The sequence below is a fragment of the Rattus norvegicus genome, chromosome 4, assembly GCF_036323735.1.
Source record: "Rattus norvegicus strain BN/NHsdMcwi chromosome 4, GRCr8, whole genome shotgun sequence".
In the NCBI taxonomy this organism is placed as follows: Eukaryota; Metazoa; Chordata; class Mammalia; order Rodentia; family Muridae; genus Rattus; species Rattus norvegicus.
Genome location: NC_086022.1, coordinates 7,180,882 through 7,325,060, shown reverse-complemented (window position 1 = coordinate 7,325,060; position 144,179 = coordinate 7,180,882). Strand labels below are relative to the sequence as shown.

Here is a 144,179-nt window from a genome sequence, read left to right as displayed (position 1 = left end):
TAGACTCCACTTCTTTCTTCCTTTTCTAGGTCTTCCCTCTAGTACCTGATGCCTAAGGCGCCTGTTCTCCTTGGCTATGGATGCCAAGAGTCCCTGAGCATGCTGGGTGCACATCTCTCCATGCTGTGTGAGTCAGCCTGGTTCTTTGCTGTACTGTCACATAAGCAGTAGTAGAGCCCTTTAATGTCAGGGCACCATGCCCAGCTAATTCACAGGGTGCCTTCTCCATGGAAGGCTTCAGGTTTGGAACTAACTCAGGTATGGAAACAGGAGGGACATAATTATCCTTGGTTTGGAGTAAGTGCTCTTAGCAACTCTTGGTGTGTGTGTGTGTGTGTGTGTGTGTGTGTGTGTGTGTGTGTCCGTGTGTGTATGGGGGGGTGAGGGCACACATGTGCAGAGGTCAGGGGAAGGAACCATGTGCACTACCTTGCTACTTTGTTTTATTCCCTTGAGACAGAATCTCTCACTGAACCTACTACTTGTTTGGAAGCCAGCAAGTCCCAACAATCCTCCTGTCTCAGCTTCCTCAGTCGAAAGCAACTGGGGTTACAGACACATGTGTAGCTGTACCCAGAGTTTCACATTGGTGCTAGGGATTCCAGTTTTCATGCTCATCCAGCAGGGGTTCTTCCCCACTGAGCCACTTCCCAGCTTAGCTAGGGCCTTACAAAGAAGGCGTATTCCTCTAAAAAAGGCCTACCAGTGCCATTGTTGAGTGTCTCTACTGTTCAACTTCTGCTTTGTGAATTTATGCTTTGCGATACTTTCTTTCCATTTTGCTGTTTTTTTTTAATTCTTTATGTTAGTCTCCTTAGAGCAATGGTTTAGACCTTCCTCATTCTCTAATATTAGAAGTTGGGAATATTCCTCTCTGCACAGCTTCAGCTGCACCAGATGTCATTCAATGGGGTGGTAGTGTATGCATGTTTTGTGCATATATGTATGTGCACATGTGCATGGGTGTGTGGGTACTGCAGTGTTCTTGTGGAGGTCAGAGAACAATGTCTGATGTCAGTCTTCACCATCTACTTTGTTTGAGACTGGGTCTTTCTTGTTCACCTCTGTATACCTGGCTAAGGTACCCATGAGCTTCCGATGATTTTGGGATTCTCCTGTATCCACCTCCCAACAGGCCACAAGAACAGTGGGATTGCTGACAGAGGATACAATGCCCAGCTTAATATGGGTTCTGGGAAACCCAGACCTCACAGCCTCATACTTGTGAGGCAAGAGCTTTACCCACTGAACCATCTCCATAGTCCAAAGTGGGATTTTGATGCAGTGGCATTTGATGTCTGGACACACTGCCACATTTCCCAAGATGACATCATGAGGGAAGGAGGGAAAAGACACTTCTGAATCCTCATCTCCCTAAGTGGGGAGCACGCCTGCTTGCTTGCTGGTGTGACTGGGTTTTAATTCACTTGATGCTGCTGAGGTACCACATGTAGCTGCCATGAGACTGGCTTTTATTCATCAGTTGTCACTTGTAAATATCCTTTAGCCATCACAGCAGCCAGGCTGGTGAGCTGAAAAGAATTGCACTGAGTCCTGAGTTCAGATGCTCCAGGGTAGTACTAATTCCCCTCCCCACTCTAAAGCAAGGCTGCTTTTAGTTTATGCTCTTCCCTGGAGGGATTGGGACACTCTGAGCCCCCCCCCACCTCGGTGACTGTCCTTACCGAAGTTGTTGTGCTTCCACCAGTTGAGAGACTATTGCATAGGTTCTAGCAACTATCAACTATGCTTCTTACGTTATAAACCCACCAAGGGAAATACCCACCAAGGTGGGTAAAGACACTACCTTGGTGATCCCCAGGAATCTTCCTTGACCTGTTTTATTATACGGTGTGTGGTGCTGTAACACAGTGCTTTGGTAGTGTCTCTGTCCCCAGGTGTCACTGTTGAAATAGCCCTCCAACATCTGGGTCCCTTGCCCAGATGTTGGCCTATGTAAATGGATATAGTTCCCACACTGGAGGCACGATGATGCCATCCAGCCCTTTTCTTGTAGCCCCATAGGGTTAGTGATTGTGAGCAAAGAGTGACTTTTTATTGGGGTTAAGTGATGCCTTTGACAGCTGTCCATTTACATTGCTCTGGAAGCGCTATGTTCCATCAGACAAGTTCAGAGCTCTCTGGGGCTGGGTTACCTGGCTGCTACTCTACCCTTTAAATTGTCTGTGGTAACTGTCTACTTTGCCTCTAGTGTTTAGCAATCATGGCTCTTCAATTATTGTACAGTACTATAGCTGCTGTTGCTCTTGGCAATATGGTTAGCTCTTGGTGAAGGGACCTCAATTGCAGTGAAAGAAATGACATCGAGCCAAAGTAGAAGGTGTTAAAGAATGGATGTGGGTTTGCAACGGAGACTTCTGCTCTGACCCTAGTGGTAGGCTGCAGGCATCAAGGCAAGGCTTGACTTGTGCACCTTTTGCCCAACAGTCAGTGAACAGAACCCCTGAGGAGAGATCTCTACCTCAGGCAAGTAGCTCCTTCTGCTGGAGTGAATCTGGAGGCAGGAAGCTCTTGGGGTTCAGTGTTCTTACAGGCTGAGGAATGAGTAGCTTCTTGCTGAGGATTGAAGGAATCTGGGGGGAGCAGCTTAGTATCCACTTTACCTCGTCTCCTCTCTGGAGCCTCCTAGGAGGCTGGAGTTCAAGTACAGAGATGGCTAGATATACTTGTTGCCCTAGCTAGTTTATTCTTCTTAGAATGAAGTTGCCTCAGTTAAAACCAAATCTTATCACTATGGAAGTGATCTATTCTAAGTACCCCTCCTAGTAAACTCAATACAATTCTAACCACAGGACCTTTTGAGGGGAACTGAGACCACACACACCAAATCCTTTCACAGCCCCTGGACCCTGGCAGCAGCACTTTAGTGGACACTCCCCTTCTGAACATTAGTGATGCTTTCCTCTCACCACACTGTCCTATGCCTTCCTCAAAGGTATAGGCATGGGTCATAACACAGCACTTCCCCCAATGCGCCCAAGGCCATGTGTTATGTAGGTTCTCAGCACTCAAAATGAAAAGTGCAGGTGTGCCCTGAAGGTTTTCTCCTAGAAATCCTGTTGGCCTTGCTCTTCCCAGCTCTGAGCTTGCCACAAAAGCTTCCCCCCTGAAATGGCAGTGTATGAGTCTGTCCAAGGGCTGAGCTCTGCACTGGTATAGGAGCAAAGATAGACTCAGAGCTTGGAGGGCGCTACTGGGTGCCCCTGTTCCCACCTCTGGAACAGACACCTGTGTGTCTAATTCCTGTGTGACCCTGGGGAGCCAAACAGAAGTCATTGCAAGCATCAGTGAGGGGACAAGCCTGCCTGGCCAGTTGGAGTCTAAAAGGTCTATTTTCCTGATGGGGACATGCTATGGAAACAATTCCATAACCCGCAAACCACTCTGCATGTCTATCTACAAAGGTCCATATGCACTGCTGGCTTTGCCCTTTGGTGGAGTTGAGTCCCTCCCCCACACCCTTGATACCAAGTTAGCGTCTGCCTCTTTTGGGGGGGGGGGCAGATTCTATAGACCAATTAATTTCCATCAGTTTTGCCACCAGGATATTAGCAAGAAGGGCTAGGAATTTTCTGGTGGATGCTGGCAACTGTTTGGATTGCCTGGGGAGTAATTAGGTCATTTAGTAAATACACTGCAGTGTGCGCGGAGGTTGTCGTGGCAGGCAGGAAGGAGCAGGGCTCCATGGTTGCTTATCTTCTGAACAAAAGCGAAGTGTTTCTCTGTCACTTAGCCTTAAATTAAGATATACCAGAGCTCACTGTCCTTATGTGCAGTAGGCAGACAGCTCTACTTGTCAGAATTAGTTGAATGTCCACATTAACTTGAAGTTAATCCACCCCCCCCAAAGGCCTGCTAGAGCCAGAGCACAAGTCCACATAATAGACCCTTTGTGTCAGGCAATATGAAGTCAATTGTTTTAAGGCAATCATATTTAGGTTACCAAAGGGAAAAAAATGACTTCCTACTGAGAGTTATTTTCTGAACAAAATTAAATATTATAAAACCATATTATTAAATTCTGTCAAAAAGGTATTAATCTTGGCATGGGAGCCACGGTTCTCTGTAATTATGGATCACTGTAAACTTGACCTCTCTGTTGTCTCGAACCCAGTGTATAAGAGAGTCTGGAAGGAGGAAGCAAGAGAAGCCGGGGAGACTGTACGAGCATGCGGGTTGGACAAGACCCTAGCCTAGGCATCAGGCTTGAGATGTCTCTGCTCAAACGCATGCTGGAAGCCCCAGTAAAGGCAAGGCATGCTTTATGTACACATGTACATGGAAAACACACAAACCACATGCACACTCAAAATCTTGCAAATGTGTACCATTTCTCTGTATCTGTCTCTCCCTGTGTTTATCTCTCTCTCTGTCTGTCTCTGTCTCACATACCCTTCACAGACACATGGCATACATATGCACTGAACACACCCACTATCCACACACTAATTCACATACTTACACCTCACCGCCATATTATTCTCTATGTACACACTATACATGTACTCCACATATACTGCAAACCAACTATTACATGTACTTACACCTCATCCCCCCACATGAACTGCTCTACACACATATCACACATGTACTACACATGTATACATACACTGCTACACACAAAACATATACATCCTCTCATATATACATGCACATCACACACCATGGCAAATACATGCAGTATACACACTCTATGTGCACATGCACTGTTAACATACAAAAATCATACATCCATGGCAAACACATCCTGCATATATACTATATACACATGTACACTGTTGTACATACAACACAGCACCAGGTAGACACATATGTTGCCACAGACCTGGCATCTGAAACCTGCTTACAGTATAGAATGGAAGCTTGGTTCTCTCCCCAGGCCACAGAAATCATGCAGGTCCCCACAGGAGAAGCTGGTGAGTCCTCTAGGATCTTCTACTTCCAGTAGCAGAGTTCACCAAAGTCAATGTCAGTAAGATTCACCACTTTTAGAAACAAATACCAGTAAATCTTTCCACTGAGGACCATGTGTATGTTACTCATGGTACAACATCATTAATCCTTAGCACAGGCCTCTGAGGTTCATGCCATCACTGTATTGCCCTTCAGAGAAGGGAACTGAGGCACAAGAAGTAAGGTCCAGCTACCATCTCAGTCCAGCATCAACAACCCGCGTTTCCAGACTCTCCTGCCTGCTCCATTCCGGAGCCCTCTCCTACACTCCTTTGCTGTTGGTCTTCCTCTTTTTCTCAGAGCTGTCTTTCTTTCACTCCAAATTTTACAGGCAACACCATCACCAAAGGTAAAGTTAAGATCCCACTTTTGCTCCAAGCCCAGACATTCACACCCCAATCCTCCCCCTAACTTTGCTGACCTGTTGGGGAAGAACATGAAGAACACTGTGTCACAAGGACAGTGGGAAGGTTTACAGTGCAGTTACAAATGTGATCCTTAAAAGTCCTGCCTTCTAGGGTTTGCAGCTATCCTGCACAAACTCAGAGGCTCTGACAAGTCTGTGATGGATAGGTGCTCAGCTCTGGGCAGAGCATCATTTTGCTTCTCACATTGTTCATGGTCACTGGATCCTCTGACTTATGGCCTGTACTATGCACCAGTGACTATAGATTGGCTCTCTGTGTCATGAGATTTTTAGCAATGCTGTTCATGCATCTACCCTGACTACTAAACAAGCTAGCTCCTCTAGCAATTTCATACTCCCCGGATGTTGTCCCATGTAATCACCTTTTAGAACATGCTGACCTTGGTGGAATTCAGAATGTGGAGCATCCACCTGCAGTTGTGGGATATAGTTTAGGAATAGGACACATATACTAACACAAGGTTGCAAACCTTAAGTGCTTTGCCAGCTGCATGAGTTAAATAGACCTTGAATTGGACCCAAGTCTACTGTGTCCTTCAGGAGTGATCTGTGGCAACTGTGCTTCTGGAATTTTAACTTCCCAATCTCCAAGCACAGGGAGGAGAGTGTGGTGATATCTGTGCATCTAGGAGTCCCTTACACTTTGGGAGCAGATGATACATGCTCCTAGGAAGCTCTCTTGTCAGGAGGCTCTGAGGTTCAGCCCAAGGTCAATGCAGTGGCTGTGGCCTCCACAGGGAGGTCTTGCACCTTCCCACCCAGCATATCCATTGACAAACCCTTAGTGAACCTGAGAGAAACTCTACCTATCCCCCAGTCATGCCTGCAAGTTCTTGCTCCCAGATTCAAAGGAAGGCCCCTTCTTTAAAGACCCCACATATCCAATACCTGGAACAGTATTCATCTAACGGGTAACTTCTCCAATTATGCCAGTTGGTCAAATGCGGCTGTTGGGGAGGGCAGCAACAAAGGAACCCTAGGAGTCTTCTGGAACACACCCTGCATCATTTAGAAAGGGAGGGAGGTTTTTGTTGTTACTGTTTTTGTTTTGTTTTATTCTGTCACTAGCTAGCACTTAAGCTTGTGCTTAGTTCCTGTTATTGACAGCATACTTATGGTGATCAGCTCTTAGCTTCCCTGGGGTGCTTTTCTGAGTTCCCTGTGCTTAACAGAATCTACATATACATAGTGTGATCTGTAAGGGCAAAGCTTGGTTTATCTTACCGTAACCTGTCAGTCAAGCTTCCATGGCTGCAGGGCCATCTATTCTGCTGGGGTAGCAATGCCTGGCTCTGTCTAAGTCTGACCCTTGCAGGGAAGCTTCTACTCTAGGCTTGTTCCAAAAGATCAGGTCTTTGATCTAGTAGAAGTAGGGTCAGGATTCTACTGATCATGTCCTCCTGGGGACACATGTGAAGGTATTGCATTTACTCGACCAGCAGCATACTGGCCACCTGTCCCCTGAATGTTGAGGACATTGGAGGAGAGGTGTTGTCAGTTGAGAGAGTTCAGTGGTAGAGAGAAGCCATATAAATAATTTGGGAAAATAAGTGTAGACAAGAAGAGGAAAAAAAATAGGAGGGTGGTTCTGAAAGAGGGAAGGAGAAAAAAGGAAAGGGGGAAGAGTGACAGCACTCCAGAACCCACAATGAGGTAGGACAAGTACTCCATACCCAACCCCTACAACTGCCACATGAGTCACCGCAGTCCTCAGCTGCTGGAGTGCTGTCTGAAAGTTGCTCTCATTCAGGGAAGGAAAATCCCTGCCTCATTCAATGCCAGACTTACTCCAGAAGGTGGTTGCTCACACCTGCTTACTTTGGGTCTTTTTTAGAACCCAGTCCCAGTCATGGTGAGGAAGACATTCAGCTCCAGCTCTTTGGGACCCAGAAGGGCATCACCTTCTTTACCTGTTTTCCAACACTCCCATTCTGTAGCTCACTCCCAAGCCCTGGGACAGTCTCCTGGTGTGCCACCTGTGGGCAGTGTTTTTGAGGCTGATTTCCAGTAGGTGGTCCCAAGAGCCCAAGTACAAAGGAAATTCCTGAGTCATCTGGGCTTTCTGAATCACATCCTTGGAAGGTGTCTGGAGCATTGCCCTTGACCTGAACTTCAGAATCTCACAACCCCAAGCCCGGAACCCTGTTAGCTGCAGAAGAAGCCAACTTCAGAAGGCACTTCAAAGGCCCCAGCTTCTAAGAATGCTACCTGCTGAGGATGCCAGGTCCTTTTTCAGAAGTTGAACCCAGGCACCTCAGCCCTGTGCACAGTTGTTGCATGACAGAGGTCCCTAGGGACCTGATTCCCTGACTTGTTAGAGGCAAATTCATCTGAACAAGGTTGTGGTGTACAGGTGTGACTTTCCTCCCTGGGCTGCTGTGCTCTTGGTGGGCAGGCACTGCTGTCCTTGTCCTCTCTTGGAGATGCAGAGAACTGATGTCATTTTGGGGGATGTTTTCATCTGTCTTGGTACTTTGCAGCTAGCACAGTGAAGCCTGTGACAACTGTCAGCTGACTTATAAAACAGTGATGTTGTACAGCTGGCAAGCTGTCTGAGCACAAGCATGTGATTTTTCCCTAAGTCTCCTTGCATGAACCTAGTTGGGGTAACATGGGCTGTCAGGATGATGGCCTCTTACCCTGTCCTCTCACACAGCTCTTTTTACAAAACTCTAGACTTGCCCTAGACAATTCTCTGTGAACTGCTGATTCCTCCTCCTCCCTTTCGTTATAGCAGAAAGGATCATGGGAAGCTTGGCGCAGTCAGTCTCCCTTTTGCTGATGTCATCCACTTGGGCTTGCTTGTAGAGATTCAAGTCCCCCTTGATATTATGGTTCTTGACCTTTGTACATCAGTGTTACCCCAGCTGGGTGTTTCATGTGCAGGTCATCTCAGTATCAAATGGGCAGAATTCATCCTCAGAGCCCCTTTCAGCCTTGGGTGAAACTCCCCAGTTAGTCTGCTTAAAACAAACAAACAAAAACTACTGTTTTGATGTAACAGCCAGACTTGGGGTATATAAATGATCTCCTGAGTTAGGCTCCTGTGAAGAGAGAGTCAAAGATTCCTTGAAGGCTGGTCAGGCTTGGAGATAGGTACAGGACAGTGGTGTGTTGCTGCTGGGTCTGGGGGCAATGCCCTCTGCTGTGGAGTTGCCAAGTCACCAGAAAAGCTTTTGGAGTCCTTAATGCTCCATTCTGGGGCTGGCAATTTGTTCTGTGGTGACATTTATTTGTTCAGGCATATTTTGATATGTGGTGAAGAGAAGAGTTATAAATAGAAAATGGTGGTTTTTCTTTTAACCAACCCAAAACGGTTAAGAGAAGAATTTCCTCAAACCTTCCAGAAAAATCAAAACCAAGACAGCAAATCTCTGGGGACAAAGACGATTCAGGGAAGCTTTTGTTTGTGGAAAGCAGATCCAGAACAGTGTGTGGAATGGATAATAAAGGACAAAAGGCTCAAAGTCAATCTACCACAAGAAGAGTCCTGCAGGCGTCAGGATCCAGTCACCATACTAGAACAAAATAATGTTCCTACTCCAAACATCCAGATCACTTAGGAAGATGGCTTTAATTAACTGTATGTGGCCAACGGATGTCAAAGAGCCCAAAAATCCACAGAGACTGAATGGCGGCACTGTGTGGCTTTGTCCTTGAGAACTGCAGATCCTGAAACACAGAGCTAAATCCTCCCTGTGGGGTTGCCTCTAGAAGGTGTTTTTTACAAACAAGGGCATATTAATTCGCAGTGGGCATGCAGAGCCTCCAGAAGTGGAAGATGAAAGGCTATATCTTCTCCTTACCTTTCATCCCAGAGTTAACACCTTGAGGAAGCTGCCTTAAAGAGCCGCTGATATCTGAGAAAGAAAGCAGAGGCCTGTTATTATATGACTTGTTTTTACACGGACCTTGCCTGGATCAAATCAAGCCCTTCTGAACAAAACATGCCCCACCACTGGAGCCAGGAATGGTGAGTCTCAGACAGTGGCTTCCTACAGCACACCTCAAAGCTAGTAGTGGCCTGTGTGGCAGTAACCATGTAGAGCCTGCCTCTGAATACCTGCCTATGAGCTCTTATGAAGCAGTTGAGTCACAGAATCACTCACAGGATTCACATGACCTTGATATGGGGCAGGCCACAAATACTTTATACTCTAAATCTTCTCAGAGGCCCAGCCTCACTCAACCCATCCCAAGAGGACCAGAGGTGTATAGACAGCTCCCAAGGAAGGGATGCCTGCTCTCTGAACACAACCTGAGCTTTCAGGGAGGACAGTATAGCCAGTTTATATCACTAGTCTAGTCTGTTCTGACCTGTTTACACACAGATCCAATTTCTCCAGCTCAAATCTTGGCAAAACCAGTGTAGATTCCAATGAGGATATTTGGGGCTTTGTGAAAAGAAAGAGCATAAAGAAGAGAATCATCATCATCATCATCATCATCATCATCATCATCATCATCATCATCATGTTGGACAGAGGCCAATAGGGTACAGTTACTTTCATGCACGGAAAGGAGATAGCCTATCTATGGGCAGGTCTGCCCAGATAGTCTATCACCTAGCACAGGTGGCATGTTCTTCCATGGTCTCTGTCCTGGAAGAGCTAAAGGTTCTTTACTGCCTTTGTACCAGGTAGGGTCTCACATAAATTTACTTTAGTCTATTCCATCCTGAACTTCTGAAAAGCCTCCTTGTCCCCTGGAGACAGAAGGCCAGATTTTTATCAGACTGTCAACTTTAAAATAAATCACATTGGTTTATGAATCGTTGCAGCAAAGGTCCCAAGAGCAGGTTTATGTGTGGCTCCTGGGGATGTCTGAGGAATAGCAGCATGGTGGTCAAGCCATCAAATCACTACCATGAATTAGCACAAGGAAGAACCCTGAAGCTGTGAGGTGGTCATCGTCCTCTGCTCAGAACCACAAATCAAACAGGAGGCAGAGATGGAAATCCAGGTCAGACTTTGACAGTAAACATCCCCCCTCTCTTGATTTTGTTTTTCAAAAGATATCACAGCTGGGCTTGCTGACTATTGATATTTTCTCACAGAAGGAGAGAGGAAGGGTCATTGCTCACTTGAGGTTCCAGCAACTCTTCCAGACATCCCTATGCAACTCTACCCTAACTGCTCACGGTCTCTGTGGGTTTGGAGAAGAGTGGTGCTGCAGTCATAGGAGGCCAGCATCCATGGCTACTTGTCCTCAGTTCAAATCAAACAGGAGGCTGTACACTTTTGCCTGATAGCCTATGACTTCAGGCTATCCCACTTTCTCTGACCCTGTTCATGCAAAGGCTCTGCTGCATCACCTGGATCCTGTGTCCTCTATCAGGACCTGCTAGGGGCAAGCCATCTCTCCAGGAGCAGTGCTCGGTCCACCTCTTCATGCCTCCTGATAAAGGGTATTTCCTTAATGAATGGTTTTCACTTGCCTGTCTCACTGTTCCCATGTACTTGTGCTGGTGTGAAGGAAAATGACCATGTCTATTTACCTCGTGGTCTGAATCTGTCCCATTGTCTGACTCTCTATTCAAAATCCTAGGCCTTTAATAGTCTGGTGGGTTGACAATCTGTATATCGTGGTAATTTTATCAAATCACTGTTTATGGGGATTATGGCTGTCTGTAATTGTGTCTTTATTTTCCCCTGTGAAACTCTCAGGGCTCTGGCTCTTTCGCTAACATCTCAGGAAGGGATACACACAGCATCGTTTACCCTCCACACATGAAAGGAAAACATCCCTGCTAGTCTTCCCACCGCCTGTGAGATGCCCCTCAGTGTCTCCCTATTTGATCCCTGGGATTAAAAACTCTCCTTGGTTTTCTGAGACCTGTGGAGCTGCCTGTGGGAAGCTACATAACTGAAGTGTGGTTTTGGAGGTCAGGCTAGGACAGTATCCTTTCAGACCCTGAGCCTAAACACACAGGTAAGACAATGCTGAGCAAAGAGGGATATCAGGTGACCAGGGTCTCAGACAGGGTGTTTTAAGTACAAGTTTGCCTACAGAGGTACTAAGCCAGAATCAAACCCCAGCATTTCCTACAGGAAGTATCTTCAACAGAGTCCTACCTTGCTTGTGGTCATTTGCTTGATTTCTCCTCTCTGGGTTGGAGAGTGATTTAAGGAAGTAGGGGCCCTCTCTCAAGTCCTGGATCCACAGAGACTGGTTGGACAAGTTCCCATGGCACACTGGGCAAGTTTCCAGAGGCCAATAGGATTCAGTTACTTTCATGCTTGGAGAAGGAACAGCTTAACTAAGGCCATTTGGTCTGCCTGGATGGTTTCACACCCAGACTGGACATCCTGAGTACCTTCTTGGTCTCTGACCTACAGATTCAAAAAGTTCCCAGGATCTCACAGATGAATTTATTCTAACACTTATTCTATCCTGCAAGCTTCTAGATTCAAACCTAGAAGCTTGTATCTCACCAGGAAGCTCAAGTCTGGGGTCTATAGAAATAAACAAACATGGTTGTTTTCCAGACACCTCATTTATAGAAACAGTGGAGATGCAGGAAGTTTATAAAATGGAAAATACCTAAGTCAGAGCTTCCTAAGACTATGTTAGGTTAGGTCACCAACCTAGAGCCTCAACCTAGGAATCCAAAGTCCAACCTCCACCCAAGCACCAGGATACCGATGACTACCGATGTACCTGTACCACCCCCACATCTAGCATTAAACAAAGAGCACAGCTCCTTTCCAATGGCTGAGCCCATAAACACACCTTGGCATTTGCAAGGCTGAAAGGCAAGGCCCGTGCTGCATAAGTGCCAATGTGCCTAATATGTCTTGACCCGGGAAGTCCTTTTCAGCAGAGCAGCCCAGCTTTTCTGCAAGTTGCCTCAATCCATGTGGAATTCAACCCTGAGTGGGTCTCCCAGTAGAATGAGCCATGTATGTTAACTGCCTGGTCTGTCAGTTCACATTACCCTCTCTGCTGCCAGGACCCCCCCTTGCATTTCCAAGCAGTACCCACATAACAGCATCACTCTCTGGTCCTCTGCAGGTCCCTGGTGAGCCTCTTTGGTGTGCAATGGAAGTCCCTGTTTCCCAATCCTTCTAGAACATATTTCAAATTTTCCCCAAGCTCCTGAATACTACACAGATAAAAACTAATAGAGAGCCATGTAGATCCTCAGAGGATAAAGAGGTCAGCAGAAAGTGATTTCCTGAGGTGTCAATGAAGGGCTCAGGTGAACAGAAATCCAAACAATCTCCAGGCCAGCCCAGTCTTCTAGGTCACCGAGCAGGTATAATGCTGCTAGAGATCATCACATGAAGCCTGAGGCTCAGGGTGATAGACACTATATTCTCCCTCCTTTATGGATACTAGACCGTGTATAAACACCTAAACTTGGTTATATATAGATGTCACAAAAGGAGAAACAAAACTGACAGGGGAGCAAAGAGAAAATGGAGGGAGTGGGGGGAAGGGGAGATGTGAGGGATGGTATTGTAAAGCCCATGACACACTTGCATGACATGAGAATCTCTTCTAAAACATTTTTAGGGACATGAATATATGTCAGTATTTGTTAAATAAAGAAGGCAGACATGTGTGGCCATTGGCTCTGGTTCCATATAAACTTTGGAAATAGAGGGTTACTGACACAATCATCTATGGTGTTGGCCCACACAATCCCATAAGCCAGAGAGAAGAGGCAGCATTGGATGTCTGATGGACCCACTCACTCCAGGCAATTAGTTTGCCCCAGCAAACCTTTTCCGCTAACACGAGTCCTAAGTGCTCATTTTCAACATCTCTCGTAGATTTTTTTTGTCTGTCTATTTCCCAAATGCAAGGGAATGGTCTGAGTTAAGGCAGAGGCTAGCACAGAGACAGCCATCCTCTCAGAACTGGAGGCCTATGGCCTCCAGGGTGACTACCATGTGGTCTTCCAGTTGTGTTTATGTGGACAGAAGCTCACAGCACTAAAGGGGAGGGGCCCCTCGCCTGGTACACCTTCAAACTCACACTTATGTAGGTCTAGGGTTAGTGTCTTGCAAGTGGAGTGCTGTTGCAGTCAGAAAGAGGAAGGCCTAGCCAGATCAGACAAAGGTGCAATAAGTGGCCACCCTATGGTCTGATTTCATTCTAACTTCTAAATTCACTTCCTGGAGGTCAGTAGTGTTTGTAAATTGTCTTGCTTTGCTCTAGTTTTCCTGTGCTTAGGGAAGCTGGGGGAGAAGACCCTGTGGGTGGGACTAGCTATATTGACCACTATTTTGAAGTAGCAACATTGGTATCAAAATCCGTCCTATGTGAAAGTGGCCCTGAAAGGGAAGAGATTTCCCAGAGCCAGCTGGTCACTTTGGTGGAAGATCACTGGTCTCTAGAGCAGTCTTTAGGGCTTCATGGAGCCAAGGGGCAGTATGATTATTTCCTGGCATTAGTGGTGTATCTCTGAGGAACTGCTGACATGGAGGAAACCTGTATCCTGCAAGTACCCATCATGACATGCACATAGCTGTCCCCACCTTGATTCTCTGCATTGTCATCAGGATGGAGGAGACCCTGACTCCAAAGACAGCCAACTTAGAGGCTTTGATCAAAGAGTCACCTGGGAACTTAAAGGAAATGTACCCTACTTACTGTCCACAGCACTTTGGACATGAACATTTATGTCCCAGAAATGCAGAGTTCTCCAGTCAGTGACTGAGGACTCTCCTTTAGGAGTAACTTCATGAGGGGCATGGAGATCAGATCTACATTTTAAAGGCTGGGAAACAATGGGGTCACCACATCCAGGGACATCTCCTTAGCAGGCTATTCTGCCCTAGAACCTCTCCTCTAGACTATTTCTAGTAACCTGAGCCACCGTGGTAAAAGATGAAGTTGTAGCTGTAGGGTTAAACTTTCCGGGAATATGTACCTTTTCCTCTTATCCCTACAACAGCAAGCCTCCAGTTGGTAGGGTTAGGGTTAAATTTTCTGGGAATATGTACCTTTTCCTCTTATTCCTACAACAGCAAGCCTCCAGTTTCTGAAGGCTTCAGAGTCCCAGACAGGACTTTTGTCTCAAGCAGTATGATGCATACATAGTGAATTTGGCTCTGACACTGGACCATGGATATGACCAGAGGTGACAGGAGTGATGAGTCCACTGATGAGAAAAGATAAATGATAATTGTGTTTAGAAATAGAAGTGGGGTATAGAGTAGAATACGGGGTTCCCTGAAAGTTTCCATTATCCTACTATGTTCAAGGAATGGAGAAACACCATTGACCTACAAAGATGGAAATACCACAGGAACCAATGCTGGGTCACCACCAAGGCAGACATGCAGAAATGGTCAAGCAGAGCCAAGGGTGGAGGATGCATGTGCCAGGCAACCCCACTGTAGCTGTGGGACTGGCTGGGGCCTTATAGCCTTTGTTCACACAGTGAGAATGGTGGTTTCTCTTTCTGCTTTCTATTAAAAACATATTGTGTGCCAGTGCTGGCAAAAACTGCCATGGACCTCAGAGGTCACCACAGATTGCAGCAGGATTGTGCTGGAGTTTGGCGGGATGCCATTAACCAGAGAGACCAGACCCAGATCTGAGACCCCACCCATCAGCTGTGGTAAGGCAGTTGTAATGTGAATTGGGACATTTTCCCCAGGAGTCAGAATATGAGACCATTTTTCTCATCAGAGGCAAAGCTGTGCTGCTCTGGGACAGCATCACAAAGCATGTGCTGTGTGTTTGGGGCCAACCATGGACTTATGTGTGGCTGCACGTAGGTCTCCCAGGCACATCTGTTTCTTGCACAGAGACAGAGCAGTGTGACTCTCTCCTGTGAACTTGTAAGTTAATTGCTCAGGAACAGAACACAACTCTGGCCAACAGTGCCATTGAGATAAGCATTCCACAAGTGGCTGCTGAAGTGGCCTGATTTTGTCTCTCTTATAGACTGAATATTTTCTCTACTTTTTAACCAATTAAAATCTGCTTCTGTAGCTCTCAGAATCCAAGCCTAACACCCAGGGCACCATCATCTGTGGAGAGATGCGAAAGCAATCATATTCATCAAAGGAACTGATCTTTAATTCTGTAATTAAAGCTTTACAGACAGACAGCTGACAAGTGACCTTAATTCCTGGTTGTCCCAGGAAACCCCAGTATGTCATAATGATTAGCAATGCACCTGTGGGAAACATTTTAACCCTAATACATTCTTAGGCCCTTCATTGCCTTCTGGTGAGGTCCTTTGGGGGTTAACCTCTAAAGAAGCCTTAGCAAAGTCAATGGGACTTTCCAGGACCCCAGGAATACAAACCGGAGTTTCTACACCTTCAACTTCACCTCTAGGCCAACCTAGACCATATATTGAAAGATCCTCCTTTCTCTGCTTTGGCCTGTGCCCAAAGAAAGCTGCCCTTGGGAGATACTTCATCTGTGGAGAAAGGCCCAAATCAAAGGAGAAAATTGAATTCTCTGTTGCAGATCACTGCCTCCATGTTCTTGGAGTCAACCCTCTTGCTTTCTGTGGAAGAGAATTCCACAGGAAAGAAGCCACATAAAAAGGCAGGTCCCAGCTCATCTTCTGAGTCCTTGCTCTAGACTTCCAGATTCTGTTGCCCATGTGGGTTTTTTTTCTGACTTCGTGTGCAGATATCATGTCTGGTTTAGGATGACTGGAGATCCAGATTTGAGGTTCTGATCGATGCTCCCCTTCCCCTCCTTTGAATCAAGTCATTGCTCCTGCCAGCTGGGGACAATAAGTAGACATTTGGGACTCTGACACACAATATTTGTTGTCAGACTCTTCCAGTTTTTCCTTTGTTATTCTTTTGAGACAAGGTCTTGGATAGCGCAGTTGGACCTCTCTCAGTCTTGCTCTGTAGCCAAATATGAGCTTGAAATTCTGATCCTCTTGCCTCTGCCTCCAAGAGTGATGAATTTACAGGTATGTAACAACTGTAACAACACCCAGTTTAAGTTGTGTAGAGAGTTGAACCAGGACTTAATGATAGTTAACCAAGGACACTACCAATTGAGCCACACTCCCAAGTTCCCAGAGGACTCTCATGGTATTGATGCATGTGTTTATATAATTGATCCTTGACCTTGACCAGGTGATGCCCAGACTCTCCAAACCCCAGCAGATCCCTCTGTTCTATAACTACTGGTAAGATTGTTTCCTCCCATCTCTCCCTAGGACCTGATGTTATGTTTTGCAGAGTAGCTTTTCCTATAGAGTAGCTTTGGGAGGAAAGTTCAAGACCCCACAAACTCTGTTGTACAGTGGAAGACAGATGAAAGGCTTATAGACTGGGACGGATACATTGAAATTTCATCTCCTTCTGAGTGTCTTCAAAAACCTACTCCTATTGCAAGCCAGTTGATAAATGCAATGGAAGATAGCTGGAGAAAAGTATAATTCACCATAACAAAGCTTTGGCTTAGAGGAGGATGGAATGGAGGGTGGAGAGTACTAATGTCTGGTACACAGTGGATGCTGGGTGCTGGGTGAATGGTAGGTGCTGGGTGCTGGGTGCACAGTGGGTACTGGGTGAATAGTGATGAATCTGCAAGTGTGTGTAAGAACAAAATGAGACATGAAAGATGGAAAGTAGTATGTGGCCCCGAGCATCAGAGATTCGGGGGTAATCTGTGTTCTTGAGGTTCTGCTCACTTAAGGCCATGGTGCGCACTGGCCTGACTGGGCTGTGGTGTTTTCTGGAGGACGCACAATAGAGAAGTGGAAGACCAGGGGAAGTCAGTCTAGAGCTCAGCCTTGGTGACAAGGCTCCCATCTGATTGAGATGGGTATTGATTTCTCCTTCCTCTTCTCGGCCTGTAATGTCCTAAATCACTTCCTTTGCGCAATTGCCCAAACACAGAGCCTGGCTTTCACAGTGAGGGACCTGAAGGTTAGGGCTCCAAGGGGTGGGGCCACCCTTTACATTAGGAGTGGCAGAGGATTCAGCCAAGATGAGCAGATGGTGCAGAGACAGAACCCCCATCCTGGACAGCTTTTTCCATAATGGAATCCACATTAAAAATGATATTATCTTCACTTTTAAAGGCCCTAATGGATGATATTTATGTCCATGAAATATGTTCCTGACTAAGGCACACACAGTTTGAGAGGAACGAGTCATCAACCATGCAGCACTTCTGAGATGAGAACACAGGTATGGGTGTATTTCCTTTCCAATCCGCCAAACAGTAAAATATGTTTTAATACTGGACAAACAGTAGAGTTTGTCTGTTCTCCCCACAGAGCATGGTGAGTCGCTGGCTTTAATGGGACCTGACAGCCGTGTGATAGTTCCTGCCATTCTCGTTGTGAGCAAAGTGCTCTAAAAACACATCCATAATTTATTTATGGGACCTGTCAGTTAACTCGTGAATAACCAGGATGCTTCCAAGGACATTAAGATTCAGTTTTTCCCTTTCTTTGGGAAATACTGCTGACAGCATCCCACAAAAGTGGTGGTTTCCTGGACTCTTTGTGCTGAGGAAGGGTGACGATGGAGGTCAATTGCCTCTCTTTCAAGCGTTCTGTTAAGTCTGGTATTTTTCTGATTCTCAGAAGCATTGGTCTTGTCACCAATGACAGTGTTTGTGAGGTAGCAGCATTTTGAATGGAATGATGAGTTAATAACAGTAGGAAACCTCAAATATCTAAAAGGTAGCAAAACTCACAGCCTCAGACCCTGTATCTTTGACTCAGTTGAATTCCTGGTGATTCCAGCTGCACCATGCATGGGGCATAAACTTTTCTGAGAGTTGTGTTGTGCCCACTGTGATCAAGAAATGAGAACAGACTCACAGATGGTTCCATTGCAAGTGTCATCCTATGCTTTATCTTAGCCAAGCTCTACCTGTGCTCACCAGACAGAGGACAAGAAGCCACATGTTCTCTCATGATCACGTCAACAGCTGAGAAAGGCCAGCAAAGACGGAAGAAAGTTTTCCTCCTTTCTCCCCTCAGGGCCTCCATATGGACCAGTGGAGCATCCTCTGCCTGAGGGACTTGACTGGGTGACCGGCCAAGGCTCCAGGTTCTCTGGTATAAGTTTGGCATGCCTATGCAATTTCCACAGTGAGGCAGAGCTTCAAGCTTGCTTATACTTCAGACCTGTTGCTTTAGACATGCGCTATGCACACATAATGGTGACATTGAATGGAGAAGCACCTACACAGCTCCTTATACTCCATGTGCCTCTATCCCAGTGACAGCTAAGACAGCAGTGCAGTAGACAATCTTTTCTCATCGTGGTTTTGCTTTCTGTCCACAAGCAGTAAGATGGCTTCTGTGGTCCCCCTGCTGATGCATCCTCAGAGTCAGTAACAACCTAAAGTCAGGCCACAGTGTCCAGTCACTGACCTCAGTTCATCTAATCACATTGACATTTTATCCCCCACTGTTCAGTTTAGGGAGTTATTTGGGGAGAGGAATACCATGTTTGTTACAGTGTTCTGTAATGGGTAGTCACTGTTTCCTACCCCTCAATGTGTTTAAGTTATTGATATCTTTATTATTTCTATATGTAATAGTTTGGCTCTATTTGCTGGTTCAGTATGTGCTGGAGTTCTTGGGATATACCTACTATGAATATATGGATAGCTATAATGGTGGACATAACATACAAAGGTAGCCGGACTAAACATACAACACACACATGCTTTGTTTGCTTATCACACACACACACATTGCTAACCTTTGCCAGAAAAATATCCTAAAGTTGGGCTGGAAGTGACATCTAACTAAATAATTGAAAATAAGGCAAATATTAATATTTTATTACATTTCTTACTTATATTTGGAATTCAGCACAAATCTATATCATACCCTAAGCTTTCCTAGGTCCAATCTGAACTTATATACCAGCTCTAAGTATACTTAAATTATATGGTTAAAAGTTACCCATGACTTAGAGGCCTGCACTCATTGTCTCTCTATTCTTTTCTGTTTATAGAAACGATGTTACCAGCACTCTGAATCTCCCACCGCCATGTTTTCCACAGTCATGGTCTGTAACTTCAAACTGTGTGCAAAAGTAAACCTTTCCCCTCCAAGTTGCTTTCCGTGAGTTTATATTAATTTTTAATCATAACAACAGGAAACAAAATTAGGACAGAAATTGGCACCAGAAGTAGGTTTGTTGCTGTGGTAGCCCTGGCCACCGAGCTCTTTGGCCTTGGACTTATTTTGTGGGAATAATGTGGAAGGATTTGTACAATGGACTAGCAAGCCCATTGAATTCTGCGAGCAGAGTTTAATGAGCTATTACAGCAGAGCTTGGAAGACACTGGTGCTGAAAAAGACAGTGAGGGTGTGGCTCACAATGATTCCCAGCAGCAGGACTCTTTCAGGAACTGGGCTAGGTGACATTCAGGTGATATTTTGGTCAAAAATGTAGCTTCATTCTGCCCAGGCCCTAAGAACCTGAGAGAAACTGAATAGAGAGGTGATGGACTGGATTGTTGGGAAGAGGACACTTTAGGATGGGGGAACATTCAGCATAGTGTTGAGAAAGCAACTGTAGTTGTTGAAGAGGTCATCAACACCGCTAAAGAAACCTCCCGTGTAACACTGGAGCAATAGGAAGGCTGTACCAAGAGCAAAACCCTACCTGTGTGCATCTAAATTTATTTAAAGTACAAATGCCTAAGCTTTGTTTCCTGCTCCTGGGGTTAGGGTAGGATCTGCCTGGGGAAGTGTTCCTTCAGGGCCAGCACACAGAAACAGTGGTCCACAGGGACTAGACCACCTCTTGAGCTAGCAATAGAACAGCCACATCATAAGCACTGCCCAAGTGGTCCTGGAGGTACAAGATTCAAGACTGAAGAGTTGTATAGCAGGGCTGATTTTCCCCCCTGTAAGGGGTCCCCAAGGCACAACTGTACAAAGCTGTGAAGCTGAAGCCTCAATGTCATTGGGGTTCCTGGGCTTGGAGGTGCTGGCACTGTGGGATGTCTGCTGAAAACACCCAGGGATGTGGAGTGGAATGAGGTGGAGCTGGCCTAAGGCTAAGAGAGAAGCTGTCTTGCTTCGGGTGGCAGATCTGGCAGAATGAGCCTGCCCATACCTTTTGGAGCCCAGTTGATTACATCAATTGGACATAGAGCTACAGGAATTGTTTCTCTGATTATTCTTATTTTGCCGAAGTGCATTTCCAAAAATAATTGCTAAAGTTTCTTCCTTCTTTTGAAATGAGAATATTTATTCTGTGGTATTATATATTACAGGTATATAACTTTTTTTAAATGGGAATCTAACAGTTAAGGGACTTTGAACATTTAAAGTTCAACTGAGTATATTCTCGTATTATGAGCTAAATGTGAGATTTGGAGGACAAAGGATGAAAGGTTATGGCCTAGCTGTGTCTGTGTGACTTGACAAGAGGTAGATGGAAGTGTGATGGTTAGTCATGCCAACTTGACACAGTACAGAATGGCCTAGGAAAGAGTCTCACTGAGGAATTGTCTAGATTAGGTTGGCCTGTGGCCATGTCTATGAGCAATTATTTTTAATTTTAATTATATTAGTTGATGTGGGAAGAGTCTGGCTCAAAGTGAGTGGCACCATTCCTTGGGCGTGCATCCTGGACAAAGGAAAAAGTGAAGTGAGTAAACCAGGCATCCATCCTCTTCTGCTCTGATGGTGGATGTGATGTGACCAGCTGTCTCAAGCTCCTGCCATCCTGACTGCCCCTGAAATAATGGACTGTGACGTAGAGCTGTGAGGATGGTGAGTCCTCTCTCCTCTAAAAGGGAGCAAAATGGTTATCTGTGATTTAGCATTAACCAATTAGCCATTGCCAAAATTTGCTTGTTCCATGGTACATTATGAATGGTAACTGGGTTTCTCCATGAAAACAAAGTGGTGTCAGCCTCTCTAGAGCTGTGGAAGTCCATGTAGCCCTTATGTAATCCTTACACAATCCTGCTAGATTGTGGCTCTGATCTTCCTGCTATGTGGGAGGAAGGAAGTTGATGCTAAGAGAGGGTGTGCGTGTGAGAAATGGGTACTGGAGTTTGTGAGTGGTAGGAGGATGAGGAGGTGATTCCTAGTCTGCTCTGCATCACTGACATGGTCTCTGATTCCTATACTTTGTGGCTGTCTGGGCAGTCAGTGGGGAGACGTCACAGGCAAGTAATGCAGAAATATCCTTATGGGCAGGCAGGTAAAATGCCACAGTAGACAGAGCACCTATAGAATGGCTATAATCTCAATACTGAGAAGGTAACAACAGGCAGATTCCCAGGGCTCACTGGTCACACACCCTATCTTACATGGCAAGCTTCAGGCCAGTGGGAAACTGTTGTGAAAAACAAGGTAAATAGCTCTTGAGAAAGAACACTAAGGGTTGACCTTCACATACATGTTCATGCATGCGTGTGAACATACACTTGAAACCTCTCTGTCTCCCTCCTTCTCTCTTCCCTCCTTCTCCCCCTCTCTCTCTGGTCTATGAAACTGTGAGATGGGTTTGGGCTGTCACAGCTATCACTGTTGACGATACCCATTTGTCCCTCATTCCTTTTCCCAATAAGCATTTCCTCAGCAGAATCAGAGTCAGTTTTAATAACTAAATTCAGCCCAGAACTTTGTTCAAATATTATGATGCAAAGGCATGAGTCCAGGGAGTGGCTCACCTGGTTAGCCAGCATCTTCAAAATTGAAAACCTTGTAGGATGCCTGAGAGAGTACGAGCTACTCCTATTTATTTCATCCCTAGGCTATGGCATAAGACGTCTTCATACAGTAAGAAGCTGTCTGCACTAAAACTTCTCTTAGCCTCTCTCACTCAGCTAACTGTGCCATTAAGAAATGTCTGTCAATAAATACAGTGTCGCTTAGCATTTTGTGTTAAGCCCTACAGAGAAATCAGAGATTAAGAAACCTTCTCACATTGAAGCTAAAATAGACATAGGAGACTTTTTTTCTAGGCGATCCCACAGCTACCTGGACATCATGTCTATGACTCTCAGGGTCCTCCTGAGCACTTCCTGAAGGAAGCAAGTGGTCTAGGCTGTGCCACTAAGGCACTTGTAGCTCATTGAAGACAGGTAAGAAAGAGAAGCCCTGGCTTGGGGCACAAGTCCCCCTGCCAGCTGCTTGGATAGGAACAGGTCTAAGATCTCTCATTTCTTGTCATCCAGTGCTACATAGAAAGCAATCAGACAGTCCACTGTCCTCAGTCTCAAACACAACTTCAGACCTGAGACACTCCAAGCTCCAAATGCTTTTTCTTGCTCATTTGGTGTGCAAATCCTGTCCTGAGATGACACAAGGCTATTTCTAGTCTTTATTTATTCCTCATAGTGTGAATATTCATGTCTCCTTGCGGAAGGGCTTCAGAGCTGGGTGCTGCTCTACCCTGCCTGGCTCTGTTGCATAAACCACGTGCACTGCATCACCTTCTGAGTTTATCCCAATCTAGGGAGCCTCTTAAACAGAAGAGTGGGGCCTTAGCTGGATGTTGACTGTACCCCACCCCTAAAACAGAATGAAGCTCCCCTAGGATCCAACAAATGTCTGTCCTACTGGAAGGAGAATCTGATGAGGGGCTGGCTGCTTTGAGGATCTCATGCCTGCATCTGAGCTCTTTCCCATGTGAGATTTTATTTGGAGAGAGAACTCCCCGAGAATTAGAATGTTCCTAATGAACTTGGTGCTTATAAGATTTAGTCTCCACTATTCAGCCAATGAGGCTAGGAGAGACCTTTGGTCAAAGTAGATTATACACATGTGTTTCATATATGCAAACACACATATATTGAAAAATAAACAAAACACTTGCTGTGCAAGCAGTAAGACCTTGGTTTTGAGCTCTAAAATCCATCTAAAGACAGACATGGTACCATGTCTATAATCTGAGCCCAGGACAGAAGCACCCTCAGAAGTCCCCAGGATGAATTAGCCTAGTATATAGAGAAGCAAACAGCAGGCAGTCAAGGAGGATTCCATGCATCCAGAAACACAGAGACAATGCATCAGGAATCATTACTGAAGGGACCTTGAAAACACAGGGCAAATATGTTCGCTTTCAAGTCGACAGAAGAGATGAAGGAGAGGACTGGGCAGAGACTGAGTTGTCGCCACTTCAGGGGTGAAGATCTGCACATGGAGATATGTGATCAGAAGGGAATGGGGGTGAGGGTGTGGGAGGCATATAGAGTCTTCCAAGAGGCTCCACAATGTCTCTTATTACTTGTAAGTTTTCTGTTTTCACTTGTTAGAAAATGACCCTTTTTTGATGGTATTGAATTCAGATGTGAAATGGAGAATACTATCTTGGCTACTATCTAATTTTGTCAGGAGGAGCATGACACAAAATTCAATAATTGATTAATTCACTATTTTACAATTTCATATATGTTATATATACATGAATTCATATATACATATATATACATATATGAAAACATCCTTTAACCAAACTCTCCTCCTTATCCTTTCCTCTTTCCCTTCTTACCAAATTTCTTTTTCTTTCCACTTTTCTCAAATCCCCTGCCTTCTTTCACAGTGTATATGGTTTTTGTGTATGAGACCTACAACAATTATGGCTACCTACATGAGCATGGGTCATTTGTTTTGAGTGGGATCTAACGTACCAGTGGCTTTATCACTAAGTAAACTGGCAAAAAAGAAAAAGGGGGTGAAAATATGGCTCAGTGGGTAGAGCACTTGCAAGGCAAACATGATATTTTGTCTATGGACATCCATAACCTATGTAAGGTCAGACCAGCCTGGTAGCCGTATCTCACTGTTCCTATGGGGAAATGGAAGTCGGAAACAGAAAATCCCCAGAACCATAAGGCCAGCTAGCCTAGAGTATACAGTAGCAAACAAGAGACACTGTCTCAAACCAAGTGGGAGGAGAGAACCAGCACCCAATATCCTCTGACTTTCACACATACCCTACGACAACCTCCCCCCATACGCACACCTTTTAGACGCAAAGATTTAAAAACTTGGCATATAGTTACCATCACAATATATTTCATTAACATGAAGAGAACATGCATTTTTCTGTTCATTCATTCTAAGTAGACTTAACCTAAGGTCATCTGACTATGGGTGATTGGAGCCTTCAATGTGCACACTTGTGGCTTCACACAACCCTCTTCTGCCATGTATCTGTATGTAGTTAAGCTGCCAGGGGCTAAGCCAGGAAGTCAGGAAGCAAGTGAGCTGGGATAATGCAGACAGTTATTTGATGTGGTAAAGATGATGAGGGGTCTAGGTACTAATTGATGCTGTGAGAAAGGTGTAAAAAGGAACCACACACCTTCAGAAGAATGGTCAAGTCCCTCTTCCTGATGGGTGGGCACCAGCTGCTCCTGGGATGCTGAGCAAACTGTCCCATGGTACTTTCCTATCTGCCTCCCACTGGAGTCAAGATGTTTGGGCTTTGCAAAGCACAGAAAAACCATGCAGGTATGAGAAATTACTGTTCATATACTCCCTGGGTCTCCTTTTCAGGGTGCTCCCCCACCATCACAGCCAACGCCATCAGTGCCTTTCTCAAGGTGGGACCAGAGACCAGTCAGACTCTGAGATTACTCCTCAACAGACAGGGTCATACAGAATGGATAGATCAGGCTTTTACAAAATGTACAATATGTCTTCTTGATAACTCATATTGAAGTCATGGGCTGTAAAGCCAAATCCCTTGGAAGATAATTTTTGCAAACTATTTTCTTCTTGTCTTCTTTCTTCTAAGACCAGGATTCTTAGACCGAGCCACAGAGTACTAGGTATATCAGCTCTCTGCAGCTCGTCTCACTGCAGGGCACATATCTCTGTTTATAATAGGAAATCAAGAAGGTAAAAACCAAAGAACTACATTCTAATAGCTCATATAAGAACTGATCCCTCAATGCTGTGGTATCTACGTTTTTCCCTTCTCTCAAGAATTGCCGCAGATTGCCTTGTTTTATTCTAGAAACAAGACAGATGTTTTTATGTCACCTTTTTTGCTGTTGTACATACAGGCCACCTTTGTACCTTTTATTGACTCATATGAATGTGCAGGGAGCACTCAGCTTCATAAGGCACTTTGTGATTCTCTGATTATTTCCTCAGTATAAACTGCTTAAAGTAGAATTTGTGCATAAACACATAGCAGTCTTTAAAGCTCTTAAAATCTTGTTGAGACTGAATTAAGTTTTTGATATGCCAATTTATATCATTTGCATATTTGATAAATGCTCTCCAACTTCAGGTACATGCTAGAAAGGCAGAGTCTAGTAGAAACTCAATAGTGCCTAATTTTATAATAATATCAGATTTTTAAAACCCTCAGCTCTCAGTAGCTGTGTACCAAGCAGCACTCTGAGTTAGACTGACAGTATTTTACCTAACTCAGTCCTTCTCGGAACAGAGTGGTCAGTGCCATCTGTTTCTTAGTGACTCTGAGGGTCTGGAGATTTGTGATGTTCATATGGTGGATGATGAGGTCTTTTGGTTTCTTCCTTGAACATCTGTCTAAGTATACACATGTGTGTCTCTAAGACTGTGCCAGGCATCTGGTGGGTCCACCAAGGCCCCAAGTTATGGGATATGGTCCCCCTCTGGGCTTCCTTCATAACCAGTTATGCTGCTGTCACAGTGCTCTTCAAGGTGGGGGTAGCCAGTGGGACCTGGCGGCATTCTGGGATTCTTTCTGCCTATGTTTTGTGGCCTTAACTGGAGATGAATTGGTGTACAGCAAGTGAGAGGAAGTAAAGATAACTAAAGAAACAGTGCTCCCAGGATGTATTGGTCTCCAGAGTATGCAAACTCTGCAGTCAGTCGAGAGTCCTGGTCCTGGCTGAGGAAAAGGCAAGTGTCTATCTGACAGATAAAGGACTCCGAGAGGTTGGCTACAAAGGCACTTGTACCCAGTGTGTGTCTCCAGAAGAGACTTGCTGTGACCACACTTGTGTTACAGCTCTGTTCTCCCTTGCAGGGTACAGATGACTCACAACTGCTTCTGGTGTCTGCCTTCTTGTTCGTAAGAGTTTCTTTCCTGTCCACCTCTGGTTTCTTGCTTATTTTCCTATAGACTTCTTTCTTCTCCTCTATCCTGTTTCCACTCATCTCCAGTGCTTACCCTGCAGCTCAGCTGCCTGCTGCCTAGGTAGAATGCATAGATATCAGGCAGGACCTGACATTGTGCCCCTGCAGTGTTAGGTTCTGTGTTCATTCTCAGAGAGCCACACAGCAAGCCTGTCGCATGCTGGGGCCGTTAGGTGCAGAGGATGGGGTAAAGGCAAGATACTTCAATCTTGTTCTGTCTCTATTAATCACTATTAACAGTGTGAATCTGTCAAAACAGGCAGGTGATGTGTGCACCGAGACCAGCTCCTGAGATCAAGCTTTGACATTTCAATCCCTGTCATCTCAGTTGCGGGAGAAATGAGGCCAAGATAACCTAGAATCTAGTCTCTCTCTGCCTCTGTCTCTGTCTGCCTCTGTCTCTGTCTCTCTCTCTGTCTCTCTGTCTCTGTCTCTCTGTCTCTGTCTCTGTGTCTCTGTCTCTCTCTCTCTCTCTCTCTCTCTCAGCTCTGCAATTGAATGTAGTGATACACACAGATCTGAGACAGCGTGTATACCCTATGTGAGCAGTACATGTTACCACAGCATATGGCACACATGTGTGGTATGCTTGAACAACTGTGCTTGAGAAATAAGCCCCATGTTTCAAATGAGAAGACATCATCACGAGAGACAGAGCTTCAGGCTTAGATAATTCCTGTCCATCCATATGCTGGACCTGCATGATTTTTTTTTCAGTTACATAGCTGTTGAAGCTGTAAGCTGTTCACACATTAGTATTTTGAAATCATGTCCATGTCAGAAATGGGTGGGGTGTAACAGGTTCTAACAGAACCAAGAGCTCTCTGGGCTCCTCAGATTGCCTAACTCATCCAATAGACTTGGAATCCCAGCTGGGGCATTCTCGAAACACTTTGTGTCCTGCTGAGCTCATCCCATGGCAGGAAACACCTGGATTGATCATTTTCCTCCCTCTTTAAAGTTTGTATTAACTTTGGCCTAAAAAATGACAGGGTTGAAGACTGTCATTAGTCTCCATGGTAAACAGATTACATGTTGATATAATAAATGTCTTACCTTTAATTTTTGTTTTAGTATGTTTTCATAAATGGGCATTAAACTGTGTTGAACCTATTTATTAAGCTTTCCTCTGAAAGATGCCTTGGTTGCAAAAGGAAACTCTCCTTCCTTATCAAAAGCCCAGGCTCAGGCCCTCCTTAGCTGCTGTGGGGTGTGGCCTCCATGTCGGGTAGCCATGCTTGCTAGGCAGCAAGGCATATCATGGGTGGTGGGTCCTGCTTTTATCTCTCCTGTTGCTTGCTGTTCCACAAATATCATTTCTCCTTCCTGTAAAACATTACTCAACTTGACAAAGCCGTGTGTTATGGGCAGAGCATCTACTCTAAAATTTCATTCTGCAGGCCTAAGTCCCAGGAAGCTGATATAACTACATTTGGAAAGAGGGAAGCTGATGGGTCTGGATCCATCTACCTCACTTCGAGAGCAACATCACGTCCTCTGCCCAGAATGCATGGTGAATATGCCCTAGAAGCATGTGGATGGTTTTAGAATCAGTCTTTGACCTGACCACCAACCTTACAAGGAGAGAGAATACACACACACACACACACACACACACACACACACACACACACACACACACACACACAAGACCACCCAGGCAAGAGCAGAGGAAGAAGATTCAAGCCAAGGAGAGAGGCCTCAAAAGAACTGTCTCTGTGACACCTTGACTTTGGGCTTCCTTCTTTTATGACCAGGAGACAAGAGATTTTTGCTTCTAAGTACCACCCAGTCTGTGGTCCTGGATCATGGAACCCTCACTGACCCCTACACCCTTTTTAATGACCCTTTTTAACGCTCACCCAGAAAAGAGCCAGCATCAAGCCCAACAATATGTTCAAATAACAGCCTTGCCTATGATGTAGAGTTCCCTGATTACTAGACTCTCCTGGGGCAGAGACTTATCGGCTCTAGCTTGCACACAGATGGTGCGCTGGCTTTGAAGACAGCCTTGAACAGACTCTACCTCACTTCCACTTTAAGAACATCACCTCCTCTGCCCAGAATGCATGGTAAGTATGCCCTAGAAGCATGTGGATGGTTTTAGAGTCAGTCTTTGACACATACCTCATCTTGATCTGCATCATAGCAAATGTGAGCAGAAAGAGAGCCATGTAACGTGCTGTGGGGACCCCTCTTTGCTCGTCCAGGAGTGACGTGCTTAGAACCACTGTCTTGAAGTGACAGATCTGTCCAACTTCTGATGGTTCAGCGAGCTGGGATCAGCATAGCCAAGCAAAGCTCCATGACACAGACTGCATTTAAAACCCAGGCTCACGACTGGGAGTCTCACTATTGGAAAGGGGTGGTTGGGGGAGATGTGATGTGACTCTTTGAAGCCAGAATGAAAGGCTGAGCAGGAATAGAACCCAAAGTACATTAGAAACTCAAAGTTACAGTCTGCAGATCATAGCTGGGCTGGTCAGTCAACAACCACAGAGTTCATGAGCAGTCCACAGGAAGTGCCCAGGGCCCTCAAACCTTGCCAGAAATGTGGTTTCTAAAATGTCACATGCTCACCTGCCATTCAGGCAAGGCCTTCAAACTTTCTTGATTTCTGAGTACCAAGCTTAAGGCTCTATTCACTTCAACAGCTATAGATGAGAAGTAAAACCTAGATGTGGTGGGACATAATCATAGAGCTCAGGAGGCTGAGCAGGAGGGTGGTGGCTCAGCCAGGCTTTTCCTCCTGTGGCTGCACTCATTTTTAACTGTGATGGCAGCATTTTTAACTGTGGTGGCAGCATGCTCACTTGCCTTGCCCTACCTGTTTAATCTGGAGCCATGTCAACTCCCTGTAGCTAATGCTGAAGGGACTGTGAGGTTCCATGCTGTCAGCAGCTAAGCAGCAGCAGGGTTCCATTGGGTGGTTTGAGGCAGGTCAGAGTAGAGAGTGACAGCTCCAGCTTGTGTGAATTTCTCCATTCAGTCTGCTCTCCTCCTCTGTGCCTCTCTCTTTTGCATCCCCTTTTCTGGGGTGTTTCCATCGGCTGAGAAATCAGCTGTCTGTCTCTCCATATATGTTTTTCTTTTGGTCTCTCTCACATATTTACATTTATATCTTCCCTCCCCACCACAGACACACAGGCACACTCATACCCTCTCTCACTCTCTTACACACACTCTCTCCTTGTATACTATCAAGGATACACACTCTCACTTCAGCCCCTATACTTCCTGTACACACTCCTTCACACACACTCATTCCTTCACACAGTTTCCCTCCCTTAAACACACTCCTTGCATACTGTCAATCACACACTCTGTCAGTTACATTACCCTCTGGACTCCCTTGCTCTCACAAACACACATACTCTCTTATAAAATCATATTTGCTCCCTTCTTCACCACCTCACAAACATACATTCCCTCACAACTTTCAGAGTCACGCATGTATGCACTCCCTTGTCCACTCTTTCACAGACTCATTCCCACACCCCCTTGTTCCCCTGTAAGCTCACCAGCACATATATCCTTCCCTGTACACTCTCCCAGACACACTATCATATAGACTCACACACTCAAACTCCTTTCCACACAATGACCTCACACCTCTCTCGCACACTCCTTATACACACTCATACATACACTCACAGACATTCTTTAATAGACTCATAAGGCACACTCCCTCACAAATACACACACTGCCCCCACACACCCTCCTTCTCAAACATACCCCATGCACATTCCCACAGACACACACACATCTCACACACCCCTCCCAATACACATATTCTCACACACCCTCTCATACATTCCTGTGGGGTAAAGAAGAGGCTAGAGCATTGGTTCTCAACCTATGGGTTGTGACCCCATGAGTGAGGTCAAATAGCCCTTCCAGGGATCTCCTAAGACCATTCTGCATATTAAATGTTTATATTATGATTCATAACTAACAAAATCACACTTATTAAGTAACAATGAAAATAATTTTATGGTTGGAGGCTACCACAACAGCATTAAAGGGTCACAGTACTAGGAAGGTTGATAACCATTGAACTAAAGTTTTTATTAACTCCCAAGGGCTAAAGCAAGTTATTGTCTACAAAAGAACAACAACAACAACAACAAAAAACCCAAAAAACAAAAAACAAACAAACAAAACGTTGTGGCATTTTCTGGTTGTTAGGACACGAGGCTCTCCAAAATGTCTGACCTTTGACTTCACCTTCTATTATGCATGGCAACAGCATCACTTCTACTTCTGGCCATATTTTTGACTGCCAGCTCAGCAGTGACAATGTCCCTCCAAAGGCACTACAAGGCCTTTCCCAGGGAGAGCAGGGACTGAGGCTCTATATAGGCAAGGGGCAGGTTGAAAAATGGGGTGCCATGGAGCTAGGAGGTGCCCAGCCTGGGCAAGATGAGCAGGCAGTCTGAAGCCTGCAGGAGCATTGGGTGACTGCCAGCCAGTGATTTCAGGGGCAAATGAGCAAGTATATGAAGTCATTAATTATCTCTTCCTCATCTCCCATTTTAAGAGTTTATGTGGCTTCATGATTAAAAATATGAAGCTTTATAGGGACGATGGGGTGCACACAATGTGCAGCCAGGTGCTAAGGAGGCCTGTGGAACCCTGATTGTGAATGAGTGCTCCCGGCTTGCCCAGAATGCCTGGGCTTGTTTTCCGGTCTGGAGAGCTTCTGGGCAGAAGAGCCTGGTAGGACCGAGCTGCTACCTATCCAAGTTGGGTATAAAAGGAGCTGCTGAGGAGCAGAGATGACAGTGCTGCCATCTTCTTGGAGACAAAGTGCACCAGAGTTCATGGTGGCACATGATTTCCCACTTGTACCTCCATGAGTCACTTTTGTAGATCTCTGCTCTGAGTAACTGCAACACCTAGTGACTTGCTTTAAGGAATAAAGCATGACAGAATTGCTGGGCTCTCACTTTAGGGACTTTGGTCACACAAGGCTGATTGTAGGCTGGTACATTTGCTTTTTGTTGACTTGTTGGCCAGTGTGCCCTGAAGAGTGAGCTGCCATGTTGGACAAGTTCGCAGGGAAGAGAGTCAAGGGTAGCTTTAGCCAACAGTCAGTGAGTGAGGAACCCAATCTACTGTTGGCTATGGGAAGGTACTGGGAAGATACATGTGAACTTGTCTAAGGAATTACTTAAGAGTAACACAAGGGAGCATGGCAACAAGGCTTGCACAACCCCATTATCAGGTGTTGGTGCTGGAGCCTTGCCAAGCACTAATCATCCCTGAAGAGTTGTCTAAACCAAGCCAAACTTTGAGGCCCACTTCTATAAAAACGTAAGCTGTGTGACCTATATTACAGGAGCAAGTCCCTCATAAGAAACATACACACAATTTCACACCATATCCTGCCTTTAACATGTAGGACTTTCTCCTTCCCTTTCTTTTATCTTTATGTCTTTTTAAAAAATACAAACTATATCTCTTTCTCTTTCTCTCTTTAATTTCCCTCCAAAGCCACAGAAAAGATGTGACAATGCCATGAGGTGACAAATTCTGGGGACACCAGGAGTGTCATGTGTGGCTTCTGTGTCTTCCTCTTATGTTGGCTTCCATTGGCAGAGTCTGTCAGGCAGAGGTCAGGCAGAGGTCAGGCAGAGGTCAGGCAGAGGTCAGGCGGAGGTCTGTGTGTCTGTGAATTGAACTGAGATGTCCCACAGACCTTCATTCTGTCTTCAGAACTTCAGCACAAAAAAGTGTTAGGTCTTTGAGGAAGCCCCAGGTAAGGTCCTGGTATCAATGTCCATACAGGGTGTGATCTGGTGCCTCAACTGTCACTAGATTCAGAACCTTTCTCATCAAACTCAGGAGTCATTAGGGCAGTGCCATATTCTGGTCACAGGTGGCAGTAGATAGGCCTGAGGAGAAGCAGGAATCAAGATTTTGCTCAAAGAGTGAATTTAGGTTGAACTGGCAAGAAAATATAGGACCCAAGGTAAAGACAGTGTGGGTCCAGGAGAACCCATAAGGTGGTCTTCAGGGGTAGGAAAGACTCAGTCAGGAAAATGTTTGCCTTGCAAGTACGAGGACCCAAGTTTGATGACTAGAACCCACATATCAAAAACTAGGTATGGTGGCATGTAGGGGTAATTCTTGTACTAGGAAGTTAGAGATGGGTGAATCTCTAGAGCTGCCAGCTTAGCCAACTCAATAAGCTCTAGGCCAATAAGAGATCCTGTTTCACAAACCAAGATAACTCACATAATAAACAGCAGGGAAGGTTATTCTTTGACTACATACGTGTGTGTGTGCACGCACACACACACACATACAGACACACACAAACACACACGCACGCGCGTGCACAGCACACACACATGCACACTGGCACACATACACGATTCTAGCTGCATTTATGTTGCTGTGATAAAATACGTTAACAAAAAGCAACTTAGGGAAGATAGGACCTGTTTGATATATAACTCCAGGATAAAAACCCATTGTTGTAGAAAAGTCAAGGTAGGAACATAAAGCATCATGTTCACAGTCAGGAGTAGAGAGGGAATAAATGCATGATCCTGCTTGCTGGCTCTCATGTAGCTTTCATCTCTTTCATAAAGGTCAGGGCCTCCTGTCCAATGAATGGTGATGCTCACCATGGCCTGGGTCTTGCTGGATCTCAACCTTCCTAATGCTAGTCAAAATCTTCATTAAACACCAGGTTGGCTGAGATGAAAAGGAATTCCAGGTGTGATGGGTCTGATACAAACTTTGCCCCAGCTTCGAGAACAAGCTAGTTATATATATTTCCAAAATCCAGCAGTGGTCAAGTATAAGATCAACATTCTATTCAGAAATGGAGAAATTAGAAGCCAGTGGGGTTGAGAATATAAGCGTGTGAAGTGCTTACCTAGAATTGCCTGGGTTTGGTTCCCAATACTGCATTAATTGGGCATAGTACACATCTGTAATCCCAGAACTCAGAAACTGGAAGCAAGTGGGTCAGAAATTCAAGGCCAATCTTGGCTGCATAGAGACTGTGAGACCAGTCTTGGCTACATGAGACCAAGAGGTAGGTGGAAAGGAAAGGAAAAATAATTTGAAAGGCAGAGACAAGACTTATGAGGGCAAGCAACACTCAGTATTAAGACCTGTAAGTATTGGTATGGATTGGTTCAGCAATTCAGAGAACTGGGTGATTTTTTAGAGGACCTTGGTTCAGTCTCCAGCATCTTTATCACAGCTATCTGTAACTCCATTTCCAGGGTACCCAATGCCCTCTTCTGGTCTCTGAGGGCACCAATCTCACATGTAGTAGATAGATATACATGCAGAAAAGCATCAATGCATAAAAGTATTAATAATTTTTAAATCATAGAAGACTTTGTGGAACCTATTTTTTTTACCCCACTTGCTCTTCTGGTGTTTCTTTTTTTTTTATTTATTAACATGAGTATTTCTTATATACATTTCGAGTGTTATACCCTTTCCCGGTTTCCGGGCAAAAATCCCCCTCCCCCCTCCCCTTCCTTATGGGTATTCCCCTCCCAACCCTCCCTGCATTGCCGCCCTCCCCCCCAACAGTCTAGTTCAGTCTTAGCAGGACCCAGGGCTTCCCCTTCCACTGGTGCTCTTACTAAGATATTCATTGCTACCTATGGGGTCAGAGTCCAGGGTCAGTCCATGTATAGTCTTTAGGTAGTGGCTTAGTCCCTGGAAGCTCTAGTTGCTTGGCATTGTTGTACATATGGGGTCTCGAGCCCCTTCAAGCTCTTCCAGTTCTTTCTCGGATTCCTTCAACGGGGGTCCTATACTCAGTTCAGTGGTTTGCTGCTGGCATTCGCCTCTGTATTTGCTGTATTCTGGCTGTGTCTCTCAGGAGCGATCTACATCCGGCTCCTGTCCGTCTGCACTTCTTTGCTTCATCCATCTTGTCTAATTGGGTGGCTGTATATCTATGGGCCACATGTGGGGCAGGCTCTGAATGGGTGTTACTTCAGTCTCTGTTTTAATCTTTGCCTCTCTCTTCCCTGCCAAGGGTATTCCTGTTCCCCTTTTAGAGAAGGCGTGAAACATTCACATTTTGATCATCCATCTTGAGTTTCATTTGTTCTAGGCATCTAGGGTAATTCAAGCATTTGGGCTAATAGCCACTTATCAGTGAGTGCATACCATGTATGTCTTTCTGTGATTGGGTTAGCTCACTCAGGATGATATTTTCCAGTTCCAACCATTTGCCTACGAATTTCATAAAGCTGTTGTTTTTAATAGCTGAGTAATATTCCATTGTGTAGATGTACCACATTTTCTGTATCCATTCCTCTGATGAAGGGCATCTGGGTTCTTTCCAGCTTCTGGCTATTATAAATAAGGCTGCGATGAACATAGTGGAGCACGTGTCTTTTTTATATGTTGGGGCATCTTTTGGGTATATGCCCAAAAGAGGTATAGCTGAATCCTCAGGCAGTTCATTGTCCAATTTTCTGAGGAACCTCCAGACTGATTTCCAGAATGGTTGTACCAGTCTGCAATCCCACCAACAATGGAGGAGTGTTCCTCTTTCTCCGCATCCTTGCCAGCATCTGCTGTCACCTGAGTTTTTGATCTTAGCCATTCTCACTGGTGTGAGGTGAAATCTCAGGGTTGTTTTGATTTGCATTTCCCTTATGACTAAAGATGTTGAACATTTCTTTAGGTGTTTCTCAGCCATTCGGCATTCCTCAGCTGTGAATTCTTTGTTTAGCTCTGAACCCCATTTTTTAATAGGGTTATTTGTCTCCCTGCGGTCTAACTTCTTGAGTTCTTTGTATATTTTGGATATAAGGCCTCTATCTGTTGTAGGATTGGTAAAGATCTTTTCCCAATCTGTTGGTTGCCGTTTTGTCCTAACCACAGTGTCCTTTGCCTTACAGAAGCTTTGCAGTTTTATGAGATCCCATTTGTTGATTCTTGATCTTAGAGCATAAGCCATTGGTGTTTTGTTCAGGAAATTTTTTCCAGTGCCCATGTGTTCCAGATGCTTCCCTAGTTTTTCTTCTATTAGTTTGAATGTGTCTGGTTTGATGTGGAGGTCCTTGATCCACTTGGACTTAAGCTTTGTACAGGGTGATAAGCATGGATCGATCTGCATTCTTCTACATATTGACCTCCAGTTGAACCAGCACCATTTGCTGAAAATGCTATCTTTTTTCCATTGGATGGTTTTGGCTCCTTTGTCAAAAATCAAGTGACCATAGGTGTGTGGGTTCATTTCTGGGTCTTCAATTCTATTCCATTGGTCTATCTGTCTGTCTCTGTACCAATACCATGCAGTTTTCATCACTATTGCTCTGTAATACTGCTTGAGTTCAGGGATAGTGATTCCCCCTGAAGTCCTTTTATTGTTGAGGATAGTTTTAGCTATCCTGGGTTTTTTGTTATTCCAGATGAATTTGCAAATTGTTCTGTCTAACTCTTTGAAGAATTGGATTGGTATTTTGATGGGGATTGCATTGAATCTGTAGATCGCTTTTGGTAAAATGGCCATTTTTACTATATTGATCCTGCCAATCCATGAGCATTGGAGATCTTTCCATCTTCTAAGGTCTTCTTCAATTTCTTTCTTCAGTGTCTTGAAGTTCTTATTGTACAGATCTTTTACTTGCTTGGTTAAAGTCACACCGAGGTACTTTATATTATTTGGGTCTATTATGAAGGGTGTCGTTTCCCTAATTTCTTTCTTGGCTTGTTTCTCTTTTGTGTAGAGGAAGCCTACTGATTTATTTGAGTTAATTTTATACCCAGCCACTTTGCTGAAGTTGTTTATCAGCTTTAGTAGTTCTCTGGTGGAACTTTTGGGATCACTTAAATATACTATCATGTCATCTGCAAATAGCGATATTTTGACTTCTTCTTTTCTGATCTGTATCCCCTTGACCTCCTTTTGTTGTCTGATTGCTCTGGCTAGAACTTCAAGAACTATATTGAATAAATAGGGAGAGAGTGGGCAGCCTTGTCTAGTCCCTGATTTTAGTGGGATTGCTTCAAGTTTCTCTCCATTTAGTTTAATGTTAGCAACTGGTTTGCTGTATATGGCTTTTACTATGTTTAGGTATGGGCCTTGAATTCCTATTCTTTCCAGGACTTTTATCATGAAGGGGTGTTGAATTTTGTCAAATGCTTTCTCAGCATCTAATGAAATGATCATGTGGTTTTGTTCTTTCAGTTTGTTTATATAATGGATCACTTTAATGGTTTTCCGTATATTAAACCATCCTTGCATGCCTGGGATGAAGCCTACTTGATCATGGTGGATGATTGTTTTGATGTGCTCTTGGATTCGGTTTGCCAGAATTTTATTGAGTATTTTTGCGTCAATATTCATAAGAGAAATTGGTCTGAAGTTCTCTTTCTTTGTTGGGTCTTCGTGTGGTTTAGGTATAAGAGTAATTGTGGCTTCATAGGAGGAATTCGGTAGTGCTCCATCTGTTTCAATTTTGTGGAATAGTTTGGATAATATTGGTATGAGGTCTTCTATGAAGGTCTGATAGAATTCTGCACTAAACCCGTCTGGACCTGGGCTCTTTTTGGTTGGGAGACCTTTAATGACTGCTTCTATTTCCTTAGGAGTTATGGGGTTGTTTAACTGGTTTATCTGTTCCTGATTTAACTTCGATACCTGGTATCTGTCTAGGAAATTGTCCATTTCCTGAAGATTTTCAAGTTTTGTTGAATATAGGCTTTTATAGTAAGATCTGATGATTTTTTGAATTTCCTCTGAATCTGTAGTTATGTCTCCCTTTTCATTTCTGATTTTATTAATTTGGACACACTCTCTGGGTCCTCTCGTTAGTCTGGCTAAGGGTTTATCTATCTTGTTGATTTTCTCAAAGAACCAACTTTTGGTTCTGTTGATTCTTTCTATGGTCCTTTTTGTTTCTACTTGGTTGATTTCAGCTCTGAGTTTGATTATTTCCTGCCTTCTACTCCTCCTGAGTGTATTTGCTTCTTTTTGTTCTAGAGCTTTTAGGTGTGCTGTCAAGCTGCTGACATATGCTCTTTCCTGTTTCTTTCTGCAGGCACTCAGCGCTATGAATTTTCCTCTTAGCACGGCTTTCATTGTGTCCCATAAGTTTGGGTATGTTGTACCTTCATTTTCATTAAATTCTAAAAAGTCTTTAATCTCTTTCTTTATTTCTTCCTTGACCAGGTTATCATTGAGTAGAGCATTGTTCAATTTCCACGTATATGTCGGCATTCTTCCCTTATTGTTATTGAAGACCAGTTTTAGGCCGTGGTGGTCCAATAGCACGCATGGGATTATTTCTATCTTTCTGTACCTGTTGAGGCCCGTTTTTTGACCAATTATATGGTCAATTTTGGAGAAAGTACCATGAGGAGCTGAGAAGAAGGTATATCCTTTTGCTTTAGGATAGAATGTTCTATAAATATCCGTTAAGTCCATTTGGCTCATGACTTCTCTTAGTCTGTCTACGTCTCTGTTTAATTTCTGTTTCCATGATCTGTCCATTGATGAAAGTGGGGTGTTGAAATCTCCCACTATTATTGTATGAGGTGCAATGTGTGTTTTGAGCTTTAGTAAGGTTTCTTTTACGTATGTAGGTGCCCTTGTATTTGGGGCATAAATATTTAGGATTGAGAGTTCATCTTGGTGGATTTTTCCTTTGATGAATATGAAGTGTCCTTCCTTATCTTTTTTGATGACTTTTAGTTGAAAATTGATTTTATTTGATATTAGAATGGGTACTCCAGCTTGCTTCTTCTGACCATTTGCTTGGAAAGTTGTTTTCCAGCCTTTCACTCTGAGGTAGTGTCTGTCTTTGTCTCTGAGGTGTGTTTCCTGTAGGCAGCAGAATGCAGGGTCCTCGTTGCATATCCAGTTTGTTAATCTATGTCTTTTTATTGGGAAGTTGAGGCCATTGATGTTGAGAGATATTAAGGAATAGTGATTATTGCTTCCTGTCGTATTCATATTTGGATGTGAGGTTATGTTTGTGTGCTTTTCTTCTCTTTGTTTTGTTGCCAAGACGATTAGTTTCTTGCTTCTTCTAGGGTATAGCTTGCCTCCTTATGTTGGGCTTTACCCTTTATTATCCTTTGTAGTGCTGGATTTGTAGAAAGATATTGTGTAAATTTGGTTTTGTCATGGAATATCTTGGTTTCTCCATCTATGTTAATTGAGAGTTTTGCAGGATACAGTAACCTGGGCTGGCATTTGTGTTCTCTTAGGGTCTGTATGACAGGATCTTCTGGCCTTCATAGTTTCTGGCGAGAAGTCTGGTGTGATTCTGATAGGTCTGCCTTTATATGTTACTTGACCTTTTTCCCTTACTGCTTTTAATATTCTTTCTTTATTTTGTGCGTTTGTTGTTTTGACTATTATGTGACGGGAGGTGTTTCTTTTCTGGTCCAATCTATTTGGAGTTCTGTAGGCTTCTTGTATCCCTATGGGTATCTCTTTTTTTAGGTTAGGGAAGTTTTCTTCTATGATTTTGTTGAAGATAGTTACTGGTCCTTTGAGCTGGGAGTCTTCACTCTCTTCTATACCTATTATCCTTAGGTTTGATCTTCTCATTGAGTCCTGGATTTCCTGTATGTTTTGGACCAGTAGCTTTTTCCGCTTTACATTATCTTTGACAGTTGAGTCAATGATTTCTATGGAATCTTCTGCTCCTGAGATTCTCTCTTCCATCTCCTGTATTCTGTTGGTGAAGCTTGTATCCACAGCTCCTTGTCTCTTCTTTTGGTTTTCTATATCCAGAGTTGTTTCCATGTGTTCTTTCTTGATTGCTTCTATTTCCATTTTTAATTCCTTCAACTGTTTGATTGTGTTTTCCTGGAATTCTTTCAGGGATTTTTGTGACTCCTCTCTATGGGCTTCTACTTGTTTATTTATGATTTCCTGGAATTCTTTCAGGGATTTTTGTGACTCCTCTCTATGGGCTTCTACTTGTTTAATTATGTTTTCCTGGAATTCTTTCAGGCATTTTTGTGATTCCTCTCTGTAGGTTTCTACTTGTTCTCTAAGGGAGTTCTTCACGTCTTTCTTGACGTCCTCCAGCATCATGATCAAATATGATTTTGAAACTAGATCTTGCTTTTCTGGTGTGTTTGGATATTCCATGTTTGTTTTGGTGGGAGAATTGGGCTCCGATGATGCCATGTAGTCTTGGTTTCTGTTGCTTGGGTTCCTGCGCTTGCCTCTCGCCATCAGATTATCTCTAATGTTACTTTTTTCTGCCATTTCTGACAGTGGCTAGACTGCCCTATAAGCCTGTGTGTCAGGAGTGCTGTAGACCTGTTTTCCTGTTTTCTTTCAGCCTGTTATGGCGACAGAGTGTTCTGCTTTCAGGCGTGTAGTTTTCCCTCTCTACAGGTCTTCAGCTGTTCCTGTGGGCCTGTGTCTTGAGTTCACCAGACAGGTCACTTGCAGCAGAAAAGTTGGTCTTACCTGTGGTCCCGAGGCTCAAGTTTGCTCGCGGGTGCTGCCCAAGAGCTCTCCGAGGCAGCAGCAACCAGGAAGATCTGTGCCGCCATTTCAGGGAGCTTCAGTGCACCAGGGTTCCAGATGGCGTTTGGTGTTTTCCTCTGGCGTCCGAGATGTGTATGCAGAGTGCAGCCTCTTTTGGTTTCCCAGGCGTGTCTGCCTCTCTGAGGGTTTAGCTCTCCCTCCCATGGGATTTGGGTGCAGAGAACTGTTTATCCGGTCTGTTTCCTTCAGGTTCCGGAGGTGTCTCAGAGGCAGCGGTCCTGCCGCTCCTGGGCCCTCCCCCACGGGAACCCAGAGGCCTTATACAGTTTCCTCTAGGGCCAGGGATGTGGGCAGGGGTGGGCAGTGTTGTTGGTCTCTTTCGCTCTGCAGCCTCAGGAATGCCCACCTGACCAGGCGGTTGGGTCTCTCTCCCATGGTGTCTGGGAGCAGAGAGCTGCTGTGGGCGGGGATCCGCCTGGTGTTTCTTTACAATGCTAAATGGTTTTCTTTGGCTCAATCTATGTACACACACACACACACACACACACACACACACACATATACACACACACACACACACATTCATATAGCCACATATGTGTACACACACTTCACTGCATTTTTAACTGAATTGTGACATACTCTCTCTATCTCCAGTGGGTTTAAATCATGTAAGTGCATGTGGCCATTCTCATCCTTATTCTTGTCTCTGACTATGCCTATGTTACAAAGGCAGACTAGCGTGACAGTGTCCAATATCTTTTAGAGCTCTGGGGCTCTGGTATACTCAGGTGCAATCCGGCTTAGGAGAAGAGAAATTTGGGCAGGTGAAGCTGACTGACAGTTCGCTGCTGTTACAGATGCCAGGTTGCAAATGGTTGCTTCCCTGTTGCTGGGCTGCTGGACAGAGTGGGAGGAATGAGCGGTCATCTGACAGTGGACTGTTCTTGCTGAGTCTGAAGAATCCCTTCAGGAGCCATAGATGAGTGGAGCCACAGCCTGATTACAAACCACATCAGAATGCCAACTACTGACTGGCACATGGGACACGGCACAACCCAACCAGAAAGCACAAGAAGAACAGGCAATCGGAGAGGGCTCCATATGCAAGGCTCACTGTGCAGGGCTGAGGGTTTCCCAAATGGACATGTCCCACATGTGGAACAGGGACACCAGGGGAAGGCTTTGTCCACAGACCAGGTCTGCATGAGGCCTAGCAATGTGCCCAAAGGAAAAGACTGTTTATGTATAGGTCCCTAAAGTTGCAAGTCACCAGAATCAACATGTTGCTAAGAGAACCCCTGTTGGTACTCAAACACTCAAGTCACTCCTCCCATCATACACCAGGGCCTAGGGATAGGGAGGATTTTCAGGAGAATGTTCTAGGACAGAAGTGCATAGAAAGGAAGAGACGGGGCGTCACAGCAAGTGAAATGCTGGAGAGAGACACCCGATGTGGACTCCACTGTCCTCCGTGGTATCTTCAATGACTAGAAGCTAATGAAAACAGTAGACCAAGAATATCTGTACCTACTACATCACTGAGCTGGCTTTCACACTTCCAGGAAACAGATGCTAATATCCATGCTCACCCAGTAGCATGGTCACACTAATGCTGATGGTGGCAGGAATGCCAAGGCTCAGTAGAAGAAAGAGCTGTTGTGGTGTCCACAAGTGCCATTTACACAGTCCTGGGTGGCTTCTAGCCACTGCATGCTGGACTCTCCCTGTGTGGTCCCTTTTCTCAGTGATCAGAACCCATGCCATCTTGGTGACAGAATCCAAACTACAAAGGAAGCCTCTCATCATTTTTTTCCCAGACCTACTATGCCCAAGGTGACCACCACACAATGAGAGTGGGACCCCCTCCCCCACCAGCTTGTCATTGAACTGGTGTGGACGACGGTTACACAGCCTCATCTTCTCAAGCTATGGCTCAATCCCTCCTCAGCTCCCTCTCTCTGATGCAGACCTCATGGGAGATAGTGTTAGACCTTTCCCAACACTTCCTCATTTGTAGACCCCTGCTGTCCCATGTAGGGGTACATGATGCCAGAGCCCTGGCAGAGAGCAACACTCCAGCACTGCCCAGTCCGAAATACTGACACTATGGACTCACTACCTGATTGTGTTTGTGTATGTCTATAAAATGGGAAAAGTTGACAAAACAAAAAGAAAAGGAAACAAGAAGTTAAAGTCTCATCAGGAAGCTCTAGTTGATTATACAATGGGTTCTCCTTTTCCTAGACTTTGACACTCATTTTCTCTCAACAGTTTTAGCGATAACATCCCAGATGAATGGGTCACTCACTCGAGGAGGCTGTTTCTGCTGAGTCTGCTGGAGGCAGTGGGTATGAGACCAGCAGTCAGGGTAAGAAGAAAGCCGTGCTCCTTTTGGGTTTTGTCACAGCCAGCCAGAGGTAGCAAGAACAGAGTCCACAATTCTCTCTCGGCCTTCTGATTCCTACCTCCCCATCCCTCACCACTGAAAGGAATATTGCCAAGTCTGTGATACAACAGGCAAAGTCTGTGGTACTACAACAGGCCAAGTCTGTGATACAACAACAGGCCAAGTCTGTGATACAACAACAGGCCAAGTCTGTGATACAACAGACCGAATCTGTGATACAACAGGCCAAGTCTGTGATACAACAGACCAAGTCTGTGATACAACAGGCCGAGTCTGTGATACAACAGGCCGAGTCTGTGACACAACAGGCCGAGTCTGTGACACAACAGGCCGAATCTGTGATACAACAGGCAAAGTCTGTGGTACTACAACAGGCCAAGTCTATGATACAACAGGCCAAGTCTGTGATACAACAGGCCGAGTCTGCGATATAACAGGCCGAGTCTGCAATACAACAGGCCGAGTCTGTGGTACAACAGGCCAAGTCTGTGGTACAACAGGCATTTATTTCCTTATCAGGAACAGGTATGAGACTGGATTACTGGGGGCTTTGATGTTAGCCCCTGAGGAGCACTGTGGGCAGAACACCAGACAGGTGAGCCTCCAGCAGGGGAGAGAATGGCCTCCAGCCCAGCGGCCTCACCTGCTAGAGGAAGGAAAAGGACTGTGGTGGTGGCGGGGCAGATCTGTGGAGCAGCCCAGCCGAGAAGCTGTGCCAGCTTCAGACTGGCTAGGTGGAAAACTAAACCCAGGCTCTCATTACTTTGGAAATAACAAGAAAATAATTGGAGACAGTGTTTCTATTTTTATGCTGAGTCCCAAGCATCCTAGCCTGCTGCTGGAGGAGGGAAATAAAAGGGAGTGAAGCAGCTGTGTAGGCTCAGAGCACAGCATGCTGAGTTAAGTGCCACTTCTGACACCGTGGGGACCGTGCTCTGGGCTGAAGACACTGATAAGTACTTCAGCTTGATTCTTCTAAGGATGTGTGCCCTGGGCATCCTTCTGAGGATAGTGGCAGACTTCCTGCCTGGTAGGACATACATGGAGCCTTGCTGCTGTGGCGCCGATGTTAACACAGTACTGAGCACATGTGAATTACCAGTGCTGCCAACTCAGAGCCAGACTCATAGGAGACATAGGAGAGACCAGGTGGCCTCCAGAGGCAAACATTTTTAGCATCACCCTTCAAAGGCCTCAAGATTTCATCAGTGTCCCTGCTTGTCCTCAACTGTCCCCCAGACACCTGGATGTCCTGGATGAGGATAAAAAGGATAGCAGAGGCAACTGGGGACACATCCATTTCACAATACGACATTGTGTTCCTGGCCAGTTTCCAAGCCCTGGCCATTAGAGGTCACCACTTAAAGCCAAGGAGAGGATATAAGACTCTCTATAGGGAGGCTATAAGGTTCAAGCTGTCAGAGTAGCAATCATACACATAGAAGTGAGGATGCAGGGTGGAAGAGGGCTTGATTCCTTCTCCACTCCTCTCACTGCACACTGGCAGTCTTGTTGGAGGCCACGTCCACAGAGAGCTCTCTTGGCACATTGGTATCTTCCCCTCAGCATTTCTGGCTAAAGCTGAAATCTAATCATTCTGTTGAAAGCTTAACTAGACCTGACACATATCAATTCATCACTGTAATACCAAAATTTTCTAAAGAGAAATCATGGTGTGTGTGTGTGTGTGTGTGTGTGTGTGTGTGTGTATGCGCACAGAGGTAGTGAATTTGTATAGGGAATGATATATAATGCTGTGCAATGTATGTGTTATGTGCATAATGTAAGTCTATGAAATTATATCTATGGGTAACATGCACAGTTTTATTGTATACATATGGGGTGAGACGTACAGTGAATATACACAACACAGTGATGCTCTGTGTTATGTACAGCATGTGTGGTGTGCACAGTATGTGTGATATATGCATATTTTCAGTATCTATATGTGATGTATGATGCATGAGCCTACTAAGTGTGCATGTGCAGTGGGTGCCTGGTATGTGTACATGTATATTCCTGGTATGTGTGGTAGTGGATGGCATATAATGTGTATACACATCATATGCATGGTGTGTGTGTGTGTGTGTGTGTGTGTGTGTGTGTGTACTGTGTACTGTGAGCAGCAGGAACACTGTGAGAGTGGGCAAGCAGGTGGCTTATAGCTCTCCAGGGCTTGTGTCGCAGGTCCCCCTTTCCACCAGCCCATCCATGCCTCTCTGTACCTGGAGGAGAGGCTGGGATCTGACAAGGCCCTCTGGAGAATCCTGGTTCCTAAAGAGCAGAACCCAGCCATCCTTACAGGGCCTACAATTCTGCAGCAGCAATTTTCTATGACCTGTGTTGTTACCCCAAAGTTTCTGCAGTGTGCAGAGTGTTGCTTCCCTCCTCCTGAGGTGAGAGGGTTCACTCTAGGTGACGGATGTGGCCTCGCCTGATCCGGGAAGCAGTGACTGTGATGACACAGACAAGGTACTATTTTTCTCAGTCATGATGTAGGTCACAGCTTCCTTAGATTGGCTATTGCCATAGCAACCAGAGCTTTCTGCCTTTGTACAGGGACTTGGAATACTATTCCTCAAGGTAAAGGAAACATTGAGAATCCTATAAAAGGCCTCCCTGACAGCCAGCACATACCACCCTGCTCCCCATGCCCCCACCAAAGCCAGTTAGTACTGTCTCACTCTGTGAGGCCCACACACCTTTCTCAAAGATGAACATGTTGAGCTGCCCTTGGGGGCCTATAGAGGTAATACAGTCTGTGCTCCATGAGGTCTGGGAGATCAGATCAAGCAACAGCCTGTCTGGGCTCATAGTACCATGGTGTCACGGGGTGAACAAAAGCTTCTTGCCATGCCTACCTCTGCTACCTACCCAGAAGGCCTCCTTCCATGCTCCTGTCCATTGTCATCTGGACATCTTCTTGTATAGTCCCAGAGTCTTGCAATGACCTGCCTGGGGTCTGAAGAAGCCACTCAGCAGCCCACTTGAACAACAGCTAGGTTTAACCAGGCCCATGAGCTAAAGTTCAGGGGGTGACTCCATGGACTTCCTTCACTTCTGCCCTTCCTACAGAGCTCCAGCAAGCTATATGAAACCCTTTTCTCTCAAAGCCTTGTGCACTGCAGCCTCGATGTGTTTGATCTGCAGGACATGAACAAGTGGCCCACAGCAAACAGTCCAGAGAACTGGGGTGTACAGGCAAGACAAACATCCACCAGGTTTTACAAGGATAGGCCTAAGTCCTGTGATCCTGTTAGGCTAAGCAGAAAGGGTCAGCAGAATCCTAAGTAGATCTAAACTCCACTGACATAGAACTAGGCTAATGCATATCGCTCACAGTGTGAGAACGGCTGCTCACCTGCCTCTGTTTAGGAAATCCACCAAACTGCACATGGCTGCACCCCAGAGATGGGTCCTGAGAGCAGGTGTGCTGGTTAGGGTGGCCCATGGTGCCTTCCTCAGGTATACAGACCTGTGTAGCACTGCACCCCACCAAACTAGTAGTAAAACTATTCTTAAAATTAGGTTGTGTCTGCGGCAAGCTAAGGGATTTCAAAGATGTAATTGGAGTCCCCAGTGAGCAGGCTTTCTATCAGTCCGGATGCAGACTGCCTGGGGCCGCCAGCTTCTCCAGGAGAGTCCAGACCCAGCCTGGGATTCTCTAGCTGGCTGCAGAGAGGCAAGGACCTGAGTTTTACAGCTGGGAGAAGAGGAACTCTGCTGAAAGGCACACAAACTTAGGTACATCCTTGGTTATATAGCTCCTGGGGTCCCAGCATAGCAACAGTTCATTTGGCTGTGACCTGTTGGCCTGCAGGAAAAATGACACCACACAGATGAGCTGTCCTGATTTGGCAATAATTTGTTACATTGCCATAGAAAACCAGCACACGGGGCTTGCCTTTGTCTGACACTAAGGCCATGTTCTTGTCAGCTACGTCAATTCAGAGTGGGACTTTCAACAGGTTAGGGTTGTGCCACAGTAAGACATTGCACTGTCATGCCACCCACTCTGGCACTAAAAGCACCTCAGCAGATGTTCCAGGTATTTGTAACACCAGGAAGGCTGGGTTGGTTACATCATTCTTCTTAATCCAGCTTTTATGGCACTACTGTGAACAGCATTTTAATTCCTTTGAGAACCTTAAGATAAACCATGGGTCCATCTTCCTATAAAATCCACATAACAGAAGTCATCCTAAAACATAGAATTAAGCTAAACCAAAGCTCAGAAAATAGGAAAACAAGAATTTATTAGCTCATGTGTTCGTCAGCTATGCTGCAGTAACAAACAACCCCACTTACAGTGATGTGACAGTCAGTTCTTTTTTTTTTTTTTATCACTATAGACCATCCCAGATGAAGATCATCAGTGCCTGCATCCCCATCCAGGTAGCACCGTCCCGCTCCATGTGCGCCACCCCTCTCCATGTGCTCCATCCCTCTCCATGTGCTCCACATCCCTCTCCATGTGCTACATCCCTCTCCATGTGCTACACCCCTCTCCATGTGCTCCATATCCCTCTCCATGTGCTCTATCCCTCTCCATGTGCTCCATCCCTCTCCATGTGCTACATCCCTCTCCATGTGCTCTATCCCTCTCCATGTGCTCCATATCCCTCTCCATGTGCTCCACATCCCTCTCCATGTGCTCTATCCCTCTCCATGTGCTCCATCCCTCTCCATGTGCTCCATACCTCTCCATGTGCTCCATATCCCCTCCATGTGCTCCATCCCTCTCCCTGTGCTCTATCCCTCCCCATGTGCTCCATCCCTCTCCATGTGCTCCATATCCCTCTCCATGTGCTCCACATCCCTCTCCATGTGCTCCATCCGTCTCCATGTGCTCTATCCCTCTCCATGTGCTCCATCCCTCTCCATGTGCTCCATATCCCTCTTCATGTACTCCATACCTCTCCATATGCTCCATATCCCTCTCCGTGTGCTCCACATCCCTCTCCATGTGCTCCACACCCCTCTCCATGTGCTCCATCCCTCTCCATGTGCTCCATCCCTCTCCATGTGCTCCATATACCTCTCCATGTGCTCCATCCCTCTCCATGTGCTCCATCCCTCTCCATGTGCTCTATCCCTCTCCATGTGCTCCATATCCCCTCCATGTGCTCCATCCCTCTCCATGTGCTCTATCCCTCTCCATGTGCTCCATCCCTCTCCATATGCTCCATATCCCTCTCCATGTGCTCCACATCCCTCTCCATGTGCCCCATCCCTCTCCATGTGCTCCACATCCCTCTCCATGTGCTCCATATCCCTCTCCATGTGCTCCATATCCCTCTCCATGTGCTCCATACCTCTCCATATGCTCCATATCCCTCTCCATGTGCTCCATCCCTCTCCATGTGCTCCATATCCCTCTCCATGTGCTCCATATCCCTCTCCATGTGCTCCATCCCTCTCCATGTGCTCCATATCCCTTTCCATGTGCTCCATATCCCCTCCATGTGCTCCATATCCCTCTCCATGTGCTCCATATCCCTCTCCATGTGCTCCATCCCTCTCCATGTGCTCTATCCCTCTCCATGTGCTCTATCCCTCTCCATGTACTCCATCCCTGTCCATGTGCTCCATATCCCTCTCCATGCGCTCCATATCCCTCTCCATGTGCTCCATCCCTCTCCATGTGCTCCATCCCTCTCCATGTGCTCCATACCTTTCCATGTGCTCCATTTCCCTCTCCATGTGCTCCATATCCCTCTCCATGCCCTCCATATCCCTCTCCATATGCTCCATATCCCTCTCCATGTGCTCCATCCCTCTCCATGTGCTCCATATCCCTCTCCATGTGCTCCATATCCCTCTCCATGTGCTCCATCCCTCTCCATGTGCTCCATATCCCTCTCCATGTGCTCCATATCCCTCTCCATGCGCTCCATATCCCGCTCCATGTGCTCCATCCCTCTCCATGTGCTCCATCCCTGTCCATGTGCTCCATACCTTTCCATGTGCTCCATATCCCTCTCCATGTGCTCCATCCCTCTCCGTGTGCTCTATCCTCTCCATGTGCTCCATCCCTCTCCATGTGCTCCATCCCTCTTCATGTGCTCCATATCCCTCTTCATGTGCTCCATACCTCTCCATGTACTTTATTCTTCTCCATGTGTTCTATCTCCACCTCATACTCCTGGTTCCAAGTAAAGTTCAAATGAGGAACTAAGGTTCCTGTCCCCCAGTGGTGAGATCTAGATCAGATGCCAAAGTCCTGCCGTCACCATGTGTCCTCAACCTGTATGGATCAGTAGCTCTGGGTGCTACCATGGTCATAAAAGAGAGACAGTGGTCTTGAGGACAACACAAAGGGGCCTGGTATGTGATCTTCTGACAACCTGGACTTTGTGTAGTGGTACCCCGGTCACCATCAGCCTTGCTAAGGATCAGCTGGCATGCGAAGGCTTCTTGCGAAAATCACTAGTGTGTAGTGTGGAGGCCAAAGCAGCACAATGATGTCCACACCCTACAATTTTTTTGTAAAAGATGAGGCTGATGGCAATTTGAGCTGAGAAATTTCAATGAGCATCCCAGAGTTAGTCTGTACTTACTGGATAAGAGTAAGATAAGAACAACCTCTTGGTGGTTCTGCTTTCTGGCTTTTATTGGCCCCTCTGGGTGGAGAAGCAAGCTTCCTCTGCAGAAGCAAGCTCTGACATGTGTTCTACCTTACAAAAGGTGGCACAGTGGCGGTGGATTTCTGATATGCTGAGGCACTTAGTACCATCTGTCTCCCTCCCCCTCTGGTGAAGTTAACCAGTACTTAGACTCCCATTCAGACAGAATCCATGCTTCTCACAAGGACTATGAAGTAAGCAGATGAGGGACTCCTGTACCCTGCACCTCAGGGATGCTACCTGCAAACCAGAAACCATGAGTGCTCCCAAAGAAGGCTAAGCTTGGGCACTCTGCTCTCAACAGGCAGGGTGTGATAGGACGAAGGGGGTAAGCTTGAAGGGGACCTTCCAGAAACAGGGACCTTTGCTGTAGCTCAGGTGACAGGTCATTATCCTTGGGAAGACAAGTCCAACCCATACCTAGGCACTGGGGGTGTGACTCTGATTACAACCTCTTCCATCTGCTAGATGATTTATCTTGCTACTTTACTGGAAGACAGTTCACATGGTGGGCAGGATGCATAGAGGGCATACAACAGCCAACACACAGTAGATACGAACTGGAAGTACGATTTTCTGCCATGGTCTCTGAAGCAGAGGCAAGGGCATGTGTTTGTGCTGCAAAAGGTATAGGAGATACTAGGTACTCTGTCTGGGTCACAGGATAGAAAGTGGAGATCCTATTGGTAAGCCATGTTCAGATCCAATCACTAGATGGCCCTTGGAGTTTGAGCTGTGGCCCATAAACATGACAAAGACTTTGGACCCTCAAGCCCTTGGTGGAATCTCTCCAGGTACCTCTCTTTCAAATATTTGCAAGGAGAGTGCCAGCCTCCTCCCTTCAGTAGGTCCTAAGATGGATGAATATGAGTTCTAACCCAATGAAAAAAAAAGCCCTTTGGAGAACGTGTTCACCAGCATCTTCTGAGGTACCTGGGCTGTGCCATTCTGCAAAAGAAACTGATGGACTGAGACACCAAGGTCAGTCTCAAGACACAAAGACCTGTGTAAAGTGGGAACACAGCCACCATGTGTAAAGTACATCCTATCCCCAGGTGCAAACCTGGCTTCTTTTCTGTGTCCTACCCACATAGGTGGATCCTGCAGAGCTCATGCTTCAAAGGTCCACACCATACCATCTCCTCTCCTCTCCCTGCTAGCGTATGCTCCTTGTGTGTACAATGGGCCAGATTTCTTGCCTGCAGCATCCGGTGGTCTCAAGCTCCTCATTCCTATGTCCCTGATTCCTTCAGTCCTTTACCACTCTAACAGAGGTAAAGTTGTAAATGTGTCCCTTTGATTCTGACTCACCTTCTTTACAGGAATTAAAATGATTAAGGGTACGTCCCAATCACCTAGAGTTCCATTTAAAATGAAATGAAGAGGAAGGGCTAATCCTCAGCCCAATGACAGGAAGTACCCTTGGAATTGGTATTGCGTGGTGAGGCACGGCTGCCTCTTCTCCAGTCAGTCTCTCTGCTTGTGATGTTTCCTGGCAATCCCTTTTCTGTCCTTGGCGTTCATAAATCAAGCCACTCAAAGATTCACTGACACAGGATGTGGGACAAACCTATTTAAAGTCTCTTTAGAAAGAGTTGCTATTGTGGACAGTTGCTGTTGTCCTTTTGGCTCTGTAGAAAACCATGCAACAGTCCATCAGTAGTAGAGTAGGGTGAAGACAAATTCCCATCTTTGGGGCCCAGACATCAGATGTCATGAATGTGCCCAATGTCCACATGAGACTTATCTGCCACACTGACTGCCAGGTTTGATGTATGGATAATTGCAGTCACCTTTAACCCCTTGTTTTTCTAGAGACAGCAAAATACACTCTTTTAGGTAAAATGTAAAAATTTTCACCCATGAGACTGATGAAGTTTAAAATCTCTGCAGTGGGGCTGGGAGATTCAGGCGACAAGAACACTAGCTGCTCTTACAGAAGACCTGGACTCAGTTCCTAGCACCTGAATGATGACTCATGACCACCTACAATTGATGTTCTCTTCTTTCCTTCTTGGGTATCCTTGCACATATACACAGACAGACAGACATATACACATAAATGAAAACCAGAAGAATTCTTTGAAAATACTGAGCAATGTGCAGCATTCAAAAGCCTGTGAACTGCACACACTATCTGTGGAGCTGAATTACTCGCCTCCAGGCTTGGGATGGGAGTATTTAAATTTCTCTTGTGTGGAAAGAGTAGTGTGTGTGCATGTGCGTGCGTGTGTGCGTGCATGCGTGTGTGTGTGTGTGTGTGTGTGTGTGTGTGTGTGTGAGCACTGCACTCAAGTAGTTTTGGGGACGGTGGGGTGTCAGAATTAGAGGGTAATGTATCCCACTGCTGTGTGGGTACACTCAAGACCAGAGGAGGGTATGAGGTTTCTTCTATTGCTTTCTACCTTATTCTTTTGTGATCCTGGAAATTACTTTTTGGGGCTAGGTAATGCTAAGTAGGAATTTCACCATCTTTGTAAGTTCTGAAATTGAAACGCATTTGACCCAACCTGTTGGCCACTAAATGATTCACTTCAGTATTGCTCTCACGAGGCAGAAGCACACCAGGCCAGTCACTGCGACCTTATGATCTATGGTGAAATAGTAGGCATAGCTGTCTCCTGAAGGGCACCAAAGGAGCCTGTGAGGTACCAAGGCAGCATTCTGGAACACAACACGGGTGTTGGGGACCGGGACCGGACTGCCAGACTAGGCAAAACTAGAGCCCTGCCTGAGCAGATTCCTGAGAAGGGCTGGACCTTTTCAAAGAACTTGTCCCCGGAACACTGTTGCCTCAGTGTCTAAGGAGAATATCTTGTGGTTTAGAGATTCACCTTATGTCCTTGGGCACTTCCCAGTCCCCCCCCCCCCACCCTAAGCTTCAGTTCCTGCTTCAATTCCTGCTTCAGAGCTTTAAATGCTGTACATTCCTCTCAATAAACAGACCTTGACAAGGACACTGCTTGGTCTCGCTCCTGTTTCTCGCCCATTCTCCCACAGGTATGGGTCCCCCTCGACCCCCATGAATAACTGGGTCCCCACTGGCGGGGGCACACGGGGACGGCAAGGAGCAATCTCTACCTACTTCCACGGAGAAGCAGCCAAGAGAGCTCACAAGGGGACCGGAGAAAAACTTTTTTTACTAGCTTTAGTTGACATATGCTAATTATCCATCCGCACAGAGCCCAGTGTGACCCTCAGCGCATGAGCACTGTGCATCATGCATAAATCAAGCTAATTGGCATCTCCATCTCCTGAAACACTTATTTTCTTCTCGTAATCCTTGACCTTTCTCTTGTAGTTCTCTGTACACCATGTAACACATTGTTAACTGCAGGCTCCTCTCCTCACGGTAGATAGAACAGCAGAACTTCCTCCCCCACCTGGGTTGGAGTGTGAGTGTGAGTGTGTGCACGTGCATGTGTGTTATGTGCCCCAGGACTGGCTTCAATTTGTCTGTCATTGTAATAAAATTCTTGACAGAAGTATCTTGTCTTTTTTTTTTTTTTCTGGGAGCTGAGGACTGAACCCAGGGCCTTGCGCTTGTTAGGCAAGCGCTCTACCACTGAGCTAAATCCCCAACCCCTTGACAGAAGTAGCTTAAGGGAGAAAAGGTTTGCTTTGGATTGAGGTTTCTGTTCAGAGGACCACAGAGCATTCCAGCAGGAAGGGTGTGATGTGGGAAGAGCTTCTTGCTTGGTGTTCACTGCAACTCTTCTTGCAGAGACCAGGACCAAAAGGAGGGCCAGCCCAGGCCCAGCCCAGCAGTCAGCATCCAGCAGCCAGCTACACACTCTCACTAACAGTGTCACTAGCTAGGTAGCAGGTGTTTAAACGTGGGCCTGTGGGGACTGGAGACCCAGAGCTTCATCCTGTTCCCACGAAGGCCTCATTCCCCTGTGATGAAGAAATGCCTTTACCTGTCCACAATCCATCTAGAAACTTGCCTCATCAGACAGAGGGAACAACTCCACTACTGAGAAAGCAACGATGTGAAAAAGGTGCCATCAGAGAGGAAGCACTCAGCAGATAAGGAAAAGCAACACAATCTGATGCCAACCGTTAAGGCATGCAGAGAGACAAGGGAATTTATTCATGTATACAAAACAGCAGCTGATATTAAAAATAATTTTCCAAGGAGCTTATGGATCAAATTGTCATTGTGAAAAGCAAGACCTCAGTGGAAGGTTTTGACAGTAGGAATCAGCAGACCTATCGAGTTAAGGTCACACCTGAGCTTGTGGTAGCATCCCATTTTCCAAAACTGTAATGAAACACTTGAGGAAGCCTACTAAGAGGGAGGTGTACTTAGCTCACACCTTCTGAGGAGGAGATACTAAGTGGCTCGTTCATTGACAGTGGTACCATGGCAAATGTGTGTACCTAGAAGAGATTATGTCACAAAACAGGAAGTCAGAGAAATCTGGGTCCTACAATCACTCCTAAGGGAGACCATACCCTGGCAACCTGAAGGTAACTCCTACCAGGCTCTGTCTCCCACATTACCACTTTGGGGACCATTCTCTCCAGAAATCTAAACCATAACAGTTCCTTTCCCAGAAGACAGTGCAAATGGAATCAAAGACAAGTAAAGAGCAGCTGAGACACACAACTACAGAGTTAACATGGAGATATGTTCAAAGAAATGCACAAAGAAAAGGCTGTAATCTGATGCCTGTTCAGTTTTATGAAGCACAATGGCATGGTAAAGGTGTTTTTGAAAGCTGATTTCAAACATTTCCCAATGATTAGAGCTTTCTGAAGAAACTTGGGATGAATATATCCCAACAAACATGAAACAGAAATGAAGAGAAGATGCTTACTTAGGGTGTGTGTGTGTGTGTGTGTGTGTGTGTGTGTGTGTGTGTGTGTGTGTGGTAACAAAACAGCCCAGAAAGCTCAGACACACATTGAATCAATGAGGAAGTCCAAAGGCAACTACCATGGAATCATATTAAGACAGGCAACAAGAGGGTGGGTTATTGTTCTGGGGACGGTGTGCCTACCCAATGTCCAGGGCCCTGGCTTTGATTCCCAGCGCCATATCAGACCAACGTGGCAGAGCTCCCCTGTTATCCCTGCACCAGGAGGTAGAGGTGGGGGAGTCAGGAGTTCAAGGTCATTCTAAATGATACCACTTCAAATTAGAGGGTGACTTGGTCATCTGAAAAAGAAGAAAAAGAAGAAGAGGAAGAGGAAGAAGAGGAGGAAGAAATATACAATGGAAAAGCAAACAACACAATTTGTAACTAAATTTCCAGATGACTGCTGCTGACTGGTGAGGGCAGGAGAGAGTGAGAAGAAAATGAAGTCTCCAGACAGAAGTAAACAAGTATGCACCCTGATTCACACTTTCCGGGACCCTGAGTTGGCTGGCTGGAAACCTTTGAACTGTTGCAAGAAATGTATTATCAAACTAAAATGTCGCGTGTCTGTGCCAGTAAGTGTGAGGGGGCAGAACATGTGTAAACCCTCAAAGTTCAGGAAAAGCAAGACTCTTGAGAATAAGATCCCTTGAAACAAGAGGGTGGTCTCAGGAATGAGAGCTTAGGGACTGGTAGGCCAGAGGCAGACTGCAGGTCACCTCCAAGGTGGGGAATTCTCAGCACAAAGAACTGGGCTCTGGTGAACTATTCTTAGATCCTCTCAGAGAAGGTGATGGCAGGGGTGGACAGGGAGGAAATGGGTCCTCTGACTAGCTCATCACATGGCACAACTGTGGCTGAGAGAAATTTGAAGAAAGAATTGATACACATCCAATAAAAATGGGGTTTGCTGTCTTTGGAGGTAGGAAGAGGGTGGAGCACTACTGGCAATTTCTTTATAATGATCGCTCACTTTTAGTCACATTTGTGAATGCCTGATTAAAACTATAAAGAGCAAGGGTATAGTGGGCAGTGCATCATAAACTAGCTCTAGATGTCCTTACAGTAGATAGCACTCCCAGTTACAACCCTACTCTATGGCAGTGCCACAGAGGAAGAACAGCCAGGCCCAGCAGGCCATGGACTGCAGAGGGAGGTACAATTTCAAGGTCTCGCAGATGTTTGCACTAGGTGGCTATCACTGGAAGGGAGCTCAGGTTTGGCTGGGGTGAGGGCAGCAGGGGCTGGTAGAATGAGCAGCCATAGAGGTCACTTCTGAGAGTGACTGAAGGGAACCTGAGCATGGCACTTGTGGAGCCAAAGCAAAGGTCCAGCTCCTGGGAGGAATTTTGTTTTAAGAGTGAAGAACTAGGAATTCCTGACAAACTACACACAGTGATAAGATGATAGAGGAAGGAGAGAGCTTGGCTCTTAGCATCACATGACACATGGTAGAGAACTGCATGCACAATGTGAGTATTTCACACACAAACAAAACACAAAACACAATGAGTCCTCAAAGATTTGGTTAGGGTTAGAAACTCCCCTCCTAGCTCAGGTACCCATCTCCTTCCCTCCAGGATGGTAGGTGACCTATTTTTAGGCTACCTCCAGCGAAATGGTGCTGTTGATTCTGAAGATCGGAGACCATTTTGTTTTTTAGTAGTTACCACCATCTCTGCTGCTTGCCCCAGTGGTCCTGAGATGAGCTCTATTCTCAGTTAAGATACACTTTACAGCCTCTCCTCTGTTTACAGAAGAAAGGTATTTAAATTAAAGTGATTGAATTATAAGTGTTAAGATGAAGATCATTTGTAATAAGGGACTCATGTTTGTATAAGCATATTTTAATACAACAAAATGCAGCCACACACTTTGGAACCAATGGTTTGAAAGTGATAGTTACACGGAAATCTTCCATAAAGACGTCTGCACCTGTGAGTTAGGGCTCAGATTATTCCCAAACAGTTCTGAGTCAGAGATGAAGTGAGATCCACTAGATACTGGGTTTCCAAAAGGTCCATCCCAAGCAAGACAATGAGGTAGGGACACAATTGAGATTGTGTTTACTAGAAATGCCCAATAACAAATGTTACCAGCGATCATGCTGTGTGGACGAGGCTCCTCTGTACCTCGTGGATCACTCCACCCCACCCTCACCCTGTCTGCACACCTTAGCACCCCTCCCCCTGCATTCCTGCACCTCATACATATCTATTGCTTTTAATAATGCAAATGGCTTGGCCCCTTTAAGGATGTGTAAATAAGCAATGGAACAGTGAATTCCAATATCAATCAATTTGGTAATGGGAGTGGGGCATCAACAGTTCATTATAATGTTCCCTACTCAATTATTCTTTTTGTTCCTTTTTCACTTCCTCTTACTGTTTCAAGGCAAACTAAATAGCTAAGAAATTGCAAATGTGCAGAGCTCATAATTCTTATTATTATGGTAAATTAAATAACGTTCTCTGAAACATGTTGTGGTAATTATCTTCTTTTCTGTTAATTTAGTTCCTAAATTTATTTCTGAACTATGGACTTTAATAAATAGTTGTTTTAATGAGGTCTTTTAAAATGCAGGTGTCGTTGACAAGCTCAGTCTTAAGATTTGTTTTGAGTGTGACAGGAATTCCAGGTGATTTGATGAAAAGCCTGAGATTTCGTGGGGAAAATAAGTCTGCTGATGAGACTGTTTGGTTCAGATCTGAGCAATAGGGATATTTATCCCTCCCATATTAGTTTCTATGTGTCCATCGCACCTGGTTCCTTTAGATTCCATGTCTTCGGTTTGACTGACCACTTTGGTAAGTTGTAAACCAGTATAATCCTCAGAATGTAGCCCAGTACTGGAAGAGACTCCCTGGGCACAACCCTAGGACAGTTGAGAATATGAGTCTCTTTATGAGGTTTTCAAGGAGAATTCCTTGTCTCTGCATCCCATCTCAGATGCCTTCCTGAAGCCGGCAACCTCCACTGACCATCCTTTCTGGATCTACAACATATCTGAGGGATGAGAAGCTCCCAGTCTTGCTAGGAATGTCAGTTGGGACCTCAGACACTTGACCCAGACAAGTGTCTCCACAGAGTTTGATTTCCTTGATTTGTTTAGTTTGATTGAGACAGGGTTTCAGGTAGCCCAGGCTGGCCTCAACCTTGTTATATATCTGATGATGAACTTGAACCTCCGATCTTCCTGACTTTAACTCTGAGTGCTGGTGTCCCTCCATGCATGGCTTTTCTGTGCCTGGCTTGGCTTGCTATCTCACTAAAACCAACCAACAAACAAAGATATTTCAATTCAGAAAGAATTATTGTGGATGGAGAATAAGAGGAATTATTGTGAATGGAGAATTTACACATCTGGGGAAAATAAGAAACCCTATCTCCATATTTATGATTTCAAATAAAACTCATAACAATAAACCACTGAAGGACTTGTACCCATAAGTCCATGTTATCTTCCAAGTTACTGTGATGAAGCTTACAGTTACCCCATTGCCTCAGTCCTCAGTGTTCTGTATGCTGATTCTCCTGTTTTCTTGTTTGCATGTGCCTTTCACTCCTAGTGTTGGTCCTAGGGCTTCTCACTGTGGCCTTCACTTTCTTGAGACATTTTTGCATGGGGCCTTCCTGCCCTTGAGCCATTTGTCCTTCAGGGGTAAGACCTGGAATCTGGAAAATACTCATGTGAATTGTGGCTCTGTTCTGGGACATCAGGCACAAATGCTCATAATGTGACACAAATAGCAGATCATGTAGCCAGAGATAGTTGCAGCTGGGCCTGGAGTAGTAGTCCAGCCTGCATAAGCCTACCAGTCCTCTATCTTCTTGGTTTCGGTTTAGCTTAAAGCCAAATGTTTGCACAAATCTAAAGTGTGTATAGTTCAATGAGTTTAACACATAAAATATCTCTGATCCAGACTGCAACCCAGAACACAACTGCCCTACAGTTCCCAGAGCCCCCTTCTTCCTGTCCCTACACAGGAATCACAGGGTCACAGATGAATGGACTGCATCTTTATTATTCTTGGTTCTGTTGATGCTACAGTGCCCCAGCAGGGTAGATGCTCAGTGCTAGCTGTCACCAGCTACCAGGTGTCTCTGCTACTGTGATCACTGTGCAGTGAGGTCTCCGATCCAGGCATCCAGGGCCAGGAGCTTCTGTCGGGCAAAGCCCGAACCAGCACCTGCTCACAGCAGCACTCCAACACTTGCTGGGTCATAAAAATATTTCACTCCCACCACGCAAGAGGCCTTTAAGAGGTCCAAGAAACAGAGTCATTTGCTCCAGTGTGTCTCTAACCCCCAATCCTGGAAATGACAGGCACTAAAGATTGAATCTGAGAGGAGAGCAGCTCAAATTCCAGAATTCCTGATTCTGGCATCATCCCTTACTTGTGTACTCCCAGAATCTCAAGACTGTGACCATTTTTTTCTTCTGTTCAATTGTGGGTGACACTGAAGCTGGGGAGGCCCAGAGTCCCCAGAGATTTTTCTGTGGGGGTGTTTGTTTTACCACTCCCTCTCATGAAGACAGAACCAAAGACGCTGCCTCAGCAACAGTTTTGGAAAGGAAATGAAAACCCAAGCTTCTAACGATAGAAAGTAAACAGTGTCAGAAGATGTCATCCTTAAGGGCCCCCAGGCTCTGTCCCGTTCCAAGGTCATATCATCAGGATACCTCATGCATGTTTGTGGCATCCAATTTTCTCTGTATGACCTGGGTGGCCAGTGAAACCACACTTTTCTAATCAGGTCTGCTGAGAACTTGACCATATTGCCTGGATCGTGGTAGCAATGCTCATGTTGTTCTTAGAATGTCTGTGGGCAGAGTTAAAGAGAAGTGTGGCAACTTGTCCTGTGCACACACTGCTGCATCTGATCTTCTTGTCCCATTTCTGACATTCTCAGGTGAATTCCTGCAGAGAACAACACCCCGAGCCACCATGCTGGCTTTGACAAGGTACCAGAGGGCAGCTAGGACCAAGTGCCCCCATGTGAAGCAGGATGGGCTCCACTATCTTTCTTTCCATCTACTGCATACAATAAATTTCCATATGACATCTTCTTAAAAGAAAAAATACTAATGAAGAAGCAATCGCCTTGCACAATATTTTTCAATAGTCATAAAATCCATAGATTCTAGGACTTTTGGGCTGTGTACGTGAACATTCTATTTTATATTTGAGTGTCCAGATTCTTCAGCTATAAGACATTAAGACTCCTACCACACCCCCATGGATTTTTATGTGAACCAATGAGCTTACAGAAGAAATGCAATCCTTCATTTAAAACAATCCTGCTGGCAGTCAGGACCCAAGAGATACTAGTTGTTTTCACTAACATTGATGCTTGATGGCTAAATAAAAGTTCAGACCTACAGAGGATATTGTGTAACACTGAGCCGCCAATGCTGCAGACCCACTGGCCAGGCTCTCTTGGTTAAAGAATGTTCTTTCCCTGCTCCTGACGTGCATCACTACAAATTATGTAATGCCTTCAAATAACAATTTCCATAGGACAGCTGCTCTAAGGATCTGGTCGGTTTTCTCAGTGAAATCTAGAAGCAGACTAAGCTTGTCCAGATCATTCCCAAATCATTTGATGGTCTACAAAGTAAAGGGCATGATTTACTGTCTTCATTCATCTCGTTCTGTAGTTGGGAGACAGAGAGAAGGAACCCGGGAAGAGAATAGGAGGTAGAAAGTGCTGAGAGAGAAGGGGTGGGAACTGTGATGAGAACCCTGGCCTCTTCTATCCCCTTAGGCCAGGTCTCCTACCCCTTACCCTAACAGCAGCCACATTAAAGCCCTCGTGTGCGTGTGTGTGTGTGTGTGTGTGTGTGTGTGTGTGTGTGTGTGTGTGTGTGTGTGTGTATTTCAAATTCCTGTTGTGGCCCAAGCACAACCAATTCTGCTCTCTTTTTATTTTTTGTCTCTTTTACCTCCAACTTAAACAATGTTCAGATGGTCGAAATTTGGAATTACTTGATAAATGTCAGATGTCAGACATTCTGAGCTGACCAAATACTTCCTTGCTCATCCATTAACCTGGCTGCTTGGTTGTTTGTGCAAATGCATTTAGAGATGTCAGTTCAAAAGAATCCCCTTTCAGAAGAAGTATACAGCTCTGTTGTGTTTGAGGCTCTTGAGGGCTGGAGCCATGATAAACCTCCTCCATTGATCTTTTTATTCTTCAGCCCAAGAAAGAGAATGCTATGCTAGACTCTTCCATTATTTCCCTTCCTCCTCTCCCATCCCCCTTCCATCCACCCTAGCCTCTTAAAACAGTCATTAGAGGCAAACAGAGGACCACACTTCTGCCTTTTAATTGGGTGTTTAACAGGACAGTGTTTGAAAGCAATTAATGGGGAAAAACATTTTTGTCCTGTTTTATCAATTGGTCTTCAGGAAAAAATGCTTACCAAGGTAGCGATTCTGTGTGAGTCAGGACACTGCTGTCCTTTTCAGTTTTTCCCATGTCACAATTTATTCATTTAATTCAGCTCTCCAAAATCACTGCCGTGCCAATTACCTCTGTGGGTAGAAAATGAGTTCGGCTCCTTCAGCTCCCCCTTCATCTGATGCCCTGCTTTTAGCTTTTCTTCTGGGCCTCAGTAATGTGCGAGATGAGAAAAAGGAAAGGGTCTTCAAAAGCACATGAAGTGGCCGGAATAGCTTCTTGGTACCTGTGAAGGGTCCCCTCGAAGCAGCTTAGGGGACAAAGGCAGGTTGCGTCTGGCTTGGGTTTATTTTGTCCACATGATCCATTTCACACGCACCCAGGCGCCTGATGAATGGGGGATTAGCACACGTTTTCATCTTATTGAAATGAGTGATTCAAAGCAAACAAATAGGACCAACTGGTTAGAATATGAAATTAAAGGTTCTCTAAGTCCCTTTGTGACCCTGCAAGTCACATTCATACTCAACTGAAAATTATGCAGATAGACACACAAACACCATGTGATGGCCTCCAGTTGGCTAGATGGGTTGGCTTGCTCATTGAAAAGGAGGAAAAAAAGATGTCTCTGATACAGAATCTGCTCTCCCTCACAGAAAGATGGTGTTGGCAACTCACCATCAGAAGGTAACTTAGTCCAATTGTATTCTTTGACACCACATTTAAGGTTTTCATTACTACCGGTTTTGTGTTGAACAAATGGAGGCTCATGCTGTTGATGATGTCATCAGTTTCATATCTGGGAACTTTGTTGGGCACAAAGATTTCATCCTGTCTGTTATGGACTGACTTGTTGTCCTGGAGTGGTCATCTCAAGGAATGATGACTCATAAATGTTCATGTCTTCTGCTGTCCTTTCCCCTGATGAGTTCTGCTTCTTTTCATACTTTCTGTATGCTCATGAGCCCTTTGTAATTTGCCTAATGTTGTCTTCCCACAGGGTTGAACTCTGAGTGTTTTTTATACTTGGGAGCAATATAAAATAGAACTGGGGATTACCTGCAACAGTTTCTTCAAGAGATACTTATTTCTGCTCTCTAGGAGCATGTGCTTTTAATACTTCCCTGTTCTGCTTCAGATTTTCAACTTAATTATATATTTTTTAAAGATTATTTTTGGGGAAAAATATTCTTTTGTATCATATTAGTGTTAGTAAGCTATCATTTGGTTAAAAAAATGTTAGAAGCTTTCCAAGATGACAACACACACACACACACACACACACACACACACACTCTTACAGCCACAGCCCCTGACTTTACTTTGTCTGCCAGCATGAAGCTTACTGTGGACTATTTCATTCAGTAGTTTAGTTTTAAACAGTCATATTCACATCTGTCTTTAATAACAACCTATTCATTTCTAAGCATGCTTCCCAAATGCATGCAGAATATGGGTCCAGCTTCCTCCCAACCCAATGCTCTCCAGCATGACTTCAATAAACAAAAACAAATGAAGGAGAAATGACAGCTCCTATTATGATTTTTATAGTCATTGCAATGAGAAATTATTCAGAGGAATACAATGTTATTGATTTATTCAAGACTACCCTTGAGTTCCTTAAAGATGCACAGCATGGAGTTACTGAGGAAACAAAGAATGAGAAGAAAATACTATTCTCCTTTTGGAAACTCATAACTCAGTGGCAGAGGAAAGACCTACAAGTTCAAATGTGTACCACACAGTTTTAGACTGCTGTGTTGACATTCAGCAGACAGGGGCCATCCAATGAGCAGATATAGGGTTCTCGTCATATGACCCGCAGAAATGCTTTCCGGGGGAAGACTGGGACTCCGCTGTGTCTTATGAGAACCCACAGGCAGAGTGATGGATGGAGGGGACTTAGGGAGTCAGATCTGCAATGGCTGAGCGGAGCCTGAGCGGTGTGAAGCACCTTTTCTATCTGAGTCCCTTCATCTCCAGGCAGCAGACGGGTCAGCATAGATCTTGTGGTGCAGTCTTCAGGGAGGGGAAAATTAAGCCAGTGTATGAGCATGGAGCTTGTGTTGGTGAAGGGAATCCCAGCTGAGATGCCAGGGCAGAGACTAGGGAAAATATAGATATATCAACAACTAACCTCCCAGGAAAGGGGCCCAGGAAACCCAGGCTGTGGATGTCAGACACTTAGTTAAATCCCAAGGACAGCAGGAAGGGGGATTCATGTGGGCAAGTATCGAGTAGAGTGTGGATGTGGGAGGATGTGTCCAAGGACTGGTGCTGTCTTTCCCCATCAACTCGGGTTCACACAGCCCCCAGTGCCTCCTCATTTGCCCTCCATCCCACACCCACAGTTAATTCAAGTGTTTGGCTTGGCACTCATATTACACATTACATAATTCCCTTACATTCAGTGAGCGGTATGTCTTCCTTTTATCTTTGGGGAAAGTACTGCATTAGGCGATAGACTTGAGGAAATGGGGTGAGTTTAAGAAGGGAATTCATTGGGCACAAAAGCACACAGCATCAGCTCTGTTCTTCTTGCTTCAGCAGTCAGAGATCTATGGAAACAGAGGGATCAACAATAAATACAGCAGGTGCTGTAAATTCCCAAGGTGCTGCAAAGCAAGAAAAAAAATTACAGTAAATAGAAGGACTCTTCCCACAACAGCCTGTTTTAATAAATATATCTAATGGGGAGAGATAAAACACATAATTACATCTTTGAAAAGAAATCTACACAGTAAGGATTTCAAATGTCCATACCACTGTAAAAAGGAATTTGGGAAATTGTATGTGTGGAGACCAGAGTTTGCATCACCAGAACCCACAGAAATGCCAAGTGGGTGTGACAGCCTAGTTATAATATCAGAGTTCTGGAGACAAAGGAGGGATCACCAAAGCAAGTTAGCTAGCTTTGTGTTCAAGGACAGACCAGGCCTCAGAGGAATTCAGACATCTTATATCAACTTTCTAGTCTCCACATGCATGCACACATGTGAATATGCATACACACAGTGTACACACACACACACACACACACACACACACACACACACACACAGTAGTGTGTTGTCATTACCCACTATCCAGAAACTACTGAAGACTGATTAAAGCATTACTTATCTTAAGTACTGTTGACCTATTTTATTCAAGGCTGTCTTCCATACTGCTAGGATACTCTGTGAGGGAACAGGGCACCACTGACATTGGGAGCTCCCTCGTACAGGGCAAAAAACTGTCCACAGTGATATTATTCTCCAGGCCATAAGCTAGAACCTCAAGCTGTAGATCCACAAAGGAAAAGATATTTCCTAGCAGGTGGAGGGAAGTGTAGGATTCTCCAGGCCAGCCTGAAGCTGACCCTGGAGTTAATTTAAAGTCCTCGGTGTTTGAAAGTGACTGTCTATCATCCACTTGTTTTAAAGCCAGGCCAAATCCTGAAAGCTGACCTGCATGCTTTCTTGTTTTGTCTGCTGGGCCATTGTTTCTGTCAATATCAGACAGGGAGAGATGCTTTGTAGGAGTGAGGAGGAAGTGTGGGCCTTCCTAAAACCATCAGTGAGCAATTAGTACTCGGGTCACGTGCTGGGTCCCAGGTGACCTTTGTGATGACTTGTTAACGTACATGTGGTAGGCCTAGAACCACCCAGGAGACACCTTTGGGCATGTCTGTGAGGACCTTTCCAGCAGTTTAACTGAGAAGAGCAGACATACCCCAAATGTAGAAGGCACTATCTGTAGACTGAGGGCTAGGGTTGCATAGAATATCAGATTCATCTCCCTCCTTCTTGTCTGTGGACATGGGGTCACCAGCCGCTCCACACTCCGGCTGTTCCATTTCCTACCTTTCCCGCGTCAGTATCCCAGCCTCCCATGATATCCTATCCCTGCAAACCCTAAGACCAAATAAACTTTCTGTCTGTTAATTTGTCAAAACTACAAGAAACAAAACTCCCACATTATGAAGAGAGGAGTGATATTAGAGGCAAAAGTTTCAAACTCAGTGGTGAGGGTGAGTCTCCACAAGGGTGGGTGCATGCAGGCAAGGTCAACCGTGCTGCAATAGGTGGGGTGTGTACGCTAGCAAGTTTTGTAGCTAGATTTTTATAGCACTTTTACATTTGTAATTCATAAAGTATGTGAGCTACCTCTTGCTACAACTCTCGATGTGTAAGGCCAGAATCTGGATATTAAAGCCAAGGTCCTTTAAATACATAGCATTATCTAACACAGACGTCCTCACAGGTTACAACAAAGAGCTGAAGGTAGAGGTGGCTGGAAGGAGACTCCACTCCACAGAGTTGTGGGAGTTACCAGGAAAGGACTGTATTATAACTTTAAAGAGCGAATTATAGGCGCAGGAAGTGGGGGCGGGTACAATGTGATATAAAGAGGTCAGAAGACCCAGCTACAGAGGAACCCTGTGGGGATGTCTCTATGTTAGATCTGCTATGCACATGGCTCCCAGGACCACAGACCGAGACGTGGCCCTTGGGTCTTGGTAGCAGCACAGACAACTCCCATCAACATGGCCTCAGGAGGCTGCACAGCTCACAGACATTAACATGGCCTCATGCAGAGTGGTACAGACCACAGACATCCACAGGGACATGAGCCACAGATATCTCCCAGTCACATCAGGACCACAGACCACTCACATCAACATGTCCCTCAGCAGCAGCATGGCACACAGACGCTCATTGTTTGCTCACCACCTCAAGATCTGGAGGGAACTCCCATTAAACCCACTGAACTAATTACTCTTTCCCTTGGCTTTCTAGAATTCTACTTCTTTGTAGTTTTCTCTCATCTTCCAGTTGCTTGAGGTGCCTCTGTCTTTTAAAAAGAATTTAAAATTTTTTTACATGTATGTATGTATGTATGTATGTATGTAAATGTACCACATGTATGTTAGCACAAGTGAAAGCCAGAAACAGGGCATTGGATTCCTTGGAACTAGAATTCCACGTATGTGAATCTTGAGAGTGTGAGGAACCACACACAGGGACTCTCCAAGAGCAGCAAGCGCTCTTAACTCTAGAGCCACTTCTCTAGCCTGCTCCTCTGCTTTGAACAGCTTTGAACATCTGTGTGTCTGTATTCCCCAGTCCTTTCTCCTGCCCTGTCAGACCTGCTGAATCCTTCCAGGGCATTTCTCCATCTCAAACATGACAAACTTCATGTCAGACATACTAACATTGGTGTTCTTCTAGCTCTGGTGTCCCTCCTTGGTTTTGAGGACCTTTGGAAAGTGACTTTGATGTCCCTGCTGTACTGTTGTGCCATCCCATGGGGGTTAGAGCTGACTGGTTGCTCTCATCACCGGGCCTCATCCCTTGCAGTTCTGCTCACCTCTACTGACAAGCACATACTGAGCATCCCCTTGTCAGGTACTGTTCCTGCGTTTCTCCATACAGCCTGGCCTCAAACTCACTGTGTAGTTAACATGGCTTTTAACTTCTAGTCTTTCATCCTCTATTCTCCGAGTTTTAGAATTATAAATATGTCATATCACTCTCAGTCTATGTAGTGCTAGGAATCAAACTCAGCATGCCATGCAGGCTGGGCAAGCACCTACTAACTGAGCTGCATCCCCAGCTTGTTTTGATGTCTGTGAGTCCTCTTGAACTTGTGGACAGGTATCTGACAGGTAACTCCTCACAAACACCTCGGTTCTAGTCCGTTCTTTGTCCATCTGGTTTGCTTGGGGTCAGATGACCTGGCTTATACTGGACAAGGAGCAGGAGAGGCTTCAAGGATGGACTAACACAAGGTTACTCAAGTATTAATTGCTATGCCTATCACTAATCTCTAGCTGTCTCCAGATGCATTCCTCTGGCTGGCTGTGTGGTTTTCTTGGCACCATGGTCTAGAATTCAGAGCAAGGAAAGAGAAATGGATATAATTGCAAAAATATCCCTTCTGCATGTATTGCCCCCATACCTTCAGGTCTGGCTGCCACCTTGTCTGACTTTGACACTATCTGCCCGATAAGGTTGGCTGGCATTGACCACCGAGGACCTGCTTACCATTACCCTTATCTCACCCTTTTCCCTAGCACTGGCTTTGGGCAGAAGGCCCAGGCGACCCCATTTGCCCTTCTCATCCAGACTTACTTTTTTCTCTTGCACATAACTTAATTATTTAACTGCATGACTCTCTTGAAATGTAACTCTAAACTTTTATTCATGATCTGACTCCAATTGGCAATCAACGAGTAGAAAATGTTCCAATTAGAAAAATCAAATTAATTCTTTTTTTAAATAAGGAAGAAAACTACTTATTCTATACTCCTGGGAAGCAGAAATTAGGTAGAAATCTTAAAATGAAAGGAACAATTATATCTCCTTCATTTAGATCATTCTCTCTTACCCTCTCTTTTCCTACTGTGCACCCTGTTCCCCAAAGCCACAGACCATCCTGGGGGAGGAATCAATCCGCATGTAACATACCCATCAATGTTCTTCCATAGCTCCTTCCCTGAGTGGCCATAGTCTAGAGCATCAACTCCATGAAGTCAGGAAACTGGAGTTCAGATGATCACAGAGGATGCCACCCGGTCTGACTGGAGAGGTAGAGATGGAGGCACACACCCCTGCTTCCTGCTTTCTGGTGTCTGTTTGTGCCTCCCTGTGAATGGGCTTTCCTTTATAGGGTGCCATTTTTTTTTAAACCGTGGGTGATAAAACCATTTGAGATTCTCAAGTGACAAGCAGTAGAGAGCTGTAATTATCTCAATCAGGCTATCACATGACACAAAAACCATCTTTTCAACTTCACAACTGTATTCAAAAACAGAATTCTCATTCAGGCACGGTGGCACACCTGTGATCCCAGCACAAGAGAGGCTGAGGCAGAAGAGTCATTAAGAGTTTGCGCCTAGCATGGGCTACAAGGGAGTAGGTGCCAGGTCAGCTTGGGCTGCAGTGTGAGAAGCATGGAGAGGAGGGAAGAGAGGATGAGGGAGCACTGAGTAGAGTCACAATCCCTGTCCTAGAATGTTAGGTCATAGCTCATTGTAATAATGCTCCTGTTCCCCCATTCTCACTGGACTCATTTCTGCAGCCTTCTGATAGCATTGGTCTCAGATCAAAAACAATCATAAACATCACCATTTTGGTGAACTTCTGTGAACTCATTTTGGCTTAGCTGCCAATGATGCTGTCTCATCTAAGTACCTGATGACTTAGCATATAGAACTAACACACTCAACTGCACCTTAAACCACCAGAAATCCTGAACAATGAATTGAAAATGGCTATTGAGTATCTGAGCTACAGGGGACTTTGGAGACATGGGAAGCTAGACGCTCAATATTCCTCTTCTTTCAAGGCTAGGGAAAGGTATTGAGCCAGCACAGGGATCCCAGAGTCGTAAATATAAACGGCAGGAGCTGAACTTATCGGGATCACAACAACCTGAGGTAACTTGGAGAGGAAGAAATAACACTTGGAGAGAAGAGAGAAGGAGGAGAGACAAACAATTAGGGAATACAATGTCTGACTCCTAAATACAGTTAGCAGAAAGACATTTTCCTGTAAGGCACTTCTGGTAAAGGTTCCATGCAGATGGGCTGCCCACAGGTGGGCCTCCTGATTCTCATGGGCTGTGACGCTCAAGGGAGCTTAGCATAGAAACGCAGGTGGACAATGGGTCCAGAAACACCACTTTTAACTTACTTGGTACTCTAAACCCCACAAAAATGTTTCCAGTCCTGAATCCTGACCCTGCTGAGGCATGGATCTAGAGGCTCCATGACACTTTTACTGTTTCCCTGCTTTTTGAAGGCTATGTCTAGAAACCCCATGGCATGTCCAACCTCCTTTGATCTCCACTGAGCTCTAGCAGGCAAGCAAGGACTTGGTCCAAACTAAGCTTAACCAGTCTTAGAGCTGGAGTGCAAGCCCCTTTCCCTTTTACCATACTGACTTTCTGTAATAACAATACATTTTGGGCGATTCTAGTCTCCATCATCACTAAGCCTTTCAGTGTTACCTTCCACCTTCCTTCAATCTACTGCTTGCTGGCCTCTCCCCTTGATTACAATAGGATTCCCTTATGTGACACCAGGATTTGCTGAGGAATCTGGTGTTTGATCTTGCTTGATTATGGCAGAATATTAGACCATTGAACAGCAGGAAAAATTACCCTCCTTGAGATATACATGTCCAAGAATCTGTGGTTCTGTTGGGTCACAGGAAAAGAGGTTCACAACAAAAAGGCAAATTAGCAAAAGGGGTTATGGCTATTTATTAGAGAACCATACACAAAGCAGAATGTTCTGGATTGCCAAGTGGGCCCAATGCTAACAGCATAGAGTATCAAGAAACATGGTGGCCTGCATAGTGTAGAGATGATGTCTAGGACACAACTGCTTCCTCATATATTGAGGGGCCAAGAACTCATCTTGCCTTTCTAGAATATCAGTGGAAACTCTTCTTGCAGGTGGCAAACAATGCAAGACTTTATCTCTATATAAAAGAGCAAGCAATGTTAGAACATCCACATGGGTAAACCATTGAAATGCTTCTCCTAAGCAGAAATTCCATTGAGTGAGGACATTATGGAAGTAAAAACATGCACAGAAGGAAAATAAGCACCAGCAGGGGTGTCAAGCCCAGCAGGGACAGAAGGAGGCCACTGATATGAGGATCTACACATTATGATACAGATGAGGTGTAGATGGGCCATAGAAACAACACTGAGCACAAGGGCAAACACAAACAGGAAAAATAAAAAATGATAATGTGCTAAATTAATACAAAGAATACATTAAAAAAGAAAGACTGAGAAGAGTGAAGGGGAGTTGAATGAGAACCAACAAGATGGAGGACTAGAACATACAGGAGGAGTCACTGCATAAAGTATAAAATGTCCACCACTCAATGGAATACTGAGGACAGAAGTAAGCCCTAATATAGATAGCATTCAATAAGGAGACCATTCAATAAGGAGAAGTCAGCCTTTAACAAAAGGTGATGGAAAACCAGAGATCAACACACTGAAGAGGAAACTCAGCTTTCATTCCATGCACTGAATAAACCCTAACTTGAATGGGACACAGTATGAATATCTGAATGAGAACAATGAGACAGAAGGGCCTGGTGAAAACCTTCACAGCACCGAGTTTGTTAATAACTTCTTGGATACCACACCAAGAGCACCAATTAAAAGAAAAAGTGGGTAAGTTAGAATCCATCAAAGGTAAAATCCTTCATGCATTAAAGGATAGCCAACAGAGTCAGAGGAAACATTTACAAATTATACATCTGTCAAGATATTAATATCCAGAATAAGTAAAGAATCATATAGCATAATAATAATAATAATAATAATAATAATCCTCTCAGTTTACAAGTAGGCAAAGGATTTCAATGGACATTTCTCTAAAGATACACAAACAGCTTATAAAGATATAGTTAATCATCAGAGCAATGCAAATCTAAAATCACATGAGATCTACTTTATAGTTGTTAGAACACTAGCATAGCCAGTGCTAACATAACAATCTGTAATGGGAAAAACTGAGGAGATGTTGAGGTTGCTGTTAGACAGTGAAAAGGTGTAGCCTCTGCAGGCAACAGCTCATCTACTCCCTGGGAAGCTAAGCATGGGATTTCTACTTGAATCTACAGTCACCCTTCTGTGTATACTCCCACGCCTGAAGGCAGTGATACAAGTAGATATTTGCCTACTGACGTTCATATCAGCCAAGCAAATAACACCAATCAAGAGATGGAGAGATGCCCAGAATGCAGCGTGCCTACACAATGTCACTAGCATTGCTTCCTCAGCTATGGAAAAGGCCATCCCAATATGTGACTTTCCCAATGCCTCTTGCTACTTTACAGTCAGAAAAAGAGACAGATGTATGACTTCAACCCAGAGGGCTTCTGTGATCTTAGGAAATAATGTTCTGTGCTGTGTATTGCTGCTCATCTCATCACCTTTGCCACTCTAGTGGCTGGAAGTAGGTAATGAGCCCTACCTACCATCAAGAGGTGAGCTCCAGAAGGAGAAATCACAGGTCTGAATGAGAATCTCTGCCTTACCAGGGACATTAGTGATGCATGACCAATCATGAAGAGCACAGAGAAGCCTCAAGTGTCTGGATCTGTGAACAGAGCTTCAGTACAGTCAAGGCAAGGACCAGTGAGATGGTTCAGCAGGTAGGAACAGTTGCTGCACAAGGCTGATGACCTGAGCTTGATCCCAGGAACCCATAGTAGAAGGAGAAGAACAGACTTCTGAAATTTGTCCACGGGGAGGGATCCTGTGAAATATGTCCCCTGGACATGGATGGTTGCTACACTCAGGAAATCACAGGAACTACACAAGATCAAGTTAGCTAAAATTCCAAGATGGAAACATGATGGGTTGTGGCAAATTCTGAGTCTCCACTTCTAGCTGAGGAACTCTTAGTAGTTAATGGCATCTGGGGTCCAGAGAGCCATTTTTCTTTAGAAGTTGTGGCCATCGGTGGGTTCTCCATGTCCCAATGGATTACTCCATGTCCATGTACATATAGACAGCACTAATCAGAATCGGGGGGGTAAAAATAAATGAACAAATAAATAAATGAAGTAATGAGGTTGTAAGGGTGATTACTGGGAGTCTTCAAGCAATTGGACATAGGAGTGAGAGGTGGATATGATCAAGATACATTACACACATGCTTGAGCTTTCAAAGAGAAAATAAAAATCAAAATAAATAGATTTCAAGTAGATGATCTTAAACTAAAAAACAGAGCAAAATTATTAATAATGAAATACAAAGTGGAAAATAGGAAAACAATAGAGATTAGTATAGGAAACAATAAAAATAAACTGGTCCCTTGATAAAAATCAACAAAATTGGGAATCCTGTAAAACAGGGGCAGGACTGCTGCATAGATCCAGGCGGGAATGAGAGGTGGGCAGCACTGAGAGCCCACGGGAACCAATCAGGTAACAGCAAAATCACATAGTTTATGCCAATCACTTGACACTCGGTATGAACTAGACGAATCTAGTTGAATCTCTTGAAAGATGCTCCTCAATCTTGCTGGACTGAATTAATGATTTGAGTCCCTTAAAATCTAAAGAAATAAAGTTTTCAAGGGAACCCTGTCCACAGTGAACATGGTCAAAAGCTCTCCCACTCTGAATTCTTCAAACATCTTGAAGGAAATGAGAGCAAACATCAGGGGACTGAAGAGGATGCTTCTTTTTACTCACTGAGTGAAGACATTTATTTGTCTTTCCAGGCAAAATAGAGCTCAAATCACTACCTGAAGCCAACAACACAGAGGCTTATGCAAAATGTCAGTTTATACAAAGTACAATGTTGCTTTACTTTTTTAAAACCTGATGTGAGCTGGTGTGGTGAACATCTGTTAACCCAGCACTTAACACTTGGGACCACTAAGTTCAAGGCCAGCCTGAACTATATGGCAAGGAACTGTCTCCTCCCATCCTATCCCACAAAAAAAGGGGGCATTTGTAATTCATCTAATTAACAGACTAAAAGCCAAACTATATGATTATCTCACAGAAAAAGCATCTGACAAAATTTAACAATCATTCATGATTAAAAATCAAACACATCAAAGTAGGGAGAATGAACCTCTTCAAGCTGATAAGGGCATTTGTGAAGAACCTTGAGCTGACATCAGACTTAATGTGACAAGCTAAACGCATCCTCTGAATTCAGAAGCAAAGCACTGATGACTGAAGTCTGCTCTCTCTGGTCTGCACAGCCTTGACAATTAACTAGAAAAAGAAGTTTTAAAATTGGAATCAGAAAATTGGGAATTAATCAGAATTTACCACCATACAACATAATCCTCTTCCAAAACATTCCATGGACTCTAACACTACAAAGACAGTGGCACAGTATGAGCTGTGTGCTTCGTTGGTAAATTCTGCTAACCCTGCCCCATCTCTACAGTTGGAGTCCCAAGCCCAGTACCTCAGCATCTAGCTGCATTTGGAAAAGGGGACTTTAAAAGTCAACTATGCTGAAATGAGTTCTTTAGTGTGGGCCCTAATCTAATCTGATCACGATGGATTTTAACACAGACATGCATAGAAGAAGGGTTTCATCAAGACAGAGGACAAAGAGGACTGTCACCTGCCCCACCACACCTTGAACTTGGATGTCTCTGGTTTCTGTGGGCTAAGCCACCTTGTATCTTTCTGTTATGGGGGGCTCTAGCAAGCAAGCCAATGGGGCTGCACATTTGTCTCTTTCTATTCTAGATACTCACAAGGAAGCTTTCTCTCCCCTGAACCATAACTAGAGGAAGAAAACCAACATCTCTGACCTCCATACATACTCTGTATTCTGGATATCAAAATGGGAATACTTAAGAGATATGATCACAGTTTCGACAGCATGGTTGAGCTATAAAATTGACACTCAAATCTACACATGTAAAATGCACAAGATGATGAATTTCCTGTGCATCCAAGTCTGTGGGTTTTGGGAATAGAATTCAGGTCACCAGCCTTGTACGGCAAGGCTTTACTCTTTGCATCAACTTTCCAGCCCTGACTTTGCTCAGCTCTTGAATTAATCATTTCTCCAAGGTCCCCATTTCCTTTTATTGCAGACTGGTGTTAAAGACCAAGATGTGGGCCTGGGGTGTTCACTACTTAGGGATATTGGAATCTCATTGCAGAAAATGCTGGAGAACATATTTGATAAAACTCAAGCACTAATACACATGTACAGCTAGCCAGCCAACTATCCCACCATGCACATTAATAACCAAGTTAACACTCTTGTCTTCCATTCCGTTAGGAAGCTACTGCAGACTTTTATGGGAAGAAGTTCACTCTGAAGCCACTCTATGAACAACATCAATAGAGTACCTAGGCCCTAATACCATGGTCCTATGAAAAGAGAAGGCTCAGGAGGTCAACTCCCCTGCTGCCATTCCTCTATGTCCACAGAGCACAGGCTGCCCTTTCTCACCCTTTCTCAAGGAAAAGAGCCTGCTGTCCCTCAAGTTCATAAATGTGCCTGGGGAGAAAAATCCCAACCCTTGGGGAACATCCACTACAGGCAGTAAGAGCCATGGATGGAGGCTATAAAAAAGGGCTTAGGAAAAAGATTGCTGAACCCTAGCACCTCTATGAAAGCTGAGTGAAGTAGTATAGACCTGCTATCTTGAAACTAGGGAAACAGACAAAACAATTGCTGTGCTCACTGGTCAGCCAGTATACCCAGATTAGTGAGCTCCAGGTTTAATGAGAAACTCAATCTCAAAAAATAAAGTTGAGAGAGATTGAAGAAAACACCCAATGTTAACCTCTAATCTCCATATTAACACACAAGTACACATGCACTCACATACACATGTGCACACACCTGCACTCACACAGAGAGAGGAGGCTAGGGGAAAAAGAGAGACACAGACACAAAAGCAGACAAAAAGAGGAAGCACAGAGACAGAGAGACACACAGAGAAACATGCATACAGGAAGAACTGGGGCAGGAGGGCAGGCATAGCATGGATTTTCTAACTGAAAGAGTGGCCTTCAGCATTAACTACAAAGCTGAATGCTACAATGAACTGAGCACATAGCACCAACTCTCTGTAAGCCCCTGGGAAACAAGAAACCCCAGTCCTGTGGTCTTTGGGGAGTCTCTGCAAGGAGGAAGGCAAGACTGAAGCCATGTAGTTAGGCTCTAGTGAGTGCACCTCTCTGCCAAGGTCAAGCACTAAGTCCTCTGTGAGTGCTGAAGTCTCACTTCTTGACATCCTTGCTCCTATCACGACACTACTCCAAGGACTTCCAGACCCTGTGCCCTTGGTAAGTGCTGCTATTCATCTCTCTAAGAAGTGGTCTCAGGGGTCCCCAAAGTAGGAGTGTCACTCTCAGCCATTGTGCTCAGGCCGTGTCTTACAGACCCTGCTACTCTTACCCAGAGCATGCCAGAACAGAACCAGAAGATGGTAGCCAGACCCAGCATGGCATACAACCTAGTGAATGGGTCTCCTTAGAGCTGACACTGCTGAGAGAACAAAAGGAGGAGAAAGTGGGACCACTGCAGTCATTACACTATCCCTCCTTAGAGGACCAAAGTTGGAGAGTGTGGGGGCATCTCTCAACATGAGCTAGCATGAAGCACCAAGGGAGAATGGGGTTTCACTGGGAAGTTTCAGAGGGGTTTTATGGGAAGAACACCATGGATTAAAGAGGACCTAGCTTCTGACCTCGACCTGCCTCTGATCACCAAGAAAATTGGAACATTTGTCAGATCACATTTGAATTCACACAACCTTGACGGTGCTGCGTACTGACAGTGTAGCAGCCATGCGTGCCCCTGTGGTACTCGGTGATTTATTTTTATTTACCCATTTAGTTAGCTCACCCATTTGTTATTCAGTGGTCACAGACCACTTGAGAGTGTGATGAAGGCCAGTAACCCTCCCTGCAGGTTGCCCATGTGCACCCAGTCACTATGAGAATCCCTAACAGACAAGATCCTCACTGGGGCCTCTCTCTCCTAACACGTTTGTGTCTGTCATTTTATCTTGCCCTTGTCTTAAAATAAAATAAGCATTCAGCAATTGAAACCTAACATTCTAGCTAAATTCAAGGTCCTCAAATCCAATAGAAGGAAACACTACTTATTGTAATATAGAGAACATAGCCACTGGGCTTAAAGGAAGAGACAGGTCGGGCCTGTAAGGAGGAGCTTCCATTCGATTAATTCTCCAGCTGAAAATCATTCAGAATAGAAAAGTTTTTGGAACAATAAATATGGTAAAGAGAAGCCCAACCAGGAGCCAGCAGACATCTTTCCTTGGAACTCCAGAACTGGGGCTAAGCTGGGTGTAATCACATGCAAAGTGGAGGACACACTGGAGGCTGAGGGTTGAGCCCCAGGAGTCCAGGGCCCAGCCCCCCATGGCAGCCCAGCACGGGGCCTCCAGGGGAGGGCTGTGAGGTCTCATTAACACCCCAGAGGAAGAGGGTGGATTACAGGGTGGCCAGATGAATTCAAAGGCGGATGATGATGGATTCCCCTCATATCGGAGCAATCAGCATAATTTATTTCCAAATCAGCAGAGTGGTGCAGAGGCAGGCACGCCTGACGCGTGGGCAGCCGGTGTGACAGAAATTGTTTTTTAAGTAGTTGCCCTCTGAAAATATTACCCTCTGGCTGACACCCAGTATAATAAGGCCTTGATTATCTGTCAGGCCTGTAAAATCAGAAGTCCTTATCCGGGACATGTGACCAAAGTGTGCTGTTTGCTCTGAGCAGCTCTTTGTTCTTACTCTCAGTACCATTTCCTGGGCCCTGTCCAATGCCCAATCCTGTCATCCCACTGGTACTGTGCAGACAGGTGAATGCCACATACAGGTAGCAAGAGAACTCAGCACCTGGAGGCAGAGGGGACAAGGCAGGGTCAACAACAGGGGTACAGGCTTTCTCTGCCATCCCACCTCCTTCAGTGCTAGGAATCAGAGACTGAAGGGATGTGCTGATGGCCCTGGTGTCCTTGTTCCTTTCCCACTGTTCCTTCCCAGTTACTTGTGGGAACTCAAGTAGCAAGATTGGAAATTGCTTTCCTCTTGGGAGACATGTTGTCTTGCATAGACAAAAGTTGGATTAAGGAGGTATCACACTCATAGGAGCCACGTGCCTTCTAGACTGAGATGTCTCTTGAATGACCAGCTGTCCCTGAGGTGTCCCTGAGATGTTTAGCATCTGAGCCATCATCTCCAACGTTTGCATACTGTCCTATCTGTACAGCAAGTCACCTGTGGGCAGATCTGTGGTGACATTAAAATGCCTGTCCTAAGTGGCTAGGGGGATGGCTCAGTGAATAACAGCATTTACTGCTTCAGGATGAGGTCCTGAGTTTGCATCTCCAGTGCCTATGTAAAAAAGATGGCTATGGCTGTGGACACCTGACATTCTAGTGTGGGAAAGAGCAAATACATGGGAAGTGTCAGAAGGACACCGAAGCTTGCTGGAGAGTCAAGCTGACCCCAGACAGAGTTTAAGATCCAATGTCTAAACTGAATAAGGAGAATAGTAGAGGAGACATTGATGTTCTCCTCTGGTTTTTCACATGTACACATGTACATACACACACACACACACATACACAAAGAGAGACAGAGAGAGACAGACAGACAGACACAGACACAGACAGAGAAAGAAACACAGACACAGAGACAAAGACAGAAGCAGAGAGAGAGAGAGAGAGAGAGAGAGAGAGAGAGAGAGAGAGAGAGAAAGAGAGAGAGACAGAGAGAGAGAGAGAGCATGAATGCTGGTCCACAGTCCTCATTCTGATACCCTCTGGTCTCCTCAGGGTCCCTCCTTTTCCACAAAAGGAGAATCCATGTATTCATTTCTTCTTATAGGGTTCATGCTTACATTACCCATGGGTCGTAGAGAGCTAAGAGGGTGAGTCAATAACAGATTCTGCCATAGGGAAACCTCAGTGCACTTAGGGGAACAGTGCACACCTCCGTAATCTCAACACTGAGTTGGCAAAGGAGGAAGATGGTGCTCTCCAGGCCAGGATGGACTACACTGGGAGACCCTGTCTCCAAAGAGTCAGGCTAGGGAGTGCAGATTAGTTGGGGAAGATCCAAGTGCATGAAAGGTGGAGGTCCACATGCTGGCATTTGTGAGGCATTGTTGGAGTCTCTTTATGTTGACACATTGAGCTATAGTATTTGCACGTGGACTTCACTCTTCACTGAGCTTTGGCACCAAATTAGGCAGAAAGGCTGAAAACTTTTCCTGGCAGCAAAAGGGAAGGGGAAATATGTACAGACCATGACTTTAAAATTCTGTTGTTCTCTCTCTGACTCTCCTCCGTTCTTCCTCCTTCCTCTCTCTCTCTCTCTCTCTCTCTCTCTCTCTCTCTCTCTCTCTCTCTCTCTCTCCCTCTCCTGGCTTGACACAATAAAAAATAAAATAAAATAAAATTCTGTTGTTCCCAAACCCATATTGGTACCCGAGGACATCATCATTTGCACAAATGAAGCCCTGTTGGTGGGCCCGACTCAGGAAAAGGACTGTGGTGTGTAGAACACTGAGTGGATCCATAGCCACTTTCCACCTAGATGTAGTAAAGCCCTGAATAGCAGTGGGTCTCCAGTCTGAAGCCACAGCAACCATGTGTCCTGCCCAAAACTATTAAGGTGGGGTCCTCGCCTCTTTGGAGCATGCTCACTGCTGAATGAACCAAAAATTCAAACTGCTGAGTCTCTAGTCATGGTCCAGTGTCCTCCTGCAGACAAGTGGAGGGGTAGAGTCAACATAGGGCACTGCAGTGACCAGACAGAGTCAGCACAGGGCACTGTGCAGTGACAGGGCAGAGTCAGCACTGGACACAGAGCAGTGACAGGGCAGAGTCAGCACAGGGCACTGACAGTGACCAGACAGAGTCAACATAGGGCACTGCAGTGACCAGACAGAGTCAGCACAGGGCACTGACAGTGACAGGGCAGGGTCAGCACAGGGCACTGCAGTGACCAGACAGAGTCAGCACAGGGCACTGAAAGTGACAGGGCAGAGTCAGCACTGGACACTGTGTAGTGACCAGACAGAGTCAGCACACAGCACTGTGCAGTGACCAGACAGAGTCAGCACACAGCACTGTGCAGTGACAGGGCAGAGTCAGCACAGGGCACTGCAGTGACAGGGCAGAGTCAGCATAGGGCACTGCAGTGACAGGGCTGAAATACCCTCTTCAGTGGCAATGTTGTTCCGTGCTGCAGACATGAGAGGTGACAGGGGCCACTTGCCAAGTGACCTACCCTCAGCACCGATAGGGAAAGCTGCAGTATCTTCCCTGCTTTAGTGAGGTGTTGCTGATAAGTAGAAGTTGTCATCCCTAACCTTCCTAACACTGTTAAGACACTGTGGAGGGAGACAGATCAGTGAAATTTTGTATTCTCACCTCACACAGTCAGCTCAAGGAGAACTGTTAGGGTGTATAGATTTTGTGTCCTACCCCAGTGCAGCATTTTAGTGACATACACCATGCTGTGCACTAGACACTCAGGTCCTGTTCATCCTGTACAGAGACTCTGTGCGTTTGAACAGACACCTTCCCTATAACGAGCATTCTGCTCTGAGCTGCTGTGAATTCTCTTGGATGCCACACGTGTGTCCTCCGAGTTGACCCATATGGTCAGTGCAGCCAGGCTTCCTTGGTTTTTAAAGGATGAATGTTATACACTTAAGTCTCATGTTGTTGTTTTACTTTGTTTTTTTCCACTCATTCATTCAGTTGTTTTCATATCTTACGCTGTGATGCTTGGTGCTGTAATAAACATGGAGTGGACGGTCTCCTTGACATGACTGGTCTGTCTCCTTCCAGTGTGTACAGGAAATGGGATTCCTGGGACTTCTGCTTGCCATTACTGCAGAGCCTACTTGCTGTTGTTGCCAGCACAGTACCCAGGAACTCTTTTTATTCCCACATTATCTTGGTGACAGTCATTCTGACTGCAGTGAAGTGACACTATCCTGTGGTCTGACTTGCATTTCCCAGATGATTAGTGGTGTTGAACTTTGTTCCTTAGACCTGTTGGCCATTTGTATGTCTTCTTTGGAGCAACATATATTCAAGTCCTTTGCCCATTCTTTAGAATGGTTCTTTGATTTACTTTGTGTTTCGTGTTCTTGGATGTTAACACTTGTCAGATATATGGTTTGTAGGTAACTCCCACATTCTCAGATCTTACCTTTGCTGCGTTCTGAGCTCCTTAGGCTGTATGGACACAATAAAATCTTGTTTATTGTCCATTTTTGATGCATTGGGGCTCATGTCCCAAAAGTCACTCCTCAGACTAATGCCAAAGGTGCTTTACCTCTTCCTTTTCATCTGGTAGTTTTACATTCCGGTTCTTTCATCTATGTCTTCCCTCCAGTTTGGATTGACTTTCGTATCCTGTTGGGTGAAGGTCTGTTTTCATGAGGCACATGGGTAAGAAGTTCTGCAAATGCTGCTTATTAGGAAGCCTGTCCTTTTCCTAAGCACACAGTCAACACATTTTCTAAAGGTCTCTTGACCTGAGGTATATGGATTGATTTCTGGGCTCTGTATTCTCTCCCGTTTTTCTTTATACCTGCTGTAATGCTGGTAATATGTTGTTTTGATTATTGTCATTTTGTAATATATCTTAAAGACAGGTAAGACAGCATCTCCAGAATTGTTTTTGCTCAGGGTCATTGTGACTGTTCAAGACTTTGCTGAATTTCAGAGCTGCTTTTCTACCTGTCAAAGAAGCTGTTGGCCAGTGAATCAGGCAGAGCCAAATGTAGAGACAGACCTGGAACCCACATCTTTATTTCTATTTCCACACTCTTTAGGATTGTGCATGGCATGCTTCTGGGCTGACTTGTACTTAACTCCGTTCATCTTTCTTTAGTCAAAGATCTTAGGAGGGCCTTAACATCTGAACTTCCATAGTGCTTCCACTGAGGCTGTCCTTACTCATGCTCCCTCCTACGGTGTGCAGAGTTTCCGATCTCCACAGCCTCACCAGGATTTGCCTTCTGTCATTCTGACAATGCAGTTCTCAAGAGGGCAAAGTGGTATCAGCCCAGATTTACATAGGATTAATGAAAAAGAGAAAAAAGTATCACACAATACAGAATACATATACAAGGTATATATGAAAGGTATACATGGAATAACAAAGAGACTTGTATCTTAGCACAACAAATAAATAAAAACCATGTTTATGAAGTGCTAAGTGGACACAGACATCATGGTACACACACAGCATGGAACACTACTTGGCCATAAAAAGAAAATAGAGTCTTGTCATTAACAAAACAGAGAGATTTGAATTAAGGGAACAGGCCAGGTGCAGACAGACATCTCTGTATGGAGTCTACAAATGTTGGTGTCATAGAAGCAGAGAGGCAAGTGGTGGCTACGAGAGGGTACAGAGGAGGTCTGTGAGGAAAGATGACAAGGGGTAGTACGTCACAATTAGACAGCAGCAAGATGTCCTGCTATGCTATTACCCAGTAGCACTGCAGCAGACAACACTAGTGTTTGGGATATTTCCAATAACTTTAAAAAAGAGATTTTTAAATGTTTTCACCTTGAAGAAATTATCAATGTTTAAGGAGAGTTATTTGTTTAATATGTTTTAAACATTATGTGATGTAAACATATATTGAAATACTGTATGTGGGGCTTGGGGATTTAGCTCAGTGGTAGAGCCCTTGCCTAGCAAGTGCAAGGCCCTGGGTTTGGTCCCCAGCTCCGAAAAAAAGAAAAGGAAAAAAAAAGAAATACTGTGTGTGTTCATTAATTTGTACAATTTTGTATTTTTATGTATCAGTTAAAATACTTTCAACTCTGAAAATCCATTCAAGCAGGCACAGTGGCTAACACCAGGTGTTTCACCTCTGATGCAAACATTTCTTAATATGTTTGTTTCCTTTTATGCACTAATCCCTTAGAGTTATTCAATTTACTGTTAATAAAAGACTATCAAAAGACCATTTATAAGTCAGCACAGAGGCAGCTGGGGATTTAACTCCACCATCTCTGAAAATATGCTGTGAAAAGCTATATAACTATGTGCACATACATGAGAGCCACATGAACATATAGACTTGGGGTTTTGTTTGGTTTAATGCTATAATCTCACTAGGGGGAAAAACACCTGCACAAAATAAAAATCTCAAAGAATGGGTCAGTGGCCATTGAGAAGAGTGTTGGAACAGGTGTTGCATGAAGATCTTTGATCTTGGAGGCCCTTTTTAAAATGCCGGAGACAAAGTACATGTCTGTGTCAAAGAGAAAACCCATGTGCACTGCTTCCTACAGGAAGGGGGCTCTGTTTAAGTTAAACTTTGCTCTATCCCTTGACATTTTGAAGGACACATTTGAAGGGATGAAAGGCATGCGAGACACATGGTACAAGGTGCACTATGACTTCCTACACAACCGAAGTGCCAGGAAAGCAATGGTAAAGGACAGAGGAGACGCCATGCACGCTCTAGAAGGAAGCTAGACAGTGGACACACATCTGTCATGATACTACTGCAACAACCTGAGCCTGTTCTGTGTTGACTTGTTCTGTTCTTGAGCCTAGGAGTCAAGAGGGATGAAAGAGAGTTGGGGAGCATAGAGAAGGCTCTGTTTGATGGAATCTTGAAGTACCACTGTCTTGAATAGTTTCTTAATACAAGTAAAAGGACCAAGTAGTACATGGAAAGTTCATGTAATTCAGGGGCAGGTGCCCAGAGGTGCAGGGGCAGAAGAGGACATGAATGGGATCCACGTGTCCCAACAGCTACCTTGAATCATTCCTTTCAGAACTTGGGTTTATAGTTCCTTCCCACTCTGACAAACTACCAAAGGATACACTAGGAGATCTTTGATGCCTCTTTGTTGGTCAAAGCTTTGTCACAATGATGCAACATGTGAAGACACTGTTGACAACTATATTTGTCACTGCTGATGCACAGGTAACCGGTGTGAGACAGACATAAATGTATGCAGTAGCAACTCCTGCCAATTTCAATGTGCCTAGCTGTCCTTAAAGAATCAACAGGGACACATTGCAGGCCTGCCATCTTCCTTCAACTACCTTGGTGCCTCAGGATATGTTTGTATCTGTCAGCCTGGATTCATAGACAGGAGCCTAGTGTAACTGTCACCTGAGAGACTCTACCCAGCAGCTGATGGAAACGGATGCAGAGACCCACAGCCAAACATTAGACAGAGATGGGGGGGGGCTCTTATGGAAGAGTTGAGGGGAAAGATTGAAGAACGCAGAGGGGATAGGGACTCCACAAGAAGACCAACAAAAGTTAACCAACCTGGATCCTTAAGTGCTCCCAGAGACTGAACAACCAACCAAAGAGCACATACATGGGTTGGACTACTCCCTCACACATCTACCAGATGTGCAGCTTGGTCTTTATGTGGGTCTCTGACAACTGAAGCAGAGGTTTACCCTGACTCTGTTGCCTGCCCATGAATCCTGCTCCTCTAACTGGGCTGTCTTGTCTGGGCTCAGTGGAAGAGGATGTACCTAGTCCTGAAATGATTTGAGGTACCACAGTGGGCTGGTTCTCTTGAAAGAACCTTCCTCTTCTCACAGGTGAGAGGTAGAAGGCCATGTAAAGATGAGGCACTGGGAGAAGGGGGGACTGCAATCAGGATGTAAAGTAAATTACTTAACAGAAAAAATAGAAGAGAAACATTTCTATTTTTTTAATTTTTAAAGAATATTTTTATTATTACTTTAAGAATTTATACAATAAATTTTGATCATATTTAGCCCAACTTTACTCCCCCAGATCCACCCTACCACTCTAGCTCTCAATTTTGTGTCTTCTTTTAAAAAATAAGCCATTCTATTATGTATTGTCTAAATACTCCTGGATGTGGGTTTATCTACTAGAATTCCATAGACCTATCAGGAGTCACACCCTTAAAACTGACTCTTTCTGGTAGTTTGAATGAAAATGGCCCCCATTGTCACGTGTATTTGAAAGTTCAGTTCATAGTTAGTGAAACTGGGAAAGATTAGGAGGTGTGTCACTGGGAGCTGGCTTTGAGGTTTCAAAATCCCACATCGTTCCTTGTGCTTGTGGGTTAGGATATAGACTCTCAGCTGCTGCTCCAGTATCATGCCTACTTTATGTTGCCATACTCCCAACCATAATGGTGTAGTCTCATCCACTGAAACGATAAGCCCCCAGCAGACTATTCTTCTGCAAGTTGCCTTGGTCATGGTGTCTTACAATAGCAATTGAGAAATAGTCAAGAGACTCTCTGTCTCTCAGAAGCCATCAGTTGTCCATACGTATTACTCACAAATATTCTGAACTATTGTGTCATTTGATATTTTAGGATAGCCACTCCTACTAAGATAAGATATAGGTTTGACTTATGCTTGCCTGATGGCTAAGGGTACTAAGAATTTTTCATGTTTCATTGGTCATTTGTGCTTCTTCTGAGATATATTTATTCATTTGCTTATCTGTCCAGTTGTTTGTTTTGCTCACTGTATTTAGCAAAACAATCCAGATAAGTATCATGTGTATTCTCTTAAACATGAATCATAAATTTTATATATACATAAGGTTGTGTGGTGAGGGTGTGTTTCTGTGTGTGTACACATGCATGCATGTGGTGAGAATAGAACTGAGTATAAGTGAGGAAGGAGAAGGAAGGAGGGAGGAAGAGGGATATAGTCAAGGCACTTGGGACACTTCAGTAGATTGTCTTTCTGACCTATCACTACACCATCACTACATCCATCACTACACCATCACTATACCATTACTACACCATCCCTACACCATCACTATACCATCACTACATCCATCACTACACCATCAGTACATCCATCACTACACCATCCCTACACCATCACTACACCATCCCTACACCATCACTATACCATCACTACATCCATCACTACACCATCACGACACCATCACCACACCATCAGTACATCAATCACTACACCATCCATACACCATCCCTATACCATCCCTACACCATCACTACACCATCCCTACACCATCACTACACCATCCCTACACCATCACTACATCCATCACTATACCATCCCTACACCATCCCTACACCATCACTACATCCATCACTACACCATCCCTACATCCATCACTACACCATCACTACATCCATCACTACACCATCACTACATCCATCACTATAACCAGTGAATGGTTTAAATATATCTTTTATAAAACAGTCATTTTTCCAGAAATATGAATCTCTTTCATTTCTGGCTTAAAGGAAGTGGCTGGATTCTCCCCTTCACAGGGTGCAGTGGCAAAGTATAAACTCCCTAACACCACTTAGGGAGATCATCTCCCACTTGCGATGGTTTAACACTTTTAAAAATGTATTTAATGATAGTAAGGAAAATGATAAGCATTCGGTAGTTCAGCTCTTTGAGTTCTAAATGTGCTATTGTTTGACTGTAAATATTCTTTCATTGTTGGACTATAGCAGAGAGCAGCATCTCCTGTCATGAGGATAAGACACACACACACACACACACACACACACACACACACACATACACACATACACACATGCATACATGCACACATACACATACACACACACATATACACACATACACACATACATACATGCACACATACACATACATACATACATACATGCACACACATACACACACACACACAGTATCTGGCTGTTGCTCAGCTGTCAGTGTGAGTAGGCTCTTCCCACTAAAGGTTTTTTTCCACTTCAAAGTGGGTTATCAATACATAATTTCATGGCCTGTCTCAGAAGAGACAGCTTTGTGTAGCTGCTAAGGAAGGTGGATCTTAGTGACCTTTAAAAGTATCATAAACATGTGATGCCACATCAAAACCTCATATGCAGTCATTTGCTTTTCATTGCTGCTGTTTTGAGACCCAATATAGGTAGTCCAAGCTGTCCTCAAACTTCCTGTTGCCAATGATGGTTCTCAAATTCTGATCTTCTGTTTCTACCTCCCCAGTAGGATCATGCCCAGTTTATGCCATGCTGAGGATTGAACCCAGGGTCTCATGAATGCTGGGCCCGCCCTTTAACAATGGGGCTACATCTCAGCACAAAGGTGGTCATTTGTAGTGGTCAGTTGTCACCTGTAGTTCTGCTGTGACAGTCTCCTGGGCTCTGATTGGACTGGCACAGGCTCTAGCCCACCCAGCATTGTGTGGCCTGCTGCATCATTTGGATTCCTCTGCTGAGATCTGCAGATCTTCTAGGCATTGTTTCATTGAATCATGTAACATTCATTCCCAAATCACACTGATTAACCTTTCCAATTATCCCATTAGAAATTCCAAGATCACCATGGCAAATTAAACTTTTCCAAAGTTCCAGCTTCCACTTTTGAAAGCCTGGATTTTTCTACTGGCACCCAACACTTTCCATTCTTTTCTTTGAAGAAATGGGTTTATTCATTCATTAAAAAGATGCCAAACATCAGAGAGCTGTGTTTTGTTTTGTTTTGTTTCTATCACTGGTTCCTTCACAGGAAAAATGGAGTTGCTTGATCCTCCAGTGTTTTCCCTAGACCCCTGTCATTTTGGCACACAGTGGGGCTGCACCAGCATGTCCTGCACATCATGCTGAAGAAGCCTGAAGAGATAGGCACTCTCCCGTGAACGATTGTTCTCTGCTTCCTTGGAAGTTGTTGTGACTGGCACTGTGTTCTGTCTGTTGTTCAGTATTATGGAACTGAAGGCCTTAGATGTCTCCATCACTTTTCTCATTCCTGTGACCAAATACCTGACAAGAAGTGACTTGTTGAAGGAAGGGTTTTATTTTTTGCTTTGGTTTGTTTTCTTTTTTGTTTTGTTTTTAGTTGCTTTTTTTGCTCAAAGTTTAAATAGGTATACACTTCATTATGCCAAAGGAGACTTGGAGGCAGAAGTGTGAGGTGGCAGGTCCCATCAAGTCCGTACTCAGATTGCAGAAAAAGGACAGGATATGGCCCGTGCTGTAAAATCTCCAGTCTGCCTCCAGTGGCATACTTCCTCTGATGAAGCCCTGCCTCCTAGAGGCTCTACAACCAGAGCCCCTAAACAGAAGACCATGTGTTCAAACAGTACTTGGGGAGCCATTTTGTATTCTAAACACAGGGGATAGTTAGATGGCCCCACTGGTCAGTGCCTGGACCAGTTTGTGACCTACCTTTACTGTTTGTGCTGTAAATGTAGGTGCTGACACAATCAGAAGGCAATGTGAGTGGTTTTCACCTTGCAAACCTTATGGAGGGTCCTCGAGATGACACTCTGAGATACTAATAGGACAGGGGTAAGCCTAGGCTCTCAACTCACAAGACCAAGGAGGCTTGTAGAAGGCAGACTGTTCTGAGCGTGGTGAAAATGAGTGGTAGGTCAGTGAGCAAAGAGGAAATGGAAGACTATGCCACAGAGAAGGCCATGAGGAAGGAAGAGGAAGACTCCCAACAACTTCATCCATTACCTACCACATGCCTACACATGGACAACATGCTTTCCCATCTGCAATCAGATGGCAGGACTTGGCTCAGAAGTTGTTCCAAGTGATGGAATTTTATGAGATTTGCAAAGTATGTGCTCAATGTCAGTTCTGTTTCTGAGTCCCTGTGCAGTAGACCCTGGCAAAGGTTTCCCTCACTTCCCCAAGGTAGGTTCCTAAGTGCTACCCTTAACAATTTCTCAATGTTTATCTAGACCAAAGGTCCTTAGACACCTAAGATTCTATCATCTAACTGTTTAAATTCAGGTAATAGTTAGATGAAATGAGATTCTGTGTGACCTTGTGCTTGAATGTCACTGGTTGAGTGTCATCTAACTTGATTATTGCTTCCTTAGCCCTAGGTGGGGTACTACTACCTTGTTCATGTCTGATAAAAAGAACCTTCTGGAACATAACTGCAGAGTTCTGATTCCTAGGCTGGCAAACATTCATTGTAATTTAAGAAATGCAACTAGGGGTTGGGACTCAAGTTATCACATTTAGTGGTCACTGTGTGAACACACCAAAATACTTTGAGAACCTTGGAAAGGTCCTGTCCTAGCTAACACTAACTAATAACCTCACATACTTCCTACAGACACACGAATTGAAGTCTCCAATGAAGGATCATATTGGCCCATGGAAATATTTGTTGGGTATTATATTGATTATAAATAGATACAAAAGGGATCAGCCCACCATGGATGACATCATTGGTTCTAGTTTCACACCCATTACTATCATAGATGCCATGACTAAAAGCAACATGGAGAGGGAAGGGTTTATTTCACCTTACAAATAGCAGGTCACACTCTATCATTGAGAAAAAGCAGGACAGGAACTCAAGCTGGAACCTAGAGGCAGGACATAAAGCAGTGGCCATGGAGAAACACTGTTTACCAGCTTGCTCGGCATAGCTTCCTCAGACTGCTTGTAATGCCTTCCAGGACCACCTGCCTGGGGTGCCACCACTTAGAGTGGACTGTGCCTTCCTTAGAGGCCAGTCTGATGGAGGCATGTTGTGAGGTTCTCTCCTCCCAGATGACCCTAGCTTGTGTCAGATTAACAAAACAAAATTAACCCATATATCATTATTTAGGCACAAGATTCTGGGCTATATAAGAAAGCTAGCTAACCATAAGGATATGGACAAGCCAGCAAGCAACATTCTCCATGGTTTTTGCTTCAAGTTCCTGCCCTGGCTTCCTTCAGTGATGGACTGTGACCTGGAATTGTACGGTATGCTTAAGTGAACCCTATCCTCCTTAAGATGTTTTTTTCGAGTGTTTTTATCTAAATGTAATTACCCACAATGTAAAGGAAGTTGAATTTTCAAATTAAGTTCACACACACACACACACACACACACACACACACTTTTTAAATTTTAAAATGGTAAGCTCTGGTTCGAAGGACAAAGAATTCGAGGTGAGTAATGAGCTCCAAAGTTTTGATGGGACCTTGGTACTTGGTGAGATGAACCCACATCCACTATTCTGACTTAGCAGCAGAACTTTCAGTAATAGTCTTACCAGTGCACACTTTTCGAATAAGAAGCACATTTGATTTAGACACGTAGATTTGTAGCCATGTGTTTGTTGTGCAACTGCTAACTGTCCATGCTTGTTAGCAGTTTGTATTTCTAACTAGACTGTGGCTTTCCTGCAGTTTTGTTTCTTCCAGCAAATAAAGAGCATCTTACAAAGTAGATGCTAAACTGCAATAGGTTTCTTTGCATTCAAGGAAATTCGGAAATGCATTAAGGCTAGCATTAGAACTCAGACCTGCTTTGTAGCACAGGGCTGTTCATGTTAACAAAATGAACCCATCTACATAAATATTCAACAGCCAACACTGTTTCCCTTTCATCAGTTAGTGGGTTACATGGACAGCCAAAGCACCAACCTCAGGCAGCCTCTGTAGAGATACTACTCCTCTGAATGCATGAGGTTGCATGTGGGAGACTCAGCCAGCTCCATGCACCCTGTGAGGATTGCTACTGATAGCTATCTTGACAGACCCGAGCTCACCTAGAAGACTCGCTTCCTGGCATAGCAGTGAGGGGTATGGAAGCTAGGCTAGCATCTGAGCCTGTCTATGGGAAACTATTTTGACCTGGTTAATTAAAGCAGGAAGACCCAGCCTAAACTAGGGAAGCAGCAATCCCTAAGCTCACATCCTGGACTACAGACTGAAGCTAATAAACATAACTATTCACTGCTCTCTTCTTCCTGACTGCAGGCACAATGCAACCAGCTACTTCATTCACATTCCTGCTGCCTTGATTTTCCTGTTATTATAGACTTTGGACTATGAGCCAAAATAATGCCCTTCCTTCTTTAAATTGACTTTTTCAAGGTATTTTATAAGAACAACAAGAAAAGTAGCTAGAATAGGACTCTCACTAATAGATGCCAAGAAATACTAATAGATAACATCAGGTACCATCAGTAACTATCACACACAAATGGGTATAAGACACCAGCATATACCGTGAAACACCTGTAAGATACCATTCCCAGTTTTCACTCAAGGTCACACTGCTGCCCAATGAAGGAGCTCACCCCAAAGCTGCCCTTTTGGTGCCTTCTCTGTGAAGGTTTGTCCTGGCTGCAATCCCACGACCAGCAGTAGTCCACAGATTTTTCAAGATAATTCACTATCTAGACCACAATGCCCAATACCGTTCTTTACGACAGAGCTGGCCAGTCTGCTGGCCATGGAGAATGAGATTCAGGACATGTGTTTGTCCACCTTGTCCAAGACTCACCTTGGAGCCTGCTGCTCTGCAGACACTGCTCTGTCAGGTTCCAACAGAGTGCTCAGTGCTTTGGAGGTGGGGCTGGGAGTCACCTGCATTGACGGTGTTCTGCTGTAAAGTTAATTCCCAGCAGCAAGACTATAGCTTCGCACCAGAGCAAAGGTTTTGACAAAGCCAAATTTCCAGAAGCCACTGAGGGCTCCAGGTACTGCTGCTCCCAGTGATGTCTTATGAAAACATGCAGCAGCTTAGCAGGGGCACTTAGTTTGTAAAAGAAAAAAAAAAAAAAAGCTCGTCTCTGTAGCCTGTGTCTGCAATAAAAAAAAAAAGCATTCAACATCTCAGGATTACAAGAGCAACAATTAAGGCAGGGCCTGAAAGCTGACCTCTTCCTCAGAGGCCATGCGCTCTTCCTTGGGCTGAAGAAAACTATGTCAGACTTAGGTGCTGGTTTTTACATAAGCCCTGAATCTCCCTTTGGCAAACAAAAGCTAAAGAAAAATCCCAGGGCCTCCCTAGACTGGGGAGGAACACAAACAGGGAGGTGGGGGAAGGGCACAATGATGAAAGCAGGGAGGGAGGGACCCACCCCTCACTCCTCAGCCTAGATCCCCTCAACCCCTTTCAGGCTGAAAAGGAAAACATGAAGCTTTTCCACACAATCCCTTCGGTCAACTTAGCGAGGATGGCACTTTGGGGACTCCTTTCACACAGTCCTGCGAGAGGCCTAACTTGAAAGTGTTCTTTAATGTCTTGAAAGCAGAAAGCAAATTGGAGAAATAGTTGCAGACACTTTGATGGGCCTGGGAGCTGTTCTGGCCTTTCAGGACATGGTGCAGCCATGAGAAGAAAAGCCTTTTGTGGCTAGGCGGTCTCTCTAAGCCAGTTCTTGCCATCCACATGTCAGATCACAGGGGATATGGAGACCCATGGAATACGGCTTCCAGAGCTGGCTTGTTTTTGACTGCCCACAGCAATTAACAGGAAGGGGGAAGGCCTCCTTCATCTGTCTAACCAGAGAAAAACAACAACTAATAATCCCACCATTGATAAAATCCACGCTTTAGAATGGCTTCCTCTTGTCACTAGCCTAGTGTGCTTTATGTGTTCCTAAACTAAGTAGAACGGCCAGAATAAGGAATAGAAAAGTGAGCTCTGTCACAGTCTCAGAGTAAATGAAGGAGCATGTTTCTGAGACTCTTCACCAAATAGAACTGTTTCCAAGGAGGAGCATCAGCATGAAGTCCTTCATCACACAAGGCATGGCTCACACCTCTGAAGAGACTCATGGAAGGGTGCCATTGAGGCAGAGTAGAGTGGAAACCAACTGCAGTCGTCCCCTGGCTCCTCCCATGAGTAGTGATGTTCAGTACCCACTTTCCACTTCCTGCACACAGGATAGTCATGACCTGCTGTCTTCTGAGCTTTAGAGCCTTCTTCATGCCCTCCCATTACCAAGGTCCAGGTGTGTGTGATAGGCAGCTGTGCCAACCTGTGGCAGGGGTGCAAACTTTTGTCTCTGGAAAGGCCATTGCTAAGCCTTATAGTTGGGCCATCCAGGGCTCTGCATAGCACTGCCACTGAGATTAGTTCCTTGGGCAGCAGTATGATGACCTGAGCCTGCTATGAATATACTTGGTTGCAGATATCCAGTTTAACCCCTGAGCCCTACTGGTCACCAGAGCTCTGAATGCCCACCTCACCTCTCTTCAGTGCCAGGAAACTCTCTGCCATCCAGTAAGCCGCTTGGAAAGTCCAGAGGCTTAGGCACATCTCTCAGGAAATGACATTTGTCCTGATGTATGAGCAGTCTCCATGAGTTCTTTCCCAAGGAAGCCCTGGCCATCTTTGAGTCTGCAAGAACATGCAGCAAGAGCTCCATTCACGGACTCCATGCAGACATACGAACTGTCTACATTTCTGCCAGATGCCCTATCTCAGAAAGCCCTAAGAGCATCCAGCATGGACACCTGTCATAGGCAGAAGATTATGAGGAAGATTATGTAGCATCTCCCTTTACCTGAGGTGAGGAAATGAAGGTCACAGGTAGTAAGGACATCTGCCAGGCAGCTGTTGGTTGCTGTCCACTTCCCCTACAGCAGGATGTGACCTGCTCAGAGCCTTTTCTCTTAATAACCACAGAGTGTCACAGTCACACTGCAGCCTGAGCCCTCCCTGACTTAAAGAAAAAACCCACAGCCTTTAGGGCCACTATCTTCAACCCTAGAAAGGACAGCATCCAATGGACCTTTCACCAATCAAAGGAGAAAAATGAACTTCTCTGTGTTCATCTCAGACCATAATTTTGAAGTGTGACTTCTGCACATCTGACAGGTTGGTTTATTTGTGGCAAGGATTCTCCAGCAGTGGCTGACAGAAAGGGTTCTGTGAGAGTGTCATGGCTTTACTGTAGACATGCCCAGATTAGGAAGCATGCAAGAGTTGTAGGCCAGGGTCTCAGACCAGACTGGCATTTAGTATCTTGTAGCTGGAAGCCATGGAGTAGAGAGACTCACCCTGCTGTGGTCCCTGTAGCTCTGAGAGTCTCTAGGCACGTGTCTCCTTGGTTGATTGTACCATCTCTGTCTACACTGGATAAGTCCACAGCTTATCCAGTCTCTTCTGGACTACAGCACCCACAGTCTTTGTTAGCACAGATCCAGGCTTCAATGGCTCCAAAGCTGTCTCTGTGTGGTAACAATCATATTTATTCAGAGCCCAGTAGCATGTTGACAGTTTACTCATGAATTACAGGGTGACAGGTACTGTTTAAAACCCTGTGATTTAATGTTCTCAACTATCCTGAGGTACATGTCATACATTGCCCCTGCAGCCACTGGGACCAAACACAATGTTGTGTCTACCCCTCTACTATGTGTCTCCCACACATTGCTTCTATGCTGAAAGCAGTCCATTGCTTCTTTGAGATGTTCAGCACAGCCTGTCTTGAATATCTACTCATAGAGCAATGGCTGAGTGCTGACCCTGGATCTGCTGAGGTAGTTCAGGACGTGACCTGGGCACAAGAGATACAGAAAAAATGTACTTGATTTCTGTAGTGATGTACACCAAGGCGGCAGTGTCGGAGCAATGAATTTGGATCAGGTCAAATGCAGTATCAATCAATTTTTACCTTTATAGGAAACTCTTCCTAGTGCCTGCTATGGAATTTAAAACTGCAAGAGTGATCATGCTTCCAAATTGTCATCTCTATGGTGAGAAAGAGAATGCCAGGGTCTTGGCACAGAATGTGGCACCGACTGAGAAACCTGTGTGGAAACTACCTAAGACACTAGTTCTGGGGACACTGGTCTTGTGGACGGGCTGCATCTCCCAAGTGCCAATGCTGTTCACAGTGTCCCTTTGGAAGCTCAGGGATGGCTCCCTGGCACTGGGACAGGAGGTGAGCACTATCAAGCCCAGGTATGAGGTGGGGGTCAGGGAGCCATGACAGGTGGCTGGGGCAGGATCTGAAGACAAACTGATGCAGGAAGAGTCATGGATACCTGACCATGTGGGTCAGAGTGGGTAGGTCTAAGACATGCGCCTTTTCATGGAGGCTAACAATCACTGTCAAAACACACATGGAATGCTTTGGCGGTCATGGAACTCAAGCCCTGATTATACTCACTAATGTAAGTGATGTTTCCAGACTCCTCTGTGTGGGAATTATTTCAGGACCCTTGATACATCTTACAAAATCATTTCTCCAAGAAATTTATACCAGTCAGAGTACTGATTTTGTTACCACTTTGTGTTGTTGCTTTGATGTTTTAATAGGAAGCAAGTCTTACTGTAGTGCTTTTCTTGACAAAATTAATTTTATGCTTGGTAGCTTCTGCACATAATTCATTTATGCACTCTGTAAGGTGTAACCTTGATTTTGCTGATGCAAACAGTATTTTGTGTGTGTGTGTGTGTTTGTCACGTGCCCACGTGCATGTGAGTGCACATATGTATGTATGTCTATGCATGTTAGGGTGCATATGTGTGGGGTATGCATATATATACATATATATGTGTGTGTATATATATATATTATATGCATGTTTGTGTATGTAGAAGTCAGAAAACAATTTCAGACAGCATCTGTCTCTTTCCTTTCTTATGAGATGGTCTCTTAGTGGCCTATACCTCACCAAGTAGGTTGGATTGGTCATCCAGGCCCTGGTAGCCACCTATATCCACATGCCAGTGTTGGGATCTGAGCCACCACACCCTGCCTCTGCACACAGGTTCTGGGGATCAAACACAGCAAGTACTTTACAGACTGATCCATCCCCCTAGCCCAATAACATTATACTGACTTCAGTTTCCGACTGCTTCCTTCCAGCATACACAAATAGGACGCTTTTATAGCCCACTTGCTAAATATTATAAATTCTAATGCACTTTAGAAATTCTTTTGAGTTTTCTACATTGGTGATCACATCAATATGAAAAGCTCATTTATGCTTTATATTGTATGTGGGTGAGTCATTAATATTTTTGTATATATATTTTAGTTGCAATTATTAGTTCAATACTAGGTAGAAAGCACGACCTTGCATTTGTCTGGCTCTAAGGGAGAAAGCATATATACTTGTCAGCTCAGATTTTCTCCCAGGGCCATTTTCCAGACTTAAGGTCTCTTGCTGATACCCTCATCCAATTTTAGATCTATTATCCATGCCCGTTATCATCATTACCAGTCAAAACTTTTTTGGCAGTTCTATTCAATAAAAATAAAAAGCAAAAATGGTAGCAATCCTGACAGAAAATTCTGTCAGATCAGGGAAGAAACAGGGACCTTTCTAGAGAAAGACAAGTGGCCAGAGTTCCCGGAATACACCCACCTTCTTGCCTCCAATGGTGTCTGTCTAGTAGGCAGAGGAGATACAGCCTTTTCTCTGCAACAGTGTTCCTGCAAAAATATAGAAAGGTCCAAAACCTAGCAGAGTTCCAGTGAGAAATGAGGCATTAAACCCTCAAGGTGGCAAAACACAGGAAGAACAAGTGTTTTCATCTGCTCAGGGAGAGCAAGTTCATGATAGGGAGCAGAAGAGCTATAGGAAGCAGACAAGGTTACCTCCCAAAGCAAAGGCTAAAATGGAAAAAAAAATTGTTCTGAGGCTCTAGGGAGTTGAGCCAACCACAGATGCAGGAGAGGGCTGGCCATTAGAAGATGCTAGCATTGTGAGCTGGGAGGCGTGGAGGGAGAAAGGGCCGAGTGACAGTTCTAAGTTGATGTGGTTCTGGAGACAAGTCACTGCAATAACAACAATAATATTTCATCATGTCAAGGAAGTGTGAAAGCATGACTGTTACTGCTCTCAACTTTTGGAAAAGAAATAGAGCTCACACAATAAAGCAAAGCTAAATCAGTGGGTAGATGGCCACAGAATTTCATCAAAGTTAACTGCTGCTCCTCGAAAGATGTTATTAAGGAAAATAAAAGGGCCATTTACCCACTGGGATTGGACAACACAGGTCTGATAAAAGCTTGGGCCAAAATCTGTAAAGGACTCAGAATATAATAAGAGACAAACTATGATTTTTTTTAAAGACAAGGTATAGGCAAAGGATTGGGACACACTTTTCACTAAAGAGAATACAGGTGAGGGTTGGGGATTTAGCTCAGTGGTAGAGCGCTTGCCTAGCAAGTGCAAGGCCCTGGGTTCAGTCCCCAGCTCCGAAAAAAAGAAAAAAGAAAAAAAAAAGAGAATACAGGTGGCAAGTTAGCCATGGGGAAGTGCCCACTACCATTCCAATTCAGAAACTGCAGCTCACCCACAATGAGACACCACTACCTACCCACTAGAGAGTAAAACTGCCTACATCATGTGGAATGCTCACACAGCTCCCGGGAATGAAAATGGTACCTCTGTTTTAGAAATGAGCTTATATCTTCTCATGTCAAATTAAACACACATCATATAATCTCACTCCAGGCATTTACTCAAGATAAATAAATGCAAATATCCCCACAGAGACTCACACATGGAAATTTAAATTAACATGGTTCATTAGTGCTTGTTGTCCCAACCAAGCAAGTGCTGTCTTCAGAATTTCATTATACCTGTTTACAAAAGATTGTTACAACTGGGCTTGTTGACTGTTGATGTTCCCTCATTGAAGAAATTGGGTGGAAAGGGTCATGGGACCCTCACCTGAGTATTCAGACAGTTCTGTCTTAATTGCAAGGGGCCTCTGGGTCTGGCAGGAGAGTGTGAACAGAATATATTGGCTGGGCAGGAATAGGGGAAAGAGGCTCCATTTTGACAGCCTTAGGGAAGCTACCATCCTTGCTGGATGCAAACCCTCCAGTGTGGCCATTCCAGGGTCATCTATGCGCATGCCCTCAACTTTTCACCAATGCTCTGTAAGTAAGCCTAATAAACTCATTGGTTCCCAAGGCGAACTTTGGTGGAATAAAACTTTGCTTTGTCATTGGGACCTTAGTAGTGTGGATAGTACACACTGCCTAGTCACCCCCAAAGAGAAAATTCTTGCAACAGTGTCCTAAACTAAAAACAGCCCATATGCTCACCAACTGGAGAATTGATAAGTAATTGCCAGGAGCTGGGCACAAAGCCTACCATGTATGGTTGTTGCCAGAACAATTTAGAGAGATATCTATCAAGGCAGGTATCAACATATGGTTTCCAAGACCTTGAGCCAGAGAGGAAACTTATTTCAAAAGGTATGAGTAATTTGGGGGCACAATGGGTACGTACTCCATATTTGCAATGGTCAGTGTGGCTACATGAGTCAAAGTACCTATCACTATTCTCCTTAAGGACTGCATGTTACCCAGACTTTAATAATCACAGCCCAGGAAACAGAAGGCCAGAGTCCAAACATAACCAAATAGTAAGCTTTTCCCAGAGGGCTTCTAAATAGTATCTAATATTCTTTCTTATGAACTATATTAAAGGACAGACACTGACCATGTGGAAAACATAAAAATGTCCTCCACCAGGGGCTGGGGAGACAGCTTAGTTGTTAATAAGCACTGATTGCTTTTCCAGTAGACACATGTTCAATTCCCAGCACCAACATGGCAGCTCACAACCATCTGTAACTCCAGTCCCAGGAAATCCACCCTCTTCTGGTCTATGTGGACACTACACACATGTCCAATGCAGAATCATACAGGCAAACATTCATACATATTTTAAAAAATCCTCCTTTTCTTCGAGACAGGGTCTTTCTTTGTGGCCCTGGATGACCTAGAACTTGTTTCATAGACCATTCTGGCCTCAAGCTCACTGCCTCCTGGGCACTGGCATTAATGGTTTGTGCTAACATGCCAAGCATAGAAATAAAATATTAAAAAACAATACACTCTATAAGTTCTGGAAAACACAGGGAAAAATAAAAGCATGGAACAAAAACCAAAACCCTCGGTGGAAGCAATCCCAATGTAAAAGAGGGACACTGGCCACTCACAGCAGTGGGATTTGAGACCTCAGCAGAGCTCAGGAGGGCTCTGGGGACCATGGAAAGTTCTTGCTGTGAGTTCCAACAACTCCCCATATGCAGACATGGTATGAAATGTCATCAGAGTGACATCAGCAAGGTGAGACCAGAAGAGAAGCAGCTGTGTCTGCAACAGAGCCTCGTCATTCAAAAGACAAAGTCTAGATCCATCCTGAGGGTGTACTCTGCACTCAGCAGACTCAGAGGACAAAACCTATCAGGTGAGCTTCTTCATTGGGGCAAGTACAGAGATGGCTTTGCCCTGACTCAGAGGCATAATTCTAGCAAACATGGCCTTGTTCTTGTTTGAGAGAGACGCCCTTTTACCAGCAGAGCTTCATATTTAAAAGTTGGGCTGAGCCAGGACAATCTATGGCTGGGAAACATGAACACTTCAGGCAGTTTATTGCAGTGAGCTACAGGCTGTGCAGGATGGAAGCAGATGTTGCACACTAGCCAGGAAGGACGGGAGCCTCCTGTCAGGGTCCAATCCTCACACAGCCTCTTCCCAGGCAGCCCCTCCTTTGTGGTCTATAGGGAAGAAAACCCTGACGACCTCGCCTTCATGGAATTGCCTTGTTGGAGCCAAGTGCCCACTACATTTTAACCTTGCTTTAAGTGGCCCCAAAAGTCCTATTGTCAAGCAAATCTACTCTGTCAGAAAAAAGCCTCTGAAGAAAGATGACTCTGCCTGTCTTTGTAGGGGGTTTTATTGCTGTGATGAACTACCATGACCAAAAAACAAGTTTGAGAGGAAAAGATTTATTCAACTTACATTCCACATTGCTGTTTCTCACCAAAGAAAGTCAGGACAGGAACACAGGGCAGGATTCTGGAGGCAGGAGCTGAGGCAGAGGCCATGGAGGAATGCAGCTTACTGGCTGCTTCCCCTGGCTTGTTTAGCCTGCTTGCTTATAGAACTCAGGACCACCAGCCCAGGGATGGCACCACCCACATTGGACACGATGCTCTCCCCCAATGATAAGCAATTGAGAAAATGCCTTATAGCTGGATCTCAGGGAGGCATTTCCTTAGCTAAGGTTCCTTCTTCTCTGATGACTCTAGTTTATGTTAGGTTGATAAAAAATCATCCAGTACCCAGTCCCATCCAGTCACCTCCTGGGTACCACAACTATACTGGGAGCTGCTCACGTATGAGCATGTTATGTTATGCACCATAGCAGGTGCCAGGCAGTGAGTCGGTCTCAGGCCCAGGATGGACCAGGCCATGATCACTGCTGGTGATGATTCTACTGACTCTTATGGGGACAAGGTATGCCAACTGAAATCCAGGGTCAGGGCTAAGAGCAACCCCGGCTGCACAGACATCACCAGGGTCTTCACTGTGCTTGCCAGAGACAGATGGCTAATAGTGACTTGGACAATCAACACAGGGAGAGGACACCTGTCATAGTATAGGCTGTGATGGGCTAGCCTTCTGTTTTGGATCTGTGGCAGTCAAGGATACCATGATAGAATTATATGGTGGGCAAAATCAGCAACCTTGGGGAGAGTTGGGGGAGAAAGAGAGGGAGAGAGGGAAGGAGGGAGGGAGGGAGGGAGAGGAAGGAGAGAGAGAGAGAGAGAGAGAGAGAGAGAGAGAGAGAGAGAGAGAGAGAGAAGAGCCCCACACCTTTGAAAAGACACAGCCAGTGACTTCAGAACTCTCAGTAGGCTCAAGAAGTTCTACTGACTCCCAGGAGTGCCACCCTGGGGACCAAGCAGGACATTAGGCTTTGGGAAAGCTCAGAATTTCAACCAGTACAGCACCAGCTCCACACTGGCCATGAATGCTCCTGTAACCACACTTAGTCGGCTGTTGGAGCAGCCATGTTCACATACACATTTGTATGCACATGGGTACAAAACCTGCTCACATACAACTCATGCATTCATACATATATCCCCTCTCCCATACTCACACCGTCAGTCAGATATCCCTTCCCACACTCACACATCCACAGATTCAGATACCCCCACTCACACACCCATATACTCACACTCACAAACCCATACACTCAAATAACCACACACACACACACACACACATACACACACACACTCAGATACCCCCACTCACACATACACACACTCAGTTATCCCCACTTACATACACACACTCAGTTATCCCCACTCACACATACACACACTCAGTTATCCCCACTTACATACATCCCCACACAGATACCCCCACTCATTTATTCACACACTCAGATACCCTTACACACTCAGCCACACACACACATACACACACCAACACACTCTCACACTCTCATACATGCTTTTACATTCATAGACCTCCATGTTGACTGTCACATATGCTTACACCCACACACCCTCTCACCCTCACACATACAAATTCACACAATCACATATACTTCAGTCATACAGTGTCAAACACATTCACATGGTCAGACAAACATATTTACAGTCAGTCACATCAAGTCACACAGGCATTCATCGTCACACATATCCACATACATATAGTGATACTGACATAATCACATTGGCATAGTTACCGTCTTTCTCCTCTCTCTCTCTCTCTCTCTCTCTCTCTCTCTCTCTCTCTCTCTCTCACACACACACACACACACACACACACACATTCCAACCCTCATACAGTCACATACACATGCAGCTACACTAATACCATTTATTTCACACTTACAATTGCAGTCACACTAACATGCTCACTCCCACATATACATGTTCCCATACACACTCACATGATCACGTTAATGCAATCACAGTGACAGGCACCCTTTCTCACACACTCATTCTCTCCTTAGCATCTCTTCCTCTTAACACATAGGACAGTTATCTGGATGGACAACTGTTCTCCCCTTCCAGACTGAGTCACCATGAACCTAGAATTGGGGCAGGGAGCCACTTCCTGCTGTGGGGCGGGTGGAAAGCTATGGCTTTGCTCTGACTCTTGCTTCACCTGGGTTACTTGTGCCTACTCCTCTCTGGTAGAATCTCAGCCCACAGCTTCCAGCAAGCCTCACTTCACGTGACTCTATAGAGTATGAGGGGCAGACTTATGAAGGAACCCCACTAGAACCCATTGCCACTAACAGGATCTCTCAGGAGCCCAATCCAAAGACAGCTTCCAGGGGACCCCACACCCTCCCTGGTCAGAGCAGAGCTGGACCAGCTTGGCCTGGCTGCAGTGGCAACGCTTTGGAGCCCCACAAGCAACGGCTTTTTCACAAGGCATCTCTCAGCAGCCTGGGCATGTCATTTCACAATGGTCAGATCAAAGGAAGCTAGGCAGAGAGCTCATTAACTCCATTGCTTCCAAATCTCAGCCTTTCCAGGTGGCTAGCATAGGCAGACAGTAGGTAAACATTCGTGGGACAGATTACTGCAAGGATGTGCGGATGTCGGTGCTGTTGGTTCCTGATCCTGTGGAGACAGAGAATCTGGACATGGGCCTTTAGTCTCCACTCTAACCTCAGAACAGCAGGAGTGGGGACAGCATAGTCCCTTGCTACCTTCAGCAGATGAGTCTAGAATTGATGCTGATCTCCCCTTCTCTCACCAGGACCTACAAATTGCATGTCAGGAGAACCAGGGAGTGAAAAGATGGAGGCGTAGGCTGGTGCACTGGATGCTCCTCAGGAAGAAAGGTGCAGGACTGGACCTAATCTCCAAGCAACCACACCAGAAGGTTCTTGGTGAGAATGCTTGCCTTTCATCTAGGACTCGGTTGAACCCTGCAGCTGGGAGCCTTTGTCAGAACGTCTGCTGAGACCGGGGAGTGGGCGAGCCTCAGAAGGAACCACTTGAACCATCTCCTACCGCACCGGGCATCTCACCTCAAACGGTGTTAGCAAGCTTCATTAATTAACACTCCCAAAATGCTTTGGGCTCCTCGGATGAAAGGGAGCTCTCCAAGTGCAACGTGTCATTACCATTAAAATGATATTTAGTATTGGCAGACGGACCAGATGCTAAGCACAGATATGCCTTAGCCACAACAGAAGAAAGGTTTGTGAGGATGTTTCAGAGCACTGCTAACAGGCTCTCCTAAATTACCCCTCCCTCCCATAATGATGATTTGAAGAGAGATAGGATCTCAACTGCTGCAGAACCCAAGGGTATTTCCATGGTGCATTTCAAGGACCCAGAGCCTGGCGCACAGCAGATCTCCAGTCTTTCCCTACCTTGCCTAGACTGTGTCTGAATGACAGCAAGGGAAATCAGGTCCCCATACTGCATTTGGGGACAATTCCACATATTTATAAGTCACTCTGGCCTCCGTACTCTGCTGTGTGCTGCTATTTGAAGGTGACTCTAGGGAGCAAAGAACAACGAAGAGTTAAAAATGTGTGTACAGCAAGTCGGCAGAAAAAAATCCCCGGCTGCACAGTCAAAGGCTTGCGCCTCAAGCTGCCAGCCACAGACAGAAAAGTGCCGGCGAACAAGTCCCAACACGCACGTCTTTATTAAATCTTTCTTTACAACACAGAAGTTAACTGTCTCCTGAAATATGTGGGGTGTTTAAACGTGCCACAGCTGACAAAAAAGTAATTTTTAAAGTCTCAGCACACGGTTACCCGTGGAAACAACATCTTGATATCCATTTCTGCTCAGTATGTAGCAAAGGGGTAAAGACAGCCTTTGGGGCAGCCTGCCATGTCACCCCACATGTTCACCCCATGTGTCCACACCATGTAGAGATTATCCAGCCAATTTCTCCACCCAGGAAAGGGCTAGGCAGAAAGTGTCTTTACCATAGCAGCAGCTAGTCAGCAATAGAACTGAGGTGTAGCCAGTTGACTTTAAGGGGAGTGCTTGCCTGTTTTTGACCCATTAATCAGAATGCCCAGGCTGGAAATCCTAACAAATGAGACGTAATGTCAAGGTCAAAGGCAGCGTCCAGTGAGGGCCTTCTTGCTGCACAACTCACAAAGGATGATGAAAATCCAAGGGGCTTAGGGTAGAAGAGCTAGAGGATAAGGGCTCAGTCCACCTTTTCTTCGGGGACTCACATTTGTGATGACAGCAACCATCCACTCTCAAGGGCAGAGTCAACATGGCCTTCTAAAGGTCCTACTTGTCATGTTGCTGTGTGAGGCCTAAGGTTTCCAGCATGTGAACCCCAGGGGAGGTACACAGAACAGGGCTGCCCTCTTTTGCTGTGTTAAGAGCACAAATACAGAAGACAGAGCTGGGGCAAACTCAGCAGAAGCCCTGGCCATCATTTGTGTGTGTGTGTATAGCTCAAGGGCTGCATGGTACTTGAATGGCCTTGATCTGGGCTTTTGAAGGAGGTAGGTGCTTGCTGGCCCTCCCCTGGGGGACTTTGGGTTCCGAAGCCCAACATAGCCACAGCAGGGTAGAACTGTGAATAGGCTTATAGTGCTCCTTGGGTGTGCTACCACTGAGGTCTAACTCTCCACCACTGCTCCCACTAGAGCACACCCATATGACCCAAGACCATCAGTCCTGATCAGCAGTAAGTTACATGGTAGCAGGTTGGGGGTATTCTCTGTTTTTCCCTCTAGACATCATCACAACTAAGCTGCATATTCTTCTTTTTCTTTTTTTTATTGGAATTTTTTTATTTACATTTCAAATGCTATTCCCTCTCCTGGTTTACCGGACATAAGCCCCCTATTCCATCCCTCTTCCCTTCTTCTATAAGGATGTTCACCTCTCCATCCACCCCCTTCTTTTTCTTTTTAAATATATATTTTTTAAGATTTATTTATTTATGCGAGTGTATTGTTGCTGTCTTCAGACACACCAGAAGAGGGCATCTAATCCCATTACAGATGGTTGTGAGCCACCATGTGGTTGCTGGGAATTGAACTCAGGACCTCTGCAAGAGCAGCCAGTGCTCTTAACTGCTGAGCCATCTCTCCAGCCCCTCTTCTTTTTCTAATAGTCAACACCGAACCTCTCCTTGTTTGTGTAGACACAGAACTGGGTTTTATACTTAGGTTTACTTTCAAGTGTAACGAAAGTTAAGTAACGCATAAATATTCACAGCTAGGACAAGAATTCACAAAGGTATTTAGAATTCAGTTGTCAGGACCTCCTTTGTAGGGATGAGGGCCATGACTCAAAAGCCATGGCAGGTATGGGCTGCATGGGCAGTACTGGGGTCAAGCCGAGACCCAGGAGCCCAGCACAGAGTCCAGCACACCTAGATGGCAGCAAAGATGGAAGTCATGGCCTAGTAGAAGCAGCTTTCAGAAGTGACTGCTGGAACAGAACTTCTGACGTGTCCATTTAACCAACACAGTGAATATCACCTGCTTCTTGAATTAAAGCATCCAAAGGAAATCAGAAAAGGACACAGAGGGAAAATTCCTTGAGACATGGTTGCCTTCTGGGCTTGGCCATCAGTTCTTTCCAATTTCCATAAGATAAGACTCTCAGAGTATCCATACTGAGGCCAGTGCTTCAAGGCAAGCATCTCAAGGAACATCTCCCTCACATGGTACCTGTGCTGCCCCCGGATACTCAGACGTAGGAATTTTGTGTCACAAGTTCCTAAATAGGACTTCACTACAATGATGGAATCATCACTGCATCATCAACACAACCATGGAGATGATGGGGATGATAATGCCATCGATGGCAGCTCTTGGAAGACCTGTGGAAAATGTTTAAGGGTTAACATCTAACTTCCCATTGGGTTGCAATCATTCAATCCATGGGGTACCTAGAAAACCTTCTACAGATGTGCCTCAGCCTCCTCCAGACACATGAGGCTGACTTTGGCAGGCAGTACCCAGTCACCCAGAGTACATACTGCCTCAGACCACTTCCCCAAAACGGTGACTGCTGTTGGATACCTACTAGAGTCTTGGGGAGGCATGAAAATAGTTTTGAAACAGTAAACTCGTGGGTCATTGTTAAACGTGTCAGTTAATCCTCATTTTGGGTGGCTTTTGAAGACTTACAGTTGAAGGACTGAGGGATAAATTGTCATTCTGTCTGTATTTGCTTTGAAATGCTTTCACAGGAAAAAGAGCTGACGCACACAGGAAAGCCTCTTTCTCAGTGGAGAGTTAAGTCAGAGGTACTTCAGTGATAAAGATTCTATATATTTATACCAATTTTCCTCTCACATTTAAAATTTCTGTTGACTAAATATATTGATATACACATTATTGAAAGGTAAGGTACTGTATGGGTTCCAGAGACTTTGGGAGCAAGTGGGCAGCAAAGCCACAGGATAGCTAGAAGCAGGGTCTAGATCAATGCTTCTCAGCCTTCCTCATGCTGTAACCATTTCTTTAATACAGTTCTTCACATTTTGGTGACCCCCCCACCATAAAGTCATTGCTACCTTATAACTGTAAGACTTGTAAACATCGGATATGAAACCTCTAAACAGGTAGCAGCTCACAGGCTGACAACTACTGGTCCAGACAGTTCCCTCCTCTCCCCACCCTATCTGAGGCCTCTATGACATCTTCAGCCCTAAGTGCTTTGAAGTGGGAGATTTTTTAAATTTACGGGAAGGAGAGTATTAAGTGGTTCATATTCAGAGGGTTGGAAAGTATTTCTGTAGTCTAAGGATTAGACTGAGCAGCAAGTGCATTCAAGCTGCTCCTCCTTAAGCGCTCTGACTCTTCACTGTATTCATCCCAGGCCAGGCCAACAGACCAACATGTCCTTGTCATCCCTCATTCTAGTATGAATTCCCATTGTCTCATCACCATACCTGGTTAGGGACCTGCTCTTCCCTGTGGCTGCACAAACACATGGCACCTCCTCCATCTCTAACCCTTCTGGTTACTTCCTTTAATGCCTACCTAGCCAATCAGGGCAGGCAAGGGCTCTACCACTAAACCCTATGCCCAGTCTTTGCTACTTTCTGAGACAAGGCCTGTACAACCCAGAAAAGCCATGAATTAGTAATTCTCCTGCCTTAGCTTCTCAAGTGGGTGGGGTTACAGGTCTGCACTGCCAGATCCAGTTTATGAGCCATCTTTCAAGAACTCCTCGTCACCCCAAAGCCAAACCCAAACCACGCTCCCATGCTGGTTGCCACAGCTTCTTGCATATGTACCATACCACCCCCAAGTCTGAAACTTACTATGCGCCTGTCTTATCCATGTGAATGTGTACATGTGTGTGCATATGTACCCACCCTAGCGTGTGATATAGATGCATATTATATCATATTATATCATATCATATTATAGATGCACATATATTCGTCCAGCTAACTCCTTCAGCAAACATCTGCTCATTCTTGGAGATAGTTTGACAGCCTTTTCTGGACCCCTTCCCTGGGCCCATCTGTGTCCTCACAGGCTGGGTGCATACCTCTTAGCCCCATATAGAAATTTTGTCTACACCTCTTTCAGTAGTGAGAGTTCTTTTTATATCTATACTATCTACATACATACACACAGTGTTGGTGCAAGTCCTAAAGTGAACTAAAGTTAAAAAAAATAAAAATCTTACAAAGTTTGCCTAGAGGGCTCAACTCATGGAGGTTGCTGACCACTACATATCTGTTGTGGCTTATGTACACACAGACATGCGCGCGCGCACACACACACACACACACACACACACACACACACACACACACAGAGAGAGAGAGAGAGAGAGAGAGAGAGAGAGAGAGAGAGAGAGAGAGGCTCTGCTGGACTCTGCCCACTGCAGCGCTTTGCTTCTCTGAAGTGGAAGCTGTCTAGTCATGCTTCTGTTGGATTCTTCACAGAATTTAAGCCATTGCTAGATAGCTACATGCAGAACTGTGTGTTAGCATCACCCTGACTGGACTCTATCCATTCCATTTGGATTAACCACCTGTGTAGACACTTTTAAAAGGCTGAAATGACAATTGTGACAGGTGCAAAATAACCAGTTTTATACCATCTCTGAAGAGGATCTCTGCCCAGGGCCACTCACAACCCCAGCATACATTCTGCTGCCTGGCTGCTGGGAGTGCCTGCTTTGATGTTCTCAGGTTTCATTTTGCTTTACTTCAGTGAGATGTCATCTGGGGATGTGCCCAGAATCTTGACACCTTTGAGATGTGAGTCTTACTTCCCTTCACACCTGATAATGCTACTTTTAATCGCTCTGGAATCTGTTTACTGTTTTCATTCAGCCCTTCATACAAGATGGCTCCTATGTGTTCTAAATGTGGTGACTTTTTGTGTATATTTGTCAAAGGTGGCAAAAAGATGATCTTTGAAACAACTTGAATTTTGCATGTGTGACCTCTGGTTGTCAGCAAACTACCCCATGAGAGTTTAGGTTTCCTCCTTCATAGTTTGAAGGCTCCTGTCTGTAGCAGCCCCTAGAGATAAGTAAGTCCATGCTCTGAGCTCCACTGAACGCAGAGTTGAGGTTGGGGCTGAGCTTCCTTTAGGCAGCATTCAGGGCTGTTTACTGCTAGAGTGTCAGCCACTGCTTTACTTTTCCTCTTGCAGGTCCATATTGTTGACAATTTACTCAGATAAACTGAAACAACCCACTAATACATGAGATGAAGCCCAAGTGTATAAGGAAGGTTCTTGTGTATGGTGCATGTATGTTTTAGGGAGTAGGTTCTGGAGGCCAGGCATGGAACTGTAACATCCTAGACCAACACGTGACTGGCACTCTACTCTCCTTAGGTCCATGATAGCATTAGCTGAGGTCAGAGCTTTTCTGTGTCCAGGCCCGCTCAGTACCTTCTTGCATGTCCAGGGAGGCCTGCTCCCTACCCAGGACCTCTCCTTATGCCCACTGTTCACGTCTGCCCTGCTTCAGTTCTGATCCCAGGAGTTCCCTGGTCAGCCACTTACCTCTGAGGTCTTTTATGCTCTATATGGAGTATGACTCGGAGTACCCTGCGGTGAGTCCACATATTTTCTCCTGTCGGTCTATGAGTCAGTTTTGGATTGAGGAACTCAAACTGACTGTGAAATGTCCGTGTTTACTTTCCCACTGTCCATTTCACTAATCTCCTGAAGGATTCTCCTCCTATGACTCCATTCTCTGGTGGGCAAGTAGCCTTTGGGCAATCTGTGAAGCCTCTACATTTACTCTCTTGAACTCAAAGATATAAACTATCTTTAGCAGGGTCTGTGCCCTTCCTGAAGCCAGGCTTAGAATATATGCATGAGCCCACATCCTAAAGCCTGAATTCTAAACTGGCTGAATATATTTCAGTTGACTTTAAAGGCTATGAGACAATGTGTGCTTGCTTTGATCAACTCAAGGACAAGGTCAAATATTTTGAGATCTCTTAAAAGAAAATAAATGTTCCTATATTCTTATTGCCAGTGCCTCTGGGTGACATTGGGGAATACTCACATGGCTTTCTTTGCAGGAGGCCTTCCCAGAATACCCAAGGGCTGGTGGCATAGCGTGCAATCTGAGCTATCTGCCAGCCTTGCCATGCAGCAAGCACAGCACAGATGCACTCTAAGCACACACAAATGGACATCTTGGCCCAGGAAATGACAATATCAACAGTGGAAGTGCCATCTCTGAAGATGAGGGACAATGATAAAAAACAAGGATGGAGGCAGAAAGCGGTGTTCACAAGACCTCTCAGGATGCTTTGGACTATGCTGTTGGGGTAGTGTACATTTCTTTCTTCTAATGGTTTCCCATCTCTCTCTCTGGCCTTTCTCACTGGTCTATTTGGAGGACTGTTTCCCGTGTACCAGATGTCTCGCTATGTTTGGGTAATTATAACTATTTGAAGAATTTCAAAAAATGCCAGCTCATTACTGGCTGAGAGTACTTGACATTCTCTCTCTCTCTCTCTCTCTCTCTCTCTCTCTCTCTCTCTCTCTCTCTCTCTTTCTCCCTCTCTCTCTCTCATAAAACCCAGTTTGTTGAAGGGTTTAAAATTTATACAACACATGGCACAAAGTAGGATCCAATTCAATAGAATCTCAATACGGGTGATCAAAACTGGGCAGTGCAGACATGACCACAGACAACGGCATTTTCTTATGAATGTGGTCATGCTCTTACAGGGTCTATTGTGAAGGTGTTCAGGTAACTGGACTATAAAGTTGGAGAGTTAAACCTTTGTTGAATAATACTTGAGAAAAGACTAGTCTAAGTAGCAAGAAGCATGATATAGGCCTGATGATGACCAGGAAAAGCATTTATTCTTCTGTTTGTCACTGTTCAATGAATCAGAATTATCACTAAAAATTTAAATGATATTTGCTGCTAATGATGCCACAGCATGACTCAAGGTCACTTCAAGGTCACTTAAAGGTCACCATCCTCAGAACAGTATGACTCAAGGTCACTGTCCTCAGGCTCCACACTCACTGCCTATGACTTGATCAAAGATACAGACATCTCTGTTTCCTACCCTAGTGACTGTTATAAAATATGGGGACATGGCTCAGCCTATAAGAACCACAGGAGAATAGGAAGTAAGTCCTTTAAAACTTACTCTTTAGCTTTAACTAGAGTGTGCTGTGACAAGTAATAGCAGTATGTGTAAACATGTACACCATAGCCATGAGAGAAAAGCCAAAGGGAAGGTTTTAGAGGAATAAAATAATATTAGTCTCCAATGTCTTAGCAAGAACATTGTCAAACTATCAATCAAAGATATCATCTATCTCTTTGCATTTCCAAACTAAGTGGTAGAGTAACAAGTTGTTGAAAACATACTCTATACCTACTGGTTCTTGACACCAACTCATGAGTAAGCAGTAGTAGAGATGCAGGTTATAAGCTAAGCTTCACAGGGTTAGGTCTAGCTATCCCCATTTCTAGTCTGTTATCTGGGAAGTCCCTGAGCTGCTTTCCCTAAGTCCCAGTTTCCATAACTGTGTCACATGGACAGCAGCACTCACTATGCAGGATCCAGGATCATCTGAAAACACTTTAGCACAGAGCTTTTTGGAAGGTGGCACTGCCCTGTTTGTTGGTATCTTGCATCTGTATGCTTGTGCCTTCAGAAGGTTTGCTCATGACAGTGACACAGCATGCAATGGTTGAGATGTCATTGGTCCAGCCTGAGCTGGATAAACAATCAGTGCAAAGGGCATGCATGTGAAACTCACTGTGGGGAGGGTAACATGGCAGACTTTCCATGAGTTCACCCTCCATGGCAATGATTCTAAGACTGTCTTTGACTGAGGAAAGCTGCTTGGCATGGAGGTCAGAGTCTCCACTGACAGTGTTAGTCATGAAGTGCTCATGTATAGTCCAAAAATGCTATCCAACAATGAGGGCAATTGAAGAAGAAGAGAGACTGAACTAGACCAGCATCATTTTAGATATCTGTTTGTTTTGTATTTTGTTTTTGTTTCTCAAGACAGGGTTTTTCTGTGTACCCCTGGCTGTCCTTGACTTTACTCTGTAGACCAACCTGACCTTGAACTCAAAGATGTTCCAGCCTTTGCCTCCCAAGAATTAAAAACAATTGCTGCCATGCTTGCTACAACATCAATTTTTAAAGTAAAATATATTTAACCGAAGTGCAGATGACACACAAAGTTGAGGCAGTGGTGAGATTAATGGTGAACTGAAACTCACTGATGTCCACAGGCTAGATACCTGCCTAAGGACATGCCTATAATTCAGTTGGAAGGAATATCAAAGCCCCACCCTTGCACATTATAGACCACTTGCTACAAGTATGTGCAGGAAGCCTAGTTTATCTCAGTCCTTCAAACAAAAGCCTAAGGTTTTAGTTGAGTGAAAAATCCAAGGGCCTGCCCCTCCATGGATGATCTAATTGCTCACCACCTCTTTTAAAAATACTTTACTTACATAAGGCCTGAAGGGGGCCCAGATACACGGTGCATGCCCATGGCTATACTCACAGTCATGGCCTTCACGATTCGTTTTCAGAATAATCTTAGGAGATGAGGATTCAATACTGATTTTGTAAGTTAAAAATAGAGACTGGTGTCCTCAGAAACTTCGACAAACCTGCTTAATCTAAGGCAGCTTGACAGCAGCTCAGCTCCAGGATGACTCCAAAACATAAATCTCCTACTAGGTAAAATAGTGTTGCAGTAAGAGAGGCTAAAGAAGACAGGGAAGGATGCAGAGCCCATCCCGTGGTCTCCAAATTCCCAAGACGTATTTTTGTGGTTCCAAGAGAAAGTACTAAAAGGATTATTAAAGAGTAACTGAAGACAAATTTTATAACACAAGGAAATTCAGTGTAGCAAGCTTCTCCAAGTACAATGACTATAGTTTAGGTGGTAAGGAGGATGGAATCAGAAACAGTCACCAATAACAACCATTCCAACAGAGAGCCTTCCTCAGATCGATCACTGAGTCACGTGGCTAAAGCGAACTTACTTCCATCTTGACTTTCACAGACTACAAGGAATCTGTGCAACTGTGGAGTCTGTTGTTTCCCTTTGCAGCTAGTAAACCAATGGGCTGAGAGGAGGCGTGGCATTCTTAGCCCTGTTAACAGCTAATACATCAGCAAAGGAAGCCATTTTTAGGGTTCTTCTAAGCTTTTAAAAAGAACACAATAATTAACTGTTAATTTTCTTTCTTTTTTTAAAAAATATTTATTTATTATATATAAGTACACTGTCTCTGTCCTCAGACACACCAGAGGAGGGCATCAGATCCCATTACAGATGGTTGTGAGTCACCATGTGGTTGCTGGGAATTGAACTCAGGACCTGTGGAAGAACAGTCAGTGCTCTTAACCACTGAACCATCTCACCAGTGCCAACTGTTAATTTTCTTAATGCTGTAACAAAATGATGAGAATCAATGTAGGGAGGAAGGGCGTCCTAGTGGCTTGAATGAATACAGTTCCCATAGGCTCATATATTTAAATAATTTGTCCCCATTTGGTATAACTAATTGCTTGGGAAAGAGGTGTGCAAGACCACTGGAGACATGTTTTGAGGTGTCAAGTGCCTACACCATTTCCGACTTCTCCCCATAGCCTCTGCTTCCTACTTGATAAGAATATAAATTCTCAGCGACTGCTCCAGTACCATGCCAGCATGCATACAGCCATGTTCCAGCCATGATGGTCATGGCCTAATCCTCTTAAACTCTAAGCTCGCAATCAACTTTCTTCTATAAACTGCCTTGGCCATGGTGTCTTACCACAGGAATTGAAAAGTAACTAGGACAGGAGCACTTTGGCCCATGGTTAGAGGCTACTGTGTCAGAGAAGGCACTGTAGCAGGAAATATGAGGCAGCTGTTCATAGTGCATTCACTCTTAAAGAACAGAGAAGAGCTAGAAATGAGGCTGGTCCAGAGACAGTCAAGGCCTATAAATACCTAGTAACACACTTTCCTCAGTGAAACACCACCTAGGTGCTACAAACCTTAAACATCCTCCCAACTAGATTCAAACATATGAGCCTAAGGAACATTTTATATTCAAATCACAATTTCTCAAAGTCAGTTCCCTGTTCTAACCACATTCTCAATCTGAACCTCTGTCATGAGACCCCCTCCTTGGAATTAGACCCTGTCACATTTTATCTATGCTGGGATCATCTTAAGCCACTTTTCAAGTAAGGCTTTGGAAGGAACTAAGCAGCTTCTAGAGAGTCAGCACACAAGACAATCAGACCTGCCTGGGCACAATGCAAGAGAGATCTGGAGGCCTGGACTCCTGTGTGTGCTGGGTCTGGGCTCCTGGAGGACAGAGCTGCATCTGGGTGAGCCCCTTCATCTTCAGTGCCTTCTGCTGTCCACTGCCTCATGCTCCTTGCTTGTTGCCTGTGTTTTTCTGACCCCCTCCTCCATCCAGAGAGTGCTGCAGAAGGGAATCCAGTTAAGAGCAGGGGTTCTTAAAGGTGGCAGGCAAGTAAGAGAGGGCATTTGCCCTCACTCACCACTGACTGAGTTTCCTCAGAGGTCGTACAGGAGGCAGCTTTGCCTCTCTGGTCACATTAAAGTATAAGACACGATAAACACAGAGTTACTGCATACTAAGACTTGAAGATACAGGGTTCATGAGAGAACTGGGTACTCATTTTCCAACCCTCTCTTTAACAATGGGTATGTCCATTACAGATGAGGGTGGGCGTTCAGAGACATGTACACAAAAGGCAAAGGTATCCTCTGAATTCGAGATCCCACACTGGGAAAACAAAAAGTGAAGGTGTGTGTGTGGGTGGGTGGGGGGTCTGCTGCACAAGGTAAACCCTTCCCTATGAAGGTGTATGTGGGTGAGTGGGGGATCTGCTGCACAAGGTAAATCCTTCCCTATGAAGGTGTATGTGGGTGGGGGGTCTGCTGCACAAGGTAAATCCTTCTCTGTTTGCAGGCATCAGTTGAGAATATACTATGGCCAGATGATCCCCTAGGATCCATGTCAAAGAGTGGGTTTAGAAAGGCACTATGGAGTACTATCATGACTCCATAACAAACAGACCACACATGGTGTGTGTGTGGAGAAGAGCAAGGGCCTGGGTCATAAAACTGGAAACAGGCCAGGTGCTCCTGGGCTTCTTCAGGATTAGAGTCTGTCCTGATGACTCCATTGAACGTTAGGAAGTCTGGATATTCACAGAAGCAAACATTAGAGGTTGGTCACAGAGAACTGGCTTACTCCTCCACAGGACTGGCATCCAGAGCTCCTGGCAGGTAGGAAACTGGAACTAGAAGATGCTGAGGCAGCTGTCCTGAGAGAGAGTAGCTTTTCTTCTAGGAAGCTCAGCTTTGCTCTGGAAGCCTCAAGTAAAATGGAGGCCAAGATATACCAAGTAGGGTCACTAGCTTTGGTTAGTGTTGACATGTGTAGTTCTTAGCCGCATCATCATCAGAGGAGTTCCTACATTGGAGCTTGATCAGGTCCCTGGGGATTGGCCTGGCCAAAGGGACTTAAAAACCAACCTGCAGCAAGAGTGGAGATTGAAAGACAACAAAGCAAAGATCTCTCTCTCTCCTCTCTCTCTCTCTCTCTCTCTCTCTCTCTCTCTCTCTCTCTCTCTGTCTCTCTCTCTCTCTCTCACACACACACACAAACACAAATATATGCACATTACACAGACATTTGCACACACATACATAGTCACATCCATACACACAGACACACAGACACACAGAAGACAGATACACATAGACACTCACACACATACACAGAAGACATACATGAGTACACACACACACACACACACACACACACACACACACCACAAAGGCCTGAGGCATACAAGACAGCTTCAGTGATTACACACTTGAGTCTTGGTAACTAAACAGCATCTCATTTCATGGCATAGGAAGCTGCATCTTCCCCAAATTAATTCCTCACCTAAAGAAGGCCACTGCCACATCCCTTCTATGTCTGTGACAGGAAAGAAAGAACAAAAGGAGGGAAGAAAGGAAGGAAGGAGGTGACTGAGAAGCAGGAAGGGTACCAGTGGAGATGGGAGACATTTAATGGTATCTTTTGGGGGAGGTACAGATAGCCAGGCCACATGTGACACTCAGAGACCCAGGAAGAGCTCAGGGGAAGAAAATCAAGGTTTAGGAGGCCCCAGGGAGAGTCAGGACAAGGAATGTAGTTAAGGAGAAGATACCACAATAACCCACACAACAGAAGAGGCTTGTGACAATGAGACTGAATGACCTGTCATTTTACTATAAAGCATAAGAAAAATAACTAGGCCTACAGCTAATGATAAACCAGGGGCTCTATTCTCCAGGGCTGAGCTCCAAGGAGCAGGCTAAAGCACTGTGAAGTGAGCTTAGGTATAAGGCAAGACACATGAGCAACAGCTAGCAGGTGTAAACAACCAACCATGCCTTGGCCTTGAGTGGGAATTGGAGGGAGGGAAGAGTCTATTGGTGTGAACCTGCAAGGAAAGAAATTGGTAATCATTGGAGGGAACACTGACAAAACTTCTGATAGATTCATCTGTCTGCTAAACCTGGTCTTCAAATCTGCAGCCCCAGGACGGTAGAGCTGTTACTCCTCACTCCCTGGAAAATATCCTGGGGGTCTATTCTAGGACCTTCCTTTCCAGCCCAAGGGTCCACAGCAGGAACATGAAGATTCTGGTTGGTTTACTAGGAAAGGTCACACTAGTGCAACCCTTTTTGCAATGACCCTGGTAAGTATGTGAAGAATTTCACTTCAAAAATGCTTCTGGGTGTTTCCTTTAGCTAACTTCCTAGGGTTGAGATGCAGCCCATGGCTAAGGAGATTGTTTAGCAGGCAATAAGCCCTGTGTTCGATACCTGGCAGCACATAAAATAAGAACATAACTTTCCAAGCACATAGAGCTTGTTTATTTCTCATTAAAGGGCTCACATGGGGATTTTAATGTCTTAGCAGCTGATGTTGATCGAGAATCAATCCAAAATTAGGGTTAGGTTTCCTTTCTGAGATGATTAGTTAAGCCAATAGGGAAATGTGTTGAGACTTTGGAAAATTTTATTTCCAGGCAATATTTAGAATGATATCATGGCCATGGGTCAACACTTGAATCATGAAAAGCACTGAAGACAGAACTTCCTAACCAAGCCACTCCATAATGTGAAGAATGCTCAGTTACTTCTTGTAGGATACACTACATGAACAAAACAGTCAGCCAGGTTACACGACATTAACTTCTGTACCCTAGAAAATATCCCTGGGTCTACCAGTTCTTCAATTCTCTTTACTAGCCCACAGGTACTTCAAACTTAATTAACTGAGGAGACATATTGCAAATCTAGGCCTCCTCCCACAGGAAGCATGGGTGGGCTCGGTGTATGAAGGCCATGAAGTCAGCACAACCATTAATCTAAAGCCAGAATATACTAGGACACAACTCACCATGGAGCCAGGACATACTCCCCTATGGAGACAGGTCATACCCTACCATTGAGCAAGGACCTACCCTACTATATATCTGGGATATACTCCACTGCAGAGCCAGTACCCATCCTACCACAATGTCAGCACATACCTCTGTGTGGTGGCTGTAGCCATTCCACCAACAAGTCAGCAAACACCTCAGTATGGAGCCAACACACGTCCCACCATGAGTCCAGTACAGAGCTTCCAGGGAGTCAGCACACATAAACTTTCATGGAGTCAGTCTCATCTCATCAAGGACCAAGTCTACATCAACACTGGACCCAGCCAACATGGCACCTTCCCCCACAGGGTTAAAGCTTTTGCTACACCGCCCCTCACCCTGCCCCGCCCCACTCCACCCCACCCTACCCACCCTGCACACCCTGGCTCTCTACTGTCATCCCTGATGGCCAACCCTGAGCAGCGTTTGTTTCCTAGTCCCTCTCTTGCCCTGTCTTTGTCTTTCTCCTGTACTGAGCTATGCTCCAGCTAAATCAGGTCACCGGAGGCCTATAGTGCTCTGGAGTTTGTGGTCTCAGTTACATATGTAGCCATATGTTAGGCACAGTGACAAGATTCTGTTTTCTACTTGAAAATATCACATTATAGTGGACCTCGACCCAGCAATTGTTCAGACCAAGTCAGGAGGGAGCATGAATGCTGGGGTCACTAGAAACAAGATGCAGCTCCAGAGGCCAGCAAGGGCCATTTATCCACAGAAGGGAGAACTTTGGGAGGCAGAGGCAGAGGCAGAGAGGATCACTCAGACTCAGGGAGAAGCCCTATCTGTCTCTTGTCCTCCAGTTCCTGTCCCTACATGGAAGACCTAGGAACTAGGTTCCTGACATGAGTCAACTCGCTCTGGAGAAAGAGAAAATAACTTTATAGGAGACACACAAAACATACATACATACATACATACATACATACATACATACATACAAACATACACACTACACACATATATACACCACAAACATACCACACACATGCACACACTTACACTACACACATATACACACTACACACACACACACACACACACACACACACACACACACACACACCATATACACATACCACTAACTAGGGGCCATGGCTAGGCCAGCCTAATGTATCTTCAGCCTCATGGGGATAGTAGTCAATGAGGATCCAGTCTTCTCATAATGTTTCACTGCTTGGATGGGCTGTCATGTTGCTTGGAGAGATGTCAGCCAGAGAAGTGGCACAGCAGCTGCAAAGGTGTCAGAGCACATCAGGGAAAAGATTCATCCTGGAGCTGGTGTCAGGCCCATCAGGATTCCCTGGTAGAAAATGCAGATCGCGGGGCTGCAGCTCCAGCTGGGGAATCCCTGCATCATCTTTCAGCCTATCCTGACCTCAGTAGAGGCTTTTTCAGCTGGAGCCTTGAGACCAAAGAGAACTATTCTCTTCTGTTCCCTTGCTGACTTGTCTTTTGTCCTGACTCAAAGTGTTGACCATGATGGGACACAAGTGTCATTATTCCTATCCTATTATTAATAAATTCCATATCTACTAATTAAACATATAGAACTGTAGAAAGAACATCTCTAAATATCACAATGGCAAGTTTCATGATAACAGAGCTTTGGACAAGAAGCCTCTTTTATGAGACTCTCTTTAAGAGTTATTAAGGGAACAGGCCAGGGAAAACAGGGAATAAAGCCCATGCCTGGAGCATTCCTTATAAAGCATGTTTACACCTCGCCCCCAGCCTCACCCTTCCACCCAGAGTATGCTCTCCTCCTAAGCAAACCTGGATACATGGTGTCACTCACGTATGAAAACACTCAAAGTGTTTTCTGCCCAAAGTCTTCACTGCTCTTCTAAGATAGTCAAACTGTTTGCCTTGATAACTGGGCTACTGTCAAGTCTGCAGACAACCGTCTCCAATCTTTTCATGGCAGCTCCACGTGCCGAGATGCCACCTTGCTCAGAATCACTGGTATCTAATGAGCTATATAGATTCAAGTTGTTCTTTTTACAGTTTCCTATGGAAACCTTTTGCATATGTGCTTTTTCTCCAGTTTCTGAATGATCTCAGGCACCACTAAACAATCTTAAAGGAGCTCACTGATGGCCTTCCACCAGCAAAGACAGAAAAAAAGCCACAAGGAAAAACTGCTCCCAATGGCACTCCCAAAATATTGCTCCACTGACCTACCTCTCCTGCTCTACTTTGTCCCCCCCCAAATGAGAGCTCAGAACAGCAAAGTGGAGCTGAATCCTTTTGTATCCTACATTGAACAGTGGGGCGATTTTGTCTAGAACTGTATGACTACATTGGTAATTAATTAAGCACACCGAGTCTTGTAATTCAGTATCTGCTCTGTTGCCAGGCAATATTCTCTGACATTTATCCCAGAGGCCATGGAATTCCAAGTGGGAAAATCCTAATGGTAAGATGGCCCTGGGGCCTGAACGCTTGGAAACCTTACAGTCTGCTGCATCCAGTATAGGCCCTACTCAGATCAAAAGACCAGAATGTAGCTCAAATCCTGTCCCCAATGGTGCCTGCACTGAGAGAGCTCCAATCAATTGCTGTGTGAGGGAGATGCCAAGTTCATGGAGATAGGAGCCCTACTGCTCATCTTAGGGTGGGGACCTCTAAGGAGGCCAATCCATGCCAAGGTCTCCCAGGAAATCCCAGGAAGAAGATCCCACCCTGCCACCCTACACCCTTCCACTTACTACCTAAGCACTGGCTCTTTCCCCACCTCCATTTAAGAGGAGAATAAAGCCTTCCCTGCCATTGCTGCGAGTCCAGTTAGATAATGGTTCTACTTTTGTACCTTTCCCATATGGGACACCCAGGCCACTATGAATATAGGCTTGGTGGTAAAGCATGACACAGAACAAGGGAGTAGCCCTGCCTGGAACCATATGATGCATTTTTCAGAGTATGGCCTGGGAGAGGCCTCATGAATGGACCCAGGAAGGGAGGCCTAGGCCCATAATGGGTGGTAGAAGTCAAGCTGTGCAGGAGCAGAAGTGCAGAGAATGCTTCAGGGACCCAAGGGTCCCTCTACTGCTTGGCAACAGGGATGGGACATGGATGTGAGTTCAGAAATACCCTGTTGGAACCATTGCCAATCAAGTCAGGACTGTCAATATCTTCATCTGAAGCTGATGCACATGATGGCATGTCACCCTGCAAAGATCAGTAGCATCATACCCTGAGAGTATCAGGCAGCCTCTAGGTGCCTAGTAGTAAGTGGCTTTCCCTGCATGCACTTCCCTTGGGACTATATACAGGTAGAGGTGACATGAGTCTCCATGAGGAAGACCTGGTATTTACTGTGTACATAAAGGTACATTACACAGACACTAGGGTTAACATGTGAAGAGCCCTTTCATACATGCAACTCTAACACCAACCAGTGAAATAGACCACCCTTCACCCCACCCCACCCCCATTGCTACCTAACTCCCTAGCCTGTTTTCCCAGATGCCCCTTCAGAAACTTTACAAACAGTAAGACTGCTGGTAAGTGGTGAGCGTGCCATCTCTGACTCCATTTTTTACATTTTTATTCCATGCTTCCTCACAGAGAACTCAGGACAATTGATCTTGAAGAAGCCATGAATATTCCATTGTGGCTAGACTTTATCTCCAACGTACCAGGGAGACTAGGAAAGCAGAAGGGCCTCTCCTTCAGGCATGATACACCCTAGCACTTGCTGTCCAGCTTCTAACATTCATATCAGAAGTAAGTGTCCTCTCCAATACACAGGTCCATGACTCTGAGTAATTAATTGTGAGTGGAACTGTTAATGAATAGAGCCTTCAGCCTGTGGAACGCAACTTTCCCTAGGCATGGGTCCCTCTGTTCCCATATGTAATCAGTACCAAGCAGGATATTCTTCTTGGATGCTCTCCATATGACTGTCTACCCTCAGCAAAGGCAAGAAGCTACCCTTGGGCCTTGGCTGCAGTACAGACCTGGGGATGTTCTGTAAGTGGTGGACACACATCTCTGAGGTAGTAGTACCTATCTGTTTGAGCTCACACCGACTTTCCACCCTTCTCCAGACTTTCAGAGTTCTGGGCACATGAAGGATGCTCACTAAACAAAAACTCCATTGAACAGAAGTCTTCATTTTGCCAATGTTGGGTTTGGGGATATTTCTCCCAAATTCTTCAGCAATTCCATTGTTGCTTCTCCCGGCATCTGGTTCATTTTTACTGTTCACTGTAACTGGTGGAAATTGAAAAGCTTAAGATACATTTCAGGCTGGGGATGTGGCTCAGTAGCAGAGTACTTACCTAGCAAGGGGATGGGGATGGAAAGAGGAATGGAGGAAGAAGAAGGGGAGGGCCTCCCTGAGATTCTCCATCTGTCTTTAGCATTTGCTCATCTGCTTCCATTTCCTCTATGTTTAATATGGAGAAAAAAGTCCAAGAGATTTAGATGATTTATCCAAGACCATCAGCCAGTCAATAAAGGTTTTAATGAAAATCCAAGCCTTCTAATTGCCATTGTTGCCTTTGGGGGCACAGTATGCTATTGTTATTTAATGTACCCTTAGGAGGGATAGAATTCTCATTCATAGCTGGGAAGATGAAGCAGTTGAGTAGCAAATGAAGGAGAAGGGAAGGGAAGAGGAGGGGAGGTTGAAGAGAGAAAGAGAAGGGAGGGAAGGGTAAGAAGAGGAGGGGACAGAGGGAAGAGGAGGGGAGGGGAGGGGAGGGGAGGGGAGAAGAGAAGAGAAGAGAAGAGAAGAGAAGAGAAGAGAAGAGAAGAGAAGAGAAGAGAAGAGAAGAGAAGAGAAGAGAAGAGAAGAAGGCCATGTGGTGCTCCCCAAGTTGGACATTAGTTGTAACTTCAAAGTAAAGAATGGGTCTACTGATTCAAAGACAATTTAAGAAATGCGCTCAAAGGCCTAGCTTACCTGAGACAATCAAACTGATGGCAGTTTTACTGGGAATTCATACATATCCACAGCAGTTCAACCACATCAAGGACTGTTTACGACCATGCAGCTGGAAAGTGAAGACTGATCTGAAAATGCAGGATGTGTCCTCAGGTATTCCATGCTTCTAGAAACATGAGGCAGGAAGCAGAAGGGAGGCATAGTCCTTAGATGCTTGGGTAACTTTAGCAAGGACCCATGGGGAGGCTGGTTGGTGACAGGAAAATGAATATTGTGGGTGATAGTGACAGAGAAAGCATGAACTTACATAACTAAACTAACCAGAGTCATTAGAGGTGCCTGCAAATAGAAAAAGATAGCACATCCATGGAGACATGACTCTCATATACTTAAGGGTCCAGCTGTGCTGACATCAGGGAAAGGTAGTAAATCCCTTGCTTTTTCAAAGGTCTCCTCTTCTCTTCACTCCCTCCTGAGTATACCCACATAGGACTGCTGCACAGAAGGGAGGGGACGTCAGGAGGACTGTATAGGTGCTAGGTGACCGTCCCCATGGCCAGACTCTTCTCTCTGCCATCCATCTGTTGGTGAAGCCTGGCCCAAGTCTTGGAATGACCTAGTCTTGGGTAGAGACACAGCCAAGAGGCAAGTTTCTTAAGGACAAGGGCTAGGAAGCTTCAGAAGGCAAAAAACCTTTCAGGCCTATAGCTCCTCCTTGCTCAGGATCACACTTCTAAGAGACACAACGCATCCTCTTGCCAGGGGCTGAAAACCTCTTCTATCTGCTTTCACTTGTAGAGCAACTACATGTCTACATTACAGGTCTACACTGCTTGTTTCTGTCCTTGTTACAATACCCATGCTTTAACCTGGAGACCTCCAAAGTAGAGAAACCATGGCAGTTGGGAGAACATACACTATCAGTGTGTTCACACAATATCAAACACAAGGGAAACCATTGAGCACAGACAGAGATTACACTACCACAGTGCTGCAGAGAAGCAGGCTCCTGGCATGTGGTAAACCCTGTGAATTATTCTCTAAGGGTGCCTGGCAATTAGCTAATAAGACAGCCACTGAGCCTCCACGGCATCCAGCTTTATCACAGAGGCCATGTGGAATACATTAGAAAGGGGGACTAAAGGAGCTCATCACTTAGCAGGGGATCAAGTCGTGCAAATCAGAAGAATCTGAAGAGCAATTGTCATGAATAGGAATTCGAAAAAGGAGAGATTAGACTTGGCTGAAGTTGTTGAAAAGATGTAGAAGAGAAAATGCAGCTTAAGTGATCTTGGAAAGAAGGCATAAAATGTGACTCTCCTAATAGAAGACAGGGACATGCTGGCAGTGTAGCCTAAGGCAGAGGTCACTGAGAGGAAGAGGAGCATCTGGACTGGGCTTCTGAGGTTCATCTGCATGAAGCCAGGGCAAGCTTGCCTCAAAGGCAGTGTAAGGCATTGAGAGTTCAGGTTTACAGAGACAATGTGAAAGGACCTGCTCAGTGAATCAGGAAGGTTAGCGAGTTGCTTATGCAAACAGGAAAGGATAGCATAGCCTCAGAGCTGTGAGCTGAGCTTCCTCACTTCCTAGGACAAAGTACACAGTGCTTTTATGGTAATATGTAGGAAGCAGGAGTATGGTTGAGAGGTTATGAAAGAAGTTATAAAGAGATGTTAACATCTGGTATTTGGAGATGTGGTAAGTTTCCAGGACCACCTCTACCATCTGCTTCATCCAGTACCCACCATCTTCATAAAGACGTAAAGTCCATCAGCCCAGCAACTGGAGCCCCAACCAGTAGCCCCTGAAACAGTGGTGCCCAAACTATCAAAGCTCAATTTGTGCTTTGATATGGAAAAAAGGGAAGTGAGTAAGTTAAATCCTGGAGCTGGGCCACATAAGGATCGTAGGTGGCAATCCCATGTAAACATGAGTCGCAGAGTTATTGCAAAGCCATTGATGTCTGGATTCTATGAGCAAACTTCACTACATCTAAGTTCAGGGATCACCAGACTGCCAACATTCATTTAAAATATTCTTATTGCAAGCGCTGTAGAGATTACTAGCAGGTAAAGGAATTTGCTACTAAACTTGATGACCTGAGTTCAATCCCTAGGACCAGCATTTGAAAGAACTCTCCTATACCTTGTCCTTTGACCACCTCATGTGTGCTATGGCACACACCCTCCCATCCCAACCCTGTAACACAGACACACAAATATACATAATAAAATCTTTTAAATGTTTTCTTCAGCACATATGAAGTATACAGAATAATGGGCTTCACTTTGACATTTCCATACATGCACACATACTTTCACCATATCCGTCTTTCTTACTCTCCTCCAGTGATCTCCAGGCCCCTGAATTTTCCTGCAAATGACATAATTTCATTCTTCTTTATGGACGAACAACCTCCCCACCCCTTTTACCCATTTATCCATTGATAAGCATCCAGGCTGATTCTATAACCTGGGTACTATAATTTCTACAAACACAGACATGCAGTATCTCTGTAGTGTGCTGACTTAGATTCTTTTGAGTATAGACCCAGGAGTGGTATAGCTAGGTCCATGTTAATTTCTTAGAGGATGGGCATACTGATCTCCATAGAAAGTAGACTAATTTACATCCCTCAGCATATATAAAACTCCTTTTCCCTGGGTTCCAAGCATTTACTGTTTCTTATTTCCTTGATGATGGTCATTCCTCCTAGTGTTTCCCTGATAGCTTCAGATGTTTTTCAGTTTGCATTGGTTAACTGTACTTCTGAGAACTGTCTGTTTAGCTCATTTGGCCACTGTTTGACCATTACTGACTTGGCTATCACTTGTTCATGTGAAGTTCAACTTCTTGAGTTCTTTGCATATTCTGGGTATCCATCCCTATCTGATGACTAGTAGAATATCTCATTCTGTAGGATGTCTCTTTACTTTTCAAGCTTTCTTAATTTGATGTACTCTGATTTATTATTTGTTACTATTATTTCCCAAGCTGTTTAGATAATATATGGATATGTGTACAAACTCAAAAGGTTCTAAAGATATAAGGGAGAAAAACTCCTTTTCTAGAATCACCCCATGATATAGAGGTAGATAGGTAGATAGGCAATGGATACACAGATAATATGTTGATGATAGACAGACAGATAAACAGAGAGTGGTTTAAATGAGAATGTCACTCACAGGCTCATATGTAATGGATTGGCATGATGCTACTTGGAGTCTAATGCTAATATTGGGCCCCCAAGACCTGGTTGTCCTAAAGACAAGAAAGACCACATGTAGACCCAAGTGACTCTATGTGACTTTGACCCTGAGTTATTTCTGATTGCTAAGTAAAGATGTCACAGCCAATAGCTAGGGAGAAGAGACGTAGGTGGGGTTTAGAATTTCTGGACTGGGGATCAGAGGAGAACCACAGGAGAGAAGAAGGGGAAGGAAGAGAGAGAAGCTGCCATGAGTCACAAGAAAGTGGTGAGTCATAAGAAAGTGGCCCTTAGGCCTGTCCAACTGGAGTTAAGAGCAGCCCAGATGAAACGTAGTAAGTAATAATTCAGGGTTACTGATAGGAAAGTAGATTCTAATAGCATAAAGGGTAGATGCCTGCCCAGTCTATTTAAGGCTTATTATAAATATAAAGGTTGTGTGTGTCTTTTATCAGGGAACTGAATGATCAAGCTTGGGTAGAAACCCCTGGATTGGGATTAAAAATTTCTACAACACTCATACTTGAATATTTGGTCCTCAGTTGTTGGAAATGTTTGGGGAGGATTAGAAGGTGTGGTTTTATTGGAGGAGGTGTATTGCTGGAGGTTGGCTTTGAGGTTCCCATACCATTCCCAGTTAACTCTCTCTGCCTTATGGTTGTGGACTGAAACGTGAGCCCTTACCTATTGCTCCAGGGCCATGCCTGCCTGCTGCTATGCTACCTGCCACAATGGTTATGAATTCTGACCCTCTGCAACTGGGAACCTTAAACCAGGAACCCCAGATTATACTTTTCTTAAGTTTCCTTAGTCATAGTTTTGTCATAGCAACTGAAAATTAACTAATACATAAATATATTATAGATAGAAAATGGGTAGATGACATAGTAGATTTGTAATAGATTGATGATAGATAACAGATCAATAGGTAATAGATCAATGATAGATGATGGATGTATAGATGAATTAATGATTGATACACGACAGATAGATATGGATGGATGATGGATACATGATAGCTAGATAATGGCTGGATGGAGAGATAGGTGATAGATAGGGTAGATAGGTAGAGAGATCATGATAGATAAAAGATGTTAGGTAGGCTGTACAAAGCTTAAGTCCAAGTGGATCAAGGACCTCCACATCAAACCAGATACAATCAAACTAAGAGAAGAAAAACTAGGGAAGCATCTGGAACACCTGGGCACTGGGAAAAATTTCCTGAACAAAACACCAATGGCTTATGCTCTAAGATCAAGAATTGACAAATGGGATCTCATAAAACTGCAAAGCTTCTGTAAGGCAAAGGACACTGTGGTTAGGACAAAACAGCAACCAACAGATTGGGAAAAGATCTTTACCAATCCTACAACAGATAGAGGCCTTATATCCAAAATATACAAAGAACTCAAGAAGTTAGACCGCAGGGAGACAAATAACCCTATTAAAAATGGGGTTCAGAGCTAAACAAAGAATTCACAGCTGAGGAATGCTGAATGGCTGAGAAACACCTAAAGAAATGTTCAACATCTTTAGTCATAAGGGAAATGCAAATCAAAACAACCCTGAGATTTCACCTCACACCAGTGAGAATGGCTAAGATCAAAAACTCAGGTGACAGCAGATGCTGGCAAGGATGCGGAGAAAGAGGAACACTCCTCCATTGTTGGTGGGATTGCAGACTGGTACAACCACTCTGGAAATCAGTCTGGAGGTTCCTCAGAAAATTGGACATTGAACTACCCGAGGACCCAGCTATACCTCTCTTGGGCATATACCCAAAAGATGCCCCAACATATAAAAAAGACACGTGCTCCACTATGTTCATTGCAGCCTTATTTATAATAGCCAGAAGCTGGAAAGAACCCAGATGCCCTTCAACAGAGGAATGGATACAGAAAATATGGTACATCTATACAATGGAATATTACTCAGCTATCAAAAACAATGACTTTATGAAATTCGTAGGCAAATGGTTGGAACTGGAAAATATCATCCTGAGTGAGGTAATCCAATCACAGAAAAACACACATGGTATGCACTCATTGATAAGTGGCTATTAGCCCAAATGCTTGAATTACCCTAGATGCCTAGAACAAATGAAACTCAAGACGGATGATCAAAATGTGAATGTTTCACTCCTTCTTTAAAAGGGGAACAAGAATACCCTTGACAGGGAACAGAGAAGCAAAGATTAAAACAGACACAGAAGGAACACCCATTCAGAGCCTGCCCCACATGTAACCCATACATATACAGCCATCCAATTAGATAAGATGGATGAAGCAAAGAAGTGCAGGCCGACAGGAGCCGGATGTAGATCGCTCCTGAGAGACACAGCCAGAATACAGCTAATACAGTGGCGAATGCCAGCAGCAAACCACTGAGCTGAGAATAGGACCCCCGTTGAAGGAATCAGAGAAAGAACTGGAAGAGCTTGAAGGGGCTCGAGACCCCATATGTACAACAATGCCAAGCTACCAGAGCTTCCAGGGACTAAGCCACTACCTAAAGACTATACATGGACTGACCCTGGACTCTGACCCCATAGGTAGCAATGAATATCCTAGTAAGAGCACCAGTGGAAGGGGAAGCCCTGGGTCCTGCTTAGACTGAACCCCCAGTGAACGTGATTGTTGGGGGGAGGGTGGCAATGGGGGGAGGATGGGGAGGAGAACACCCATAAGGAAGGGGAGGGGGGAGGGGGATGTTTGCCCGGAAACCGGGAAAGGGAATAACACTCGAAATGTATATAAGAAATACTCAAGTTAATAATAATAAAAAAATAATAAAAAAATTAAAAAGATGTTAGGTAGGTAAATACTGATTATTCAAGAGACTGCTTCCTTATATGTGAGCAGTCTGATAAGTATGTATTCCTCCTTTATACAAACTATGGCAAACCTCACACACTACTTACTGTTCATGTTGGTTTTCTGCTTAAAACCAGGGGAAGATATGTCTCAAAAGTATGTCTTAACTCAAGCTGTGGTACAAAATCCCATGGGCTAAATGGTGTTAACAAAAATAAAAGAAAGGAAGAGAGAGGAGGTCTAAGGTGAAGGTACCAGCGCACAGAACTTACCTGGAAGTCTTTCATCAGCGTGTACGAGTGCACGGCCTTTCTGTGTGTTCACATGACCTGCTGTGCACAACATGACCTGCTGTGCACAGGACTGGAGCGCTCCTCCTTCCTCTGGGAAGACTTGAAGCACTATCGGGCAATAATCCCATCCTCTGAACTTTAAACTTGAATTACCTGTGCAAAACCTGTCACTGTACTAATTCAGGGACAAGAAAATCAGGCGTTAGGGCCATCCTTGGCTATATACCTCTGCCAGGTTTCCCTGTAGAAACAGCTGTAGCCATCCAATTCCAAGAGAAGACCACATAGCCCAACACTCAGTGAGCAGTGTTACTATCACCTGTGTTGTAAAATGGACACAGTCTTGAAATGACTTTTGTCACTCTTTGTTTCTTGAGAGACATGTGGGCGTCATGTCACTGACTTGACTAGCTAGATGTGTGCCTTGGTTGGTGTCAACTTGACCCATGGACCTTGAGACATCTCTCCTCTGCACTGAAGTGCAATAACACTCAGAGAGCCCCTTCCATACGGTCCCACACCAGTCTTTACATTATTATTATTATTATTATTATTATTATTATTATTATTATTATTATCAGCAGCAGCTTTATTATTATCTCATATGTTATATCCTGACTATAGTTCCCCTTCTTCTCCCAGTCTCTTCTCCCTATTCTCCTCTTTTTCCAGATCCACCCCTCTATGCCTCCCCTCAGGAAAAAGCATAAGTGCCCTCCACCCAGGGACACTTAACACTATAGTTTCAGCCCCTTTAATTTTAGAGCACTTTCTTGAATTGTACGTTTAATTTACGTCATAACAGGCTGGTACTTTTAGTGCTTCTGTGAGTCTGTCTTCTCTGGGGCTTCCAGCATGAACTGCTCGTGACAGTTCCTGAGGCCTCACAGCTACAGCTGATTTCATCTGACTGAATTGTTCATGAGCTCCTCTGTCTTGAGCTCTCCTGTCTTGTTCTGTAAAGGAAGCTGCTTCAAGATTCTTAAATGTTTATAGTGAAATATGTGGTCACAGTGTTTTTCCTCTTGGCAGTATTTTTCAAATCTGTTCATCCTGTGAATTCAATGAACTTTCTTTTGGTATCTTAAACAACACCTCTTAAATCCCAACTGATCACTGAATAAGAAGATTCTTTCTGTGTATGACTTGGTAAAACACATGTGGCATTAAGTCCAAGGCCATAGGGTAAACAGAGGAGCTGTCCTGTTCCTTCAGGTTACCCATGTAAATAAGCTCATTTACATTAATTTGGCTTCAACCAATCAGAGCTGCTGATCTGTGCAGAATTTTTCCGTGCCCTGTCTTGCAACACCCCACTTCTTCTTATTTAGAAGTATCAATTACTATATAATTCCCCATCTCATCCCTGCATCCTCTGTTTCCTGGGGCTCTGGGGCAGGCTGCCTCAGGACACCTGCTCCCAGCCCAATCATCTTCTTGCCTCTTTCCTTACACAGTGACTGCTTTTCCCTGGGGCTGGGTCACTGAGTCTGCAGCTGCGGTGTCCTCCCAGCCCTCCTGGGCTTTCTTGGCCCTCTCCCTCCTTGGCAGCCTTCCCTCCTATATTGTGTTTCAGACTTACAGATGTCTCCGATTTTGTTATAAAGACAGCATTTGCATTTTTATTCTCATTCTTCTTGCCGCTTTTGACTGGTTTTCACAAGGACAGGAAGGAAAAGGCTATCTCTGCACGGCAATCCTACAAAGGAATCTCGCAGTAAACCCCAACTGAAATACAGACACAGGGTAATGGGAAGAGGTCTGACTCATGAACATCTTTCAGCCGAACAAGCAGGCAGCGCTGAGCCTGTGCTCTCATGGGAGAGAGGGGGAAGGGCACTTTTCTTCCTTAGGACTCAGGCTCAGGGAGCAGCCAGTAGCCCAGGCAGCTTTGTTGGGATCAAGTGCAGCTGCTCAGGGGTTTAAAAACATACTGTGATGATCTCACTCCAAAGCCACCGAAAGTATATCCAATGGCAAAGCAAGCTTGTTAAAATAGCTTCAAACTGGTAGTATCTAGGATCGGGCCCCAGAACCCAGCAGTTTGTAGACACCATGGGAGCTGGGGGACGCCCTTGGAACTTCCCTTAGCTTCTTATTCCCATTGCTTGGAGTAAAATTCCTTTTATAAATAAATGGCATTTCTCAACATTACTAGAGTAAAAGAAAAAGAAAACAAACCAAACTTTCTGCCATTTCATTCACAGATCAGCTAGGAAGATAAAAGAGCAAAGACTGGCTAGTTATAGCAAAAGTCAGAACTACACAAAGCGGCACACCCAACTGCTAATGCAGGCACCCATGCATGTGTCTGTGCACACACATCTGTTTGTATGTCTGCTGTGCATTTTTTGTGTCCTTGCACATTTAAGTGTATGTGTGAGAGTATGTGTATTTTTGTGCATAATAGGGGAGGGAGGAAGGGAGACTGTTTACCTCTCCTGACCTCACTTCCCCACATCTGCACCCCCCATCAGGACAAACAATTGGTCTACAAGTGAACAAGGTAGGGTGCAGGTGAGAGATCTGGTTCTCCTCAGTTGGAGGAACAGTGTTCAGAAGATCTGGGAATAAGAGAGGTGCAAAGTCAAACCTGACTGTGAGTTAGAGAGGCATTCACTATGGTTCCCACTCTTTCTCTGCTGTCCAGCACCCTCCCTCTCAGAAATGAGCAAGCTGAAGTGGGACTCATGTGTCCCCATGCCTCCTTCCAGAATTGAGAAACAGGATCTGCGCTTTCACACTCACTCATTGTGCTGCTGGCTCCACCAGGCCATCCGTTCCTGATGCATAATTAATAGTGGGATAAAAATGTGGAATCCATTTTCCAGGATTTTTGATTCCCAGGTGGCACAGTAATGAACCTTCTTTTCCAAAGGAAGTATCCCTCTCTAAGATGGGTATCTCTGGGATGCTTTCTACACAGGGACCCCTCACCCGAGCTGCAGAGTCTCCACTAGGGATGACTCCTGGGACCATTCCTGCAGACCTAGGCTGATACTTGGAAGTGTCTTGTGAGTCTGTGACACCACAGTGACACCCAGCATCCTTAGCTCCTCATGGTGACTCTGCTCACTCCGAGGTATTTTATGAATAAAGGCCAGGACCCTCTCTCTCTCTCTCTCTCTCTCTCTCTCTCTCTCTCTCTCTCTCTCTCTCTCTCTCTCTCTCTCCCCCTGGCTGAAGACAAGGAGCTTGACTTCTCGTCTCTTTGAGTACATGTCCCTTGAGGCAGCTTGCTGAAGGCAGTGCTACAAAAGAAGGAGAGAGAGTCCCAGGCTGTGTTACTGCAGTGCTCTCCATTGGACCACAGGGAGAGGCCAGCCAACCAGCTTCCTCCCAGGGCAAATATTTCTGCACACTGATTCCTTACAGTTTTTCTCTGAACCGAAAACTCAGAGAGAGAGAGAGAACATTACCTCCAGCCAATGGCTGGCATGGTAGGTAGCTGCTGCACCCTTAAAGTATAGGGATTCATGATGGGCTCATGTTGAAAAGCCAGTTGTCCTCTCTTTTATTTGAGGGTGAAGCCCACCATCCCCATGTTTAGGAAACACAGCTACAGTGGAGTTTTATACATAAATTATTTGTGTATTTTATCTTGGTTGTTTAGGAAATTAAAAGTGTCCTAATGCTTTAGTGACAAAAGGTGGCATATCAAAGGATTCAGGGGAACATAAACAGATATAAATCACCTTCACACTGCCCCTCCCTAGAACTAAATTCCCCATTTCACAAAGACCATGTAATCCTTTCGTTTTCAAACAAATGCGACTGCAGCACTGTGATCCCAGTGTAAGCCAGCATAAATCTTGCAACAAGGGGCATGTTCAATGTGTTCTTTAGTAGTCCACTCCCAGGTCTCCAGCCTGACATCACTGGAGCCGAGTCTGAGGGGATTACACATGTCAGCCACTCAATTGGTGGCAGTCATCATAACAGACTCACCTGACAATCCCCACAGGAAACTGCATGCCACATTTCCCTGCCTTGTAAAAGGCAGAATTTAAAAAAGAAAAACAGCCATTAAATTAATTGGCACTAAAAGCATGTAACAGTTATCTAATCTACTAATTTTTAGTTTAATATTAACCCCAGTGTCTGCTATGACACTCATTTGACCTGCACAGGGAGCTGGCTCACCACTTAGGTCTTTGAAGAGAGGCAAGAGGTTGGGGGAAGGACAGGGGTTGGAATTCTTTCAGTCTGACCTTGTATTCGAGAACTGTGTTTGCTCTGAGACAAGTATTGACTTTATGTGAGGCCAAGCTCGTTGAGCCTGATGTAGCATGTTCCTCCGTAAATTTTAAAGGACCACAGGTTCAAGAGGCAGCTTTTAACTCGCAGATGCTTGAATTGGCTAAAGCGATGGTATCTCTCTTCAAAGGAGGAGAAGCATTAGGTCCCAAGAGAAGGATTGCCCAAGGCCACTGGGCAGAACAGATGCTGAGCTGGGAACCCAAGTCTTTGTTTCCCACTCTACCATTTTTGTTTAATCATAATTATGGAGGAAGCCCTTGATATTTCCATCCTGTATCCAAGGACCATGTGGACTCTGGAAGAAAAATATTGCAATGAAAAGCATTGTTTGCCTATGGTTTGAAAATTGTGTATCCAAAAGTTCAGACTCTGCAGACCAACAGCAGTAGCTGTAGGTGGAGCAGGTGAGGACACACAATGTCTGATGGTGACAGCCACATGAAGACTTCTGGTTGAACTGTCTTAGGTGCTTGGATGAACTAGAATGTCCACTGACAAAACTGAACAGGTCATGGGTCCTTGCTCTCTATCAAATGTAACCACAATGGCCCAGGGCACCCCTTCCTTCTGCTTCTCAGTCCTGGGTCAACAAATTTCACCATCTTAGGCTTGAAGGAAAAGAGGGATTCAAATATTTCATAAAATGAAAACTGCTCAGTAGGAGTCTTACCTACGCATTAAAATGTGACAGTCACATGCCAAAGTGATCGTCTACAGCAAACAGAAGGACATGGAGTCACCAGAGGGCACTGTGATGTACACTCTAAGAGGAAAAAAGGGAAGATGGATTGCCTGCTCTTTGCGGTGTATTATCTGCAAGACTGCATAAGGAAGCACAAGGTGCAGGCAGTCTTTCTAGAGGTATTTTGTGGAGACATACCTAGCATGGGATGATGCTTTGGTGGAAAAGCTCATGTTGTTGAAACCAGAATCCTTTGTAGTATGTTTTCCAACAGTCATTTCTAAACCAGGATCCCTTCCAGTGAGAAAAGATAAAAGGAACCAAGGGAGGACCCACAGAATGCCCCATATCCTAGCCTATGGTGTGGCCACTGGAGGAAGCCTATACCCCAGGCATGCTCCCAGAGTAACAAATGACACCTTTAAATCTATTTGCTCTGATTGGTGAGTGCCATAGTGATGCGTATTGTTTTAAAGCTTTTCCCAAGTTGTCTTGAATTCTCATAGACACACATGCCTTTGTTCTAAACAAACAAACAAGCAAGCAAGCAAGCAAGCAAGCAAAATGTTCTAGAGATCAGTTCTACTCATGTAGTTGCTGATGGCCCTCAAGGGGGCCAATGAGGGCAAAGCTGGCCCCAGAAACATACTAGACTGTCCAGGCCCTGAGAATAGGTGGCACTGGAGTTAGCTCTGTTACAGAGAACCCATGGACTTCTTGCCAAGTTGGTTCATGTATGTGGACCTCTCTGTCCTGGCACCACAGACACAGTAGGAAAACATGGATCTCTTCAGAAAGCCATAACTTATCAGTGCTTTGCCTCCTCACTCCCCTCACACCCGTCCTTCAGAAAAGAGGGAACAGAAGACATTCATGGAACAAAACTGCAGCTGCCACACTCCTCCTGTTGTGATCTCCTCTGCCTAGAGTCTCTGAGAGTGTGCCTCTCTTCTGGCCCAGTGTTTATATTTTGTCTGGTATTCAGCTTTAGATTTTGTAGAAATACTTGACTCAGACTATTGAATGAAGTGAGACCAGCTGCCAGAGGTGACTGTGCCTTGGAATTGGTAACATATACCAACATGAATTTGTGTTAAATCGTTTACTCCTGTCCAAGACTGGGTTTCTGCTTTATACAGCTATTTACACCGTGCACTGTTTATTTGATGACAACCAACATTTTCTCAATAAAAAATTCCAGATATGGGGCTCGAGACCCCAAAAGTACAACAATGCCAAGCAACCAGAGCTTCCAGGGACTAAGCCACTACCTAAAGACTATACATGGACTGACCCTGGACTCTGACCCCATAGGCAGCAATGAATATCCTAGTAAGAGCACCAGTGGAAGGGGAAGCCCTGGGTCCTGCTAAGACTGAACCCACAGTGAACTAGTCTATGGGGGGAGGGCGGCAATGGTGGGAGGGTTGGGAGGGGAACACCCATAAGGAAGGGGAGGGGGGAGGGGGATGTTTGCCCGGAAACCGGGAAAGGGAATAACACTCGAAATGTATATAAGAAATACTCAAGTTAATAAAAAAAAAAAAAGAAATACTCAAGTTAATAAAAAAAAAAAAAGAAAAAAAAATTCCAGATATTCTACTAAGTGTCTTGTATGAACTATCTACTGTGTAAGTATTGAACATGAGATTATATTTCCATGTTTTTTTAAATAAGGAAGCTGCTAAGTTATGGGAAGGTACAATAACACATATATTGACTCAGGCCTTTCTGGTTTTAGAATCTGAGTACCTACATAGCCACTAATATGGGTATGTGCATGTGAATACTGGGTGAATATTCTGAGCATTTGAGGGGTGTTTGCTGGGTCACCTGCAGTGGGCTTCACTGCTAGATGCTATGGCCCTGGTTTTATGTGGAAGGGCCCAGGGATGCAGTAACACCAGTGCTGTCAAGATGCCCTCAGGCCCAGCTGCTGACACAGCTGTCTATAGTCCTCTCCATCTGCATCACTGGCCACAGGAAATTTTTTGCTCCTCTAAGGGAGAAGTTCCCCTCTGCTCTGGATCCCCATCCGTGGTCTGGATCCAGGACATGGCATCAGTATGGGCTCCCTTAGTCCCTGTTCCTAGTATGCTCAACACATGTCAAAAGTGCCTTGCTGGGAGAAGGTGGTGCATGCTGCCTGTGCTGAAAATGATGTGTCTCTTGTATTGAGTAAGTTGAATGAGATGATTTCTTATCCATCTCCCAGCCCCAGCACTTCTTTATGTATAAACCTGATAATTACCTCTCCTCACCTTCCTTGGGCTGTGGGCTGTGAATCACTTTTTCTCAAAGTTTAAGACACAGTTTATCTCTCACCATCTTCTGTAGAAGATAAAGTTCCCACAGAGTGCTACATGGCAGAACTGTGACCTCTTTCTCTCCTGGCCTAAGCTCACCACCCACTGTGTCCCACACTGCTCTAGTAATGGGGTATCAGTGAACCCTCAAAGTGCTGCTGGCTACTTAGGCACCAGGCCAAAAAGAAAAGACCCAAGAGGTGTACACATTGTACTTCCCACACTGATGCCTGTCTCTTACCAGGTGGTTCTGAAGACCGTAGAGATGCTTGTGACTTAGCATGCAACTTCAGTGTCAGAGCTGGCACTCAGGCCAGCAACTGTCCCTTCTCCTTGGAGGTTAGGACCAGTACTCATAACAGCTGCTATCCCTTCTCCCAGGCGAGGTTGAATGAACACATCCCTTTCTCAGTAGGGGTTGACTATAGCGGCACTACGTCATGTCTATCAGGTGTAAATGTAATGGGTTTTTGTGAAATCAAAGTAGTTCTGTAACTTACAATGAGTGTCCCTTTAAAGTAGGGTAGATGTGTTCATAGTCACTTTGATTCACTCTTAATCTGGGCCAAGTTAAAGATGAATCAGAGGCTCAGTGAGGCCTGTTCTCAAACCCTTCTGATAGAATGAATAGCATTGCACTTCAGAGATAAGAGTAGGAGTGGGGTTCTCAGAAGACCTGGAGACCCCAAAGTATGCAAGGAATTCAAAACCACTATGGACATGTGGGAATGTATGCCCCTGGCAGCACAAAGCCGTTCAGAGTGGAATGAAGTGCTAAGCAAGGAACAAACACATCTCCTTTTCCTCCTGAGAGAGAAAATTTGTGTGTTTGCAAAGGAAAGCATGTCACTGTGGATGTCAATTGTCAGGCCAAAGCAACTTTTTGCCTGACCGGGAGCGATCTTCCCACAGTGATGCCATGATAAATTGTATAAAAGCTTCACTTTAAGGAACTGCACGAGGTTTCTCATAGTTTCACCTCTGAGAAAGAAAACCACTCTGGTTTGGTGTTGTTGTTTGTTTGTTTGTTTGTTTGTTTGTTTTACCAAGTACATCTTCTCTGGGTAGGCCCTGGCCACCTCCCATTCCTCAGGTCTGGGCTGGAATTGATCATTACCTTGTCTGTGGAGGGAAGCACGGGCACACGTTCTGCTCACAAGGATCTGTGGGATGAGGTCAGTTTGCAGCCCAGGACACTGTGGGACAGGAAGCACATACACGCTGAGAGTGCCCACAAAATCTTACACTGAAAAGAGCCTTCAACCCACAAGCCTTTGAGATGCATTTAAGATCTAAATCATAGCAGTGCATCTGGAAATTGACTGGTTTATCCATTCTGCAATATACATGAATCTCAAAACATTTTACAAAACAAGTCCATATAATTTTATATGTTAATTTAAACAATAGGTAAGTTTAACAAAATGAAAGACAAAACTATCATGGTTAGAACAAAAAGAATAAAGTTAGGAAAAGACTGTGAAGTAGGAGCACATTGACCTCACCAGGCAAAGATGACACATTGGCACAGCAGATGCAAAGTAGGGTCCACTTTCCAGCAACAAAGGTGAAGGGAAGTTCTGGCTGTGATTCATATGACACTGCAAATGGTTCACCTCAACCGAGGTGAGCTGACTAGAGTCTGTCTCTTACACAGAGACACACTCAGCTGCCAATTGCTGAGCACAACTTAGAAAAGAGCATTTCTGGTCTTTCACCAATGTTTGCACAGTACTTCCCAGGACCCAGCCTGTACAGGTGACCAAGGCATGAGGTGAACAGATGATCTTCTGCATCATGCTTCGTGCTTGGTGGGGAGAGAGCAACAGAAAACTAGCAAGCAAGTGTGCAAAAAGCAATGAATGAGTAGAGTTCCAAAAAGAGGATGTGGACAGAAAATAGGGGTGCCTGTTAGAGCCAAAGGAGTGGGAAAGTAGAGCAAGAACTCTCACTTCCTGCTCACTAGGCAACAAGGGGTGTGAAGGCTCTGAGGAGGAAGCAGCTCTGCTCAGCACTCAGGTGCATCTGCCACAAGAAGAGCAAGACATCCACGAGTTAACTTCGAGATTTTCACCTGTGTCAGCCATCACCACAGGGATCATGAAGAAAACCAGAGGTTCTGTGAACATGAACAACTATAATCTTTTTCTTTACCCATGCACATAATCAATGCATGACCAACCAGTCACTTATCAAATGTCACCTTGTATGACACTCAAAGAAGCCATCTCAAAATGCCATCCAGGCTTGGTGCTATTTTGGATTTAAAGTGCTCATCCCTAGACCTTGTTGAGCCTGTCTCCAACCACATCTTTTATTACAGCAACGGTCTGTTCATAATTTGAAGACACATGTTGTCCTTGCTCTCACACAGTCTAACTTACTTTGTTTCTTTGTTCAGCTCAAAAATCCCACTGTCCTATTTTATGTAGTGAGCTTTTTGTTGTTGTTTTTGTTGTTGCTGTTATCTTTCTGAAAAGGAGTTCAGAGGCTTCAGCACGTCTCTGTGGCAGTCAATCGACTAACAAACCACCAAAGTTCTTAATGTCCTTAGCACAATGGGTGGAGTGCACATCCTTTACAGATTACTCCCTCTGACATTTTTTCTTCTTAAAGTGCTCTGTATTCATTGAATGCAATGGATTTGGAAAAGATCATTTCTTTTACATATACCGTATAGTTTTTCCATACTCACCCTCACTTCTTCCATATATTCTCACCTTCCCCACTGTCCTTCATTCTATTCTCAATCCACATATATAAATGACTTTATATCTCTCTATAAAATCTAGAATTACACATGACAGGAAATATATACAGGATTTATCTTTCTGAGTCTGTTTTGTTTTCCATAATATGAAGATCCCCAGTTACAGCCCTCCCAATATATGATGCAATTTTCTCATCTTAGTGGTAGGTCAACACTCCACTGTGTATGTAGGCCACATTTTCTTTGTCCATTCATATGTTGATGGATATAAGTAAGATTTCTTGCAAATAACCTTTTTTAACAACTGAGCACCATGAGTTCCAGTGTCACTCATCACACGAAAACACAGATGAACAGAAGCACTGTGGTAGAACCACAAGGGTTAAATTAAATGTCTGCTCGTGATCAGAAAATTCCTTAGCAAACTGTGAGTAGAAGACTTAGCCCAAAGCTGGGTGTGGTCTTGAAATCCACAGCCTATGTTCTGCTTCAGTTGGGGAGCTCAAAAACGTAACAAAATGGAGGAGATCAGTGGTCCTTACTATTTCCCTCCAGCACTATCCTAAAAGATCTAGATCCCTTATTATGGTGAGAAAATGAATGTAATGTATGAGGTTTGGAACATAATGAAAGCATCACTCTTCCAGGTGATTTAGCTAGGAAAGTTAAAAATTCCAAAGGAATCTACGGATAATTATAGACTTTCTGACTGAATTTAAAAGATTAGTTGAGTGTGGTCAATATAAAAAGTCAAGTGGATTCACACCAATGATAGCAATGAACACAGTGGGCTTAGAGCATCAGCAACAGCTGAGCCTGCACTCCCTCCTCCTGCCAAGCTGACTTCAGCACATCTTGAGTGGACAGCTCCAGGCTCAGCAGCCTTCCAGGTTAAGGGATCTCTACTCTGCAGCACTCACTCAAGCCATGGTGTTCATTCAGCCTTGACTGTGCAAGGAAATTCTCAGAAGTATGGAGACATTAGTTAGGGCTCTTCAGGTAGACCTCAATCACTGGAGACTGTGACTTCCAGCAAGTGGCCCATCCAGCCTTCTCCAGTGTAACTATCACACTGTTACACTCTGAATCTTGGGATCACTGTCCAAATGAACTGCGTGCTCCTGTGGCCCTGTCTTGGGCTGTTCTTTTGGGAACACACAGAGGGTATATTCTCACTACCCCGAATTAGTTCAGCCTATGAGTAGACTTCACAGGAGCTGTTACTAGGAGAATTTAAAGAGTTGAGTAATTGGGGCATTCGAGGACATGTGAAAATATTAACTCACTCCAAATTGCATTCTAAATGCAATTCCAGTAAAAAGGACTGGGGGAGGGGAAAGAGATTTGGCAAGCTGATCCTAAAATGTTACAAAAGTTCAAAAAGCAAAGAATCTTGCAAACTCTTGAACAATTCCACATGAAAGATGTGCTAAAATACTCAGATAGTTTAAGGTTACAGTAACTATGGTGTGGGATGGGTTAAAGACTTGTGGTAATCAATTATTCTTGATTGTCAGCTTCACAGGACTTGGAATCACAATGTAAAAAAACCCCAGGCATGATTTTCAAGGGTTTTCAAAGAGGTTTAACTAAGGGGAAGACCAGAATCTCATGGTCTGAGATCCTGGGCCGCAACAAAGGAGAAGGAGAGGGAGCACTGGCCTCATTCTTCTTTCTGACTATGGACACAATGACCAGCTGCTGTAAACTCCAGCAGCCATACCTTCTCCCCCGTGTTAGACTGCAAGGCAAACCAAAACTTCTTCTTTGTTTACATTGCTTTTGTCAGGCATTTCACTGTGGCAGTCCCAAAATTAACAACATGTGTGATAGATAGACTGAGATAGCAGAACCTGTGGTCAGAAGTGATGCCCTTGTTTAGCACAAAGGAGAGATGTTATTACTAATAGAGATTCTGGACAATTAGATAAAACATGTTATTTACAGGGAAGATATGATTAATATGTCACTTTATGCCCATATGTTAATTGTACAAAGATTATTGAACTAACAGGAATAATTCAAAACCAAGAGAGACCACCAAGGGTGATGAAGGAAAATATCTTCATGAGATTAAGACAGGAAAAAAAAAACTCACTAGGAACCCCGTCTTTTTGCAGCAACATGAGTCATGTAGTTCTGACAGGATAAGCTTCATTGTACATGACTTCTGATTACCAAAGATCCTATCAATGAAGTAAGGCACCATCAGGAGGGGGTTGGGTGTCGGAAAGACAGACACATAAAAGACAAGGAACATGAAGCAAAGTATGAAAATGCCATCCACAGTAAAATGTAACAATCCTGCAGTAAACCGAAGTGATTATGTGTACAAAGGTGAAATGATACAGCACAGCACCATTATTTTCCACTGTTCAGTGAATCAGGGAAGGCTTCATCAAGAACATGACTACCAGGAGAAAGTATAAATCCATGGAGATAGCAGGACAATGAGGGTCAGAGCTCCACTGGCCTCTCTTATCCAAGGCTTGTCTCAATAACTGCAGTTTTCAAATATATATATATTGAATATATATATATATATATATATATATATATATATATATATATATATAAACACAATGAAAAGAAGACTGGTGTGGTTTAAAAACAAATTTCAACCCATTACCAGCAGGTTAAAGGTAGAAAATTCGTAAAGTCAAGAGTACTGCAAAACTGACAACTGATATAGAGATAATGTCATAAGGAAACAACCACAGTGTCCAGGCAGATGTTATAGGAACATGCTAAAACCATTGATACTCTAAGGAAGATTAAGATGATTAAGATGACATTGCAGATAACCCTTCCATCTGGCTAGTGTTTGGAGAAACAGACAATGTCTCATGTTGGGAATCAGTTGACTTTCCAAAGGCCAGTCTGGAAACACAATGTTAAGCAGAATTTCAAAAACAGCATCCATCCTATTAATGACCTGGAAGTGTAATCTCTACTTTATCCTATTGAGTACTAGAAGATTGCAAAGTTACACAACTGAGTGAGGATTCTAGCACTGAGCAATATACAGAAAGAGCAACTGAGTTTTTGATACATCCTTACAAGAGTCATAGCACACTGTAGAGAAACTCTCAAACACTAGGGAAAATGATAAGAACATATTTAGGGGCAGCAATAGCATTTCTGATATAGATGGGAAGAAGAAGAAAGGGAAAGCAAGAAAGGGGGAGAGAAAGGAAGAAAAGAGAGAGAAAGGAGATAACAGAGAAGGAGGAAGTAAAAGGGAAAGAGAGAAGGAAGGGGACAGAAGGGAAGGATAGAGAAAGATCTGACAATTAATTATACAAGTGGCCATAATTGTTGCAGTGGATTTTAAAAGTCTGAAGAAAGGCAGGTGGGGGAGTGAGTGATAGATAAGTCAGACAGACAGAGAGGAATGCTGGGAGGAAGCTGGGGTGAAGGTAGCAGTTTGGGCCATATGAGAAGACAGACTATTGCTATGAAGAGACATCATGGCCAAGGCAGCTCTTATGAATGAAAACATTTATTTGGGGCTGGCTTACACTTTTAGAGGTTATAGCCAATACCACCATGTCAGGAGTACAGCAGCATGCAGGCAGGTGCTGGAGCAGTAGCTGAGAGCTACATCGTAATTCATAGGTAGAAAGACACTGAATTTGACATGGGCTGTTGAAACCTCAAAGCCCACCTCACAGTGACACTTCCTCCAACAGGGCCACAACTCCTAATCCTTTTAATCCTTTTAAATGGTACCACTCCCTGATGACAAAGCATTGAACAAAATGAGCCTATGAGGGCCACTTTTTATTGAAAGAAAGAAAAAGTCCTTCATTTAAATCTAAATTTTATAAAATAATTTTATTTATTTTTCATTATTTATTTATTCATTTTACATGCTGATTACAACCTCCCTCCCTCCTCTCCTCCCAGTGTCATCCCCACAACCTCTCCCCCCCCACTACCTTCTCCCCTTCTCCTCAGAGAAGGGTCCCACCCCATGGGTACTAACCCACCCTGGAACCTTAAATTGCAGAAGTACTAAGTGTATTCTCTCCCACTGAGGCAAGACAAGGCAGCCAAGCTAGGAGAAGGGAATCTGAAGGCCAGCAACAGAGTCAGAAACAGCCCACACACACTAGTCATTAGGGAGCCTACATGAAGATTAAGTTGCACATCTGCTCTAAATGTAAGGAGCCTAGGTCCAGGGCATCCATGCTTTTCAGTTGGTGGTTCTGTCTCTGTGCCCCCATGGGCCCAGGTTAGTTGGCTTTGTAAGTCTTTTTGTGATGTTCTTGAACCCTTTCATTCTCTCTCTCTCTCTCTCTCTCTCTCTCTCTCTCTCTCTCTCTCTCTCTCTCTCTCTCTCTCTTTCTCTCTCCCCCTCCCTCTGATTTTCTGATACTTTATGCAACAGATTAATCTGAGTTAGTAAATATACAAAATTGTAGAAAGACTCCCTCATGTACTGTACAGAAGCATCACCTGTCAATAAAAAGCTAATGGCCCATTAGCTGAGGTAGGAAATAGGAGGTGGGAGTTCCAGTAGGAGAGGAACTCTGGGATATAGTCAGGTGTGGGAAGAGATTACCCTCTGAGGAGAGGTAACCAGCTATAGCAGAACTTAGACTAGTTTAAATAAGATGATCGAGTTACAAGCTATCAGGAACGAGCCAAAGCTTATGGCCAGGCATGTATTCATAAGTAATAAGTCTCATAATCATTATTTCTGAAACTGGGCCCATGGTTACACAAAATCTAACAAATGCCCAACATTTTTCTTCAATTTCGTTTTTCATAACCTGAGTCCATAATCTATCACACCAATTTTCCATCTTTGTCAATGGTTTCTCCAGATAAACTATTTTCTACATGGTGTGCCCACACATCCCAGCTCTTGATTTCTTTGAATAAAGTCTAATCCAAAAGCACAAGCTGTTTCCTTAGCAAGCATTGCTCTCAACAGACAGCTTTGTAATGGCATAGCACTATCACTATGAGCTTTCATGTTAAAGGACTGTCTGGGTGCTGAGCAAATATAATTCTCCCAGAAGACATCTGAACAAATCTTTTCTTTAAGACTCGATACCATAATGCTCTTGGCTATAATACTTTCACCAATATCCTCACCCTTTATTGCTTTTTTTAATGGATATATTTCTTTATTTACATTTCAAATATTTCCTTTCCTGGTTTCCTGTCCATAGTACCCTATCCCCTTCCCCTCCCCCTCCCCCTTCCCCATAAGGGTGTTCCCTCACCTTCCCCCTGACATTCTCCTGCACTGGGGGTCCAACCTTGGCAGGACCAAGGGCTTCTCCTTCCACTGGTGACCAACAAGGTCATCCTCTGCTACATATGCAGTTGGAGCCATGGGTCAGTCCATGTATATATAGTCTTCGGGCAGTGGTTTAGCCCCTGGAAGCTAATTGGTTGGCATTGTTTGTCTTAGGGGTTGCAAGCCCCTTCAGTTCTTTCAATCCTTCCTCTAATTCCCCCAAAGGGGGTCCTGTTCTCAGTTCAGTGGTTTGCTGCTAGCATTCACCCCTGTATTTGACATGCTATGGATGTGTTGCTCAGGAGAGATCTATATCCGGTCCCTTTCAGCATGCACTTTTTAGTTTCATCAATCTTATCTAGTTTTGGTGAATATATATATATATATGGGCCACATGTGGGGCAGGCTCTGAATGGCTGTTCCTTCAGTCCCTGCTCTAAACTTTGCCTCCATATCCCCTCATATGGACATTTTTGTTCCCCCTTTTAAGAAGGAGTGGTAGCATCAGAATTTTGGTCATCCTTCTTTTTGAGCTTCCTGTGGTCTGTGGATTGCATCTTGGGTAATTCGAGCTTTTGGGCTAATACCCACTTATCAATGAGGGCATACCAAGTGTGTTTTTCTGTGACTGGGTTACCTCACTCAGGATGATATTTTCTAGTTCATTCCATTTGCCTATGAATTTCATGAAGTCATTGTTTTTGATAGCTGAATAGTACTCCATTGTGTGGATGTACCACATTTTTTGGATTCATTCCTCTGTTGAAGGGCATCTGGGTTCTTTCCAGCTTCTGGCTATTATAAATAAGGCTGCTATGAACATAGTGGAGCATGTGTCTTTGTTATTTGTTAGAGCATCTTTTGGGTATATGCCCAAAAGAGGTATAGCTGGGTCCTCAGGTAGTGGAATGTCCAATTTTCTGAGGGACCTCCAGACTGATTTCCAGAGAGGTTGTACTAGTTTGCAGTCCCACCCTTTGGTTCTCTTAGTCCTATCCCTGACTCTTCCACAAGATTCCACAAGCTCTGCCTGATGTTTGGCTGTAGTCTCTGCATCTGTTTCCATCTGCTGCTTGATGAAACCATTCAGAATACAGTTATGCTAGGCGCCTGTCTGCAAGCATAACAGTATCATTAATAGTGTCAGAGATTGGCTCTCCCCCATGGGATGGGTCTTAAGTTGGAGTAGTGATTGGTTGGCCATTCCCTCAGTCTCTGCTCTATCTTTATTCCTGCATATCTTGTAGGCAAGACAAATTTTGGGTCTAAGGTTTAGTGACTGGGTCAGTGTCCCCATTCTCCACTGGAAGTCCTGCCTGGCTACAGGAAGTGGTTGCTTCACTCTCCATATCCCCAGTTTCTAGGAGTCTCAACCTGAAGACTATAAACTTCCAGGAGCCTTCCCAGTTTTGGGTCTCTGGCTTGTCCTGGAGATACTCCTTCACCATTTTCATTCTCCCCCAGCTTTCTCCTGACCACCCCACTGTCCTGCTCTCCAAACTCCTGATTCCTGTCCCTGACCCACCCAGTTCCCACCCTCCCTTCACCTCCAATGTCTATTTTATTTCATATGACGGTCACTCTTTACTCAAACTACCATATAGGCTGTATCTTTAACACTGTCCTGGCTGAGTCTCAAGCCAGGACAAACAGCTGCCAGGAGTGTGACTTGGAACAAGGACACTGAAGGACTAGCAGAGCTTAGGCACAGACAGGTAGAACTTTTCTTCAATCATCTTAAAATATGAAAATTAATTCAATTTTGGAGCATCCCTAAGAGCACGGGTGGCAGCAATAAAGAAGCAAACCTTGTCAGTCAAGCAGGTTGTAGGACTCAGGAGAAAGAAAGGCCCAATCAAAGTTCTAACAGAGACACTGAAGTCATGAAGCTAGGTGTGGTGGGAATGGGGACAGGGAGGCTTCTGTGGGTGGCACTGTGTTTCCCTCAGATGCTAGGAAGGCAGAGGGGCAAAGGGAGGAATCAGAGGTGATCACAGTGGTGAGTCAGACGTAGTTTCTTACACATGTCCTCTCAGTCATAGGACAGGCCAAGGAGACACTGAAGGGAGTAGTGTGCTCACCTGCTCTCACCCAAAGCTGCCAGATGTCTCCAAGGAGAGTTAAGGACTTCAAATTGCTCCACTATAAAAATGGGTATGGTGCTTCCACAGACCATGCTGTATATGGGCATCTCACAAACAGCACCTGCTCTCTGGCCCCCTTTAAAGTTTTATTTATGTGCATGTGTGTATCTGTGTAGATATATGCATGGATGCAGCACCTGCAGAAGATGCATCATATTTCTTCAATTGGGTGGGTCCTAGGAACAGAACATGGGTACTTGGTCCTCTAGAAGAGCAGTGTATGCTCTTCACCACTGAGCCTTCTCTCCCACCATAGGGGCCACTGTTCTGTTCTGTTCTTTTTTTTCCCCCTTTAATGGATTTTTTAACATACCTTTCTAAAAAGTAATCCTCTTTTTTTCTTTTACTGAAAGAAATTTTCTGTGAAATGCTGTGTGGATACAAAACAAATTTTAAAAACTTAGGAATCTATTTAATGACAGCTTTATAATTTAAAATTCAGAATTGACTCTTTTTACACACCAATACCTTGTAGATGCTCTTGGTCCTACTTGATAGCTTCTGTGCACAAGATTATACACAGGATTACATGCTAAATTCCTAGGCTGAGGGGAAGGGCTAACAAATGTCACTCCAGGTCATCCCTGGCAGTACTTGCTTAGGGTCATGGGATATCTATAATCTATATAGTATATATTACAGGCAGACGGACAGACAACGCCTCCCTGTACTTCCCAGGTCTAACTCCAATCTTGCCTGCTGCAATTTAAGCCCCTGCAAGTAATGCTATGACAGAGTGCTGTGCTGTGTCCCAACAGGAATATAAGGTGACAAATGAAAGTCAGAACAAGACCTAAGGCTTAACATAGAGCTGTGCTGGCGTCAGCCTCGGGTCCTTAATGTCTCCAAAATCCAATAGTGAATTTGTAAATCAAATCAAAAAGCACATGCAGAGAGACCGAGTGGGAGAGGTAAGTGGGGTGAAACCAAAGAAGAGAGGCAGATTGCGTTTTGGTGCTGAATTTTAAAACAAGAAACTCTTGGAGTGAACTAATCACTTTTTGGCAGAACAGTTTCTCTCCTGCAAAAGTTCCTCTCCAGACTATCAAGTGTTGTTGGAAATAGTCTCGGCCTCATATTACCTTTATCCCGACCTTTGAGATTGTCCTGAGATCTGCTCAGCTCCCATTCGCACTGAGAAAATGGGACCCATTAACCCAAATGCTTGCAAGGGCAGAGCTGCCCTCCTCCCCACCTGTGCTGACCCCTCTACCTTCCTGCCTACCTGCTCTAACTCACCCACCTTCCTGCCTACCTGCTCTAACTCACCCACCTTCCTGCCTACCTGCACAAACTCACCCACCTTCCTGCCTACCTGCTCTAACTCACCCACCTTCCTGCCTACCTGCTCCAACTCACCCACCTTCCTGCCTACCTGCTCCAACTCACCCACCTTCCTGCCTACCTGTTCCAACTCCTCCACTCATAGAAGTTTGAAGTTTATACACCAAATATCACGCCCAGCCTCTCATATCCCATTTGCTC

At 44.7% G+C, this 144,179-nt stretch overlaps 1 long non-coding RNA gene across 5 annotated transcripts; it reads right to left on the bottom strand.

Annotated features, from left to right (window-relative positions):
* Nucleotides 1-61,707: 61,707 nt before the first annotated feature.
* On the bottom strand, nucleotides 61,708-128,442 carry LOC102550082 (uncharacterized). 5 transcript variants are annotated; one of them, XR_010066037.1, is made up of 8 exons: nucleotides 119,043-128,442; nucleotides 118,093-118,348; nucleotides 115,210-115,363; nucleotides 93,768-93,835; nucleotides 91,449-91,619; nucleotides 90,636-90,786; nucleotides 88,942-89,243; nucleotides 61,708-62,789 (listed from the first exon to the last, which is right to left on the bottom strand). It is a non-coding gene; the product is annotated as an uncharacterized LOC102550082 (long non-coding RNA). The 5 variants fall into 5 exon arrangements; XR_010066038.1 differs by having other exon boundaries at nucleotides 61,708-62,732; XR_010066040.1 differs by lacking the exons at nucleotides 88,942-89,243; nucleotides 90,636-90,786; nucleotides 91,449-91,619; nucleotides 93,768-93,835.
* Between the last annotated feature and the right edge of the window lie 15,737 nt (nucleotides 128,443-144,179).